Source organism: Malaclemys terrapin, chromosome 2 (genome assembly GCF_027887155.1).
Source record: "Malaclemys terrapin pileata isolate rMalTer1 chromosome 2, rMalTer1.hap1, whole genome shotgun sequence".
Lineage (NCBI taxonomy): Eukaryota > Metazoa > Chordata > Testudines > Emydidae > Malaclemys > Malaclemys terrapin.
The window spans coordinates 238,355,153-238,499,331 of NC_071506.1; the positions used below are offsets into that span (position 1 = coordinate 238,355,153).

At 41.5% G+C, this 144,179-nt stretch overlaps 1 protein-coding gene across 1 annotated transcript; it reads right to left on the bottom strand.

Moving 5' to 3' along the window:
- Window positions 1-26,869: 26,869 nt before the first annotated feature.
- SDHAF3 (succinate dehydrogenase complex assembly factor 3) lies at window positions 26,870-113,389 on the bottom strand. The gene is made up of 2 exons (XM_054020382.1): window positions 112,991-113,389; window positions 26,870-27,549 (listed from the first exon to the last, which is right to left on the bottom strand). Exons 1-2 carry the CDS (start codon window positions 113,171-113,173, stop codon window positions 27,346-27,348), a joined length of 387 nt encoding a protein of 128 aa, XP_053876357.1. The 5' UTR covers window positions 113,174-113,389; the 3' UTR covers window positions 26,870-27,345.
- Between the last annotated feature and the right edge of the window lie 30,790 nt (window positions 113,390-144,179).

The window sequence follows — 144,179 nt, forward strand, 5'->3', positions numbered from 1 at the left end:
CTGTCACTCTGACATCAATCCTGGGCAAGATAGAGCAACTGATATGGACTCAATTAATAAAGAATTAAAGTAGGGTAATATAATTAATGCCAATCAACATGAGTTTACAGAAAATAGATCCCGTCAAATTAACTTGATTTTTTAAAACAAGGTTTCAGGTTTGGCTAATAACGGTAATAGTGTTGATGTAATATGCCTAGACTTCTTTGAGTTGGTATAGCATGACATTGTGACACAAAAAACCAGAAAGATAAGAAATGAACAAGGTAACTATTAAATGGATTTAAAAGTTGGCTAACTGATAGGTCTCAAAATGTAATTGTAAATGGGTAAACATGACTAAGTTGGTGTGTTTTTAGTGGGGTCCCAACAATGATGTTCTTGTCCCTATGCTATTTAACATTTTTATCAATGACCTGGAAGAAAACATAAAATCATCAATAATAAAAATTTGTAGATGACACAAAAATTGGAGGAGTGATAAATAATGAAGAGGACAGATCACTAATACAGAGCAATCTCAATCAGTTGGTAAATAGCGCGCAAGCAAACAATATGCATTTTAACATGGCTAAATGGAAATGCATATCTAGGAACAAAGAACGTAGGGAAGCAGTGACTCTGGAAAAGATTTTGGTATCGTGGTGGATAAGTTCTGATGCTCACAATTCAACAAGAGTGTTGAAAAATTGAAGAGGGCTCAGAGAAGAGCCACAAGAATGATTAAATGTTTAGAAACATGCCTTATAGCAATAGACTCAAGGAGCTCAATCTATTTAGCTTAACAAAGAGATAGTTAAGGGGTGATTTGATTGTATTATGAAAAACTGCTGTATCATGAATGCCTAAATGTATGTGGATCCACCATTGCTGGCAGTCCTGTGATAGCTACACAGCTGACAAATACACTAAGGGGTGCTTAGGACTCAGTAACCCTATTCAGATGCAAACACCAGGTATAATGGGCAACCTGCATCATTAGAAAATTAGTCAGTTGACTCCTCTGAAGGGAGGGGGAAAAAGAAAGAAGCAGTGGAACATTATCCAAAAGACAAAACAAAGGAAGCCAGACAGGAAGAGGACAAGCTCACAGAAGCTGGGTAAGTGGCTCCAGGTCTCCAGGGAGACCACCCATCACATAACAGCCTTCATGAGTCAGGGGACTGCCTGTCTGCCTTCGTGGACACCAATGGTCCCTAACGACTCACAAGGGAAGGGTAAGCTGGTGAGAGACATTACAGTAAGTTTACAACATGGATTGTATTGTATGGTCTGTGCTTTTTATGATTAACTAAAAGAGCATTCATGTGTTAGACTCTGTGCAAAGCTAGACACACTGAATGTGTTAACAGCTTCACAAGCACTGCATCCCCTGAGAGAGTTAAACTGTAAACCCGGAGCTTCACACCTTTGGGATGGAGCTTTGGGATAGGGCATTTTTAAATACAAGGGAGTCTGAAGTGTCAGCGTTGCACTCAGAGGGTCTAGGCAGCTGGACAGCAGGTGCCAGCTCTCAGGTCTAGTGCTCCAAGAATGTACCTATGGACCCCAGGATGGGGGCAGTGGTTGATCTCCATTCAGGCATCAGGGGCCCAAAACACCATGGGAATCCAAAGCACCACAGGTTTGGATTCCCCTCATATAGGGTGACCAGACAGCAAATGTGAAAAATCAGGACAGGTGGTGGGGGTAATAGGAGCCTATCTAAGAAAAAGACCCAAAAATCAGGACTGTCCCTATAAAATCGGGACATCTGGTTACCCTACCCTCATAGCAATCCTAGTGGGTGGCCAGCAGAGGGGTGTTCACTAGGATCAGTGACAGGATGGTGTGGGTAGATAATAAATACAAAGCCAACAATTGCCATACTAAAAATAGCTTTTAAAAGTGTTTCTTAAAAGACCATCGACAGCTCAGCTGTTGAACTAATATGCCATGGTGAGTCACTATGAATAGCCATTGGGACAGGGCAAGAGAGAGAGAGAATGACTCTTTAGCCTGGTGGTTAGGGCATTCATCAAGAACGTGTAGGAGCATCTTTAACTCCTTGTTCCAGTCATTAATTATTTATAAAAAAGTTGAACAGCTTCAACAGGAGAGATTGAGAAAGTGCCACGCCACAATATCCCATAGAGCAGCTGTAACTAGGGCACTCTTGTGCAACGTGGAAGACGTAAGTCCAAATCCCTTCTCCAACCCACAGGAGAATAGAACGTGGGACTCCCAGCTCCCAGGTGAGTAATCACTGAGCTAAAGGTTATAAGAGAAGGCCGCTCTCCTCCCTTTCCCCCTCCCCATAGTGGTTTGTTAATGTAGTCCTCCTTTGTTTTTGTCAAAATGCCCAAAATCCAAAAGGAAAAACTGCAAGCTGGGTAGAAATGAAACATTTCATTTCAACATCCCTGAAACATTTTGATTTTTTGGTTCCATTGAAACTATTCAGCAAAGTCGACACAAATTCATGAATCGTTTCGGGTTGATCCAAACCGGAATTTTTTTTTTTTTGGCTGAATAAACTGCCCCCCCTCCAAAAAAAATTGCTCAGTTCTATTGCTCACCAGAACAGCCGCACTGGCAGAACTTAAGGATAGAACAGAACTAATTTTGCAGTTTATACTCATGCAAAACTTCCTTTGTAGTTTTGCATAAGAGACGAATGATTTGGAGTTTGATTCTATACCCACTGAAATCAATGAGAGTTTTGCCATTGACTTCAGTCGGAGCAGGTCCTTGAGTTTTTTCCAAGTGATAGGGAAAAGTCCCCATTTTTCAGCTGTAGGACAACATTGCTATTAATTAAATCAACATAACGGATATGAAAACATAGTCAGACATCACCATTTCCCCCCTTGAAGTCAACGTGTGCAGGCTATGGGATTTCACCCTTCTTTAAAACAGTGCATGGTGCTTGCCATTTCAGCAGAGAAAAGCAACATTTCATAAGGCTGTCTTGTTAATTCAGGACATTTAAAACCAAAGAAAGTTCCATGGCACTAGGAGTAGCTGTGACTGAACTGTGAATATGAGACAGAGCCCTGGGTTAGGAAATGCTTGAAATGTTATGCTAGAAACAGTCTGTGCTATTCTGCTGCCTTATCTGGAACTTTTTACTTAAGACAAAAAATAAAAGGCCTGGAGGAGGCTTCCAGAAAATGCTAGAGAAGATGTTTATCATGACTGAGGCAGCCTGAGTAAGATTTTCTCAAAAGGGCTTTAATAAAATAAGATTAATTGGATGGCATATTACAATTTCACCTTAACCACTATCAAGCAATGCTTGTGGAGAATGCCAGCACACTGGTCCAGACAACACTGCAAATGGCGATTTTCATTATGGTCAATTTGTAAATGCAGTAACTGATGTCTTTGGAAAATAAAGGCAGTCATTTTATTAATTGATTTTGTATGTTGGGGAAGCATTCTACAAACTGAATAATCAATGAGATAAGGTAAATGAGACAAACCCCAAGGATGAGAACTTTACAGCTGCAGCTTTGTATTTAAACCCTCTGAAAAGCAGTTGTTGAGAGCCAAAATAAGGGTGCTAACCTGGAGACTTACACAACATATTAATACAAATACACAAACCCTGAGAACAGGAGGGGACTTGCCTGAAGAGCAAGCATCTTGTTTACCTGTCTATAGCAACTTAACTGAAGTCCAAATGAAAAAATTTCAGGATCAAAATTGAGGTCCAATTATGTTAGGTGCTCCAAACACACAAGAAGATATGGTCAGCGCCCCCAAAGAAGTTTACAGTCTATTTTAAGAGTGAGTGAATATTAAACAATAGAAAGGAAGAGCAAGGACAGACAAAGATAACAGTAATAAGATCACACAGTTGCAGTCTAACAATGTGCATATTTTGATTATTCCAGATCATTTGGGGAACTTCTTTTTTATACCACTGTCAGATTTTGTTTCTTGTTTCTGAAACCTCTGCATACATCAATGTTCCGCCTTCCTTCTTATTAAATCTCTGCCTAGTTATATTTTTCATTTTTCAAACAATCTATTTCTATACCTTTCTTTTTAAATTACTGCTCATCTCTATTTCCCTCCTACCCATCCCTCCCTGTTCCTTTCAAACCTTTATTTCTATTATTGTGTTCTCTCGTACTTGTGAAACTGCCTTCCATATGTATATATGGGTCCAAGAGATAAGGATGTACAGCAAGTAATGCAGTTCAGAAAATAGGGGGGGGGGAATTTCAGTTGAAAATAGTTTATTTTTTAATTTGGAAATGCTGCTATGAGATCCCATGGAAGTTGTAGTTTGGGTGCTTCATGCTCCAGTCTCCTCTATAGGCAGGGTTACCTACTACACCTCTTACCATGGTCTCCTCATGGTGAGGCAGGTGCATCATGGGAGTCCCTGGCTTTGGTGTATTAGGCAAGATGTAGTCTGGCTGGGGAGACCAGCCCCTGGGGGATAATGGAGATGTGAGGAAACTGAACTACAACTTCCATGAGGCACCATGACAGGATAATTTAATCAAAACATTTGCGGTTTTGGCTGAAACATTTGAATATTTGTTTTTTCAATAAAAAATCAAAATTTTCCCTGGAAAGCAGACACTTCATGAAAAAATTCATTTTGTAGATCATTCAATTTTGTGTCCAAAAACAGTTTTAAAAGAAAATTATCAATCATGCCTAGCAGCAAGTTATCAGTGTGATCACCCAAAAGTCTTTGTTTATATGATTGTTTCTCCCCAGTGGATGAAAAGAGGATAAGGAACCAATTACTAGCAGTAGCTAAAGAAGTTCTCTTTCAGCTCAAGTATTAGAAGTCTTTGCTTTTGGTGCTGAAAGTTAACAGGGGATAGAACTTGGAATCACCCTGGTGTCTATACATCTGTCAATTTTTTTCTTTTTTTAACATAATGGTTAGGGCCCTACCAAATTCACATCCGTGAAATCTGGTCTCCCCCTGTGAAATCTGGTCTTTTGTGTGTTTTTACCCTATACTATACTGATTTCATGGGGGAGACCAGTGTTTCTCAAATTGGGGGTCCAAAAGAGAGTTGCCGGAGGATCGCAAGGTTGTTTTAGGGGGGTTGCGGTATTGCCACCCTTATTTTTGTGCTGCCTTCAGAACTAGGCGGCAGGAGAGCGGTGGCTATTGGCCAGATGCCAAGCTCTGAAGGCAGAGCCACCGCCAACAGCAGCACAGAAGTAAGGGTGGCAATACCATACTATGTCACCTTTACTTCTGCGCGGCTGCCTTCCGAACTGGGCGGCCAGAGAGTGGCAGCTGCTGACTGAGGGCTCAGCTCTGCAGGCAGCAGCACAGAAGTAAAGGTGGCAATACCATACCATGCCATCCTTACTTCTGTGCTGCTGCTGGCAGTGGCTCTGCCTTCAGAGCGGGACTCCCTGCCAGCAGCCACCGCTCTCCAGCTATCCAGCTCTGAAGGCAGCACCACCACCACCAGCAGTGCAGAAGTAAGGGTAGCAATACTGCAACTCCCCCTACAATAAACTTGCAACCTGGCCAACCCCTCCCCCCCACACACAACTTTTTGGGTCAGGATCCATACAATTACACCACCATGAAATTTCAGATCTAAATAGCTGAAATTATTACATTTACAATATTTAAAATCCTATGACCGTGAAATTGACCAAAGTGGACAGTGAATTTGGTAGGGCCCTAATAATGGTACCCCCAGCTGGGATTCGCACTCCTGTGTGGACTTCAGGGACTTGGTAAGCTTATTAAGCAGGAGAATTATGTGACACACTGGCCTAATGCTTGTGACCAAAAGTCTACAAAATTCTCACTGCTGAAGGACTAAAAGGCTTCACTTTTGGTGCTATAGACCTAGATTTTAGTGCCCACTGAACACCAAGGTACCTACGCCTGGGCAGTAGGAGACCACAGTTTGTTACATCAGCATCAAGATCATAATCATGGATACACTGTTTCTCACAACACGAGACATAAATATTTCCTGACTCTTAGGTGGCTGCAGTCTGTGCTAATAAATGTTGTGTAACATTATTCAATTACTGCTTTTCAGTCAAAAAAGGGGACTCTGGGGACTCAAGGTGTAGATTTGAAGTGAACGTACCACCATTCACATTGTATGCAAGGCCATGTCTCAGGAGATCTTTTTGAGATTAGCCTTAGACTTGGACTGTGTGGAGAAATTACTTAAGAATGAAGATTCCATTTGAGTAAGTGAAATATTGATGACTATATAGTACTGGGAAGGAAAAATTCACATGAGAAGAGGCTGTGAATAAAAGCTGAAACATTTTAAAAACTCAATAAATAAAGAGAAAACTAAAACAGAAGACTGAATGAAAGGGTCATGAGAAACAAGCAGCTAAGAGCTGTTGTATAAAAGAATAAAAAGTGGAAATGTGAATCTAGAGTGGGACTTAATAGTTAGATAGCCCAGCAGAAATAGACAACACTTTCCTTAAAAGCACTTCTGAAATAGACAACACTTTCCCATCTTAGAAGTACTGACAAGAAATGATTGATGTGGGGAAGATCTTTTCATTTCATCATACACAATTCCACAATAACTGAGCAGTTTCCAAGGCCAGGGAAATTCAAGAAGGGTGGATTAAGTGCATCTCATTAGAATGTATCACTTATCAATTCAGATTTGAATCAGACACACATACACACACACACACACATGACCCACCCATTTTTAAACTTAAAATTGATATAATTTCTTTGAAAATGTTACATGGTTTTTCTATTATGCTTATTGTTTGCCATGGGGTTCTAAAATGTGAATTTTATTTTGTTGGGTGTACTTTCAGTGTTATTTAATACAATATTTTCTACATCAGATATTCACTTAACCTCCATTGAAAACTACTTGTTGCCAGATTGAAGGCCTGATTCTGTGAAGCACTGAACACTTTTAATTCCCAGGAGCTGAGGATGCTCTTCACAAAATAAGATTAAATTATTGATGTTTATGTTCCTTTTAAGAAGTGGTCTTTTTCTCTTGATTCCTTAACACTGAAGATCATTTCTGAGGACAATTGCCTTGGAAAGGGGTTGGAAAGTAACTTTATAGTTACGGTGTTTATTTTGCTAGAAGAGAAAGAGATTACAATATAGCAGTAGCGCCAACTCAGCTAATCCACCACTTCCGTGGCAGCAATAAAGCATAGCTCAATGACTAAGAACCTTTCACAAGAAGGGATGATATTCTCACAGTGTAATGCAACATGGCACAGTGGGTGAGTTGTAGGGGGAAATTCTGCCGATCCCCTTACCCTCTCTGTGGGTATAGGAGGCCCTAAACAGGGAGGTCCTGTGGGTTTGCTATGCAGGAGTGGCAAGAGCAGGATTTGGACGGCCAATGCAGCCTTCATAAGGCAGAGGTACAGCAGTCTCCAGGATTAGTACAGCCCAAGATTACTGTAAACAGTATTAGATCAGCCCTGTGACCTGGGCAAAGGACGTCTTTGTCCCTCAGAACACAGCATGTTTTGAGACCCCAAATTGCCCAACTAAATCTCTGTTTACGGGAGGGAGCTACTATAAAATGAAAGCCAAGAAACAATGTGGTTTTGCTTTTAATCATTGCTAAGGATTACACCTGGTATTCATGAAACATCCACATTGGAGAACAATGGTGAGGAGGGTGCTATTAATCATAGTATCTGGTTTAAAACACCAGTTTGAAACAGCTACCACTGTAGCACCCATATTCCATCTTACAAGATGTACACAAGTTTCTTAAGGCAGAAAGGGAAGTAAAAACCCTTACAAATTACTACACCTTAACTAACTACCCGGTAATTCATTTGCTTTAATGAAAGTGTATTATGTACAGCATGTTGCAGCAACAATTAAAATCATCACAGTGATTATAGCTCTCAGATGGAGTCTTTTGATGTGTATATAAAGCTACAAGTATGTCCTGGACCAGGTATTGCATTTTACATCAAATGATAAGCTCATTAATTTTTTTAGCAGCCTTAGTATATCTATCAGGCATTTTTAGATTTCTAATGTCTCAGGTTTTCACACCTATTTGTCTTAAGAACCTGTACTATTGTTGTTCCTAATTATTCTTTGACTTGAAAAAATTAGCCACTATATTTAAACTTCAAGTGGTTCCTATGGTAATAAAAAGATGCAACATGAAGGGCAAAATATCATGAACATACAAACTGATGGTTTGAGAGTTCTATGTGACAAGTGCAAATTGCAATTGGTGACTCAACTGAATCATAAGATACATTCAGTGTGAAGGGAATAACTAACATGATGACCTGGGATGAGGACAAAGTTGCTTATATCAAAAGTTCAGGCTATAGCACAAAACTTTAGCACAATTCCGGGGAGGGAAAAGCTAGCAAAGTTGTCATCACCTTTTGACCCCACAAGTCACACTTTCAAAGACCCATTTGTCCCATTAAGTGAATGAAAGCTCCGACTCGCGAATCTTACATGAACCATTAGCATACCTACCAGGCTTCAGCAAACCAGTCATCTCGTTGAGCTTCTTTGACAGTACACAGACACGTCTGTTATTCCAAGAGCATTAGACAAGCTTAAATAGGGGGAAAGAAAAAAACAACACTACACTTCAGCACATCACTGTATGTGAAAAGGTTGGTGGCATTCAGAGAGGTGAGAACAAATAACTCCTTTAGCGCCCTAAGCTTTTTTTTCCCTCATCCGCAAATAGCCAAAATTATAATTCAGCCAAAAGCATTCTCAGAAACAGCAGTTGCAGCTTCATTTTATTCAAAAGTGTTTTGAGAACTAGGTATGAAAGGGTCAGATTAGATTCAATGAAGTAAACAAGTGCTTTAGAAAAGTTTATATTTCCTTTTTCTCAAATGGAACACTTCATAGAAAATGGTTTGCCTTTGAGATAAACCAGTCTTCCCTCTTCTGTTGTTTACCTACATATTAACTGGGTGTATTTCTATATAAAGACAAGAACCAAAGTTATATTTAATGACTAGATCCAGCTATATAACAGCAAGTATAACAAAAGTTAAGGGCTTGGATTGTGCCCAGACTGGTACAGATATAGAGAGGCCAGACAGCACTTAAAAAGGTTCCTTTCCTCACCATCTTCTTTCCTTGGACACTTGCTATCCAAAAGGAAGCAGGAAGGGGGCAGGCCATAACAGCACCTCTGTTTCTGCAGCAGACAGCAGACTTTTGACCCTTTTGAAAGGGCAACATAATTTCCACCATTGCAATGGACACTTCCAAGGAGCTCTGAGGAAGAATTTTGTCTGAGGGCAGCAGACAAACCCATCTGTATCTCCTCCAGTATGGGTTGTGGATTATTTTAGTAAACTCAAAACACCAGAATCCTCTACAAGGCTAAAGCGAACTTTATCATCTCCTCATATTATAAGCCACAAAATCAGATTAAAAATTAGAAACTTAATATCCTCTGAGGTTCATCTCTTATTTTCATTTCCCATCATTTTGTTTTTGATTAACCCTCAGGAAATAAAACATCATTCTACCTTCCAGTTGTAGATCAACCAACAAGCAGCGATTGCTCCAAGAGCAATTGTTGCTGGTTCTGGCTTATCCACATCCCCCCGCTACCCCCATCAAACATGTCATTTCTGACATAGATCAGGTAGGAGGAGCAAGATGTCCAAAGCTGTATCCAAAAACTGTGAAGAGTCCTGTTCTATCACATTTGAAATACTGGTGATATTGACAATTCCATAACATATTTTTTTAGGTTGGTGTTGACTGTCCATCCTTAAGTTAACACATGGTGGGCAACCTGCGGCCCATCAGGGTAATCCGCTGGCAGGCCGCGAGACTGATTGTTTACATTGACCATCTGCAGGCACAGCTGCCCGCAGCTCCCAGTGGCCATGGTTTGCTGTTCCCAGCTAATGGGAGCTGCGGAAAGCGGTGCGGGCCCCAGGGACATGCTAGCCGCCACCGCTTCCTGCAGCTCCCATCGGCCAGGAATGGCAAACCGCGGCCACCGGGAGCTGTGGATGGCTGTGCCTGCGGATGGTCAATGTAAACAAACAGTCTAGCAGCCTGCCAGTGGATTACCCTAACAGGCCGCAGGTTGCCCACCACTGTTAGATAATGTTTTCACCCCTCAGCTCACAGAGAGCCAAGAATGACGTAGACAAGTAACTGCCCCTCCGACTTGGGAGAAGCTCCCAGTAAACGTCCACAAACCTCCCTCAAACCCCACCTTAAAACTCTCCTTTGTTGTGATGCCTACAAAAAAAGCTTGACACCAGTTAGGCTGCTGGTGGGTGGAGACCACTGCTATTAATGCTAATCAATATCATCTCATTGTTTTCTTGTTCTCCCTTGTCTGTATCCACCTGTTGTCTCCTCTTATAGTTCGAGTGTAAGCAATTTGGGGCAGGGACCCACTTTTTGTTGTGTTTGTGCAGTGCCTAGCACAACAGGGTCCTGGTCCATGACTAGGGCTCCTCCACGGCACTACAATAACAGGAGCAACAAAACAACTGGTAACCTAATCTTCTAGGTCCATTATAATACAAAGAGCCTGAAAACCAAAAGCATCATGGCAAAACTCATGGAATTCTGCTAGCTACAATAAGTGGTCAGGTCATCCCCTGAAGATCTGGAGTACTTCTGAATTGTAAGCACATTGCAACCGACAGGCAGTCTGCATAGTTTATTCTAAGTACCTCTACTTACCCCCTGAAGCAACATCCTGCACATGTTGCTGAGCTGTCACTCCCAGAAACCAACTTTGTGGAAATGTTTTAGTGCCTAGAATATCTGGGTACCTGTAGATGAAATGGCACATGCAGAAGTGTGGCTCACTCTGGACATGCACCGTTATACTAAAGCCCAGACACAGTACATGCAGCAAGCAGGTACTTTCTTTGCTTAGCAACCCCAAAGCCTATTCATGGCATGGAGTGCTTGCACAGAGGTGTGCAAAGTTATCAGCTCAGCTATGTACACTGTCACATGGAGAAATGAGATTTTTTTTTTTAAATGCTTTTCATGAAAATCTCAAATTGTTTAAGGGTGACGTTTCATGGCTTCCATCTGCAGAGTTATCCGCTGGGGAAATGGCAATATTTTTTTTTCTGGAATTCATCCAGATAAATCTTTAATGCTTAACTTGAAAAATACCTGTACACCGAGCCCTGACAGTCTCAACCCCAGCAGGTTAGTACCCTATCTATCTAAGAGACTATATAAGCAGAGAAGGCACTCCAACGCTCTGTGGATGCAACCCTATCCACTTTATTGACCTTGTCTCCTTGTATCAATTTCTTCACTCTCCCTTAGGTGGGTGAGCTCAGAGGTTCTGCCATCTCCCTCCACATTTCTTGCCACATCTCTAAAAGGTGACTTTGAATCTACATTATACCTCCCTTCACTTGTCCTTGCTTTTCATATAGACTTTAACAAATGGAAATATCTCAATACGCTTCAACATATCTTTTCCCATTCTCAACGCTTTGGATGAGATCCAGCAGCCCTTACGTATGCCAGCAGCTTCACTAACCCTTATTTATGTGAGTAGCTTCTGTGACCCTATTAAATCAGTGAAACTATTCATGTGAGAGTAACCCTTCTGCCAGGTGGCGCCAGCCACCAGGGCCGGATTCAATATCTAAGGGGTCCTTTCCATTGATCCAACACAGAACCAGCTCGAGCCCCCATCCAGTAACCTGGGAAACTTACACACCACCCCATGGTGCCTCTGAAAGGCAATACTTCCTCTCTCGCAAGCACAGAGTCTGAGTGTAGAAAAGGAGGAAAGTAACTGGGCGTTAATTTTGGAAAACACTGCAAACAGGGTGCATAAACAAACCATGAGTAAAAGACCCACTCCCAAGTAGGATAGGCAGTGTCCTTTTCTCCTCAGGTTCTTAAGTCCAGCAACCCAAAAGTCCCTTTCACGTGCCCAACCCTTCTCTGCACCCCACTCACAGGTGCTGTCCTTGGTCAGTGCAAACCCAGAGTTCAGAGGTGCATCTGCAGAGTTCACCTCCCCTCTGGGTGGGGTAAAGAGGTACCTTACTCACTTCGCTGCTTGGGCACTCGCTCGCCGCCCCTCTCTGCCAGCCACTCTGCTGGCCACTCACTGCCTGCTCCTGCCAGCTGCCTGCTCGCTGCTTCCACTGGCCACCTGCCTGCTCATCGCTCTTGCTGCGCCTCTACACCAGCCACCCTGCTGGCTGCTCGTCGTGCATCTCCGCTGCCACCCTACTGTCCGCCTGCTCACCATTCTCACCGCGCCTCTACACCAGCTGCCCTGTTGGCCACTCATCACACCTCTTCGCCGCACCAGCTGACTGTCAGTCACCTGCTGCTGCTACCCGTCTTTCTGCGTAACCTCTGCACATCAGTCTCCCAGTGATTTTTAGCTCTTAGCAGGCAGGGCAGAAACACAGTCCTACCATAACTGATTTCAGCTCTTATTGGGCATTGAACATAACAAAGAGGCTCCTAATGAACCCTATTTAGCTCTATTCTTTGAACAGTGGGGAGGAACAGGTTAAACCAGTCTAGGGAGGCCCCTTGAAGGTGTGCAGCCTCATGGCTGGGGATACCTGTCCCCACCCCTCTTACTTTTACAGGGCTCTGACATTCGACTTTCTAGCTTAACGAGGTTCTTTCCACTGAGGGTGGCCCCCTCATTTGGGACAGGGTAAGCACAGTCCTGCTTTCTGGTATTCCTACAATAATTACAACATTGGTAACCATATTTCATGACCCCTGCATTCAGTACTAAGGTGATTTGTACCCAACACCAGCCAAAGTTGATCACTTTGACACTGCTGTATCTGATGAATATATAAACAGAGCCCAGGAGCAAACTGTATTTACATAAACACACCCAAAGTCTCTTCCTCTCCCAGCTAGCTGTCAGGGAAGCATTCATTCAGACCCTGCTTATATTAGAAAAGACAGGTATGACCCTAACACTGACGGGAACTACCGGTATTTTGTCACAATCAGGTCTGAGCCATTCTTGAACCACCTGGCATCTTGTAACTACAAATGCGGTATTATAACATTTCAATTTTATGCACAAAAGCAAACTCTCAAACAAACTCTCTGTGGGACTTTGAAAAGCGGGATATTGATGTATTCTGGAATACTATACTCAGTGCTCTCTCAGAAACCTTTAGTTTAACTCTTCCCTTCTCTAAGCTAGTGTAGTTTAGAGGTGCTAGATAAGTTGGACTTACCGTTTATCATTAAGAAATGGATTCCAATAATTATTCTAGTGGCCAAACAAGTTGTTTGGAGAAAATAGAAATCAACAACTCCTCCCTCATTCACAGACTGGCTGAGTTAGCTCTCTACTGTTGCATTAATTGGGAAAAATGCCTCAGACATGCTTGGAAAAAATACAAGGATGTCTGGTCACACATGAAGCTATTGCATACCTTTGCAATTTGGTATATATTAGTCCCCAACTATGTTTGCACTTATTATCTATTTTGTTACTTTAATAATCAATGCCCTGCATGACCTTTATGGGTTCAGGTTTTGTTAGTTTTGCTTTCAGGTTTTGCAAAAAATGAACATTGAACTGTGTTATTTATATGCTATTTCCATCTTGTGTATGTATTTATGTATGTTTTGTTCTATTATGTGCTTATATTTCATATAAAAACAATACAGATGTTTAAAACAAAGAAAAGCACAGCAGGATATTTCCCCAAGTTTTTGATAGATTCATTTAAACACATTAGGCTGTATCCAAACAAAGAGCCACTGAAGGTGCTCTTGCTGCAGCTAAGCTGGGTGACTTACCACAATGGATGGCTTCTCCAGTAGGAGAATATGGGATGTGGGAAGCTGAATTCGTTTGCAGCCAGGGCTTAATAGGAGGCCTGTTGGCGAGGTTGCTGGAGGGCTCTACTGAATTATTGCATCACCCAGCCTGGCCACAATCCCTTCCCAGTTAGCAGCACCCTTTTTTTTTGGACAGAACCAGCACAGGGCAGATTGCGGTTACTTTCTGCCACTGCAAACTCTTTCTAGGTAGGCTTTCTGCACTGTGGACTTTGCGTCCCAGTTCCACCAGTTCCACCAAATAAAATCTGGCCTTTGATGTAACTCCAACGGAGTTACACATGAGTTCAATTTGGTCCATTTCATTTTATATGCTAAAATATTCTTTCAAAGAAACCACTTAGTAACAAGCTAAAATTTTGCTATTTCACCAGTCAAAACAGGGCTGAAAGCCAGTAAATGGAGTAGTTAGCTTTCTTAACAGCATTTGGAGATTTCAGTTAATTTTGTTAAGGTCAACATATCAAAAGACATGAAAGAGAAGGCTCACCTTTGCCAGGAGTTGTATGTTTCAAATGGAATTTTCCAATTGACCATACACCTTAAAGTCATTACAGATAAGAACACAGACTTGTTCCTGTGTTTTACAGTGTTTCCATAACAAACTGACAAATGCTGAACAACGAAGGTCATTTTGTGAAATAAAGGATTCCTTTTTAAGGCCATGAGTGCTAATTTCTGAATTGCAGAAGTGGAAATTCACTGTGGTAAATCATCACTAATACGCAAAAGTAAATACAGTAAAAACTGTTATCCAGCTCTGTGTCAACTGGATAGCTCTATAAACCAGCATCTCTAATCTTCATAGAAAGTCCGATTTATAGTCCAGTTGGTGTGGGGCCGGCAGACTCCCTAACTGGCTCCGCATGGCTTCCCGGAAGTGGCGACATGTCCCCTGCTGCTCCTAGGCAGAGGAACGGCCATGAAGGGTTTGGAGTGCGGGAGGGGGTGCAGGGCTGGGGGCTGGGCCGCAGGAGGGGTGCGAGGCACGGGCTCTAGGGAGAGTTTGGGTGCAGGAGGGGGCTCGGGGTTCCGGAACCGGGGGGCACTCACCTCAGACAGCTCCCTGCAAGCGACAACCTGTCTGTGCTATTCTTAGGTGGAGGCGTGGCTAAGGGGCTCTGCGTGCTGCCTCTGCCTGCAGGCGCCACCCCTGCAGCTCCCATTGACCAGAAACCGTGGAGCCATCCTCCATGAACTTATCTAATTCTTCTTTGAACCCAATTATACTTGTGGTCATCACAACATACTGGGCAATGAGTTGCACAGATTAATTGTGCATTGTGTGAAAAAGTAATTCCTCTTGTTTGTATTAAACCTTCAATCTATTAATTTCATTGGGTGACCCCTGGTTTTTGTATTATGAGTAGGACTGCCAAACGGTTAAAAAAATTAATCGCGTGGTTAAAAAAAATAATTGCACTGTTAAACAGTAATAGAATACCATTTATTTAAATATTTTTGGATATTTTCTACATTTTCAAATATTTTGATTTTACTTACAACACAGAATTCAAAGTGTACCGTGCTCACTTTATTTTATTTTTTATTACAAATATTTGCACTGTAAAAAACAAAATTTTTCAATTCACCTAATACAAGTACTGTAGTTTACTCTTTTTATCGTGAAAGTGCAACTTACAAATGTAGATTTTTTTTTTGTTACATAACTGCACTCAAAACCAAAACTATGTAAAACTTTAGAGCCTACAAGTCCACTCAATCCTACTTCTTGTTCAGCCAATTGCTCAGACAAACAAGTTTGTTAACATTTGCAGGAGATAATGCTGCCCGCTTCTTGTTTACAATGTCACCTGAAAGCAAGAATAGGTGTTCGCATGGCACTGTTGTAGCCGGTGTTGCAAGATATTTATGTACCAGATTTAGTAAAGACTCATATGTCCCTTCATTCTTCAACCACCATTCCAGAGGACATGCATCCATGCTGATAACGGGCTGTGCTTGATAACCATCCAAAGCAGTGCGGACTGACGCATGTGCATTCTCATCATTTGAGTCAGGTGCCAGCAGCAGAAGATTGATTTTCTTTTTTGGTAGTTCGGGTTCTGTAGTTTCTGCATCAGAGTGTTGCTCTTTTAAGACTTCTGAAAGCATGCTCCACACCTCGTTAGTAGTTCTGCAATTTCATATTTGAGATCCTTCAGAACTCTTGGGTGAATACCATCTGGTCTGGGTGACTTATTACTGTTTAATTTATCAGTTTGTTCAAAAACCTCTTCTTTTGACACATCGTGGGACAGTATTTCAAATTTGTCACCTGAAAAGAATAGCTCTGATGTGGGTATCTCCTCCACATCCTCTGCATTTCAATGGACTTGTTAAAATGCCTGACATTCACCAGCAACCTGTACTATTGAAGGCTAGAAAATTAAACTATAATTCTCAGTTGCTTAGCAGCTGAATTATAGGTTCTCCAATACCAGTTTCAGTGCACACCTGCATATGGTTTTATAAATGGCTTTTCACATGACACTTGTGGTGGTGACAGAAACACTCAAATAAAATTAAGTTCCGCTGATGATGGGGAAAAAAAACAGTGCCATTTTAACTGTATAAAATAGCCATATTCAGTCCCAATGACAAAGACTTGAAACTGCACATCTATTAGTACCTTTCTAAGTCCTGATCCAAAGCCCACTGAACTCAATGGGATCTTTTCCATCAACTCCAGTGTTTTTTGGATTGAGCCCATAATGCCTTCTTTTAACTACTGTAGATGGATACAGAGGTGATGCATGGGGGCGGGCATGCTGCATCATGTGCCTCCCCAAGATTTGTTGCTTGACTTGTACTGAGCATGCTCAGTAACACTGCTGAAGCCAGCTGCCCTCACTCTGCACCCCCACTCTGGATGGATACATTTAATTGTAGAAATATTTTCACTTTCCGACCCAGAAAAACCTTTATACGAAAACACCTAAGCAACACCGCAGTGGAACTTCAATTTGAAAATGTTCAAATAATTGATAATACAGTGGGTTAAAAATGTTTTATATTTTCTGTGGAAAAAATCAAGACACTTCCTAACTTTTGTTTGAAACTTTTTGCAGAACTTTTTGGACTTTAAAGTCAATGAAAAAGAGGTTACTTTCCTTACAGTTTCTGGAGTTGGAGATGCATTTGTCCCCACAGATCTCACCATAGATGAGTGTAACCCATGCGTGCGTGCCTGGAATCTTTTAACCAGCAGCATCCATTGGGGCTCCACAAATGCTCTTAGCCACCCCAACCTGGCACTTAGTTCCTTCGTTCACACACACATCCAGATATAAAAGGGTGGCTCCTCCACATATCTATGTGGAAGGAGGATGGGTTGTGGGATCTGTGTGGACAAAGGCATCTTGAACTCCAGTTACTGTAAGGTAAAGATCCGGTCTCTCTTCTTGGAGCATTTTTCCACATCGATCCCACTGTAGGTGACTGACTAACAGTTATCTCTCAAGGAGGTGAGTGATATGAGTCCTATCTAAATAACTGTAAGACATCCCTGCCAAATAGGGCATCTGATCTAGAATGGAGCAGTGATTGGTAAATGTCTGAGCAGAACTCAAAGTGGCTGCTCTACAAATCTCAGAAACAGGGATTCGTCTAAAACAAGGTACAGACGTTGCCTGAGTCCTAGAAGAGTATGCCTTAACTTGAGAGGGGCAGAGTGGTTTGTTCAATACATTAGAGACCTTAATAGAATCTGAAGCCTACTTCAAGAGCCTTTCCCTCGGATTTTTCACCAGCTACGATAAACTTGGGAGACTTTTCGGAAATGTTTTGGCCTAGAAAGGTAAAAGGGCTGGACTCGAAGAACTTCAAGTCTATGAAGCTGAGTCTCTATCAGAGAGCCTTGAAGTTTGGGAGCAGAAAAATACCCTGGGAAATATATGAATTAATTTAAATTAAAATCCAAAAAATTCAAAATTTCAGGTGCAGCCCGAGAGTAACTCTGTCCTTATGTAAAAAGCAACAAAGAGTCCTGTGGCACTTTATAGACTAACAGATGTATTGGAGCATAAGCTTTCGTGGGTGAATGCCCACTTCGTGACATGCTTCTGACGAAGTGGGTATTCACCCACGAAAGCTTATGCTCCAATACATCTGTTAGTCTATAAGGTGCCACAGGACTCTTTGTTGCTTTTTACAGATCCAGACTAACACAGCTACCCCTCTGATACTTCTGTCCTTATGGAATACAGTTATGGAGGGCCCACCATCAAAACCTGTATCTCACTCTGCAAGTTGAAATGATAGCCACTAAAAAGGCTGTTTTGATAGAGAGAGGATATAATTAACAGGTTCTAGGGCTGGTGTAACTACTAGGCAAACTAGGCGGCCACATAGGGTGCCAAGATTTGGGGGTGCCAAAAAGCAGTGTCTGGCATCACGGGGGTCAGCTGAGCGGGTCAGGGCAGGGAGCGAGGCCTCCATAACAAACCCGCCCCCGCAGTGAGAGGCGCCGTGCAGGACGGTCAGTGGGAGCCTTCTGCGGAGCAAGGAGGAGACAGCCGGCTGGGCACGGCGACCAGCGCGGCCGAGGGACAGAGCCGTTGGGGGAGGCAGGATGCGGTCCTGAGCTCAGGTGAGCTTCGCCCTCTAATACGCAGCACCTGGGGAGGGGAAAGGGCTGGCGCAGGTGCCGCTTCCAAAAACTGACACCGCCCCTGGTGGCACTGTGCCAATGCGAGAGCCAGTCCTGATCCCCGGAAGATCCTCACCTGCTCCCTGGGAGGGCCCAGTTCTGCCCTCCTTGCCCCTGGGTCCCCCCCAGAGGGCGAAGTACTCAGAGCCTGGGAATGTTTAGAGACCCTGTGAGCTAGGGGCATTCTCAGCCTCCTCCTTGCTCATAGGTTTCCCCGGGCCAGAAGGGACCGTTGTGATCATCTCTTCTGACCCCCTTGTATTAATTCTAATGAACAATGCCATATTATGCAGTATTCATTTTTGAAAGCTTATAATAAGCGATGCTCCAGGAGGAGGGGAGGAGGAGGAGGGCGCAAGGTGGAAGTTACACCTAGGGCGCAAAATATCCTTGCACCGGCCCTGACAGGTTCAAAAGGATAACATAAGAATATAAGGTCCATCTAGCCCAGTATCCTGTCTACCGACAGTGGCCAATGCCAGGTGCCCCAGAGAGAGTGGACCAACAGGCAATGATCAAGTGATCTCTCTCCTGCCATCCATCTCCATCCTCTGACAAACAGAGGTTAGGGACACCATTCCTTACCCATCCTGGCTAATAGCCATTAATGGACTTAACCACCATGAATTTATCCAGTTCTCTTTTAAAAGAGATGGACCATTAAGGACAGGAGCATTGTAGGAAAGGCTTTAACTGATGGAAATATATGAGTCATCCTTTTGAAATCTGGATACAATAGAGTGGGGAACAAATGACCCTTCACCTACAGATGATGCACAAGAAATAGCAACCAAATGCACTCTAATAGAACTGATTGAGTGTGTCACAGACAATACGTAGTCCAAGAAAACTTGAGATAGAAGGCTCTAAGGGTTGAAGTACTTCCATTTAGTTTTGTGTGTCAGTCCTTTAGAGGCATTTCTGCTTTGAATCCAAACTTCTTGAACTACTGCCGAACAGCTTCTGTCAACAAAGATTAATCAGCTGATTGCCACATTCTCAGATGTAGAAACACTGGGTTTGGATGAACCACCAGACCTTGGATCTGTGAAATGTTGTTTGGAAAGTTTAAAGTGGAAGAGGTGGGCAGATTGATAAATGAATCAGAACCAAAACTGATGTGCCCAGGATGGAACTATTGTTATTACCCAGATCTTGTCATATAGCAGCTTTCCCCACCCCGTGAATCAGAAACATATCCACTAGAGTCTGGATTCACTACTCCCTGGGACCAAAATATGGAACACCTTTTGTTAATAGTGGTAGCAAATAGTCTACAGAGGGAACCTCAGCCCCACATCCCTGGAATACTTGACCTAGAACCAAGTTATTTACTTCCCATCCCAAGTTATTTACAGCCCTTCCTGCTGAGGTAATCCACCAAATTGTTCCCTGCCCTAGCAAATGAAGGGCTATCAGGTTGATTTGATGAAGAATGCACCATTCTCAGCTGGGGTGACTGGCCAGGGTTATCAGGGCTGGTAGGCTTCATGCTCTGCAGCAGGGAGTCTGGAAGTCTTGGGGTCCCTGGCCTGGGACAATCTTCATGGCAGGCTGCCCTGGAACTGTGGATCCCAGAACCCATGATTGCCAGCAGCCTGCTAGGAAACCAGCCATTTTCTGATGAACCAGTATTTTCCAATGTAACTAAGTACCACTGGAAATGTCCAACCACCTCTATTTATAGCTACACAAACAGTAACACTAACAAATTAACTATCCTAAAACTATCTAATTCAGTTCAGTCTACAGGGGTGTGAACAGCAGCACACATCGAAGTACTGTGCTGTAACTTCCCTGTGTGGACACAGTGGGTGCAAACTAAAAGATTCCTGTTGGAAGAGGACTATGCCTGCAGTGTGCACATCATGGCAGTCACAATGCAGCACTTTGGTGCACACTGCTATTTTCATCCTCATAATCTGAACTTTGGAGCAATACAGAAGAGCCCTAAAAACACTACAGGGAAGGAGCTGGACACTGTAGCTCTGTCTCACTGCCACAGGCAGTAAGAAGGAACTGAGTGGCAGTTGGGGCTGCCCTCAGGAAAGGGGGGCATGAAGGCATACAGGGCTCATGCCCAGCCCAGCAGTGGGCACTGCTGGCTAAAAGATTCCAAGTTCACACATCTGGGCTGCACACACCTACTGTGGACAAATCCGTGTGGACAAATGCTCAACATTTGTTAGTTTCACACTGAAAAAATATTCATTCCCTGCCCCTTTCCTCTTTTTTTCCACCTGAAAGGAGAGAAAGGAAAAAAGGGAAGGGAAGCGTGAAGAAAAAACTTCACACAAATTTTAGTCAAAAAGCCATTTTTAATCAAAAAATGTTTAAATGAAAAAAAATTTGACCATTTCTAATTGATGCTGTTTTCGATCTAGTACTGCACCCATTATTTCTTTTGCAATATTGAATAGCTCTTCCATATAATGTACATAAAAACAAAGCTTTTTTAGCGGCTTGTTCTAGAAGCCAACACTATGAATCTAGCACTGTGGCAAGAAAAGACAGTAAATATTTAACAGAGCTCAGACCTTAAAGTATATTACCCCTGGAAGGGTCCACAAAACAGCCCACTGACCACAACAGATATTATAGTTACTTTAAAGTCTAAATGTCTTAAACTCACCTGCCAAATTCGTATTTTGGGCGCACTGAGTGGGAGAGTTTGTCACATCTCTGAGGGATCTGTCATTTCAACACTCATTAGATGAGAACCTTGATCTGTTATTCTGCCTCTGACAGCCTCAATAAATGTGCAGCTAAATACCATTTCTTGTAGAACAAGGGAATTACTCAGATTTATACATAATTCTATTGACTATGGTTTAGTAATCAAGAAAGGAGGGTTTAGAAAGAAACTTGTTTGCAAAGGAAAAACAAGAAAGGTTTGAAGTAAATAATTGTTTTCTAAACAGATAAATAGAAGTATATGCAAGTAAAATCATTGTTTTTGATGTAAATTCCCTGAATTATTTTTATCCAAGAAGAACTCACATTCTAATATTTTAGCTTTTCTTAGGTTTGTATTATTGTACTTGGCAATTATACCATAAAAGCAATTGAAAAGCCTCCAAATTATTATACCTAACCATTATGCTTTTATCTGTTGCCTAAACTAGGGAAAAGTTATGTTTTGCTATATACATTCTGCTAGAACACTCAATTACAGCATATATTTTGAGGTTTTAAGCAATCTGCAGGCAGCAATTGTTTGTGAAATTGATAATTATGAATGTGAATTAGAGCCAGCTGATTTGTGCTTCCATTCACAAATGGTATAATGACATACCATGGATTATGTAAATTTAAAATAATCAGTGAAAAGATGATACTGATAGTGTACAGAAGTGACAGATTTTATAATTATGAAAGAGACAAAAGTCAACATAAATTCTGGCTTCCATGGCACAGAACTTAAGACATCTTCCTAACTCAAGCCCTCCCCCTTCCAACACACAGTTTTCAAGTCTTTCTCAATGCCTGAAGTAGAAGCATAGTTGTCAGTTTTCTCTTAGCAGTTCAGATACTTTTCTGATTGTTCATTCACTGTCTTGTTTGATTGGTCCTCTACCTCCCATATCCCACTTCCTGTCAGGGTCCCACAGAACTCTGTCTTTGACAAACACACCTTTCCATCTACACCCTCTTTCTAGATGATCTATATGCTTGCACACTCTAACAGCACACACCTACGTGGTCTGGCTCCAGGCTTGTTGCTGCCTCAGTTTCCCCCTCACACACATTGGTTCTCTCAGTCCTCAGCGTGGTCAGGTCACTGAGGTGATTTGGCCCTCTCTCTAAGACAGAAGTCCAATCCCTTCCAAGGTGTAAACAAGCACAAAACCAGAAGAGTCTTCAGCCCCACTTTTAGGCTGGGCACATCCCTCCCTTCCCAAAGGTCTGTCCTATTCATCCACACATTTGGCCCTGCTCCGGGGCTCCATTCTTTCCCTCCTAGGCTCTTTTTAGTATCTCACTTCTCCCCTTATTATAAGGGGTCACTACTTCACCTTGGGAGGTGGCAGTACAGGGGGAACCCACACCCTCCTGTGGATTCCTAGCCCTGGGACCCTAAAGAGTTGTTCTGCTTGCTCCACATAGCCTCAACCTTCCCTGTTTCTCCTTTCTAGGCCCTATTACCAGCCTTCCCCGCTTCCTCCCACTCTTTATAGAGAACTGACGCCTAAAGCCCCTTTCTTCTTGGCTCCCAGGTCTCTCTAGCTAGAGTTAATTCCCCTCTGCTGTCAGGTTTGCCCTTCTATCTTCCAGCAGGCCCAGCTCTTAGTCACCTGACTCCTCCTCAAATGATTGCTTATTTCCACCTGGGGCTGCGTCTGTCACAGGTGCAACTGAGCCCCAGTTCTTAAAGAGCCACCTCACCGTGTGACTGCTCCACCCTTGACCTTTCACCCTGCATCCAATCCCACATCTTAGCCAGTCTTTCTGGCACGTTTGAGGATCTCTTGCTGTTAGCTTAAATATGGCAAAAACTGAACCCCTCAGTTTACCCTCAAGTCCTCCCTTTTCCTGCCAATAATAACTCCACCATCATCATCCTCAGTCACTGGGCCTATAACCTAGAGACCATTTTTCTGACAGAACCCTCACTATGTCCCCACACAACCAGGCCATATCAAAATCTTGTTTCTTCCTCTCATTGTTTCTAAGATCATGCCTTTTCTCTGTCCACAGTGTTAAAACTCTCATCCAGGTCCTTTCTGCCATCTGGATGCCTATAACCTTATCCTCTACAGCCTTTCTTGTCCCACCTCACCCAAAAGTTCCATTCTAAACACTCCTGCTGTAATACAAATAATAATGATAGAATACATGTTGCTGTCTTTTAACAGATGACATTACAGGCTTTGTTTAAAAATGGTACAAGAGCTCAATGCTATTGATGCAAGAATTCATAGGAACTGCATCCTGTTCAAATATAACTGAATACTTGTTCACATCCAATGTGTATTTTATTTTGATAAGAGCCAAGCCATTAAGTTCATTAACTTTCCCAAAGTTTGGGGGTGCTTAGAAACAAAGTTTTGGTTCAGGCTAGTACCATAATAACAAATAGATGTTCTTGTACAATGCTTATTAGACTCTAGCTACTTAACGAATAACTATTTGTATTTAAGTTCCAGCCCTGTACAAGGCATAAATATATAGTCTTTGCTCTCAAGAGCTCCATGTTTAATAATAATGAACATAAGCATTTAAATCTATTGTCTTCATGTGGCATTAAAGTCATAAGTTGACTAACTCCCTCTTTATAATTAAGGGAAATATTTAAAGACAAAAGGAATGTTCTAGATGTGCTTGGTGCTGCTAATAGCCATAAATGAAATGTACTGTTAGTCAGCATGCTTATATTACTAATTAAATTAGGAAAGTTTCCTGAAAGCATATTCTTGGAGCCTCCTGAAAAAGCACAGGAATATATTTTCTCAAAAATAAGAAGGGGAAAATGTAACAGAAATTGAAAGTATTTACCAGTTAGAAAAGAGAGACACACCCAAATGCATTCAATTAAAATGGCTGCTTCTAAGGGAGCAGCAGCTTCTTTCTGGCAAATTTAAAAAGCCAATCTCTCCCACTCCCGAAATGCATGTGGGGGAAAAATTGTAATAAAAGGGTAACACTCAATCAGGAAAAGTGACTAAGGGTTAAGTAACTTCCAAGGAAGCTGGGTTATGTACTCCTGTACATCAAGATCAGCTAATAAAAAAAAAATCTAGTTACAGGTGAGTTGTTAATTATGGGTCTTATTTGCTTTTATTGTATCTTTCCCCCTATTCCCTGGGTACTTATTTATTTAGACATTAGTTTAAGCTGGAGCCATGGGCCAGACAGGGCTGAAGGAAGGGGGAGCAGCAAAGGGGGTTTTGGATTATATTTGGGGACTTTTGTTATGGACTATGTCTTGTTAATGGACGAAATGCTAAGCTGATATGGAGTTAGTGGGGACCCATGAGGAAAACGGAGGTGAGGAGCCACTGTAGGGCTGCCCCCGGCGGGCCCTGGAAAGAGGCCATACGTTTACAGATGGTATTCTTGTTTACCTCTCCATGTTCCATTTCTAGTGATTAACACCACAAACTTACTCAGACCTTTGATCAGTTCCTCCTGAAGCCACATTTTCTGCTGGTTGATGTATCTTTATTTGTCCCTCCTTTGCTCCAGTGAAAGGGTAGTTTGTGCTCTAATTATGCATCTTTTTGGACTCCCCAACCTCCTTCTATACTAGGGGATTTTAATACTTCCTCAATTGGACCTTACTCACCAGATTTCTTAATCTTCCAAAATCTGCAGTGTGAAATCTAATATCTGGGCACTGTATACTCTGAGTCCAGTCCTTATTGTGCAGAATTCAAGTAGCCTGAGGTAGCTGGTTCCTGAGATTCCCATATACTCTGTTCCTCTCAATAACAGTAGATCCAATATAGCTTTTCTTCTAACAGAGACTTAACATTTTAGATCATTACCTGCTTGCTACATAGTTTTGAAGACTTTTGGATGCATGTTTGGCCATATTTGTTACCCAACACAAAGTAGTTTAAAATCCTCCATCAGTAGAGTATCCTGTACTTCCAAGGAACCTGATAGATGCATTCCTTAACACCTTTCTCACTCTTCTTCAGTGCTGGTGGGCTAGCAGATGCCCACAGTCCTTTAGTTTTCATTCATTGTATTACAAACCAAAGCATTTCACCACCTCACTGGTTGTTGCTGGATGTGTAGCTAGTTGTTGTTTAAGGACTCAGTAGGACTATTCATGTATGGGAATTTAAGCACCTGCAGTGTTAGTAGGATTGGAGCAAAACTTGTTCGTTATGACCAATAGTCTTATCAAGCTTATAATGTGTTGAGATTTTTCCATCAATACTGGATTTTTGTGAAATGTGTAGGTAAAGAATATTGTTTTACTTACAAGCTGATAATAAAAACTCTGCACTGAAAAAATTGAACTTCAGGGACAAAATTAAACTTGAGTTCTTGCATTTATTAAAAAGAGGTGGTGGTTTTTTGTTTTTTTTTTAATACAGATTTATCTTATCTCCAATTTACCTTAAGTTTCAGATCCATTGTCCATTTAAATATTTTAATGTAGATATTTACATACCAAATCACTCTATTACCCAATTTGTCTACAAGACATGTGTGACTATCTCCGCCACCAAATATTTGTATATGACTAAAAACATACCCTACTAGCTATTTAAGAGTCAGATTGGTTTCATTTTATGTGCTGGCAAAGGAAGCTGCATTTAACTAGTCTTAGAATAACAGTTTTTCACATTCAAATATTAATTTTCTAGTGGCAGAAATATAAAATGTTGGGTGCTGACTTGGCTTGAAACTATAAAAAAAAAGTTTTACAAGTGAGGTTATTTAAAGAGGCTTTCCCATGAAAGCGCACATTGTTCCCCATTAAAACTTGAAGTAGACTTATTACAGAAACTTATCACATTTACTGTAAATCCAATTTAAATTTGATAAGTTTAGGAGCTATATTCAAACGTCTGAACTGGAGTTTGATTTAAAAAAATCTAAAGACTTCTGAATGGACCATGTGGTCCTATGTGTTTACATAATAACACGAGGTCCTGACACTAGCTGGGCTTTTGGGTGGTACTACAATGCAAAATAACAAGAGCAGCAGAGGCATGCTGCCAGAACATGCTCCACAGCAATCAAAAGCACCCCTTGTACAGAATCTAGGGATTGATCCTTGAATGGTGATAAACAGCCTGCAGCTCGTATTGAGGGTTTTAGGAGCTGGGAGATAGAGGGTACTCCCTAAACCTCTCAGAATTAGCTCCCAGAACCGTAACTTAGGCAAACACAGCATTTTGCTACAACTTGACATATCTGTAAATGCAATTCCTTGTCAAAGCTGCTGTCCCTAAAGAGGAAAGAAATTATCTTCTCTTGAACACTCTACAGGTAGTAGTCAGTGGAAGATCCAAAAGTAGAACAACATGAGCAATAATTATAAATATAGGTTTAAAATACTGAAGAGAAAATTGCCTTTGAGCACATAGGTTGTGCATTTTGAAGCGATGGGAGGCTTTTTTTTATCAGATATAACATTTTTTTCTGTATAAAAGCAGAATAAGGGACAATACTAAGTCTTTAAATTTTAATTGTATAACAATGACTCAGTGTATGCATTTCTACTAAAGAATTATTTTATTGCTGAATTAATAAGACAATTTATCTGTAAAATAGCAGGATTTCAGGGATAAGGAAGGGAATCCTACTTAGATAGATTCTAGGGATCTAACTGAAAAACATTATTTTGCTCATAAGACTGGTCTTAAGCAGGGTGAATTTTGGAATAAAAAATGTATTTTGTTTAAAGGAAAATTCCACAATAAAACTTATGAAGAAAACCAGCATTCAAATGAAAGAATGACACATCCTTGTAAGCATGGTTTACTTCTTTGCAATGCAATAAACCCAAATCAGTAGCACACATTCCTTCTTTGTACTGTAGTTACTGAATCCCCATCAGAAAATTACTGTTGATTGCATCCTTTCCATTATTAGAGGAAGAAGTGGATGATATACAAATAATGACTTGGCTTGAAATCAAGACCTACCAGGTGCTTAAATCCAATTCTAGCATAAAACTTCCCATTTTGAAAACATGACAATTACCAAATTCTTAAAATAAAGCACATTTTCTAAGTTCCACAAAGTGCAAATGTTTGTTGTAATTTACATAACCTGGGACCATAAAGTAATTCTAACATCATTGCATAAGGAAACAGATACATCAGGTTAAAACACACAAAATTTACCACATCATCAGCTTTCATTATTCTTCATAATAATGTTCTACTCAAATTGAAAAAGGAAGCGCTATAAAATGCTTTTAAGTGCATTTAAAAATCTAGTTCTTGTATTCAGAATCATCAGAAATATTAAATTGCTTATTAGGTTTAGTGGCTTCTTGCATCAATTCCTGCAGCTGTCCAATCTGTTCATTATGGAAGTCATTAAGTTTCTCCTCTGTGAGGGGGGTTCCAAAGCAAGTCTTGTTTCTTGAGTTTTGTCTGTCTTCGTTAGCTTGCTGCCACAGCATTTCTGCATAAATCTAGTATAGAAAGGAAAAAAAAGTCAAAGATGACAAAAGCAAGATTTATGTTGATTGACTCTGCTAATATGTACAAAGCGTACAGTCCTTTTACCATGCATCCTTCTCTGGATCAGTTACAAAACAAAATGATGAAATGGGCATCTTCACTAAGAATGAAAACCTATTAAAATATATATATCAAAATTCCAATGTCTCTGGCTGAGTAACTGAAGTCCTCAAATCATAGTTTAAAGACTTCAAATTACAGAGAATTCTGCATTTACACAAGTTTTAACTCTCTTCGCAAGGTCCAAGGTTCTACTTGCTTGAAATGATGAAGATATTCTCATGGGTAAAGATTTATTTGGTGAATAGACATTCTAAATGCTTCTCAGTTACTTAGATGACTGCTTAGGGCACCGATGTCTGATTCCAACTTTTCCTTTACACAGAGCTTTTGCCTTGTTTTACCTTTTAGCATTAAATAATTGCCATGGACAGCAATAGTCTTCTAGGAAAATAAATGGGAGTGGTAATGAACATTACTACTATTCTTTATGCAAATTGCATTATGATGTAGTTATCTAAATTTAAAATATGATCCTACTTAATTATTTTTACAATACTAATATCTCCAAATTCAAGATGATCACAATAGGGAATCTCACCACCCAAGGTCCTAGCTTTGTCAATTACAGTGACTGAAAGATTTATTAAGAATATTATATTACTTCTCTCATTTTTTAAAATTTAAATCCTACAGCTTAGCCCTCAATTACACATCTATCCAGGGGAGCTGGACCCAGGGATAGCATTTTCTTTATTGGGCAGGAGAGAAGAAATTAAACGTAACCAAAAACTTTATTAAAAGAAACCCCCAAAAGTATGCACACTAGAAAAATAAGATCTCACTATGCAAAGATTCAAATTTTAAGGCGAAAGAGAATCATTAAGTTGTTTAGTTTGATATTTGGTATAACACAGGCCACAGAATTTTACCCAGCTACCCTTGCATTGAGCCTAATAACTTGTGTTTGACTAAACCAGGGGTCGGCAACCTTCGGCACATGGCCCATCAGGTTAATCCACTGGCAGGCCATGAGACATTTTTTGTTTACATTAACTGTTCTCAGGCACAGCCTCCCGCAGCTCCCAGGGACTGCAGTTCACCATTCCCAGCCAATGGGAGCTGTGGGAAGTGGCGTGGGCCACAGGGATGTGCTGGTCGCTGCTTCCTGCAGCTCCCATTGGCCGGCAAACTGCAGCCACTGGGAGCTACGGGGGACCGTGCCTGCGGATGGTCAACGTAAACAAAATGTCTCACAAAGGTTGCCGACACCTGGACTAAGCCATATCTTTCAGAAAGGCATCCAAGTTTTGATTTGAAGAGTACAAGAGATGGAGAACCCACCACTTCCCTAGGTGGCATGTTCCAGTGATTAATCACCTTCACTGCTAAAATTTGTGCTTGATTGCTCATTTAAATTTTGTCTGGCTTTAACTTTGAGCCAGGAGTTCTTGGTACACAATTGCCTGGCGACTGGCCACAATGAACCAGGAGGTCCCTTCCAGTCTTACGTTACGCTGTTCTCTGCTAGACTGAGCAGGAGCCTTTAGTATCCAGTATTTTCTCCCCCTGAAAGTATTTATACACTGTCATCAAGTCACCTCTCCAATCTTCTTTCTGATAAGCTCAAAAGATTGATCTCTTAAATCGCTCATTATATGGCATCTTCTCCAGCCCTTGGATCATTTTGTGGCTCTCCTCTATACCCTCTCCAAATTTTCAACACCATTTTAACTATTACAAAATGTATTAAATTCATAAGCTTACACTGCATCTTTCTAAGTCGCAATAGCCTTATACTAGTAGGTGCAATGAAGAATGTTGACCTCTCATTTCCTTTGCCGAAGTAGAATGCTTATGACTTTTTCTACCCTAATCATACATAACATGTTTAACTTTAAAAGCATGCTAATGGCTAAATGTTGCATGCCAACACCAACAGTCTAGGCTACAATAACTGCTCTTTATCAGCATATGCTTAGGATAATTCTTAGCTTCTGCTGCTTTTTAAAACTGCATTGCTAAAAGTAGGGCATATTTAGGTATAGAACTATATTTCTCAGAATTTTTACCAATTTCTCATTATTAATGTTTGTATTACTGACATTCAATTGTTAATCTTTGAAGCAAGTATTTATTTTTAGAGGGCTGCCGTGCCAGTTGTCTGCACAGGGCTGGGGCGGCACACAGAGGAAACACACACACACACAGCCAAACATCTAACCACACTGATAAAAGTGTGCAAAAAAAGGTTAAAAATACCTTGGTGGGCAATCCCAAAGGATGGTGCTCTCCACTCAATAGTGCAAACACTTAGTGTAATACAGATTAATGAAAATACAAGCCATAACAGTAACTGCCCTAATGGAAATGTGTTACTACATGCAACGTCAAACCAAAAAAGCCAAATTACAACACTGGGTTAAAAAAAAAAACAACTAGCTAGCAACACTGCCATCATAATAAATAATAATTATAAGGAATATTCAAATGCTTATTAATGTTTTAAAAGCAAATGTTTGTACTTATGCAGTTTGTAAGGACTGTTCAACATCTGTATACTTGAATACTCTGTAAGGTGTGTTGAACCAAATGTGTCCTATAAAAAATGTTTAAGGTACAAATATATACACATATGCGTATTATTATAATCCTGACCAAAGCCCATCTCATCAGCTAAGTATAAAGGCCTCCTCATGTCACTCATAGGTTATCAAAGCACAACTCTACACCCCACACCTCAGTCATGGTTCTGGGCCTAACATTCCCAGGTCCACTATAAGGAACTAAAAACAATTAAAAAATAAAATCTGTCCATCAATGGTACAAGGGAATGTGCAAACAAAGAGACAGATGGGGCATAAATATGTGAATGGAAAAATAAGGTGGCTACATAACAGTGTTTAGACTACTAGGCCAGCTTCAGTCCATGCATTATGCATTTACAAAACAATGGGTAAACATTCTCTCCATAAAAAGACAAAAAGCGGGGGAATGTAGTAAGAAGAGAGCTTGAGACATAAGCCCTTGTAGCAGAGGCCTGGTATGAGGCAGAATCTGCTCACAGAATCTGGCAAAACCAGGGCTGATACTGCAAAAATACACATTCCTAAGAAGTGGTAGTCACGTAAACACATCCCGATATCAAGTGGTCCCAAAACATCCCCATATCAAGGATGGTACAAGAACATTCCCCAAGGATAATAGGAACACACTGACCCCTCCTAAAAGATACAGTCAAGATAACAGTATGTAATAAAAATGTTTTGATCAAACCAATATGTACAAGGTGATGGTTAATAACTAGGGCTCTCAAGTGATTAATTGCACTGTTAAACAATAATAGAATACCATTTATTGAAATATTTTTGGATGTTTTCTACATTTTCAAATGTATTGATTTCAGTTACAACACAGAATACAAAGTGCTCACTTAATATTTATTTTTGATTACAAGTATTTGCACTGTAAAAAAACAAAATAGTATTTTTAGGGTTGTTAATTAATCACAGTTAACTCACACGATTAACTCAAATTAATTGTGATTAAAAAAATAATTAATTGCACTGTTAATAGAATACCAATTGAAATATATTAAATATTTTGGATGTTCCTCTACATTTTCAAATATATTGATTTTTATTACAACACAGAATACAAAGTATACAGTGCTCATTTTATATTATTTTTATTAAAAATATTTGCACTGTAAAAATGATAAAGAAAAGAAATAGTATTTTTCAATTCACCTCATACAAGTACTGTAGTGCAATCTCTTTGTGAAAGTGTAACTTATAAATATAGATTTTTTGTTACATACCTGCATTCAAAACCAAAACAATGTAAAACTTTAGAGCCTACAAGTTCACTTAGTCCTACTTCTTGTTCAACTAATTGCTAAGACAAACAAGTTTGTTTACATTTACGGGAGATAATGCTGCCTGCTTCTTATTTACAATGTCACCTGAAAGTGAGAACAGGCATTCGCATGGCACTATTGAAGCCGGCATTGCAAGGTATTTACATGCTAGATATGCTAAACATTCATATGCTCATTCATGCTTCGGCCACCATTCCAGAGGACGTGCTTCCATGCTGATGATGCTCATTAAAAAAAAATAATTACCGGTAAATTTGTGATTGAACTCCTTGGAGGAGAATTGTATGTCTCCTGTTCGGTTTTACCCGCATTCTGCTATACATTTTATGTTCTAGCAGTCTCGGATGATTACTCAGCACATGTTCCTTTTAAGAACACTTTCACAGCAAATTTGACAAAATGCAAAGAAGGTACCAATATGAGATTTCTAAAAATAGCTACAACACTTGACCCAAGGTTTAAGAATCTGAAGTGCCGTCCAAAATCTGAGAGAGACAGGGTGTGGAGCATGTTTTCAGATGTCTTAAAAGAGCAACACTCCGATGCAGAAACTACAGAACCTGAACTACCAAAAAAGAAAATCAACCTTCTGCTGGTGCCATCTGACTCAGATGGTGAAAATGAACATGCATCGGTCCACTCTGCTTTTGCATAGTTATCAAGCAGAACCTGTCATCAGCATGGATGCATGTTCTCTGGAATGGTGGTTGAAGCATGAAGGGCATACGAATGTTTAGCGCATCTGGCATGTAAGTATTTGTGACGCCGGCTATAACAGTGCCATGCGAACACCTGTTCTCACTTTCAGTGACATTGTAAACAAGAAGTGGGCAGCATTATCTCCTGCAAATTGTAACCAAACTTGTTTGTCTGAGTGATTGGCTGAAGTAGGACTGAGTGGACTTGTAGGCACTTAAGTTTTACATTGTTTTGTTTTTGAATAGTTATTTTTTGTACATAATTCTACATCTGTAAGTTCAACTTTCATGGTAAAGAGATTGCACTACAGTACTTGTATTAGGTGAATTGAAAAATACTAGGTTTTTTTTTACTGTGCAAATATTTGTAATAAAAATAAATATAAAGTGAACACTGTACACTTTGTATTCTGTGTTGTAATTGAAATCAATATATTTGAAAATGTAGAAAACATCCAAAAATATTTAAATCATATCCTAACAGCACGCTTAATTGCACAATTAATCAAGATTAATTTTTTTTAATTGTGTGATTAATCAACATTACTTTCTGTAATAGTTTGACAGCCCTAGTAATAACTAGCCACGTCAGGGGGCAGTACTGACTTGTTTGTATCAGGGCATAAAGATGTGTCTCAGAGGAAGTATCTTTGTCTGGCCTACAGAGGAATGGAAAGTCCCACCGTTCACTGAGCTGGTCCATTGTTACGGGCATACATGTATTAGTGGTCTGGTAGAGTCTGTGGGATATTAGTACCAAGCTTCGTCAATAATATACCTGGCTGGGTGCCTACATCCCTTAATGGATCTTGTGGTCATTGGGTGGTTCGCTCAAGGTCTGCCGTGCCAGCTGTCTGCACAGGGCTGGGGCAGTACACAGAGGAAACACACACACGCAGCCAAACATCTATCAACATCTAACCACAATACGTAGTAAGGTACTAACCAACATGAGTAACAGTGGTGAAAATAGTCCCAAAATAATTTTGTTTAAACTAGCCTTTACAGGTTAAGGGCCTACATTCTTCCACACTTGCCCTTGGTGTGTAGTACCTTACTCTTTGGACAGCCCTACTGGTTTCAATGGGACTATTCGGACACAGACTGGCTAACCTAGTGAGGAGGGCTTTAAACTAGGTTCGACGGGGACAGGTGAGCAAAGCCCACAGGTAAGTGGGGAACATGGAGACCGGGGAGATGGGTCGGAAACAAGAGGGAGTGTGGGCTATATTGGCAGAGAGAAAGGAGAGTCAGGACAAAACTGGGAGGAAAGATCAAACCAGTATCTTAGATGCCTATCTACAAATGCGAGAAGTATGGGGAATAAGCAGGAAGAACTGGAAGTGCTAATAAATAAATACAACTATGACATTGTTGGCATCACTGAAACTTGGTGGGATAATACACATGATTGGAATGTTGGTGTGGATGGGTACAGCTTGCTCAGGAAGGATAGACAGGGGAAAAAGGGAGGAGGTGTTGCCTTATATATTAAAAATGTACACACTTGGACTGAGGTAGAGATGGACATAGGAGACGGAAGTGTTGAGAGTCTCTGGGTTAGGCTTAAAGGGGCAAAAAACAAAGGAGATGTCATGCTAGGAGTCTACTACAGGCCACCTAACCAGGTGGAAGAGGTGGATGAGGCTTATTTCAAGCAACTAACAAAATCATCCAAAGCCCAAGATTTGGTGGTGATGGGGGACTTCAACTATCCGGATATATGTTGGGAAAATAACACAGCGGGGCACAGACTATCCAACAAATTCTTGGACTGCATTGGAGACAACTTTTTATTTCAGAAGGTTGAAAAAGCTACTAGGGGGGAAGCTGTTCTAGACTTGATTTTAACAAATAGGGAGGAACTCGTTGAGAATGTGAAAGTAGAAGGCAGCCTGGGTGAAAGTGATCATGAAATCATAGAGTTTGCAATTCTAAGGAAGGGTAGAAGGGAGAACAGCAAAATAGAGACAATGGATTTCAGGAAGGCAGATTTTGGGAAGCTCAGAGAGCTGATAGGTAAGGTCCCATGGGAATCAAGACTGAGGGGAAAAACAACTGAGGAGAGTTGGCAGTTTTTCAAAGGGACACTATTAAGGGCCCAAAAGCAAGCTATTCCGCTGGTTAGGAAAGATAGAAAATGTGGCAAAAGACCACCTTGGCTTAACCATGAGATCTTGCACGATCTAAAAAATAAAAAGGAGTCATATAAAAAATGGAAACTAGGACAGATTACAAAGGATGAATATAGGCAAACAACACAGGAATGCAGGGGCAAGATTAGAAAGGCAAAGGCACAAAATGAGCTCAAACTAGCTACGGGAATAAAAGGAAACAAGAAGACTTTTTATCAATACATTAGAAGCAAGAGGAAGACAAAAGACAGGGTAGGCCCACTGCTTAGTGAAGAGGGAGAAACAGTAACAGGAAACTTGGAAATGGCAGAGATGCTTAATGACTTCTTTGTTTCGGTCTTCACCGAGAAGTCTGAAGGAATGCCTAACATAGTGAATACTAATGGGAAGGGGGTAGGGTTTAGCGGATAAAATAAAAAAAGAACAAGTTAAAAATCACTTAGAAAAGTTAGATGCCTGCAAGTCACCCGGGCCTGATGAAATGCATCCGAGAATACTCAAGGAGCTAATAGAGGAGGTATCTGAGCCTCTAGCTATTATCTTTGGAAAGTCATGGGAGACGGGAGAGATTCCAGAGGACTGGAAAAGGGCAAATATAGTGCCCATCTATAAAAAGGGAAATAAAAACAACCCAGGTAACTACAGACCAGTTAGTTTAACTTCTGTGCCAGGGAAGATAATGGAGCAAATAATTAAGGAAATCATCTGCAAACACTTGGAAGGTGGTAAGGTGATAGGGAACAGCCAGCATGGATTTGTGAAGAACAAATCATGTCAAACCAATCTGATAGCTTTCTTTGATAGGATAACGAGCCTTGTGGATAAGGGTGAAGCGGTGGATGTGGTATACCTAGACTTTAGTAAGGCATTTGATACGGTCTCGCATGATATTCTTATCGATAAACTAGGCAAATACAAATTAGATGGGGCTACTATAAGGTGGGTGCATAACTGGCTGGATAACCGTACTCAGAGAGTTGTTATTAATGGTTCCCAATCCTGCTGGAAAGGCGTAACGAGTGGGGTACCGCAGGGGTCTGTTTTGGGACCGGCTCTGTTCAATATCTTCATCAACGACTTAGATATTGGCATAGAAAGTACGCTTATTAAGTTTGCGGATGATACCAAACTGGGAGGGATTGCAACTACTTTGGAGGACAGGGTCATAATTCAAAATGATCTGGACAAATTGGAGAAATGGTCTGAGTTAAACAGGATGAAGTTTAACAAAGACAAATGCAAAGTGCTCCACTTAGGAAGGAAAAATCAATTTCACACATACAGAATGGGAAAAGACTGTCTAGGAAGGAGTACGGCAGAAAGGGATCTAGGGGTTATAGTGGACCACAAGCTAAATATGAGTCAACAGTGTGATGCTGTTGCAAAAAAAGCAAACATGATTCTGGGATGCATTAACAGGTGTGTTGTGAGCAAGACACGAGAAGTCATTCTTCTGCTCTACTCTGCTCTGGTTAGGCCTCAGCTGGAGTATTGTGTCCAGTTCTGGGCGCCGCATTTTAAAAAAGATGTGGAGAAATTGGAAAGGGTCCAAAGAAGAGCAACAAGAATGATTAAAGGTCTTGAGAACATGACCTATGAAGGAAGGCTGAAAGAACTGGGTTTGTTTAGTTTGGAAAAGAGAAGACTGAGAGGGGACATGATAGCAGTTTTCAGGTATCTAAAAGGGTGTCATAAGGAGGAGGGAGAGAACTTGTTCACCTTAGCCTCTAAGGATAGAACCAGAAACAATGGGTTTAAACTGCAGCAAGGGAGGTCTAGGTTGGACATTAGGAAAAAGTTCCTAACTGTCAGGGTGGTTAAACACTGGAACAAATTGCCTAGGGAGGTTGTGGAATCTCCGTATCTGGAGATATTTAAGAGTAGGTTAGATAAATGTCTATCAGGGATGGTCTAGACAGTATTTGGTCCTGCCATGCGGGCAGGGGACTGGACTCGATGACCTCTCGAGGTCCCTTCCAGTCCTATAATCTATGAATCTATGAATCTATTCAAAGTATAAGGTACTGCGTACCGTAAGCAATCATGTTGGGGGGCATGGATCCGTGTTCATGTCGCACTCCCCATCAATACACGGTCTGGGCCAGGGAAGCTAATGATCCAACCAGTGGACCATAGTCAGTGATGAATCCTGCTCACATGCCACCTCAGGTATGTTGTACATATGCTAAGAAGAAACAAGGGTGGCAGAATCCTTAATGGGGATTCATACACTCTGTGCACTAATATGGCAACCATCTTTTCTAATAATTGCTAGTAGGAAGATAAAGGGAAACGGCAAGGAAAGGGATAAACATTTCCATATTGTTTTGAATATTCACTTGTTTGTTCAAGACCCCTTTGCTTTTCTCCTATTACAAACCACTTCCTCAATCCCATTCCAGCTTTTCAACAGTAGAGCACAGGCCAATGAATATGTACAATTCTCACTGTGTAATCCTCAATATTAAAAGGAGAGCTATTTAAAATGCCTCCAATTTAGCTTTTATAAGAGATAGTGAGAAATTAAAGTAGCATGGGATTAAAGTGGAAGGGGGACAAGAATTAAAACTTACTTTTCCCCCTCTTTTGAAAAGCCTCTGGCAACTATAATTTGCTGACTGTCAAGACTCCTGGTTTGGCCAGACAGCCTAAGGTTCTGTAAATTTGTTCCAGGTAATTAGGCAATGCAATTGCAGCAGCAGAATACAGCTGTAACACTGCTGGGCTTAGAACATCTCAACAAGCCTTCCACCTACTCAGTGGCCCCTTCTTGCTGATTCTGACAGCTGCAGTTTTGAGCCAGAAGATTCCCAGCTGTTACCTCCTATATATACACACTTCTCAGCACAAGGGCTTTTGCTGAAGCTGAGAAGAAAATGATATTGTGAGCAGGCTGGGAAATCTGTTTCATGCAACGGGACTGGATGTCAGTTCTGAAGTGCGGGGGGAGGTGGGTGAAAAGGGAAGCAAAATGTTTTCAAGGGTAGATTTATTTTTTAAGACAATCCGGATCTAGGGTGGGATTTGAGGGAGATCACTACAGGATTTGAGCATTTTGAGTTGCCTAGGATGCTCACTGATGGAAATCAATGGAACTATTTAAATACTTAAAGTTAAACACAGGCTTAAGTGTTTTGCTGGATTGGAGCCTAATTATTTACTTTTCTTAAGAAGACCTGGGAACAATAAAACTCTAAAAGTTAGAAATGAAGCATAAAATGCATTTGAGCATAATGTATTTATGGTCCATTCCACAAGCAACACTAACATCTTCTAAAAATCCTGAAGTGTAACTCTGAATACAACAGTTTGAATTACTAAAGAAACTACATTTTGCATACATTAAAATATTGCTTTAATTGAATTTTATTGAATAACTGTTTTATTTTATTGCCTATTCAGAACAGTTATTCAACACTTTTTGTAAAGGATTAATCATGTAGAGACCTAGATGAGGGAGAATAGAGATATATTCCCATTTAGAATTGTTCAGTGGTTTACGTGAACTGAGTTGGTGATATCAGTCCAGTTACTAGCGCTTAAGTCTTCTCATTACAAAAGCCACCATTACAATTGTAATTTAGAATATATACTGGGGAAATGAATTAGTGGCCAAATGATGTATTCATAGGCATATGATAAATGTATTTCTATATGTGTAATTCATCACAAATATAGCACATCCACATATATGGTGTATGGTCTAATCCAAAACCTATTAAAGTCAATAGTCTTTGGATAAGATTCTATATAAATTTATCCAATGGCTCTGAAGTTTAATACATGGATAACTAAGTCTTTGAACAAAACTATTAAACAAGCAAATCTAAGTTAAGGCAGATGCTCCACGTTTTTAGTCCAGGGACTTCGGTCCACGATTTCTATTAACATAAAAGGAGCTATAACTCAGTGTTTAAAAACTTTCTTTCACAACATTGTGTTCTCTTCCTCACTACACTTTTCCCCTTCTTAAATTAGGGGTGTGTTCAGGACAGTGTCCGTTTTAACTATGATTTATATTTATATTCAAGAGATCAAATTAATTCCTACTGTAATTCCACTGATTTCAGTGGAGTTACATTAGGCAGGAACTGACCCTAGGTTTGTGGATGGGATTGTATACAGACAAGTGAAAATCCAATGTTATAAATAACATATATGATAGATTAGCTAGTCTTCAGTTCTACAGTCTGTACAAATTCTTGTAAAGTTAGATGGCCAAATTTGAATTCTGAAGCCTTTAGTAGTCTAATAAATCACTGACATGTTACACAGGCAAATTATTTACTTTCACTCTAGTTGCAAAATTCTACACAAAGAACAATCCAACTAGTATTGATTTTTAAGTGGTAGATTTAGAAGAAAAAAAATCAACTTCTTGTTGTGCAGTTCTTCTTAGAATACCAAACACCAACAGCTGTACAATCTTGCTCAGGAACAATACTGAAAACAAGCAATGTAAAGCTCTTGGCATTTATGCAACATATCTCTAGGACAGAAATTGAAAAAAAAAAGAAGAATCCAAAATATAGTAAATGAATCTAAAGTCATTTTACAGACTGTGTAGGTTTTCTGTCTATTAAAGCAGAACACCATATACGCTATAAATTGTGCAAATGAAATGTTGGCTGTGACAATGAATTATGGTATATCCATTTTCTTTACATTCTAACATTCAGACGTCACAATTTGCAAGGCACTGATGTTAACGAGAACATAGTCAGAAGCTATGCCATTCCTAATGAGGCTAGGTTCCAAAGGGGCAGGAATACCTTCCCCCACATGGTGAGCAGCTGAGAGCTACTCTGTGATTGCTACTGCAGCTCTGAGGGTATAGCAGTTTCCCTAGCTCCCGCATCCCACTCGAGAAGGGATGAGAGCTAGGGATTTGAATACATGTCCCCTGGGCATACCCATCCCTTGCCTTCCACCTCTTCTGTGTGACAGTTCTCTGCTCCATGACATTTCAAGGGTGGCACCCAATAGTTGCCATCTAGATGCATATCACCACTGATTCCCCTTTGCCTGGAGACATCTGCCTCTGTGAGGGTAGGTGTGTTCATCAGAATTTGTCTCTAGGTGAAAATGCTTTGGATGTCTCAGAAAACTTCAATAGTTCCTGCATACATCACAAACTGATATGAATCAGAGACTTGAAAATACGAGCTTAAAGACATGTCATCATTTTCTTTTGCATTACCAGAAAGTGAAAAAATCTGACCTTATCATACCTAAAGGCAATGATGCATCAACACAAAAGCATATTTACAAAAGTAGCATCTAGAAGAACAAATATACTGGATCTGACTTTGTCTGTGGTGCCATTTCAGGAACCACTCAAACTTGATGTGAATACTTACTGAATTCAATGTTGTTGCTGTTTGAAATTCATATTTATTCTTTACTTAATTTGCAAACATCTACAAAATGTTTTATATAATTTGCTGACTTGGAAAACTGTAAATTTAAGGTTCTGCTTACAATATCAAGTGACATTTTGTTCACTGCATACATATTTTGACATGCACAGTTTAGACAAACTCCAACACTAAGTTAAAGCCATAATGGGAAAACAACCTAATCTTCAAATAAATATGCATCTCCTCTATGTCCCCATGAGATGAATTCAATCCTTTACATGTAGGTAACAAGAGCATCAAGAATGAAGTGCCTGCAGCATGTCTTAGTTTTCATGTAGTAAAATACTCTAGATATAGATCACCTTTCTGTGAATACCTACCAATATGTCATAGTCCTTGAAATGAGAATTGCAAGCAATTTAATTAATGAATTGTTTTGTTTTTCACTACCATATCAGCAATTTACCTCTCTTCTGCCACACTGTTTTTTGGGGTTGGTTTTTTTGTTTTTTGTTTTTTTGGTAACTTCCAACTATAGAAAAACTCCTCAGTACATCACAATACCTTACATAGCAATACATACTATTGGGATTATTCTGCCCAGTATATTATTAATAGTTTGTAGCAGGCACTCTGCAAAATGGACAAAACTGAAGACAAGTGGCTAGGTCTGCAGGTGTTTCACAGCCAGGCTGAGTGCACTTGAGGAGGAAAGGGAGGCACATAGGTGTCTTTCTGTCTCCCTGTCCAAGGTAAGGTGGGGTCAGGGTCAGTCAGCGCTAGTTTGGTCCCTGGTGCATATTAGAACAGCCTTAGGACTGCTCTAACTAGCACTGGCTTTAATGACTCCTTATTGGCTCAAACTGCAGCAATTCTACACCACCTGGGTATTTTGCTAAGCAAGGAGAACTGCTAAAGCAGCTTTTTGTCCATTGTGTATCACTCTATCCACACAAAGAGCACAAGAAGGGGCAGGGATCAAGCCCAAAGTCTCTTCCCCAAAGAGTTTACACGCTAAATGTACAGCCGTCGAAAAACACCAATCTCAAAAACTGTGCTAAATCAGGACCCTAGTTAATTCTATATGTTACCACTCTGTGAAGCAAAATACTAAGAGCAATTAAGAATTGCTTCCCCAATAAAACTACATTTAAGCCACCAGCAAGTGAAATACGAGATATTAAAGAATACTTTTTAGGCTTATTGGGTGGATTTTCAAAAGAGCCTAAATAAAGTGGCTTAAGCACAAGTCCCATTTAAAAAAAATCTCAATGACACTTGTGTCTTACATCACTAAGGCTCCTTAGAAAATCCCATCTATTATGTTAATTTAAAAAAGCAAACCTTCTTTAAGCCTTTTCTACAAAAAAGGACAAGACCATATTTACAGTAAGTGATAACTAAAGAGATAAAACGAATGGGTTAGTCAAATAATAATGAGGTTCATACAGTTTTCTTCCTATCTTTGAATCATTAACATCCATGGAATTCATAAATTATAAAAAGGCAATTGAATGAATGATCTTCAAAGTTCTAAAATATCATGACAAAGGAAGAAAGTATCAGTCTTGCTGGCTCCAAAGTGCAGAAAGAAAAAACATCTCCTTTGAACTGCAATGTACAGATTGCCACCTAGTTCAGTGAATGCTGTTACGTTATGCTGATGACAGAAATAAATTCGAAAGCACACATAAGAGACCATTTTTGCTCGGGAGAATGGGGTTCACTGTCTCTTCTACTTGGAGAAAGTTCAGTATCCTTATTTTTGTTCTTCTTCAGAAATGAAGGGTTATAAGAAAACGTGAGTGAGAGAGGCTTTTATTCCAGGTTCAGCACTACATGTGATAACAAGATGGTCAGCGATGGAACAGTGGTGGTGACCTGCAATGGGTGTGCCATGTTCTCTTTCCTGTCTGAAAACAGAGGGGATTTCATTTTCATGAAGAGCAAGTTGGTGGCTGTCCTGGAGGGAATGATTCTTGGATTGGAAGGGTAACTTGAGACATTACTGAGAATCAGAGAAACTGAGGAGTTCCTAGACAGCAAGGTTTGTGAAAATACCAGTACCCAAAGTTCAAGGAAAAATGCATCTGGCTACCAAGGAATTGGACATAGAGGAAGTCAGAGAAGAGGTCTGGTGGCTCATAACCAGGCAGGAGGACATGGGGGCACTCTACACTGTTGGAGACAGATGAAACTGGGCAGTCTGTGTCCCCCAGAGAGAAGACAATCAGGAGGAATTACATACAGCTAGAAGTTTCAAATGTAGAAACTATGGAAGATACCTCTCATGATACATCATATCCAAGGGAACAGAGAAATGTACAGGACACACATGCGGATGGTAGCTGTAGGAAAATCAAACTTGCCCAAGAAGAGATTTCCAATCATTCAAGATAGACGATCCTTGCTGGAGACTCAATACTCAGAAGACTCAAAAGAACATTCTTCAAGAGACAAGGAGACAACAGGCTCCCTTCCCAGAGCCAAAACATGAGATGCCATTCTAAGATATGGGAAGACTTCTGAAGTCATATCAGCACTAATGACACTGTGTCACAGGACATCTCACAGATACACCTCTACCCCGATATAACGTGACCCGATATAACATGAATTCGGATATAACGCGGTAAAGCAGTGTCCGGGGGGGTGGGGCTGCACACTCCCAGTGGATCAAAGCAAGTTCGATATAACGCGGTTTCACCTGTAACGCGGTAAGATTTTTTGGCTCCCAAGGACAGCGTTATATCGAGGTAGAGGTGTAGTAGATGACTTCAGGCAACTCAAAAGCATGCTGAAGAAGTATATACGAGAAATCTTTTCTGAGATCCTTCCTGTCCGATGAGCAAAAGAAGACAGAAGGCAGAAGATTCTGCACATGAATAAATGACTACATATGTGGTGTAGGGTTTTGGTTTTGTGGAACATTAGTCTACCTTCTATGGGGACAGGAAGCAGTATAGTTTGTAGGGTCTCCATCTCTGTAGAAGGGGGACCAATCTTTTCAGGGACAGGCTGGCTAGAATAGTCAGGAGGGGATTAAACTGATAGCAAAAGGGGAGGGTAAAAAAAGGAGCACCCAGCACAAAATGGAGATATTCAGAACAAAATTAATCAAGGAACTAAAGGACATGAAGAGAAGAAATTCTTAAATTGCCTGTATACCAATGCAACACGCCTGGGTAACAAAGAAGAGGAATTTGAATTGCTCATTTATGAGCATTAATTTGATCTAGTTGGTATTTCTGAAACCTGGTGGGATGATTTGAATGACTGGAATGTTAAAATTAATGGTTACATCCTACTTAAGAAGGACTGAGTGCACAAAAGGAGAGGCACACACTGTCCAAAATCAGAGGGGTAGCCGTGTTAATCTGGATCTGTAAAAAGCAACAGCGAGTCCTGTGGCACCTTTAAGACTAACAGATGTATTGGAGCATAAGCTTTCATGGGTGAATACCCCTTCATCAGATGAATGACCCTTCCAGCAGCTCCCATTGGCCTAGAGCAGCGAACCGCGGCCAGTGAGAGCCGCGATCGGCTGGACCTGCGGACGCGGCAGGTAAACAAACTGGACCAACCTGCCAGGGGCTTTTCCTACACAAGCGGCGTCCCAAGTTTGGGAAACACTGTCCTAACAGATAAAGTACAAGATGGGGTATTAGTTGGTATTTGCTACAGACCACCAAATCAAACTAAGGAACAGGATGATCTCCTCCTTATGCACCTATCTACAATATACAGGGGGGATTTCAATTTTAGTGACGTATAGAATCATAGGACTGTAAGGGACGTCGAAGCACTCAAGGCAGGACTAACTACTATCTAGACCATTCCTGACAGGCGTTTGTCTAACCTGCTCTTAAAAATCTCCAGTGATGGAGATTCCACAACCTACCTAAGCAATTTATTCCAGTGCTTAACTACCCTGACAGTTAGGATGTTTTTCCTGATATGCTGGAAGTCTCATAAATGCAAATCAACATGGGTTTATGAAACGTAAATCCTGTCAAAGTAACAATCTTTTTTTAATGAGATTACAAGTTTGGTTGATGAAGATAGTAGTGTTGATATATATTTAGACATTTGTAAGGTGTTTGACTTAGTACTGCACAAGGTTTTGATTAAAAAACTAAAATGATATAAAATTAACATGGCACACACTAAATGGATTAAAAATGGCTAACTGATTGGTCTCAAAATGTAACTGTAAGTAGGGAATCTTTATCAAGCAAGTCTGTTTCCAATTGGGTCTTTCAGGGATTATTCTTGGTCCTATTCTATTTAACATTTTTATCAATAACCTGGAAAAAACCCCACCATAAAATCATTAATGATAAACTTTGTAGATGACACAAAAACTGGGGGAGTGGTAAATAATGCAGAGAACAGGACACTAATACACAGCAATCTGGATAAGCTGGTAAACTGGACACAAGCAAATAGTATGCATTTTAACATGACTAAATGGAAATGCATACATCTAGGAATAAAGGATGTAGGACATACTTGCAACTGGGAAGCAGTGACTCTGAAAAAGATTTTGGCGTCATGCTGGATAATCAGCTGAACATGAGCTCTGCCTGTGATGCTGTGGCCAAAAGAGCTAATACAATCCTGGAATATATAAACAGGGGACTCTTGAGTAGGAGTGGAATGGTTATTTCTTCTGTATATAATTTTTCTGTAAAATACTTCTGTATTTGGTACTGGTGCAACCACCACTGGAATACTACATCCAGTGCTAGTGTCCGCAACTCAAGGAGGATTTGACAAATTGGAGAGGGTTCAGAGAAGAGCCACAAGAATGATTAAAGGATTAGAAAACCTGCCGTAAAGTGACAGACACCAGGTGCTCAATCTATTTAGTTGATCAAAGAGAAGATTAAGGAGTGACTTGATTACATTCTATAAAGTATTTTAAATCAAGATCGGATTTTTTTTCTAGATCTGTTCTAGGAGTTATTTCGGGGAATTTCTATAGCCTGTGTTATACAGGAGGTCAGACTAGATGATCACAATGGTTCCTTCTGGCCCTGGAATTTATGGAGATGAAAAGGTTTGACCCATCACTGAGTAAAGCCCCAGAGGACTTGGGTTCACTGTATAGGAGAAAAAATAAAAACAAACAAACACAAAAAAACCCCAACAACCAAACATCCATGAACTTAGATGTAGAAGATAAAAGAGACCGAGAACAGGGATAATTCACAGTTATATATACCTGTATGATTTGTCAGCAAATAGTTGCATGATTCTTTTAAAAGCAAAATTCTTAAGATTAGTTTTGCTAATCCAGAAAAGGAAAATCATAATGTATTTATCTATTCAAAATGGATTAGATTACAAATGAAGAAAATGACTAAACTGATGAAACAACATCTTCATTCTTTGGGCCAGGTCAGGTGTTTCTTTTCCTGGACACACTAAACATGACTAAAGTAAAACACGGAAAGTGGTATCATATGGCTGCAGAAGAAAAACGCCACTCATTTGTGCTGAGGGAGCAAACCAGCCCCTCAGCTGCCCTTAGGACTGGTGGGTAGAAAGACGGTGTAAAGCCACCTGTGTTGGGGTGTTCACCCCACACTTGTCCTGAAAGGATTAAACAACACAAAAGGGGCTAATTAAACCAACAAGCCACAGCTGAGAGGAATCAGGTGGCTAAGTAAACCCCTGACAGAGAGGGAGCCCAGCTGAGGAGGAAGGAGCTGGGCCGGATTTATAAAGGCAGGAATTGACAGCAAAGAGGGACTGCTTCCCTGGGAGAAGAGAGGTGCAGTTCGGCTGGCAAACCCAGACAGGGAGGAGGCCAGGAAGATAGGAGAAGGCTCAGGGAAAGGCAGGAAGGTCTAGAATGGAACAGATCTTGACTGCTGCTTAGGGGGTCCCTGAGCTGGAACCCAGAGTAGAAGGCGGGCCTGGGTTCCCCTGCCGGCCATTGAGGGAGTGGCACTAAAAGGTAGTGAATGGGAAGACTGCCTAAGACTGCTGATGGAAGACTTTGTTTGAGAGTCAGGAAAAGTTATTTTGTAATGAAAAAGAAGAGGGGTCAAGACCTTGTGGTGTTCATGTGAATTACAACTACATATACATGTCATGTTTTATTTATTTATTTATTTACTGTTTTGTTTTGTTTTTTATTTGGTAGAAGAGAATGAAAGATGACTCAGTTACAATGGAGCTGATGAATATAATCATGCAGTATTTAGTAATGAGCATGGAGAAGTATTATTAGATCAGGAAGATAGTAAGTGGGCTGCTTTATTTGAACATAATTTACTAACGATGTTAAGAGGAAGGAATGACATTTATTTAGAGGAATGTGAAACGGCTCAATGACAGATTCAACCATTTTGGTTTTAGTTTGTTTAAGGATGTAGCAGGATCGCTGCAGGGCCCTCTTGGCTCCTGCCCCTGCTGTGCTGACAAAGTCCCTCGGAGACCCTGGGGTCTAGTTACCACGGGTGTCGTTTATTTACAGGTTTTGCTCCCACCACCTTTTCACCAGACACAGCTTGGGTTCTAGGTCTGCACCCAGGAGGGGGAAGCTATCGCTCTGCTTCCACTCCTTCACTCCCCCTTTTTCTGGCTTCCTCCCTCCCAGCCTTTTATATAGACCCAGGCTAATTGGGCGGGCAGCTGTCTGCCATTCACCAATTAGGCCAGCTCCAATTTACTTTCCTTAATGGGAGCTGGCGTGACAGAGGGCTGAGTCAGCAGTTCTCGCCCAGCACCCTGCCATAAAGGACGTTCGAATTGGACATGATTTTTTACATGAGACATCTTAGATTGGGACAAAGCTGGAAAGTTTGTGTGTCCTCACTGTCAAGCAAGGTGCAGAGCAATGCTGTTAAGTAAGTAATGTGGTATAACAGTAATAAAACATAACAGAGGTAAGAATATTATAAATTATGGATAATTAATCTGTACTTAAGAGTGTTACTTTGATGTAGAATATAGATGTCTTGAATGCTTTTGCTCTCAATTTTTTAGTAGTAACATAACTTTGTTAAAAGCAACAGGGGGTCCTGTGGCACCTTTGAGACTAACAGAAGTACTGGGAGCATAAGCTTTCGTGGGTAAGAACCTCACTTCTTCAGATGCAAGTAATGGAAATCTCCAGAGGCAGGTATATATCAGTGTGGAGATAACGAGGTTAGTTCAATCAGGGAGGGTGAGGTGCTCTGCTAGCAGTTGAGGTGTGAACACCAAGGGAGGAGAAACTGTTTCTGTAGTTGGATAGCGATTCACAGTCTTTGTTTAATCCTGATCTGATGGTGTCAAATTTGCAAATGAATTGGAGCTCAGCAGTGTCTCTTTGGAGTCTGGTCCTGAAGTTTTTTTGCTGTAAGATGGCAACCTTTACATCTGCTATTGTGTGGCCAGGGAGGTTGAAGTGTTCTCCTACAGGTTTTTGTATATTGCCATTCCTGATATCTGACTTGTGTCCATTTATAATAAATGACACTTCAACCTCCCTGGCCACACAATAGCAGATCAGATCAGGATTAAACAAAGACTGTGAATGGCTATCCAACTACAGAAACAGTTTCTCCTCCCTTGGTGTTCACACCTCAACTGCTAGCAGAGCACCTCACCCTCCCTGATTGAACTAACCTCGTTATCTCCACACTGATATATACCTGCCTCTGGAGATTTCCATTACTTGCATCTGAAGAAGTGAGGTTCTTACCCACGAAAGCTTATGCTCCCAGTACTTCTGTTAGTCTCAAAGGTGCCACAGGACCCTCTGTTGCTTTTTACAGATTCAGACTAACACGGCTACCCCTCTGATACATAACTTTGTTAATAGTCACTATTTATGACTAGGCATGGTGATTTTAATAATTAAGAACTAAATTCCAGGTCACTAAAAGCCTTATACATGGTCTCATAATAACCCATAATCTTTGCTAATGATAATGGGGTTTGGATCAGGCCTTACATTTAGAACTTGTTCCCCAATAGTGAAAAAGTAGGGAAACAAAGTCTATTTAAAAAACAAGTATGAGAAAGAAGAAAGCAATTGACATGCTATGAAACTATGGGAGAAGATAATTGAAAAATGTCTGCATAGAACAGTTGACATTTGGAAGGGTCAGTATGGATTTATGCCAGGAAGTAGTACAATTGATGCTACCTCTGTCCTACGAATCCTCTTGGAGAAGTTCAGAAAAAAGACTGAAACTGGGCATGATCTTTATGGATTTGAGAACATCTATGATCATGTACCAAGAATTAGTTTGGTGGAGCTTGCGACTGAGTGGTGCACTATAAGGATACATTAGTCTTATCCAGGATATGTATGATGGAGTTACTATTATAGTCAAAACCAAATGAGGCTACAGCAAAGAATTTCCAGTAAACACTGGCCTGTACCTTTTCGTTTGCGATTGTCTTGGATCTGATGAGTAAAAATATACAAAGGGATTCGGCCTTCAAATATGCTGTTCATTGATGACTTAGTGATATGTGCAGAAGATTGTGAGACTCTGCACACCAACTTTGAAAAATGGAACAGTTTTGAGCAGGCGAGACTTAGAGTGAATGTTGGTAAGACTGAGACCATAATAATTGAGGGAGGAGGACCCACCATAAAGGATATTACAGGCAGAGAGCTTAGAACAGCAAAAGAAATTAAATACCTAGGGTCAACAGTTGCTATCTATGGTGCCCTCCTGAGTGATGCCTGACTTTGAACTGAAGCTGCCTGGTGCAAATGGTGGGAGCTGGGCCTACTTCTCTGTGATAAAAAGATGCCAATTAAGTTAAAAAGCAGAGTGTATAAAACTGTAACTTGACCCCTCCTAGTGTATGGAACAGACTTAGCCAGCTACAAGAAAAAAATATCAGCTTACTCTCCAAAACAGAAACAAAGATGTTGAGATGGTCAAATGTTTGGGCATTCCAGGACACGGGGAAAAAATTAGGATGGGAGGGGCCTAATGTGGGTTGCCCCAACTGAAGACAAGTTGAGGGAAGCTAAGTTCCCTACATTGGTATGGACAAGTCCAGTGGAGACCGGTAAGTTATACTGATAGGATAGCCCTTGCAATGATCGTGGACGGAAGATGACCAAGAGGGAGGCCAAAAACTAGGTACACAAACCAGATATTAGCAGACCTTAGAGCAGGAGTGGGCAAACTATGGCCCATCGGGGGCCGCACCATGCGGCTCCCAGAAGCAGCCGCATATCCCCACTCCAAGGGTCAGGGGCCGCACCACGCGTAGGAGCCGGAGAAGGGACATGCCACTGCTTCCGGGAGCCGCTTGAGGTAAGCGTCACTTGGAGCCTGCAACCCTGAGCCTCAGGCCAAAAAGTTTGCACACCCTGGTCTTAGAGAGATCAATATGCACAATAGACAGACATACTATCATGAGTTTTGGAAGAAAGCTATAAAAGTCACCAACCCTGCACATGGAAGTGGTGAGGAGGAGAAGGAAAGCAGTTGCTTTAGTACTGTAGAAAGAGATTACCATCTGAAATTTAAATGTTCCACAATAAGTGAGGGAATTAACAGAAAGAAGGGAATGGGGTGCGGAAAGAATGTGTCTGAGTAGTCCATGTAGCGGCTCAAGAGTGGTTCTTACTTTCCCCTGCTTGGACATATCAAGGTTTCAATCTAGCCTTAAAGGACACTATCTTCTTCTAAGAAAAAAAATACTCCTCCAACTATCTGTCAGTGTGCTCTGGGAGGCTTTTAAAGTGGTACCAAGAGAAAAATATTTACTTTTAGAGAGATAATATAAAAAACCTTAATGAATCTAATTAAAAATTTCAAAACAAGCAAAGAAAATTGTTGATTTTGGAACTCTAATATATAAACAGGATGATAAACCTATTTTATAATCTTCCATATGATGATAAAGTATACCTAGCTCTAAAAGAATAGACAGTAACCAAAGAAGTTATAGAAAGGAAATAAATGCTTTGTTGAGAAATATTCATACACATTCTAATAAATCCTCAGAAGAAAAGTCAATTCCAAAGATGACTCTGTTTTTGTTTTGTTTTGATTTTCTATGCTTTATTTGGCAGCTTTCTCGCCAACTAAACAATCTGTCCAATGCATTTTGCCTACACTTGCTATTTTGTCTGGCAAATGTAATGCCACACACACAGGCAGAATACAAAGTTTTACCGCTTGCCACAAATAGAATAGAATGAGGAACAACATTTTTAACCACACCATCAATTAAGCACAAGAAAAAAGGTTTAACAGATTGTATTGTATTTTTTCACTTTTATACTAAAAAATATAACTAAAGCAAATTATAGCCTGGGATTTTTCTAACATTGATTGCTTCCAGTTAATTGCAATTGTGATCTCATTCAGACATTTGATGTAATAAATTATAGGGCTTTTGCCAATCTAAATCAGCAGCACATAATTAAAGCACAAAATGGAAACATCTCTTACACTGCTCTATACAAAGTTCTCTAGCTGAAGGACGATCACCTTAAATTCATCAATTTTTTTCTTGGGAAGTTCAAGCCTACTACTTCCAGACTTTCCTGGAAGCCAATGTAAAAACATCAGAAACAGTATATTCTAGAACATGTAGATATTTGCAGGGAAAAACCCTGTTTCCAAGACAACCACATTAGCTTCCAGATCTGCAGACACTAAACAAGAATGCATGAAAGATTACACATCCCAGCTGATGGCACTTTAAAGAGCATGCACCATGTTTCAGTGCACATTCATATACTTAATTTATACCCAATGAAGCTCGTCAAGCATAAATATTTCCAAAAAGGACTCAATACTGGTGTTCTTTTACTGGTCATGTAGGATGATTGTAGCCAAAAACTCAGATATACTAGAAATTAACATACAATGAAAATCTAAACCCTGAAATTCCTGTGGGAGAATACAGAATTCTTTCTACACACAGACACCGTCTGCTGCTGTTACTGGCCTAATATAAATACAAGATGTTTGAGAATAATCCGTTAAAAGGATAATTTTATATCAAATTTAGGTCATATTTCATAAATCATCCAGAAAGTTACTAGTCTGAAAAACTGACATGTACAGCACAAAACACCGACTGAAAAACAAACAAACCCATTTATCTGAATAAATTCCATATTCTTTACTTTAATAGAATAAAATTGGGTTCTTCAGTGGTCAATTTGGAAAACAAACTGGTAACAGAAAATACTGTACACAATTCTGTCCTGCAGTTCTTTGCACTACTTTGGCCAGTTCTATCCTGGTCCCCGCCCCAGTATAGACCAACTGTGGCAGTCCAGCTATCCCTAGGGAATTACAGCCCCTTGGGGTTGGTTATTTCAGCATGTGCATCTTTAGACATTCCTCCCATGGAGCTAATCCCAGGAATTTCATTAGGACTTCAATAAAAAGAAAACTTATATATGGAACCATGTGCTTTTTAAGTATGAAGAGTCATTGACATTGGGCAACATGGCTGGGATTTTCAAAAGTTCCAGAAAGAATTTGGCACTCAATATAGTCCGTTTGAAAATCTCACCCTCCAAAAACAGCCATGCGTGTGCAGTCAATGGTTCCAAAGACTGAAAAAAAAATTATGTCATTAAAATTCCCTCATTACATGCTTCTATGTGATATCGCTGTGAAAAGAAATATATAGATTAATTCTCTTAAGAATAACCTCAATAAAATTGGTTAATATACCAAACTACAGACTGGTTTATGTCCACGGTGTGTCCAATAACTCTTTGGAAGGACCATGTAACAGAAGAGCCAAGTGACGTAGCAATTTAAATGATTATTTGTAAAGGAGGCTCATTTGTGTTAAATCCTATAAATTCATTATGGGAAAACCAAAAAAAATGTTGGAATGCTACTTACCTTCAAGGTGTCTGGTCACTATGGATATTCACTGGGGGTACACATGCACTCTGTGCGCCCATGATCAGAAATTCTTCAATAGCACTGTGTATTGGTCCACATCTGTGCACTATGCTTCTGCATGCTATGAACCGAGGTATAAGTGATGATGCAGACCGACTGCCCTTTCATTTCCAACAATACCACAAATCAAAGAATGTCTATCCTGGGTCAGACCAAAGGTCCATCTAGCCCAGTATCCTGTCTTCCGACAGTGGCCAATGCCAGGTGCCCCTGAGGTAAGGAACAGAACAGGTAATCATCAAGTGATCCATCCCGTCACCCATTTCCAGCTTCTGGCAAACAGAGGCTAGGGACACCATCCCTGCCCATCCTGGCTAATAGTCACTGATGGACCTATCCTCCATGAAGTTATCTAGTTATTTTTTGAACCCTGGTATAGTCTTGGCTCTCACAAATCACCTGAAGATCTGAAGCAAAAGGGAAGGAGGGCAGGTCGTGAATGCCTAGAAGAACCACACATCTCAAAGCACTCCAGTTACTATAAGGTAAGTAACCTTCTTTTCTTCTTCGAGTGCTGGTCCCTATGGGTATTCACTGTGGGTGATTCCCAAGCAGTTGCTAATTTAGGAGGATGGTACAATGAAGTAAATGGCACCTGAATCTGCCAAGGCTTGAGTCAGGGCATAGTGTCCGGTGACTGTGTGGACTGAGCTCCAAGTAACTGCCCTGCAAATTTGAGAAAGAGGTGATGCTGCTGGGGCAGCCTGTGCCCTATTTAAGTGAGCCCTGATACCATGCAGAGGAAGAGTTTCTAAAAGCTGGTTGCAGAGGAGGATGCAGCCAGAGATCCACTTTGAGAGTCTTGGAGAAGAGATGGCCTCGCCCTTCAATCTTCTGGCAAATGAAATGAACAGGCAAGGAGATTTCTGAAATAGCTTTGTTCGATCCAAGTGGAAAACCAGGACCCTTTGTATATCTAGAAAGTATAATTTCCTGTGACTCTAGTGTTGTGGGGCTTTGCGTAAAATACAGGTAGATGAATTGTTTGATTCAGATGGAAGTCTGATGGGATCTTAGGAACAAACTTAGGATGTAGTCAGAATGACATCTTGTCTCTGTGAAAGATGATATAAGGCAGGTCTGCCCTGAGGCTCCTAGCTGAAGTAAATGCTGACAAAAAGGCCACCTTCATTGATACATATGAAGCCAAAGGGTCAAAGGATGCTGCATCAGCACTGTCAGCTCTAAATTCAGATCCCATGGAGCTGTCGGTCGATTTACCAGAAGGAAAGTGCTAACAATGCTTTTAAGGAATTGGACTGTCATGGGATGAGTAAAAACTGAGTAGCTCTCTACAGGGCAGTGAAATGTGATGATAGCCTCTGGATGCACTCTCATTGAATTGACTGAAAGTCTTGATGTGTTTAGGGAGGGGTAGTCAGGGATATAGGGATGTTTTGATGGTTCCGCAGAAAGGAGAGTTTTCTGGAAACAAAGGGGAAAATGCTTCCACACAGTAGCATAACAAGTATGGAAGGTTTTCTACTATTAAGCAAATTTACATGAAGGCCCAAGGACTGGCACAGGTCTAGTAGGGTGGTCAATATTATGTGTACTTCTTGGTTGTGGTCGATCCTTTGGAAGCCAATCACTGAGGGCAGGAAATATGGTATTTTGTGGAAATGGGCTGCTACCCCTGCCATAACTTTCATGAATGCCCTTGGGGCAGCTGATAGCCCCCCAGGGGAGTATTTTGTACTGGAAGTGGTTCATGCCCACCATAAAATGCAGAAATGCCCTGTGGGTTGGATATATATCAATATGGAAATATGCATCTTTCAGATCAAGATCTCCAAACCAGTCATGTTTCTTCAGCTAAGGGATTATGGCAGACCATGCAACCATCCAGAATCTTGTATGACAGATAAAAACATTCAACTGTCTGAGGTCCAGGATTGGCCTCCAACCCATCTTCTTTGGAACTAGGAAATACCTGGAGAAAAAACTCCTCCTTCTGTGTTCAAGAGCTATAGGCTCTATGGCTTCTAGCTGGATCAAGCAGTCCACTTCCTATTTGAGAATCCTCACATGAAAGGGGTCCCTGAAGAGGAACAGGGAAAGGGATTTGGAAGGTGGGGTGGACTGCAACTTGAAGGTAGTCAGTGGAAATAATGTCCAGTACCCATCTGTCCAAGGTTAAGATCAGTGGGATGAAACAGGCTAGGCGATCGTCGAATGGGGAAGAAGTGAACAACAAGTGGTGACAGCTTTCATTAAAATACTATTTTAGAAGGCTTCTGAGTCTGGAGAGAAAATGGTGACAAAGCCCTATTTCTGACTTGTTGCAGTCTTTGCCACTTTCTTGGTAGCTTACAGGACTCTGGGTGGTAAAACAGCTGTGGCAGTGATCAATATCGGTTGTGATCAAGAATTTTCTCTATAAAGGTGAGGTAAATCCCATGTGCAAAGGTCGGCGCAAGAATCTTTCAATGAGTAGAGTGCCTTGTACATCATGTGCTGAAGAGCGCGCTCCCTTCGAAGAGGAGATCCTCTATTGTTGCTTGAACCTCCTTAGGCAACCCAGATGTCTGTAACCAGGAGGTTTGTCTCACGACCACAAAGATTGCTAGTGAGCATGATGCCATGTCTGCTGCATCAAGTGGTTCCTGTAACAACAACCTGGCCACTACCTTCCCTCATCAAATAGGCCTGAAATTAAAGCTTACTCCCTGAAGTTAGTCTGTCAGCCGGCTCTATCAGCCTATAGTAATGGAGAAAGTCATACTTCAACATAAAGGCTTGGTAGTTCACAATCCTGAGGAGTAGGCTGGCTGAAAAGAAGTTCTTTTGTCCCAGTAGGCTCAGCTGCTAAGCTTCTTTATCTGAGGGGTGGCTTTTGTATCATGGGGTCTTCTACATTCAGTAGCCTTCTGAACTATCAATGAATTGGGCTGGGGTGGGAAAATAAGTATTCTGTCTGTCCCCTTAGGGAGAACAAAATAACCTTTTTTTTTTTAAGCTCTCTTTGGAGTAGGAATGTAGTTGCCTGGGGTCTGCCAAATGTCTTTAGCCGGGTCTAAGATGGCTTAATTCATGGGTAAGGCTACTTTGGTGGGAACCGTTGAGTGGAGCAGCTTGTGTGTTGGATCCTACACTTCCTCTAATGGACTCTGGAGAGTGTCAGCTATCCTCCTGAGCAGCTCTTAGTATTGCCTGTAATTGTCAGGTGGAGAGGCAGTACCATCTCATCTGGGGATGAGGATGAAGCTGTAGGTGGTTCTGACCATACTGGATGTTCTGGTTGCTTCAACTGTGCCTCCTGATATTCTGCCAGTGCTTCTTTTCTAAATGTTGGAGGGTGAGGTCAGTATCTGTAATATTCCAACTCCAGAGCCCAGTGAAAACAGTTCCATGTGCTCCAATGTGGCCACCTTAGGTTGTAGGTATACGGAGGTGGACCATACAATGAGTACCAGTGCTCCCTCAGTGGTAAATATGTGTCCTCGATATGGGAGGGTCTTCCATGAAGCCCTGAAAGACCTAACTCCAGAGCCCAGTAGATCACCAGATCCTCTAGAAGGACATATCTTGGTTTATCCAAAGGAGAGCTGGCTGGTGTTTTCAGTGTTAGGATTGATGGTGCAGGCTTAGGCACATGGTCTGACACCGCTGGTGCAGATAGCGTGCGCTTCTATCTTTGTGCCACTCAGAGGATGGTTTTGGAGCAGCAGAAGCTTCCAGTACCAATGGTGTGTGCCTGATCTCACCATGAGCTCCAGGTGAACAGTATCTAGGATGTGGAGTCTTGTGTGAACCTGAGTGAAGGAAAGGAGTGCTGCCACTCTCCTCTTCAAGGAATTATGAGATGACTTCTCAGACCTCTTGTGTTTCTCCTTACCTCATCATGCTTCCGCTTATTGGAGTCTTTTAGCTTGACAGTATGTTCCGCTGGTGCAGGTGGAGGACTACGTGGTGGTTTTGGGTGATGAGATGGAGAACGGGAGGGCCCTGTATCCAATCTAGGTCTCATGACTAGCTCTGAGTAGCTGGCAGACCCGAATCTCCTGAACCTGCCTTATGTTAGGGGGTAACATCCTGTGAACTCTACTAACTAATTAAACTACAGTTAGTTTTGCTCAGTATCTAAAATTGAAATAACTATTACAATTATTTACAGAAAAATGTCAAGAGAAAAAGAAAATATGGACACAGGAGGATTCTATCCCAGACCGCAAGCAGTAGAAAAGAAATTAAAGAGGCAGTCGGTGCCATTTATGCCCTGATTTTGCAGCACAAGGAAATGTAGCATGGAGGTACAGAGCAACAGACATTGCTATTAAAGAATTTCTAGTCCCAGGCACATGGAGCACATGTGCATCCACAGTGAATATCCATTAGGACCAGCACATGAAGAAAAAAGAAGGTTTTTTCCATCCAAACTTTCCCATTTCCTTGCTCTTATTTCAGCCAACCTGGAGGGTTAACCTTTCTTCTTTTAAGGTAGAATTGTGGGGTTAAAGTCTCCAGTCTCTGTATTAGAGACTATTTAACTTCTGATTTCAAATCTCAAGTTCCAGAGAAATACAAAATTGCAAGTGAAATTCTGGTTTGAGGCCAGAAGTGATACTGGGGTTATTTTGTATCCTGTGATTGTTCATTACAACGAGAGACGATCAGAGATAGGCGAAGGAGGGAAAAGAAAAAGGGAGAGTTAAAGTAATCGAACTCTAAATTTTAATGATTCAGTTTGGGAAAAGGACTTATACTGTTTTTCAGAGAAGACCAGGGTTTGTTTGTTTTTTAAATTAACCTTACAATCTGTACTGCATGCCCCAAATTGCAAGGGTAAGAAGGGCATTCAGACCATTTATGGTAAATTTCTCTCTCTCTTTTAATTTTAGGTCCCTCAAGTAACAACAGCTCCTTCTCTGCTTTTATGATTAGGCTTGGAAAGATTAGCTTTTTAAAATCGATAAAAGTCGTGAAAAGTTGATTTCATAATACTCACACATACCGATGAAAAAGTATTTCCATCGATAACTGAAATTTCCAGGTATGCAAAGTAAGGAAAAATGCTGCTTGAGGATTACAGTTTGATTTAAGATATGTATTTCATATATTTTGGCATGTGATGTTGACAATTTGAGTTTTAACCATTAAAGCTTTAACTTTTTGAATCAGTGTCCACTCATTAAATATATATTGTCTGCCTCCTGCATAATTTCTGCAACCATGAATATTTAATATGGATACAAATAAAAAATGCTTAAAACCCATAATTTTGCACAACTGCAAAAATTTAAATTGTTTTAAAAAAAACACAAAAAAGTTTAAAAATAAACATTTATATTATCTGTTGAAATTATATATTTAAAAAAGTTGAATTCTGCCAAATCTAGTTATGATGAATGACATAGCTACCACAGAGCCTCCCTAGAGATTGGTTAGAGCTATGAAGATTGCTTATTTTATCAAGTATTTTTGAAATGTTTTAAAGTCTTTAAAACAATTATTATTTTTACTTTAAAGAAATCTTCAAAACTATGCCATATACTAAACTAGAAGCTAGGGGTCTATTACAGGAGTGGGTGGGTGAGGTTCTTTGGCCTGCAATGTGCAGGAGGTCAGACAATATGATCATGATGGTTCCTTCTGACCTTAGAGTCTATGAGTCTACGCTATGAATCTGCATCCATCCAACCACCCACCCACCAGGACCCCAGCGTATGTCACATTATAGCTAGTGCATGCTGGCTTGTCTCAGAGGCAAGATTTTAAGGACCCAAAAAGAGAAAGAAAATTAGGTAAAATCAGAACTCATTTTATATGCTGAATGTCCCTCTGATATTTAGGAAATTCAATACTAAAACGTGTTTTAATGTAAGATTGAGTTATTTCAAAGCACTTTGAGAAGACACCTTTAAATCCTCTTTAATCCACCTTTAAGCTCCTAGAAGAGATCAAATACAGTGCGTCAAATCTGTTTCTTTGAAAAACTTGTTGCTGTTAACTCCATAAAATAAATCCTGCTAGAATGATAAATGCACCTAAATGTGTTCCTGTTCTTTCCTTTCTACTTCTGCTACAATACAAGCATTTTTCCTAATGTTATGTGTGCTTTGCCTTATGAGCCCAAAACAGATGGGAAAAAAAGCCAGAATAATTGCTGAGACATGTTTATTTTGCCTAGAAATGCATACACAGTTCTGTAATTCCCTAAATTGTACCAACAAAAATCCTAAATGCCTCCATAGAACTCTCATCCATTTTGCATATATGCTGAAGCAAAAATATTTCTAAAATTGGCATTAAAGTTGTTACTATATTTGAATAACTTGAGGAAAAAGTCTTGAAAAATAGTTACTAACCTTTCGTAAGTATTGTTCTTTGAGATGTGTTGATCATGTCCATTCCATGATAGGTGTGTGCTTGCTGCGTGCATTGTTGCCAGAGATTTTTCCCTTAGTGGTATCTGTTGGGCTGGCTCTAGTGCCCGCTGGAGCCATGCACATATGGACTGGTATAAGGGGCGCCACCAGCCCCACACCTTCTCAGTTCCTTCTTGCCGGTAACTCTGACAGAGGAGTAGGAAGGTGGGTCATGGAATGGACATGAGCAAGACATCTCGAAGAACAGCAGTTACAAAAGGGTAGTAACCATTTTTTCTTCTTCGAGTGCTTGTTCATGTCCATTCCATGTGAGGTGACTCACAAGCAGTACCTCAGGATGTGAGCTCAGAGTTTATGGACATGCTGACTGTAATACTGCTCTCCCAAAACCAGTATCATCTTAGGCCTGTTGGGGGATGGCATAGTGGGACACGAAGGTATGAATCGACGACCAGGTTGCGACTCTATGGATTCCTGGATTGGTACCTGTGTGAGGACCACTGCTGACAAAACCTGGTCTCTTGTGGAATGAGTGCTCATGATGGCTGGAGGTGGGACATTCACCTGCTCATAGCAAGCCTGAATGCAGACGGTTAGCCAGGACAAGATTCTGTGGCTTCACACTGGCAGCCCTCTCATCCTTTCTGCTATTGTTACAAAGAGTTATGTGGATTTACAGAAGGGCTTAGTCCTCTCAGTGTAAAAGGCGAGGGCCCACCTAATGTCCAACATATGAAACCCTCATTCCTCAAAGCTTTTGTGGGGTTTTGGGAAGAAGACAGGTAGAAAAATGACCTGGTTGTTGTGGGATTATGACACCACCTTTGGCAGAAAGGCCAGATGGGGGCACAGTTGGACCTTGTCCTTGAAGAAAACTGTGTAAGGTGGTTCTGACATAAGGGCCTTGACCTCAGAGACCCTTCTGGCTGAGGTGATCACCACCAGGAAGGCGACCTTCCAGGAGAGAAATAGAGGGAGCACGATGCTAACAGGTCAAAGCGGGAGCTCAGAAGCCTTGCTAGGACCAGGTTTAAGTCCCATGGGGGAATTGGTTCATGAACCTGAGGATAGTCTTTCCAACCCCTTGAGAAATTCGACTGTCATTTCATGAGAGAACACTGATCTGCCATTCACTGGGGTGTGGAAGGCTGATGGCTGCCAAATGAACCTTAACAGACCAGAGTGCCAGATCCAATAGTCCAAGATAGACTGAAGAGAAAATTGAGATGGAGAGAGATCCTGTTCAGAGGCCCAACAAGTGAAACATTTCCGCTTAGCCAAGTAGGTAGCACTGGTGAAAGGCTTTCTATTACCTAGCAAGACCTATCGAACCTGTTCCAAGCAAGCCTGTTCTTCAGGGTTCAGCCATGCAGTTAGGTACAGGGAGGCAAGGTTCAGGTGAAGCAACCAGCCATGATCTTGTGAAATGAAGTCCCGGCAGAGTGGGAGTGAGAATAGAGCTGCTACAAGAGGTCCAGAAGCTTGCCAAACCAACGTTGGTATGGCCCACTGGTGCTATCAGGATAATTCTTGCCTTGTCCCATTTGATTTTCAGATAACCTTGTGAGCCAAGGAGATCAGGGGAAAGGCGTACAGTATGCAGTCTGCCCACAAGAGCAGAAAAACGTCAGAGAGGGAGCCTGTGCCCATGCAGCGAACAGAACTGATGGAACTTTCTGTTCTGCCTGGTGGCGAACAGTTCCACCTGGGGAGGCCCCCACTTTTGGAAGATGACACTGACGACCTCCGAGTGAAGAGACCACTCATGGTTACAGAAGGTGATCTGCCAAGGCATTCCCAGCTCCCGGGAGGTGAGACGCTTGAGATTAACGGAGTCTCTCGCACAGAAGTCCCACAGACTGACAGCCTCATGACACAGGGCAGAGGATTGAGCCCTTGCTTGCTTGTTGATATAGAACATGGCCATGGTATGTCAGAACTTGCACCACTTTGCCTGAGACATGGGGAAGGAACACTTGGCATGCCAGATGTACCGCTCTGAGCTCCCTGACATTTATGTGCAAGGAGAATTCTTTCCAGGACGAGAGGCCCTGAGTCCTGGGGTTGGTGAGGTGGGCTCCCCACCCTAGGTCTGATGCATCCGAGACTAAAGACACCAATGGTTGTGGGTTAACAAAGAGCACTCCCATCATTACCAATCTTGGTTCTTTCCATCAGCCCAGGGAGGTGAGGACCAGGGGAGGGACCATAAGTACAAAGTCCCAGTGCTGGATGCTCAGGGACTATACTGACGCTAGCCACATCTGGAGGGATCTGAGGCACAGCCTTGCATATTGAACCATGTAAGTACAAGCTGACGTGGCCCAATAGCTTGAGGTGCACCTGAGCTGTCATGATTGGGTGGGCCATGACCTTGGATATCAGGTCTGCCATGGTTTGGAAGTGGGCCTCCAGCAGGTAAGCCCTAGCTTGAGTCGAGTTGAGCACTGTTCCAATAAATTCTATTCTCTGAACCAGGACAAGAGTTGACTTCTCATTTATCAGCAGGCCCAGCACCCTAAAGGTGATACGGACCGTGCTAATGCTTTTCTGCACTTGAGCCTGCGACCAACCTTTGATCAGCAAGTCGTTGACGGACAGGTAGACCTGTATGCCTCCACTACCTGAGGAAGGCTGCTAAAACCACCATATACTTTGTGAAAGCCCATGAGACTGCTGATAGGCCAAAGGGAAGGGCAGTGAATTGGTAGTAGTGATGACTCACTACAAACCTGAGATATCTTCCGTGGCCACGGAAGATAGAAAAGTGAAAGTATGCATCATTTAAGTCAAGGGCAGCATATCAGTCTCCTGGGTCCCAAGAGGGAATGATGGAGGCCAGGGAGACCATGCAGAACCTCAGTTTCTTGGGATATCTGTTGAGGCAATGCAGGTCCAGGATGGGCTGGATCCCCCCTTTGGCCTTTGCGATTAGGAAATACTGGGAGTAAAACCCTTTTCCTCTTAAGTCTAGAGGAAGTTCCTCCACAGCCCCTTTACATAGGAGGAATTGCACCCCCTAGATTAGGAGTTGCTCGTGAGAAGGGTTCCTGAAGTGGGAAAGGGATGGGAATGGGGGGATGGGAGGAAGGGATGGATAAAAACCTGAAAGGTATATCCAACTGTCACTGTACTCAGGGCCCAACGGTCCAATGTTATGGATGCCTATGCCATACTGAAGAGCGACAGACAGTCCAAAAATGGAAGGGGGAGGGGCATATCTGAAATGGTGACTGGTACAACACCCACTTTCAAAAGTCCTGCTTAGGCCCACCGAAATATCTCTGAGATCCTGACTGGGAGGTTGAGGTAGACAGGAGTGGTTGGCACTGTTTATAACCTCTTCTTTTGTAAGGCTTCTTTCTTGGTGGCACTGAGAAGGGAGGAGGCTGCTGGGGCCTGAATTGCTTTCTGGAGGCAGACAGAGCATAGAGGCTTAAGGATCATAGAGTGGCCCTCCAGTCTTCAATTCATGACGTTTCATGTCCGTTTGCTCCAAGAAAAAGGGAGGAGCCTTCAAATGGAAGATGCTGGATGGACTATTGGATCTCGTGGGGAAGGCCAGAGGACTGGAGCCAGGAACAACCCCTCATGGTGACCGTGGAGGCCATTGTCCAGGCCACTGAGTCAGCAGCATTCACTGCCACCTGGAGAGAGATCCTGGCCACGTTCTTACCCTCTTCTAAGAGGGCCACAAACTCCTGTCTCAACTCTTGGGCAGGGAGTTTTTGAATTTATTCAGAGAGTCCCATAAATTAAAATTGTATCTCCGCAGCAAAGGTTTCTGTTTGGTGATACGCAATTGGAGGCTACCCGTGGAATAAACCTTTCTTCTGCAAAGGTCCAGTTTCTTAGTGTCTCTCTGTTTCGGGGTAGCCTGAGACTCGCCCTAACTGTCCCTTTCACTCGCTGCAGACACCACCAGGGATCCCAGAAGCTGGTGGGGTGCGAGTACAGGTAATCGAATCTGCTTGCTGGCACAATACTTTTTCTTGTCCCTCTTTGAAGGGAATGTGAGGGGGGGGTTACAGAAGAAGTTTGCTATAGGGCCTTGACTGGTCCCATCATTGCCGCATTGATGGGCAGGGCCACCTTGGATGGAGCTGCTGTAGCCAGGATATCAATAAGGCTGTGCAATATCTCTTTGAGCGCCTCTATCTTGAAGCCCAGGTTTGAAGCAACCCACTTCGGAAGGTCCTGATGGGCCTTCAGATCATCCCAAGGAAGCAGGCTGCCTCCCAGAATTCGATAAGGCTAATGACCTGCTGGCCAGGTGCCAGCTGGGTGACCAGCACTGAAGCTCAGTGGTGGGTAGGCTGGGTACCAATGGTGGGCTTTCGGCAGTATATAGGGTTCCCTTCAGACTCAGAAGAGGATTCCTCTCTCAGTGACAATGGTGGAGTGGTACCCGCTTCTGCCTCCATATGGTTCCGGGGACCAATGGCATGCTGGGGATCGGGACACTAGGATCAGGTGGGGCTTGCCCCTGGATGGTGCTGGGAGATGCACCCTGTTCCCTTCTGCTTCCGGATGTTGGAGCTGGTAGGTGCCCCATGGGGGAGGTGGGTTTGGAGGGACTGGAAAAGAGAGAAGATCCCTAGCCACCTGAAAAGCCTCTAGGGTTGATGGAACCATCAGTACGCTTGTACTGTGGTGCATCCTGGTGTGAGGGGGTCCCACACCGGACTCAAACGCTTTTGGCGGAATCGATGGTGCTGACATGGGTCCAGGGGTAGAAGAGTGGCCTGGCGCAAGTCTCACTCTTCTCCCTACTTGTCTCTCTTCTGCACCAGTGAGCACCCTCTCTCAGTGTATTTTGTATTTCTTCCTCAGCACTGGGGATGGAGAACAGTGCCGAAAAGAGCTCAGTGCCGGGGAGCACTTCACACGGACGCCAAAGTACTCAGCACCAAATCATAGAGGCTCAGCTCTGAGACAGGTCTGAGGGTGGCTTCCCTGAGGATAGCCTTTAGCCAGATGTTCTGGTCCTTCTTAGTTCAGGTTCTGAAGTTCCAACAGATTTGTCCTTTGTGTGACTTTTCCCCAAACATATTAAGCAATTGGAGTGCGGGTTATTCACAGGCATAGTTTTGCCACGGGAGGTACAAAGCTTGAAGCCCAGGGACTGGAGCATGCGTGGCCCCTGGGGTGAAAAGTCCATTGATGATAGGAACTATATACACTACCACGACTTGCAAAAAATATATACACTAAACTATTAACACTTCGAATGAAGAAAGAGTTCAAAACTACTGGGAAGAATCCTTGCCAGAGCAAGAAAGTGTCGCTCCAGCAATTGTCATGTGCGGTAAGAAGGAACTGAGAGGGTGCAGGGCTGGTGGCGCCCCTTATACCAGCATATATGTGCATGGCTCCAGGGAGTGCTAGAGCTGGTCCAATGGATGCCACTAAGGGGAAAATCTCTGGCAACAGTGCACACAGCATGCTTACACCTAGTATAGAATGGACATGCGCAAGCACTCGAAGAAGAAAGTATGTTAAGGGGTAAAAAACAAATATTGGAAAAGCTAGGAAATGTTAAGTTAAGGGAAAGCTTTAAGAAGAAAATAATTTACAGGTACATGTCATTAAGGTTTCTCAAGCAATCTTAATTAGGCTCTGTTTTGCTGCCAGTCTCCCCTTTTCTCTTTGATGACTTGTGTCAACTGTTACATTCTTAAGTTTAGTTTTGGATTGATGATTTTTTTTCTAAATACTTTAGGAAATCCTTAGCCAACAGTATCGATGTTTGGAGAAGTCACTGGGCTTGTATAGTGAAGTATCAAGAATAGAAAACAGCATTGGTTATTATACATAAATGCCTCCGATAACCACCTCTGCTCTTTGTATGTTCAGTGGCATAATTTTATGGTCTTGGCATAGGAGGTTTACATACATAGCTATAAGAACGAGGAGTACTTGTGGCACCTTAGAGACTAACAAATGTATTTGAGCATAAGCTTTCGTGGGCTAAAACCCACTTCATCAGATGCATGCAGTGGAAAATACAGTAGGAAGATCTATATACACCGGGAACATGAAAAAATGGGTGTTGCCACACTAACTATAACGAGAGTAATCAATTAAGGTGGGCTATTATCAGCAGGAGAAAAAAAACTTTTGTAGTGATAATCAGGATGGCCCATTTCCAACAGTTGACAAGAAATTGTGAGTAACAGTAGGAGGAAAAATTAGCATGGGAAAATAGTTTTTACTTTGTGTAATGACCCATCCATTCCCAGTCTTTATTCAAGCCTAATTTAATGGTGTCACATTTGCAAATTAATTCCAATTCTGCAGTTTCTTGTTGGAGTCTGTTTTTGAATTTTTTTTGTTGGAGTACTGCAACTTTGATTCCCCTTGGAAAAAAAAAACAAAAACAGTCGGAGAACACTTCAACCTCCCTGGTCATTCAATTGCAGACCTCAAAGCCACAATACTCCCTATTTCCCCATGCTAATTTTTCCCCACCTTAATTGATTACTCTCGTTATAATTAGTGTGGCAACACCCATTTTTTCATGTTCTCTGTGTGTATATATATATATATAATCTTCCTACTGTATTTTCCACTGCATGCATCCGATGAAGTCAGTTTTAGCCCACAAAAGCTTATGCTCAAATAAATTTGTTAATCTCTAAGGTGCCACAAGGACTCCTCGTTCTTTTTGCTGATACAGACTAACACGGCTACCCCTCTGAAACCGGATACATAGCTATGTTAGCCCTTGAGTCTAATGACAAGTTTATAATTAGCAGCAAGACTAATGGAATATGATTGCCTTCTTTATGCTGCTCTTCAATTTGTGAATTGGCAAAGTATACCTTTTTCTAGGGAACATCTATGGCTTTCAAGAAAGGAAGAGTTTTCACTGTCACTGTACAACTAAGCATAAAGTAATCTCTGTAATCTCTTCATGGGGATCACTGATTACATGAACATTTTAAGTGTTTAGTATGTAAATTAAGTTCATCTACACTGACCTACTGTCTAACTTCACTCACTATCACAGCTTTAAAGGCTGTATACTTTAAGGAGATCTGTCACTTATTTTCTAATGTATCAGAGAATTCACAGCAGTCTTAAACCAGGACTGCCATTGTGGAAGAACTGCCAAATCAGCTGCATCAGGACAGTGTCAGAATAAAGTGGAATAACATTTATACTACAAAGGGACTGGATCCTGCGTTGAAACTCCACTCTTGATAATTATAAATTTTCCAGTGAACGGTATTTTATTTAATATTCACCCCCACTTAATAATGAAAATATTATTGCACAGTAGAATCTTTACTGTTCCTCTAAAAAACACACTTGCAAGTAGCATTGATTTCACTGAACATTCCAATGCAGGTTAGACAATGAGACCAAAAAGTACCTTTTAACAGAAGCTCTTTAGCAAATTGATGATCCTATAGAAAGTTACACAGATCTTAAAAAATAACTTCTAATTCTCTAAAAAAATCTCTAACTCTGTCACTTATCCACATTGTTGCATAACTATATAAGCAAAAGGCAAGCTAGAATCCACTGGAAGTTTTTGTAAGCTATCGAGTAAAGCATTTTAGTTGTACCAAAACATAAATGTATACAACAGCTACAATTTTAAATCTTACAGGGAGATATGACTGACCAAATATTTCAAACATGAGTGCATAAAGTTATAAGGATAGATTTGGAAGTCTAATTCTACGATCCTGATCCTGCAATGAGCTCTATGACTGTGAGGAGCTCATTGTAATTTTGCAGCCTAAATATGCAGTTAGGAGCTTATTTTAGGTACCCAGATTTGGAAATGTTAGTCCCTGTAAATAGCATTATGGGATTCCAAGTGTATTGTCTGTCAATAACTTTATATCAAATTTGCTCATCTTATAAGTAGAAATACAATTTTTAGAGAGTACCAGCCCTGTAAAATTAACCTGATATCTGAAAGGTAAGATGAGCTATTTTTGGCTCAAACCCAGTAAAAAAATATTCTGTAATTAGAACTGTTAAATTGTTCTATGAAAGAAGCATGACACAAAATAATCCAGATGATTATTTCACAGCTGTGCAGATTCTGAAGAGCAAAAAGAAGTAAAAATTAGTTTAAAACAAAGTTTGTCAGTCAGCAGATATGACTTTAGACACTCAAGGAATACATCTGTTGAGTAATAAAGGGTTATTTTTACATGACTGCTTTTCTGTCCACAACTGCACATCAATATTTTCTCTATCAAAAATAAAATCCACATAATCAAAAGCAACACATTCATATGAATACAGTACCAAGTTTTCCACAATACCATATGTTCCTCGCCCTATCACAAAAAAAGTATTCAGCCTTTCCTAATTTTTTTTTTTTTTTTTTTTTTTGAACAACTGGTTGTGGGTAGTGGAAGCCAAAGGACCTTCACTAGCCAAAAGAAAAAAATATTTTACTGAGAAATATTGTAACTGACAAGTGTTTGCCCAAACATTTTTTTGACGTTGAAATTAATTTTATGCTGTACAAATGCAAAATACAGTTGCACAATGAAAAGACTTCTGATATATGTGTTTGTATTTCTTGTCTGTCTTCTATTTTTTACTGGCTGAGAAAGCACGATGTGATAATGTATAGCCTACACTTTCTTATTTTTTAAAAACAGACCAATCCCATGCATATCTTTATATCCTCCTTTACAGAACTTCTCCTCATTTCTATTTTAAAAATAGTAAAGTATAAAAATATGACAAAGTGGTAACTGACCTTTTTGAGCAATAATTGTGTAAAATATTCTCCTCTGAACAGCAAAATGCCATCACTAGTTATTTCACCAGCTGGGTGTAGAATTTCCCTAGGGAATTCTACCACTATTACTGTCAAAGTTATCATGCTTATTTGAAAAATCTTTGGGATCATGTTTCAGAGTGTTAGCCGTGTTAGTCTGTATCAGCAAAAAGAAAGAGGAGTACTTGTGGCATCTTAGAGACTAACAAATTTATTTGGGTATAAGCGGGTTTTAGCCCAAGAAAGCTTTTGCCCAAATAAATTTGTTAGTCTCTAAGGTGCCACAAGTACTCCTCATTCTTTTTGGGATCATGTGTTCCCTCAGAAATTTGGTGTATAAGCAATTTCTAACCAAAAACATAAACAAAAAAGTTATAATACTCATGAAAGAGGAGACCCTGTAGTTTTATGTACCTTGGCAAGCATAGGAATACATGCTATTGATATATTACTCTCTGGAAGGTTTTAATCAACAAATGGAATATGATAATTAGGACCGGGTCATTAGAACTCCAAAAAATGCAACACAATGAGCACATTTGAAGGTGAAGAACAAAAGACACAAAACAGAAAATAAACCCGAATTTGAAGTGCTCATTCACAGATAAATTCATTATCCCCTGTTGCTTGCTTTCTGCCAGATTACTAAACAAACTCACGTGAGGTACCATTACTTACTGATTTGGTTAATGCATGCCTAACGTTTTAACTCTTGTGAAAGAAATCATCTGGAACTAAATCCTTTTGATACTCTGGGACTGATTTTCAGAATTAAAATCTTCAAAGATTCACATGCCTAATTTGCATTCACATATACTGTACTATACAGTAGCAGTCAAAAAAGGCTAACACTATGTTAGGAACTATTAAGAAAGAGATAGAAAATAAGACAGAAAATATCATAACGCCATTATATAAATCCAGGGTGTGCTGACACCTTGAATACTTGGTCCAGTTCTGGTTGCTCCCCACTTCTGAACCCCAGTTCATGACTCCCGCAGCAGCCCCGTATGTCCCATGCTGTCCATCCCAAGCCTCCTTGCTTGGCCTCGCTGTGAGGAATGCAGTCTCTCCCATCCCTCTCTGCCCGCTGGCTGCCCTCTCACTTGGTGGGCAAAAGGTGTAACTGCAGCACCACGACAGCAGAATCTATAGTCTGCAGAGAAAAAAATCTGAGGGGGGACATAAATTATGCGCATGCACAGTGGTGCAGAATTCCCCCAGGTATAGAATATGAAGGCATTAAGAGCCAATTTTTCATATAACTCTCAACCCAGCTTCCATTCGCTAATCATTCATGCATGAAATTTTGATGCATCATCACTTGTGCAAAGTGACAGAATGAACATGTGCAAAACCCATTTGTACCAGATTTTCACACAAATGGATTTGTGCATGAAAATTCTATGGCTAGTGTGTACATATTACAGTGTGCAAAATTTGAACATATGCATAAATGGAAGAATGCTTTGAATTTGGTCCTAAACTCACTGTTACAGTTCAGGGATGAGCTGCACTTGTGATCTCTCTTACAGTCTCTCCCATGGGCACCCTTTCCAAAAGACCAAGGCCAAAAATAACAAAAGCCTAACTTCAATGTGTGTTCCTGAAACTTAGCTTTTTTTGCCAGAGTATGCAGGTTCCACTTGCCCCAGCCTCCCCCAAACACTGGGTTGGGTGAGACAGGTTACTCCCTGCAACTGCTGCCTCCTGGACAGTTTGGTACTCCAATAAGTAGCTCTCTCCTCCTTAGTCACAGAATTCATCCCCTAATCCATTTTTTTCAGAATTCCCACCCAAAGATCAAATGGGGTTCTGACGAGGACACCTGAACCTGAGGCCAGATTCTGTCCTGTGGTGAGCTCCACCCTCTGTAGGAAAACCGGTATGTATATATGAAGGGGCTGAGGGGTCAGGGAATCAGAGTTCAGCTGGTTCTGGCTCTCTAATCCTGTGTGCTTGGTTTGGTTGCACCAGACCAAACATGAGTTACAGCACTAGGCTGCTCTAATTTACATAGTGGCATGAAGCCCCTAATGCAGAAACTAGTTCTTCTGGTTTTACATTAATAAAGATTTACTAACCACTAAGTGAATTCTCCGCTAGCCAACTATGGCCAGAATCAGTCCTTTTATAGCAGCTGAATGGCACAAAGGGGAAGAAGCAGAAAGAATAATCTAGCCCTTATGCCTCAAATATACACAAAGGTTCAACTCGGACTTATCAAGACTGACAATTAAGCTGGTCAGCTCAAGGACCTAACTACACTTCAACTGTCATTGAGCACTGGGACCCAGTGATAACAGCTTTGCCCCCACCCAGTTACAACCTGGTCAAAATTTCTAATATGGATGGGACCTAACCATGTTCTGCCTCCATGCTTCAAGCTTTAGCTTGATTTAAGAAAATGGTTAGGACCCATGCACACAGAATATTTTTACCACAGTATAACAGTCAAGGGACACACTCTGTGGTAACTGGGACCCTTGGCTCAGTTACAGTAGCTAGAGAAAAATAGTCCACTGCACCAACCTGCATAAAAAGCAGCAAAATGCATCAGAGATGGCCAATGTGGAATTAAGTTATAGTCAAAGAGTGCTTGGTCCACTAGTTCCTAGAGAAGACTAGTTTGTATGGGGTACTTCCAAGTTATCTTCATTAAAGCTATTACACCTTATGTAGATGCACCTGCCTCTGTGCACTCATTGTTTCTAGCTGCACATTACAGCCAATGGCAAAGGTTGAAACATCTTAGGTACCTGGATACCATGGTGATGGACACAGGTAAAAAACCTGAATAGAATGGACTCCTATAGTTTAGGATAATTAAATGAAATTGGAAATTTACTAGAAGGGGATCACTCTAAGAACATGGCAGTAAAACATGTAAACTCTTTGGAATACTTATGCTGAGATCCAACTAGGTGTGTGGTGTTTTTCCTGGTGCTGGCATGGTTAACATGCAGTTAACCCTGCTGAAGATGAAATATATGAGTGAACACTGCAGAGGTGGAACTGTTTGAAAACCACAATACTGGGCAAGAGCTGAAGGCAAATGTATAGAGCCTTGTGATCGGCGTTGGCCCACCTACCCGCTAGGGGGCGGTGGGGAGCTATGAGGTCACTGGCCGGCCTGGGTCACGCCTCCGTCAGCGGGGAATTAGCGGCGGGGCGGACGCCAGCCAGAGTCTGTAGCGCGCCCCTCAGGCAGGGGAGCGCCGGCAAAGGTCAGTAGCGCGCCCCACAGGCAGGGGAGCGCCGGCAAAGGTCAGTAGCGCGCCCCTCAGGCAGGGGAGCGCCGGCAAAGGTCAGTAGCGCGCCCCTCAGGCAGGGGAGCGCCGGCAAAGGTCAGTAGCGCGCCCCTCAGGCAGGGGAGCGCTGGCTAAGGTCCCGGCTTGGCTCTGCCGGGTAGGGGAGCGCAGGCCCACCCTACACCACTGCGCTCCAGCCCAGGGCCCTGACAGTGGCAGAACGGGGGTCCCACCACTGGGTCAGCGGGGTCGTCCCGCTACATAGACTCACCACTGTGCAGCTCTGTCCCTGGGCTACTTCCTACCCGATTGCTCGCCCGAATCCCTCTGGTCCCGTGAGTGCGTCGGGGTAGTCCGCTGCTGGCAGCTCCGGCTCCCCCTCAGGCTCAGGCTCCTCCAGCTCCTCTGGGTACTCGGCTGCTGGCAGCTCCCGCTCCCCCTCCGACTCCTCCAGTTCCTCTGGGTACTCGGCAGCGGGCAGTCCTGGCAGCCCCAGTCCGTCCTCCAGGTGAGGTTTCCATGGGTCCAGGGCCTCCCCTGGTGTGGCAGCAGGCTCTGAAGGGAGCAGCCCACAGTCTGTGTCTGCCTCCCTCCCTGGTGCTGCCCCAACTGAGCTAAGGGCCCCGCCCTTTATACTTCCTGTTCCACCCCTCCCCTTCCGGGGGGTGGAGCAAGCTTGGGCTGGCCCCGCCCACTCAGGCTGAGGGAAAGGCCCTTTACCCTCAGGTTCGGAGGGCAGCCACCCTGGCCCCCTACAAGCCACTAAAACTAAATTACAAAATTAACTTTGGAAAAAGTATGACAGACTGTGCCCTTATGTTCACCACATATATAAAACTATGATAAATCTTGTACAAAAAGTATGCCTTGTGAGGTACCATTTGAAAACTCATAATTCACTGATCATTATTGTCCTGGTAAAACGTGCATGGCAACATTGTATGCAAAGTCATAAGATTCTACTGTATGATGTTCCTAAGGCATATTCCAAATCTGAGGAAGCAGCCCAAACCAGTTCCTCAGAGACAAAAGGCAAATGGACACCTCAGCCAGGTATCAACAAAATCAATTGGACAATCACCTGGGTAAGCAGCCATTCTTGGGCAGGAAGAGGAGTGTGAGTGAGAAACTTACATCTTGGCAATCAGACTTGCTGTCGCCTGAACCCCAGCTGTAGATAATTTTCAAAGAGAAATGCTATAAGAGGGGTGAACAAAGGACACAAATCACCTCTCTCCCCTCATCTCGACTCACAGCATCAATGTTTGAAAGACAAAAGGAGTATCATTGAACTGGGGGTGGGGTCCTGGGTAAAAGATCCAGCCAGACTGCTGTAATCATACGGTGAGAGAAATCTTTGCTTTGGATTCTCTTAACTTGATAAGTTAGGTATTAGTTTGCATTTTACCTTTTATTTCTTTGTAACCAATTCTGACTTTCATGCATCATTACTTGTAATCACTTAAAATCTTTCTGTAGTTAATAAACTTGTTTTATCTAAACCAAGGGTTCTTAAAACTTAATTGCACCATGAACCCCTTCTGACAACAAAGATTACTACATGACCCTAAGAGGGGGGACTGACCCTGAACTTGCCTGAGCCCGCCTCCCCTGGTGGAGGGGCCAAAGCCCCAGGGCTTCAGCCCAAGCAGGGGGCCTGTAACCTGAGCCCTGCCACCCAGGGCAGAAGCCAAAGCCTGAACCTCACCTCCCAGGGCTGAAGCCCTCAGACTTCAGCACCTGGAGGCGGGGCTCAGGCTTCAGCCCTCAGGCCCAACAAGTCTAAGCCAGCCCTGGTGACCCGATTGCAACGCACTTTGTGGTCCCAACCCACAGTTTGAGAACCACGGATCTAAACCAATTTGTGTTTGAAGTGTTTGGGAAACTCCATTTGAGATAACAGGATCTGTGCATAGCATTTTCTATTAATGAAATGACAGACTTTCTATGAGCTTGTACTGTACAGACGGAAAGAGCTGGGCAGTACAAGACAAACATTTTTGGGGACAAGTCTGGGGCTGGGAATTCGCTGGTGTCACTCTGTAATACAGTTCAGGAGTGGCTGGATAGAAGCACTCATATTTCAGCTGGGAGTGATTTTGCATGCTAGAGGCTGGATGTAAACAGGCCAGGAGTGATTTTTCTCACAACAAAGCAAGTAAAAGACACCCTGGGTTCAACAGTTGAGAGGACACAGTTGTTCAGTAGTCCAGATTGTACCCTGGGGAATGTCACAATAGGTAACGTCTCAAATTAAGTAAGTTGATAAGAACATAAGGACCATAAAAATGGCCCTATTGGGTCAGACTAAGGGTCATCTAGACCAGTATCCTGTCTTCCGACAATGGCCTGCAGGAAGGGCAGCCAGCACATCCCTCAGCCTGCGCCGCTTCCCGCAGCCCCCATTGGCCTGAGCGGCGAATCACAGCCAGTGGGAGCTGCGATCGGCTGAACCTGCGGACGCAGCAGGTAAACAAACCAGCCCAGCCCACCAGGGGCTTTCCCTGAACAAGCGGCGGACCGGCTTTGAGAACCACTGCTCTATACCAGTCATGATTTTATAGACCTCTATCATATCTCCCCTGATATGTCTCTTTTCCAAGCTAAAAAGTCCTAGTCTTATTAATCTCTCCTCATACGGAAGCCATTCCATATCCCTAATCATTTTTGTTGCCCTTTTCTGAACCTTTTCCAATTCCAATATATCTTTTTTGAGATGGGGCGACCACATCTGTACACAGTATTCAAGATGTGGGCGTACCATGGATTTATATAAAGGCAACATGATATTTTCTGTCCTACTATCTATCCCTTTCTTAATTATTCCCAGCATTCTGTTCACTTTTTTGACTGCTGCTGCACATTGAGTGGATGTTTTCAGAGAACTATCCACAATGACTCCACAATCTCTTTCTTGAGTGGTAACAGCTAATTTAGACCCCATCATTTAATATGTATAGTTGGGATTCTGCTTTCTAATGTGCATTTCTTTGCATTTATCAACATTAAATTTCATCTGCCATTTTGTTGCCCAGTCACCCAGTTTTGAGAAATCCTTTTGTAGCTCTTCACAGTCTGTCTGGGTCTTAACTATCTTTAGTAATTTTGTATCATCTGCAATTTTTGCCACCTCACTGTTTACCCCTTTTTCCAGATCATTTATGAATATGTTGAATAGGACTGGTCCCAGTACAGACCCCTAGCGGACACCACTATTTACCTCTCTCCACTCTGAAAACTGACCATTTATACCTACCCTTTGTCTCCTATCTTTTACCAGTTACCAATCCATGAGAGCACCTTCCCTCTTATCCCGTAGCAGCTTACTTTGTGTAAGAGCCTTTGGTGAGGGACCTTGTCAAAGGCTTTCTGAAAATCTAAGTACACTATATCCACTGGATCCCCTTGGTCCACATGCTTGTTGACCCTCTCAGAGAATTCTAGTAGATTGGTAAAGCATGATTTCCCTTTACTAAAACCATGTTCTCTTCCTCAACAAATTATGTTCAGCTATATGTCTGACAATATTGTTCTTTATTATGGTTTCAACCAGTTTGCCCAGTACTGAAGTCAGGCTTACAGGCCTGTAATTGCTGATCACCTCTGGAGCCCTTTTAAAAAATGGACATCACATTAGCTATCCTCCAGTCATCTGGTACAGAAGCTGATTTAAATAATAGGTTACAGACTACAGTTAGTAGTTCTGCAATTTCACATTTGAGTTCCTTCAGAACTCTTGGGTGAATACCATCTGGTCCTGGTGACTTATTGCTATTTAATTTATCAATTTGTTCCAAAACCTCCCCTAATGATACCTCAATCTGGGACAGTTCCTCAGATCTGTCACCTAAAAAGAATGGCTCAGGTTTGAGAGCCATGAAGATCCTCAGCCATGAAGATCAATGCAAAGAATTCATTTTGTTTCTCTGCAGTGGCCTTATTTTCCTTGAGTGCTCCTTAAGCACCTCAATCATCCAGAGGCTCCACTGGTTGTTTAGCAGGCTTCCTGCTTCTGATGTACTTAAAAAAAATTTTTATTACTTTCTGAGTCTTTAGCTAATTGTTCCTCAAATTCTTTTTTGGCCTTCCTAATTATTTTTACATTTCATTTGCCAGTGTTTATGCTCCTTTCTATTTTCGTCACTAGGATTCAACTTCCACTTTTTAAAGAATGCCTTTTTGCCTCTCACTGCTTCTTTTACTTTGTTGTTGTTTAGCGACGGTAGCTCTTTTTTGGTTCTCTTACTATGTTTTTTAATTTGGGGTATACACATTAAACTGTAACATCAACTGAGACTGATACAGAAAAAAGTAATCTTAAGAATACGAGCACTTGCTTATGTGCATAAAGAGAATTTTGCCCCCAAAATTCTATACTATACTTTATTAAAACAAATAATATAGAACATGGTTGGCATCCATTTTGGAGAAAAAAATAAAAAGGTATGCCAAAATTTCTTCAGCCCACTTTGCTGCATATCCACAAAGCCATTACATATGGAATGTATAATAGCTGAATACCACAAGGAAGGGAATGAGTGAAAGAGAGGAAAATGCCTTCTATTTTAAGAACAATCTACTTTATGCCAAGTACATCCTGGAGCACCTTGAACTGAAGGATGCATGCAATGAAACTTGCAGATTCTAATTCACAAAATCATGCTCAGCCAGACTGATAACAGAAGGTATAAATCACAATCCCTGTGGCAGCAAACCCACTTATTGGTGTTCACCCCAAGGGAAAGCAGGTGATAATCATTCTGTCTGACCTTCTTTGGTGTTTCCATCAGATGGGGACAGCTCTAATTTCTACTGGGGGCTCCACAGTTTCCCTCCACCGCCATCACCACTTGGAGACAGGCTAATCACGATACCTCCTCTTTGCCCTGGTCACATCCCCTTCCCAGGCAGCATCACTTTTCAAGCTGTGCCAACTTAAAAGTCTCCCTGATAGAATGGAGGTTGTAGACCTTCACACCCTCAGTCTCACCTCTGCCAGATGATTATCTGTTGAAGCCTGCCACCAGAATTTAGTCTAAATTTAACCAATAATGTTTTGTGAGGAGGGGGTGTACAATGGACTGAATGGAAACTTTGCACATTTTCTCTATTAATGCAAAGGACTTCTACAAGCTCTAGATGAATGTGCTTCTTTATAGGAAACTGAATACATTTATATAAGTGTATCTAATGGATACAGAAACCAGACTATAAAGAATGAAGATTTTTTTCCCCTTTTACCTCCAGAATACAAAATAACAAATGCAAGCTATATGGCCTAAAATCCTTTGTTCGGCTGAAGAAGAGCCTTATAGTTCTTCTCATATCAAGCATGTACCACACAGTCTTTCCTGACACAGATAGAGAGTTTGGTTAGAAAGACAGTAAGATTTCTCTTACCCTCTGGAAAACTACATTCTCCTTTAAGGAATTAATTGAGGCGAAGTTCTCAATATGATTTTGTCTCTGTGGAATACTCAGAATTGCTCTTCACTGAATAGACTGCCCAGCTTTGAAACCTTTTTTTGCTAAGGTAATGGCTATGAGGACTACTGCTTTAATAGGTTGGAAATAAGAGTGACACCAAAGAAAGAAGTTCAGAAGAAAGATCTGTTAAAGCTTTCAGAACTGCATTCAGGTTCCAAAGAGGACACTTCCTGATTTGGAGACAACTATATAAAATTTGACAGCTTATGAGAATTTGATAACATAATGGGAAGAGATTAGATTTTGTCCCTCTGACAATAAAATGGTACTCAGTGCTGACAACTGAACTCTAAGAGTGCCAGTGCTGAGGCCCAATGATAACCCTGGCTGTAGAGAATTCAATATTCTCTGCAATGGTTACCTTTCTGAGTCAAATGTTTCTTTCACATAACTGCTTGAGTTGCAATGATATTTCAATGCAAAGACAAGTATTTCATTCTCTCTTGGGATGAGTAGTTTTTATTGGAATCAGTCAATACACTAACATATTTACTAAATCCAGATACACCTCCACCCCGATATAACGCGACCCAATATAACACGAATTTGGATATAACGCGGTAAAGCTGTGCTCTGGGAGGGCGGGGCTGCGCGCTCCGGTGGATCAAAGCAAGTTCGATATAACGCGGTTTCACCTATAACGCGGTAAGATTTTTTGGCTCCCGAGGACGGCATTATATCGGGGTAGAGGTGTACCAATTTCTTTGAGGCTAGTTATGGACTACCAGAATAACCGAAAAAAGAAGAACAGGAGTACTTGTGGCACCTTAGAGACTAACAAATTTATTAGAGCATAAGCTTTCGTGGACTACAGCCCACTTCTTCGGATGCATATAGAATGGAACATATATTGAGGAGATATATATACACACATACAGAGAGCATAAACAGGTGGGAGTTGTCTTACCAACTCTGAGAGGCCAATTAATTAAGAGAAAAAAAAAAAAAAAAAAAAAAAACTTTTGAAGTGATAATCAAGCTAGCCCAGTACAGACAGTTTGATAGTACTTACAAGGGGAGATGGAGTCAATGTTTGTAATGGCTCAGCCATTCCCAGTCCTTATTCAAACCGGAGTTGATTGTGTCTAGTTTGCATATAAATTCTAGCTCAGCAGTTTCTCGTTGGAGTCTGTTTTTGAAGTTTTTCTGTTGTAATATAGCCACCCGCAGGTCTGTCACTGAATGACCAGACAGGTTAAAGTGTTCTCCCACTGGTTTTTGAGTATTTTGATTCCTGATGTCAGATTTGTGTCCATTAATTCTTTTGCGTCGAGACTGTCCGGTTTGGCCAATGTACATGGCAGAGGGGCATTGCTGGCACATGATGGCATATATCACATTGGTAGATGTGCAGGTGAATGTCTGTACTGGGCTAGCTTGATTATCACTTCAAAAGTTTTTTTTTTTCTCTTAATTAATTGGCCTCTCAGAGTTGGTAAGACAACTCCCACCTGTTTATGCTCTCTGTATGTGTGTATATATATCTCCTCAATATATGTTCCATTCTATATGCATCCGAAGAAGTGGGCTGTAGTCCACGAAAGCTTATGCTCTAATAAATTTGTTAGTCTCTAAGGTGCCACAAGTACTCCTGTTCTTCTTTTTGCGGATACAGACTAACACGGCTGTTACTCTGAAACAGAATCACCGGTGATCTGTCTTTTGGAATATTTAATGGTATGTTTTAGAAGACTGAGTGAAAAAGCAGGACGTACATGAGAATAAAAGTTTAGTTCACATTCTTCAATCTTCTCAGTTTTCTCCAATTATGAGGTACTGGAAAACTGAATTTGGCTCTATTCTCTTAGCTGAATAGTTTTCTATTTGAGTTGGTCCATCTTCATAGTTTATGGTCTCTTTTATATTATAAGGTATATTTCAGTAAAGTAATGAAGAGGCACATCATATCTTCTTTTAAAGAGAACTTATTTTTGTCTCTCTACATATCCTAATGCAGGACACAATACTAAACACGGTTTGTCACATGATCACTTAGCGCTTATAATGCTAGTTGATAGAAAATATAAATCTGAGTGATACTTCCTGCCATCATTTGCCTTGAACTGTGTTCTGAGCTAAATGAAGAAATCTTACTGGGAGAATTTATAACTGCTGCTTGCATATATTGACATGATTCTATCACCTTCAGAATTATGCCCCTATTCAACAGTCTCTCTATGATATGAATAAGAATTTAACTGGACATGGCTTTAGTTTCCCTATATTTTATCTCCTTCCCCAGAGTTTCTCCTTCTAAAATCCAATGTATTTCAAATTAGATGTGTCCTTCCTCAAACTTGTGTGATCGTTACTTTGATCTTCACTTATTTCAGAATTCCTTAAATTCAACTTTCCTAACTGTTTTGTCTCTTTATATTTTAGTTAGTCTTTGCTAAAAGTCTGGAATAGACTGGTATGTCTTTTCATTATTGTTCTACTCTGCACACTTACAAAAACATAATAATTTTGTTTACTTGTTACTTATTTTCTTTTTCTGGTTTCCCTACCTATGTTTTAAGTGACACTTACAAATTGTTTTGTACAAAAGCCACTAAATAAAACTGTGGTGTATGGAATAAAGCAAACAAATACTAGGACAACGCAGTTTTGTTTTCAGCATGTAAGATTTCAATTCTGCCCGGCAAAGGAAAATAAACAAGGAAGAGGAGCATAAAAAGAACAGATTATTTTTAACAACTGTTAAGTATTTGTTTTTTATATTTGGTTGCAATTTTGTTTTACTATAAGAAAAAAGAATTCAAACTGCTGATACCAAAAAGGCTATAATAAAAGTTTTGCTGTTTGTGAATCCTTAGGGCAATTGCAAAAAGTATCACAAAAAGTGGTTTCAATTAAAACAAAAACAAACACCAAGAAACCGGATTGTATTTATTTCATCATTCCATGATTCTGATTGAAAGGGTGATGTCAGCCAGCACTGGAGCTGGGTGCATATTGCCCAGTAAATGGAATATTTTGTCCAACACATTGACTAAACCTCAACTTTCACAGTTTAGCCTTCTTCATATTAAGTCCAGAATTGCTCAGACAAAGTGCAGTGCCCCCTTCTGTTCCATAACAGAGCCAGCCACCTGGCTTGTTACATGCTATTTTACTCCTCTAACCCCACTTTCCTTAGCACTGACACAGTCCCTTACTGGGACATCTTTCAATATAAAAGTTGTACAGCGTTATGAATCATGAGTAATTCCACCGAAGTAAACAGAGCAAAATCAGGCCCCGGTTTTGATTGTGGCTACATGACCTTGCCAATTACTGCAGTAAGTGTCCATGGCTTTGAGACAAGGTCTGGAATTTACCATATGTTCAGACTGCACCTAGCACAATGTGGACCTCACTGACCTCTAAACAGAGCATTATTGCATTATGGGACTGAGCCAAAGTCCACTGAAGTCACTGGCAGACTTTCTATTTCAATGGGCTTTGGATCAGGTCTTATTATTTCACATGCATAGCAAGACAAAGGAATAGACATCAAACGAATCTTGGGGGACAATTACCACATTGCACATCAGTATCAGGAAAACTGCAATCAATGAATTAATAGCTCATAGCAGGAAAGATTACACAGAGTATTTTAAAAAGGAAGGATTCAGCATGTTACAGTAGAAATCGAAGTCAGAAGACTTGTTTCTGAAACTTAGTGAGAATAAAACAAGGTGTCCTTGGAAGAAAAGAAAAAAATCTCACTACAAAAGCTGACTAATGTGAATAAATGCATATTATAAAACTGTTTCTGGTTCTCGTGTTCTCCTTTACATAAATAGACTATGGGACATCATTTGTAAAGTATCAATTTAAGAAACAGGTTTCTCAGATTTGTTTTTCTGCTATTTATCCAAAACCCATTTTACCATACGTAACAGCCAGAAAAGGATTCTACAAAGTATCTTTGTACCAGTTCATTCTTTTAACTTTCATACTAACGAAAAAAGCACATGGTTTTAGCATTTCAACGTTGAAATCACATTTTCAAGTGCAGGACTTTTAATATACAGCTGACCTCTACTGCTCAATGCATTGATCATGCAATATATCAGAAATATGAATGTGTATTCCAAATTTCCCCATTAAAAAAAAGCAGATTAGTTTAAATGTAATAGCTATCCATCTGAAGACAGGAGACATACAATAAAATCCAAAACATACGATAGAAGTACTTACACTACTGAATGTCGATCTTTCATTTTAACTGCTTGTTTCCACTTTCTCCTCAAGCCCAAAAGAGATTTTTTTTTTTAAGAAAACATCTTTTCAGTCACTTTGATTTAGATAAAGAGGGAAATGCACTTAACCATTTAAAAAAAAAAAAAGACGTGCACATATGATAACTCAAACACCGTATCTTTAAAACTACTCTAATCTGGGGCATTACAGAGGAGCAAGGCATCTTGCAATCACTGCTCTTCCAAAAGGCCCACAGGGCACACAATAGTGTTGCTACAAACAACAGGAGTATTGGCTGGGCCAAGGTATGGCACTGATTCAGTACATCCTCAGGTAGCCTTAAGCTGATAAAGCCCCCATGAAATCCCAGCCACAATTTAAAGCTGCCCTTCTCTGGTGGAAACCCTGGGAGAGTGCAGTGATAAAGACACTGCCTGCTCTCCTCCACAGTGAATCCCCCAGGGTTGGAGTGGCACCCCATTGTCCTTATCTGCTTCCCTGCACCAACACAAGTGAATCTAGCACATTCTTGAAGTACAATAGAAAATAAAAAGATCCTTACAATGGACCCTCATCCACTATCCAATACAGCACTGGAGAATACTACCTTAAATACATATACCTTAAATCAATTTTTAACTAAACTGGAAAGCCTTTTACATTTAGCAGAACAGGCTCTATACTGGTGGAGCATGGAGGGGTTAGCGAGATGAAATCCATCCCCATAACCTGGGGCTGAGCAAGGGAAGGCTGATATTCCAGCCTATAGGCTGCAACAAGAACCACAGTTTGTCCTCACCAATTGCAGTTTTTTAGAGCCATTAGTCCTCCAATGCAGGCTTCTATGCTGGCCAACACAAGGCTTATCCGTGCCATGAGTGTATGAAACCCTCAACCATTAAAAAATAGGAGTCTGCTTCCGATATACATGCATGCTACTTATAGTTCAGATATGAGGACATGCCATCATTCATAACCAAAGACAGTTAGCCACATTAAGTTCTTTCCAAAATAAACAGTAAATACATAAATAATAGAAAGTTCTTACTAGGGACTAAAATATCATGGCCCATTTTCATTGTTTGGCAATTACATTCTTTTTCTTGACATATGTAATTACACATATATTAGAGACTGGGTATTATTTTCCGAAGAGCCTAAGTGATTTCAAAGAAAAAGTCCCATTGAAAGTTACGGGGACCTGCATTCCAAAATCAGTTAGGCACTTTGAAAAACTATGATAATGAGTGGGCTTTTCCAGTTCCCAATAAAGACCCCTAATCCCTTCAGTGAACCCTAATGTATAATATAGATCAATCTCATAACAAAGCTTCTTGAGCTCTGAGATATTTCTACTTTCGTTTCCAGTCAACTAAAACAGCTACTCAATTCAACTAATTCCAAAATTTAATGACTTTGCAGCATCAGAAAGCTAATTTTATTTACTGGCTTTTTAATCCATCTGTTTTCACTGTAACAGTAGAAAAAATTCTTCAGAACAGTTTTTACAATATTTTGTACTGAGAGGTAGTGCTAAAAAAGTCACCAATAAGTATCTAGTTGCTTGTAGTATAATTTACATACTCTAAAGAGACAAATGAAAATACCAAGATTATTGTCACAAAGGCTACTAAGGAACAAGACACATCACAAACATTGTCCTCCATTCAGTCATTCCTACATATGCTGGTCTCCCTGCTCGGGACTGCCATCTGCTGTCAGTTGGTAAGCAAAGCTGACATTCATGATAACAAAGTACATTGTTCACAAAGCACTTTCCACCCCCCTCATCAGTTCCTGGAACAGCATTATTTTTCTTAAGGAGAACTATACAATTCATATATTTTCCTCATGGTGATAATAAAGGCACTGTATTTCCAGATAGGAACCAAGATGCTCAGTACCAACACTAGACTAATGAAAAGAATAAAAAAAAGCACACATAATTGTGTTTCAATAACAGAACTGCAGAAAATATACCTATCTGTAGGGTTACCATATTTCCACAATCAAAAAAGAGGACACTGGGGGGGGGGGAAAGCCCCGCCTCCACCCCACCCCCATCCACTCCCTCCCACTTCCCACCCCCTGACTGCCCCCCTCAGAACCCCAACGCCCCCCCGCTTCTTGTCCCCTGACTGCCCCCTGCTGAGAATCCCCCACCCTAACTGCCCCCCTAGGATCCTACATGTCCCCTGATTGCCCCAACCCTTATCCACTCGCATGGGTGGCAGGGTTGTAGAAATTTTGGTGATGCCAGGAACCCAACTCCCCCTACCTGCCTAAGGCTCTGGGAGGGGGGTTGGGTGGAGGGAGGAGGTCTGGGGTGGAGGTCCTGGGCTGGGGATTAGGGAGCAGGAGGGGTGCAGGGTGCAGGCTCTAGGATAGAGTTTGGGTGCTGGGTGCAGGCTCCAGGCTGGGGCAGGGGGTGGGTGTGCAGGAGGGGGTGAGGGGTGCAGGTTCTGGGATGGAGTTTGGGGGTGGGAGGCGGTGCAAAGGGAGGGGGTGCAGGCTTTGGGAGGGAGTTTGAAGGCAGGAGGGGGTGTGTGGGAAGGGGGGAGGGGGTTTGGGAGGGAGTTTGGGAATAGGAGGGGATACAGGGTGAGGGCTGTGGGTCTGAGGATGAGGGGTTCATGATGCAGGAGGGGGCTCAGGGATGGAGCAGAGGATTAGAGTGTGGGGGGGATGAGGGCTCTGGCTGGGGCTGGGGAAGAGGGGTTCATGATGCAGGAGGAGGCTCAGGGCTGGGGCAGAGGATTAGGGTGCGGGGGGATGAGGGCTGGGGCTGAGGAGTTTGGGGCTTTGGAGAGGCTCAGGGCTAGGGTGGAAGGGCAGGGTAAGGGCAGCCTGTCTTCCCATTACTGGATGGGGGACACTAGGACCTGGGGGCAGCAGACAACAGTTGCTGCTGGCTCTGGCAGTACAAGCAGGCAAGGGAGAGGCAGACAGGGAGGGAGGGTCCCACGGGGAAGGGGACACGCAGAGGGGGGTGGCAGGTGGAGGCCGGGGACCCATCCAACACTCCCCCTGCTCCCTAACTGCCCCCCCCCCAGAACTCCCCTTACCATTCTGGCTCCACATGTAGGCAAAACACGCTGCCCTGTGGGTCGGTTTGTGTGTTACACAGGGCTGCAGGCAGCGGCAGGGGGAAGCAGGGGAGGGCTCTGGCTGCAGGGGGCCAACGGGAGCGGCTCAATCGGCCCAGCCGCCCAATCAGCAGCCGCACTCTGCATGGAAGGGAGGGAGGGAGGTGAGGGAGAAAAAGAACCCGGACATTTTAACCTTGTTACCAATTCTTCCCGGACGGCTATTTCGAGATGCAAAAGCCAGACATGTCCGGGAAAATACGGACTGATGGTAACCCTCCCTATCTGAGATACCATTTTTGCCAGGTACTAAAGACATGATATTTTATGCTTTGTTTAATCTAACACCTCAAAGGAATGGCTATCTTACAGAAACTCTTTTGTTTTACTGTAATCATATTAAGAAGCTTGTCAACTGGTGCCAAAGTGTATTTCTACAAATCTATCAATCTAGGAGGAACAGAGAACAGCTATGGTATTTTGCTGTAATCTTCAAACAGGTGTAAATTAAAATAAGAACTGTGAAACAAATTAAGAGTTTAAATTACACAGTTTAACTATTCTAAATGAAGTAAAAAGGTTTTGTATAGATGTGTTCACACACACACACACACACACAGAACTAATAATTCCTAGAGAAACTGGAACATAATTATGAGGGGAGATGGCATTGACACCTATGGTTAAGGTTGCCATACATTTCCCATTATAAGACCCTGTTTCAGTGTTGCTTATAACTTTGTCGAACTTTAAGCATTTGGGCTGAAATTTTTCATGCTGGGTGTTGCCATTTCTGAAACTGAAATTAGAAAAAAATTGTTGTTTTGCCCATATATATATATATAAATAACTTATAACTGTTTCATTAAGAAGTTTTGGAGCACCTCCATGTTTTGGGGCAGGAACTTGATATTTGGCAAGGGGGTGAGGCGAGGGTTGCTGTGGTGTCACAGAGGGACCTTTTACTGTCCTGGTGAAAAACTACCCAAAATAGTCCAAGTTACATGCCTCCAAAGATGTCAGTTCACTCATGCTCAGTAGAGGCTTGCTAAAGTTTAGCAGATAAATTCTCTGAAGATTCCGTGTGCACTGAGCATGCAGTACTTTCTCTGTGATTGCTCATCCCAGCTGCCAGAGACCAATGTCAATCAACAGAACTGAGAACTGCCTCCCGTGTTCTCAATGTCCCTTCTGCGTACCCAAACAGCAAGGAGGAAAAGATGGAAGGAACCTGACTGGGATGCAGAGAGGTTAGAGAGGGAGGAACAGAAGTTGAAGGTGATTAGAAGGTGGTGGTGGGCAAACGGGCAGGGAGCCTGGAGCCAGGAGATGGATAATAGCCAAGGAGGAGAAGGACAGGAGCCCGGTTGTGAGTGGATAGGAGTAGAGGGAAGGGAGGAGCCAACATGTGTGGGCAGGAGCAGAGGCAGAGGGGGGCAGGCTAAGACCAGGAAGCAGCAGGTTATATAACCACTGTGGCCCATCCCCCTACAGAACCTGGAATTGAACCCAGAAGTCCTCAGTCTCTACATTCCTCTGCTGGCAAAGAGGGTGTCTCATCCCATTATAGTTACTTGTCCACATGAAGGATAGCAGTCTACTACTGCTACCAATTACTTCATTAGCTCAAATGGCAGAGGTTTCTGTTGTGGTTCTGAAGTCTTAGACCCAGCTGATGACCCAAGTTAGGGGTCAATATCTTGATAGAATTTCTGTTTTTTTCTATTTGGGTTTTTTATATAAAAGCTAAGAAATTGCATTAAAAAATAAGCTATGTTAAAAAGTCAATCAGACAAAAATTAGGAAATGCCAGAATTAAGGCTGTGTAGGCAATTATGTTATCATAATTACATGATCACATACTATTTTTTCCACCAGAGGCCTGCCTCATTCAGTGCGCAGGTCAGGATGAACCTGCGCTGAGAATGCATCACAATTGTGTAGTGACTGAGGCTGTTCTCCTTAGGGTCCTGCCTCATTTGTTGCAGAAGTTGGAAAATACGGAGAGAATAGGCAGGGAACTGCGGGAAGAAAAAGGATGGGCTTGTAGTTCATGCAGCTAAATGCCACCCAAAATAATTTGATTCTATCCTTGCCTCTGCCAGAGTTTCTATATGATGCCAGGCAAGTCTTTTGAACCAATGTTTTCACAGCTGGTCACTAATTGTGTGTTCCCCATCTTCTGGATCAAATTTGGTGAAGTCCAGAGTATTCACAAATGCAAATTAATTTGATTGGAGCTGTGCTTTGAACGTAAGAATGCTATAAAAATGCAAAGTACTCAGAAAACCCTAAGTGTCACAAAATTAGTGAGCGCTTTTGAAAATTCTGACCTTAATCTCTCTGTGGCTCAATCCTCCAGCTGTGAAATAAGATAATACCACCCTACAGGGGTGATGTGAAGATAAATTCATTAATGTTTGTGAAGTGCTCACATCCTCTGGTGAGAGCACCCTAGGGACATGCAGGAGGAGACTGACAATTTTATATTCAGGGCAAGTTTTGGAGTTGAGCAAACATTTTCACCAAAAAATGAAGTTTTAGTTGACCCCAAACTATTCATAAATTTGACATGAATTTGTCAAATAGTTTCAACCCAAAAATAATCTTTCTGGGATTTATATTCCATTCACAAAACAGAAAGAGGAGATAGCAGCAATGGCAGTCTCCCCTTTATAACTTTTAACCCAGCACTTAGGGCTCTCCCCTGGGCTGTGGGAGACCCAGATCAATTCCACGCTCTGCCTGATGTGGAGACAGGATATGAATGTAGCTTTCCCTCACTACAGGAGAGTAGGATATTCCAGGATGGGCCTATCACAATCTCTCCTGTGTATAAATAATGAAATAGTTACTGTAGCAGGGACTTGAATGTGCATCTCCCACATTATAGGTGACTGCCCTAACCACCAATCTAGAGTCACTCTCATGCTTTCTCTGGCCCAATGACTATTCATTGTCATTCATACCCAAATAGATTTTTTTTTCAATTTTTCAGAACTTCCAACAATAGTTATTTACCCAGCTCTAGTTTGGATGAATGAGGAAGATAAAAAGAAATACTGAATAACTACCTTATTCACTGAACAAGGCAGGTGCCCTGTGGAAAAAGTAGTAAGTGATCATGTATTGAAAGACCATAATGCATGTGCCTGGGGGCGAGGGGTGTGTGACTTAAGATTGCACTGGCAACCTTAATTCTAGCAGTTCTAGACTTTTGAGTGCTGAAGTTTGCAGCCTTGACATTTTTAAAACATAGATTATTTGGATGTAATATAGAAGTAAGATACAGAGACACGGAAAGTCTTCAAACATATTAGAGAACAAACACAATGGAGAATAACATAAAATTAATATATACGTTCAACTTAAAATATTTTTAAAATCAATTTTGCACGTTCCAGAATCTCTTGTAAAAATATTAAAAGAAAATGTCATCCAAAGACAAGAAAATCAGAATAATTAAAAAAGCAAGAGGTATGTATCCAAGCAAAAGGGCAGGATAAAATAAATGGGCCAGAACTGAAGGACTGAAGGATGGACCCATACTATATATTTACAATTCTAAGTATAAGATTAGCATTTGATTTTTGGAAAGAATTTAAAGTGTAAGCGATCTGATTACATTAAATTTAAAACATGAAAATTCCTGAGTTCTTCCAGTCTATGAAGAAGCTTCTGAAATGTAAGTATTTGCTGCCATCATGTGGAAACTTCAGAAATGGCACTTATGTAAACAAAAACTGAAGATAATGCATAAAAACAGACAACTGCCAGAATACCTATTAAAGCTTTAAACTTTTAAATTTCTTTATCTAAAGGGAGAATTAATTATTTGGAAGATTGGCGATAGGATATGGAGGTTTTTTTTAACAGTATGGCAGATTACATATGACTATATCCAACTCTGTAAAGCACTATGTGAATTCACAGTTCCATATGTTTCATAACAAGAAGTTCTGGAGTGACAGTAGAAATCAGATTAAGACTGTTCACTGATCTCCATAACACACATTGATGAATTCAGTTCATTGTGGGCTGGTGCTCATTTCACAAAACCATCATCACAACTCAGCATTTTGCAAATAGCTTCTCTGCTGAGATTAAGGACTGAATGGCTTGGAGAATTAAACTGTACATTCATCCTCAGAGATGGTCTGTTCAGGTCCAGATTCAGACAAACTGAATTGGTAACGTGCTATAGCCTACACTGACCTGTACAAGATATAGTGGGTTGGCCAAAAGAAGGCTGAGAGGAGATATGATTGCTCTCTATAAATATATCAGAATACAGGATAAATACAGGGAGGGAGAAGAATTATTTAAGATCAGTTCTAATGTGGACACAAGAACAAATGGATATAAACTGGCCATCAGGAAGTTTAGACTTGAAATTAGACAAAGGTTTCTAAACATCAGAGGAGTGAAGTTCTGGAACAGCCTTCCAAGGGGAGCAGTGGGGGCAAAAACATATCAAACTTAGTCTTGAAGCCAGATACATTTATGGAGGGGATGATATGATGGGATAGCCTAATTCTTTGCAATTCATTGATCTTTTATTATTAGCAGTAAATATGCCCAATGGCCTGTGATGGGATGTTAGATGGGGTGGGATCTGAGTTACTACAGAGAATTCTTTCCTGGGTGTCTGGCTGGTGAGTCTTGCCCACGTGCTCAGGGTTTAGCTGATCGCCATATTTGGGGTCGGGAAAGAATTTTCCTCCAGGGCAGATTGGCAGAGGCCCTGGGGGTTTTTCACCTTCCTCTGCAGCATGGGGCATGGGTCACTTGCTGGAGGATTCTCTACACCTTGAAGTCTTTAAACCATGATTTGAGGACTTCAATGGCTCAGACATAGGTTAGGGGTTTATTACAGGAGTGGGTGGGTGAGATTCTGTGGCCTGTGTTGTGCAGGAGGTCAGACTAGACCAGGGGTCGGCAACCTTTCAGAAGTGGTGTGCCAAGTCTTCATTTATTCACTCTGATTTAAGGTTTTCCGTGCCAGTAATACATTTAAACGTTTTTAGAAGGTCTCTTTCTATAAGTCTATAACATATAACTAAACTATTGTTGTATGTGAAGTAAATAAAGATTTTTAAAATATTTAAGAAGCTTCATTTAAAATTAAATTAAAATGCACAGCCCCCCAGATTGGTGGCCAGGACCCGGGCAGTGTGAGTGCTACTGAAAATCAGCTCGCGTGCCGCCTTCGGCACGTGTGCCAGAGATTGCCTACCCCTGGACTAGACGATCACAATGGTCCCTTCTGACCTTAAAGTCTATGATTCTATGGGCCTATAGGAATTACAATGTCAGGAATGGAGTAACTAGGAGGAGGATGAAGGGAAAGAGGTAATAAAGCTAGTGCAGCCAACCCTCTATGCCACCCAGGGATTCCCCTATATCAAGGAAATCTGCAACTGCCCCATAAGGGCCACTTTCCAGTGCTTTGTGCTGGCTAGATAAGGCAGGTGGATAGATGACCTATGATCTAGCTTTTGGAATGTGGAATGGCTTCAGTTCTTAATGTAAAGAAAACAACAGGATACATTCCTGTTAGCCTAAACGATCAACATGCCGCAGCTTCAGCTTTCACCTGTACTATAGATCGCTGCAACTAAAGAAAATGTACAAATCATTTTAATGAGTCATCTAAACGCACTGCACCCCAACAAATCTAATATAAAAGAAATTAAAGGATATGACCTTAAAAAAATCAGAAAGATAAACAATGTACTTTGTAGTGCACTATAATTATCAAGAGCTTGATTTTCCAAGTAATTGCCAATTAAAATACCATTTGAAATTAGTAGCTCCCAGGCACAGGAAAAAGATGTTAGTACAAATAACAAGCTGCCGCTCAGTGTACTCCAAGTATTAGGTTACAGTGTAAACAGCAAAAAATCAATTATAGGAGATATTACTATATGTACATTCATACGGCCCAGCTTCAAGTGGTGAAAATCTTCAGCAATACAAAACTCTTTTCAAGCAAAATGAAGATCCTCTATAATCCAAACACAAGGTTACAAAGACAAAAAACTTTAAATTCCTCATCTCACATACATGCATACTTGATTTGACAGAATCCAGTACCACAGTAAATTCTACCTTAGGCCCTGATCCTGCAATTGACTTCATGCAAGCAAGCCAATGGGACAAAAGTGCAGAGGTGCACCCTCACACATGCAATTACGAAGTATAGCCTTAAAAAAGACAAACAGTTTTGAAACCTGCATATTGACATTTGTGCCGGCAATTCATCATGATGCTCCAGCAAGAAAAAACATCTTGGATTGGAGGGCCAAAGACAGACATTACTGAGAGTCGGAGAAGCTGAGGAGTTCTGAGACAGCTAGGCTTGGGAAATACCAATATCCTAGGCTCAAGGAATACTTGAGCTGGCCATCAAGGAATTAGACAGGGAGGAAGTCAGAAAAGAGGCTTGGCCATTTGTAACCACCAGAGACAAAAGGTCATGGCAGCACTTGACATGGCTGCAGACATATAAGGATAGGCAGGCTGTAACCACCAAAGAGAAGAGGATCGGGAGGAATTCCACACAGCTAGAAGTTTCAAATCAATACCAGGTCATCAATGTGGAAACTTTGGAAGATATACCTCTCCTGATTCTGCAGGTCCAAGGGAATGGAGAGATGTACTAGACACACATGGATGGCAGATCAGTCCAACATGTAAGAAAATCAAGTTTGCCTGTAGAAAGTTCTCCAATCGTCCAAGGAGGACAGACAATTCTTGTTGGAGAATCAAATACTCAGATGAATCAAAAGAACATTTTGCATGGGAGAGGCAGACAACAGGACAGTCTGCTGCCTTCCCAGGGCCACGACATGAGATGTCAGATTGGATGGGCTTCTGAAGTTGACGCACAAGGATCCATTGGTGATGGTTCATACTGGCATTAATAACACTAAGTCGTGGGATATTTCGTAGATAGTAGATAACTTCAGGGAATTCAGAAGCATGCTGGAAAAAAAAAATTCAAGCAATTTTTTTGAGATCCTTCCAGTCCCACGAGCAAAGAAAGACAGAAGGCAGAGGATCCTGGAAAGAAAGCATTGGCTAGTTAAGTGGTGTAGAGGGTTTAGGTTTGTGGAACATTGCCCCTCCCCCTTCTATGTGGGGAGTGGAATCTACAGTTTGGATGGCCTCCATCTCAGTAGAACCTCCTTGGGAAGAGGCTGGCTAGAGTAGTCAGGAGAGGGTAAAACTAACAGCAAAAAGGGAGGGTAAAAAGAGAGAAGATATAGGCATTCAGCACAAAATTCAGATGTTGAGAATAAAATTAATTAAGAAACCAAAGAACATGAAAAGAAGAAATTCCTGAATTGCCTATACACCAATTCTAGAGTCTGGGTAATTCAGAGGAGGAATTGGAATTGCTCATTTATCATCATAAATTCCCTCCAGTTGGTGTTACTGAAATGGGTGGGATGATTTGCATGAATGGAATGTTAAAATCAGTGGTTATAACCTATTTAAGAAGGATTGAGTGCACAAAAGGAGAGGGTGATTACCACTCTATATCAAAAATGTCATTACCTGTTTCCAAGTCACTGATAGCTTAGAAGAAATGATCTTGAATGCTTACGGATCAATGTACTAACAGACAAAGCATAACATTAGTTGGTGTCGGCAACAGACCACCAAATTACACTGGGGAACAGGATGACCACCTCCTTTCACATTTATATATGATGTATAGGAACAAAAGTTGCATGATCATGAAGACTTCGATTTGAATGGTACACGCTGGAGGTCTCATGCTGCCAGTACTTAAACATCCTTGGAATTTCTAAACATTATAGATGACAATTTCCTAACACAAAAGATGTTGCAGCCAACACTGGGGAATTCTTTATTAGACCTTGTCCAACAGATAAAGAGGAACTGATCAAAGAACTAAAAATTAATAGTAGCTTAGGTACCAGTGATCATGTCTTGATCACATTTCCAGACCAGTGTACACTCACACTTGCTGCTTTAATAGGGCCAATTTCACAAAGCTAAACAAAATTATTAGCCAAATCCACTGGGAGGAAGACCTTAATTTGAAAAATATGAATGATACTTGGGAATCATTTAAGAAAACCTTACTAGATGCCCCAAAAGCCACAATCTCGTAATTGAGGAAGAAGGGGGTACCGGTTTAAAAAAAACGACCTGGTTTAAAGAGGGGAAGTGAAGGCAACTATACAAAATAAGTAGGTAATATATAACAAATGGAAGAAAGGGGAAGCTGATATGAATACAAATCAGAAGTTAGGAATTGTAGAAAATTGATGAAGGAAGCAAAGGGATACAAGAAGAAATCTATGGCCAGCATTGTTAAGGACAAAAAGGAGTTTTTAAAATATGTTGGAAACAAAAAAAATCCCAACAATGGTATTGGTCTATTACTTGACGGAAAAGGTAAAATTATCAATAATAATTCAGAAAAGAAAAAAGTTCTCAATAAATATTTCTGTTCTGAATTTGGGAGGAAAACAGATGATATCTTATCATTTATGGTGATAACACTCTTTCCATTCCACTAGTAACTCCGGAGGATGTTAAATGGAAGCTACTAAAGTCAGGCATTTTTAAATGGCAGGTCCAGAAAACTTGCATCCAAGAGTTTTAAAGGAGCTGGCTGAGGAGCTCTCAGGACCGTTAATGTTGATTTTTAATAAGTCTTGGAGCACTGGGGAAGTGCCAAAAGACTGGAAGAAAGCTAATGTGACAGTTTTTACAAAGGATAAGTGGGAAGACCAAGGTAGTCCAGGCCTGTCAGCCTGACATTGATACTGGGTAAGATAACGGAAAAGCTGATATGGGACTTGATTAATAAAAAAATTAAAGGAGGGTAATGTGATTAATGCAAATCAACATGGGTTTATGGAAAACAGATCCTGTCAAACTAACGATATCTTTTTTTGTTGAGATTACAAGTTTGGTTGATAAAAGGTAATAGTGTTGACATAATACACTTTAGAGTTCAGGAAGGCATTTGCCTTGGTACTGCTTGACATTTTGATTAAAAACCTAACATGGCACACATTAAGTGGATTAGTCACTGGCTAAATGATAGGTCTCAAAATGTAACTGTAAAAGCAGAATTGTCATCAAGCAGGTGTGTTTCTATTAAGGTCCCATAGGGATCGTTTCTTGGCACTATGCTATTTCTACATTTATATCAGTGACCTGGAAGAAAACATAAAACATCACTGATAAGTCTGCAGATGGCAAAAAATTGGGGGTGTGGTAAATAATGAAGAAGACAGGTCACTGATTCAGAGCAATATGGATTGCTTGGTAAACTGAGTGCAAGCAAACAATATCCATTTTAATACAGATAAATGTAAGTGTATGCATCTAGGAACAAAGAATGCAGGCCATACTTACAAGATGGGGGGGGCTCTATCCTGAGAAGCAGTGACTAGGAAAAGATTTAGGGGCGTGAGGGATAATCAACTGAGCATGAGCTCCTTTTGTGACGCTGTGGCCAAAAGAGCTAATACAGTCCTGGGAGGTATAAACAGGGGAATCTTGAGTACACATATAGAGGTTATTTTACCTCAATATATAGCAACCGCTCCTGGAATACTGTTTCCAATTCTGGTGCCCACAACTGAAGAAGGATGTTGATAAATGGAAGAGGGTTCAGAGAAGAGCCACAAGAATGATTAAAGGATTAGAAAGCATGCCTTATACTGATAGACTCAAAAAGCTCAATCTATTTACCTTCTCTTTGTTAAGTTTAAGACTACAATCTATAAGTATCTACCTGGGGAACAAATATTTACTAATGGGTTCTTCAGTCTAGCAGAGAAAGTTATAACATGATCCAATGGCTGGAAGTTGAAGCAAGAAATAGACTGGAAATAAGGCATACATTTTTAAACAGGGTAATTAACAATTGGAACAATTTACCAAAGGTCATGGTGGATTCTCCATCTCTGACATTTTTAAATCAAGATTGGATGTTTTTCTAAAAGAGATGCTCTAGGGATTATTTTGGGGACATTCTATGGCCTGTATTACACAGGAGGCCAGACTAGATGATCACAATAGTCCCTCTGGCTTTGGAATCTATGCATCTATGGTAAGAGTTACTATTTAAGAAGAGTTCCAGATTCAATATGAAATGCATCCACTACATTAGCTCATCAAAAATAACTTTTTTATGGTATCCTCAGTCTTATACAGGCTTTCACAGTACTGAGGTGGACATGCTTAATGTATACACAAATACAGCACTAGATACTTGACTGCAATTATTCCAGAACACGCTACTTTATCTATAGCTGTTGTGGAAAGCTAGTGATTTTAAGAGGGTACGTTAGTTTGTTCTACTTTTTTATTTTTTAATTAACTTTTACTGCAATGCTTATAGATCATTTCTAGCTGATAATAGCTAGGCAGGTGGCAAGCAGAGATTACTGGCACATATCTCCTTATTTATCCCTATCTGCAATTCATGCATACAGCAGCTCTATGATGTGGAAGCAGAGAAAGAACTGACAGGAAGGGGATGCAATGCATGATAGTTCGTTAGCAAGAGTCAGGCTAACTGTAACCCTAATAATTGTTTGTAGATTTGTAGAAGCGAGGAATGTGTGAGGTGAGTGGGAAAGTTGTTGCGACCTTGTGTAGATAATATGGAATGTAGACTAAGAGTCTACATTAGTGAGCAAAACAAGATATCAGAATGACCTATGTATAAACAAAATGCAGCTGTTGCTCATTATTGTCTGTAACAAAAGGTATAAATGCTTGCTGAAATTGTTTTACCTGTTGAGAGACCTGCTTAGCTCTCTCCCTCTATGCAATTGATAGAGAGAAAGAAAATAAAGTATCTGATTTGCTGTACCCAAACAAAAAGTGAGAACTCTGTTTTTCTCCGACAATGAAAAAATAATTGTTTTTCTGTTACTCCATCTTACTTCTCCCCAGCCTGTTTCACTCACTTGTTACATTTTGTTGTAAGCTAAGACTGCAAGTTCTTTTGAGCAGTTATTGTCTTTGACTATGTGTCTGTATAGAGCTTCAACCCAACAGCGCCCTAATCTGGTTTGAGTTTCTAGGCACTACTGTGAAACAAATAATAAAACTGGATAGTGGAAGAATAACAAAATGGAAAAGACAACATCTGGCAACTTTTCCTCTTTAACTTCTTTAAAGCCATATTCAGCAGTTCTTACTCAAGGGATCTCCTAATAAAGTCAGTTTTGCCCAAATAAGTAAGGAGTGCTAAAGTTGGAAACTTAACAAAACATGTTTACTTGTACACATAAAAACAAAGATGGGCTTTACAGATTTTGATCTTCACTCTACTTTTTTATATCCAGTTAGACTTTTTGTTTAAAGCATAATCCAAGAGCCCTGAAAAAACAGAAATATTAGCAAACTTGCAACAGTTCAGGAGATAAGGTTCTGATAGATTCAGAAGTTCTTCAGGAACCTGAATGTACTCCAGTGATAACAGCAGGTTCTAATCATTATGGCCCTAAGTTACAAAAACCTCAAAGCCCAAGGTCATGTACAGTTGTGTACATAATTTGTGTTCACAATCTTCTGATTTGTTAAGTTTTAAATCTACAAGCCCCATAACAAGATAAATAGGTTATATGTACCTGAGATAATGTTTTTCCTGTTTGTCTCATTTCTGTTGGACAGAATACCCTACCACCACTAGGTGGAAGCCTAAATTATCTTTTAAAAGATAACTTCATATTCTTTCTAATGCTGATTATAACAAATGTGTTCACTATAATTTTTTTTGAGAGACCTAATCATGTGTTGGCTGTTACTAAACTGTATTTATGAGAGAAGTAGGGATCATCCACAGATGAATAAATGGGTTCCAGGACATAATTCTGTACTTAAACTACAAATTTTTAAATAATGTGTTAGTAATAGTATGACTACTTTCCCTGGTATAAAAATCCAAGCTGTTGTTACTGAAAGCATTAAATATTTAGACATAAGATCACCCTGGTACAACTACAGGGTAAGCTTTAAAATTCATACATTAACAACAAAAAGAATAATTGGTATAGCAATATGGCAGCAGTGTTAAAAATACTGATGGTATTGCCCATGCCATTTTGAACTTGGAAAATGCAGTAAAGGCCTGTACCAAATGCACATCTCACATCCTCCTTTAAGTCTCGTTTTCTATTAACTCAAGACCACACCATTATTGGAATGGGGGGAGGGAGGAATGGTGCTGTATTTACATGTAACAGAATTAACAAAAGAAGCTAATCAAACATTATATCATATCCACGTGAACAAAGAAAAACACAAAATTACCGACCTCAGTAGTGGGCAGACTAATCTAAAAGAGAATGATGTCACTCTCCAAATGAGAGGTACCAAATGCTTCTTCCCATGACAGATGTGTACCACACACACACACACACACACACACACACACACACACACACTCATCTACTGGGTATACTCACAGGTCATTCCAACTCTCTCTGCAAGAAAAGACTCCACTATATGGTAAGGATTCTTGACTAAGGACCCTAACCCTGCTTGTGATTTTCTAGATTTGGAGGCAGCACCAGTAGAAATTTTAAGGCTATATTACAGTGGAATCCTGTTTTACGAATCTGTCTGGGGAACCTTCATTTTGATTGTTCTATTCCAGGGGTGATCAAACTACGGCCCGGGGGCCACATCCGGCCCTTCAGACATTTTAATCCGGCCCTCAAGTTCCTGCCGGGGAGCGGAGTCGGGGGGATTGCTCTGCGCAGCTCCTGGAAGCAGTGGCACATCCCCCCTCCGGCTCCTCGCCTAAGGGCTGCCAGCGAGCTCTGCACGCTGCCCCCACCCAAACGCCGCCCCTGCAGCTCCCTTTGGCCAGCAAATGGGGCCAATGGGAGCTGCAGGGATGGCGCCTGCGGACAGGGCAGCACGCAGAGCCACCTGGCCGCGCCTCCGCGTAGAAGCCGGAGGGGGGACATTCTGCTGCTTCCGGGAGCTGCTTGAGTTAAGTGCTGCCTGGAGCCTGCACCCTTGACCCCCTCCTGAGCCCCAACCCCTTGCTCCAGCTGTGATCCCCCTCCCACCCTCCAAACCCCTCAGTCCCACCCACCTGCACCCCAACCCCCCACCCCAGCCTGGAGCCCCCTCCTGCACCCTGAACTCCTCATTTCTGGCCCAACCCCAGAGCCCGCACCCCCAACCAGAGCCCTCATCCCCTCCTGCACCCCAACTCCCAATTTCATGAACATTGATGGCCCACAATTTCCATACCCAGATGTGGCCCTCATGCCAAAAAGTTTATCCACCCCTATTCTATCCAAATGATCACTACCCCTCAGTGCTGTTTTATGGAAACTTCCCAAATCAAAGATGCAGAAAAAACAAAATCTCCACCTTGCATAGAGAGTGAATAAGACTCAGCATTTAATGCCAAAGCAGATTAAGCAGATTAAGGGAAGTCACTGCAGCCACGCCACACCACACACATCTAGCCTGACAGTCAGAACAGCATCCTGATTTCCTATCTGCGGTCCTGTCTGACTATCACAAGCTCTCATTCATCAGACACAACTAAAGACACTCAAAAGATTGAGAAAGTCTTTCCTGACTTTGGGAAATATCAAACAAAAGAAACAGTTTCCAATGTGATCCTTACAACCAAATGCCCACTGAACACTTTAAGTTAGGGTTAAGGTTATCAGCAGCAATAGGAATTTACTTTTAATAAATAGTTTTTGATCCACATAATCAAAAGGTCACTAAAAACCAATTCTACTGTATCTGGCAATGTTGCACTATGTCAATGAAATAGCACTCCTGAATCTCATGTCACAATTTTTATTAAAATCTGAAATGACAAATGCCTCCACCCCTGCAGCTCACATTGGCTGCAGTTCCCAGCCAATGGGAGCTGCAGAAGCGATGTTCGGGGATGGGGCAGCATGTGGAGCCCCTGTGGCCACCCCTACGCCTAGAAGCCGAAGGGAGATGACAGAAGCTTTCCGGGAGCCGTGCGGAGCTAGGCAGGCACCCTGCCTGCCCTGCTGCGAGTGGCCAACTGGACTTTTAACAGCCCGGTCAGCAGTGCTGACCGGAGCCGCCAGGGTCCCTTTTCAACCGGGCGTTCCAGTTGAAAATTGGATGCCTGGCAACCCTATGCCTATTAATTTCATTTGGTGAACTCTAGTTCTTGTTATTTACACCTTCTCATAACACACTTCCTCATTTACTTTCTTCACACCAGTCATGATTGTATAGACCTCCATCATATCCCCCCTTTGTTGTCTCTTTTCCAAGCTGAAAAGTCCCAGTCTTATTAATCTCTTCTCATACAAAAGCTGTTCTATACTCCTAATAATTTTTGTTGCCCTTTTCTGTACCTTTTCCAATTCCAATATATATTTTTTGAGATGGGGCAATCACATCTGCACACAGTATTCAAGATGTGGGCACACCATGGATTTATATAGAGGCAATGATATTTTCTGTCTTATTATCTATCCCTTTCCTAATGATTCCCAACAATCTGTTAGCCTTTTTGACTGCCGCTGCACATTGAGTGGATGTTTTCAGAGAACTTTCTACAATGACTCCAAGATCTCTTTCTTGACAGCTAATTTAGACCCCATCATTTTATATGTATAGTTGGAATTATGTTATCCACAGCTCCTGAAATGCCTTGATGTGTTACTAGAGAGTAATACAAGCATCTCCCTTTTTCAATGAGCCAAGCACACTATTATAAAGCACAACTCTTGAATCAATTTCAGTCCACGTAGCAGCTCATAGAAAGGCTGTCAGAATCCCATGCTCCAGGGCCAATAATGGCTAGAAACTGGTACAGAGGCAATTTATTTAGCCTGTTAGGAAGATGGACTCTCTTGTCACTCTTCAGTGATTCTCTGTAGCCCCAAAACAGCCTAAGCCTTCTTAGCTAGAAGACTGGTCCTCATAACATGGTAGCCTTAAGGGTTGGAGGAGGACAATTCAAATGTCTTAGAAGTGAATAAAAAAAGATTCAGCTGAATTTTCCGCTGTAACAACACTAACCCATAATTTGTAACCCAACCAGTTCGGTAACTAATATTAGTTTATTATTATTTGTTTTAAGCAATACATACTCATCAATTATTTAACAATTTAGAGGTTGAGCTAAATTACTTATCAGGTCTGTCAACATTACACTGCTCTATAGCCAAAATGCTTCTGAAATAAACGTAGTCAAACTTTACTAATTCTGGGTCACTGAGAATGAAAATGATGCTTAAAATTGTTGATTGGCTCTAGTTTTCAAGATATGCTACTGGGTCAGTATATACGACCCTTGACTTGGGAATAGCGGAAGATAAGTGAGTTATAAAGGGAAGGGATCTCAATTTAAACCAGAAATGACTAAAATACATCTTTGACTGGATCTATGAATAAATCTATGACTGGGTTTGGACAGGCAAAACAATGAATGATGCAATCTGAAGCTGGTATTGCATCATACATTGTATGAATTGCATCACGTTATTCCTAGAAGTCATGGATGATGCAATCATAATGAAGCTTACATCACGCTGCTGAACAAATTGCCCTATATGAGCTCTAGAAATCATACAGTGTCGTGCTCTCTTATTTGTCAGTGTTTGATTTTGCAAAGGGACACATTTCTGTTTAGCCAAAGTGAGCAGAGATGCCTCGTACTTGTGTGAACAGTGCAGATAACTTCTGCTATGTTTGTGGTGAAGTGACTTTTGCATCACAAAAGCGCAGTATAACCACTATGGTTAAGAAAGCCTATCACCTTTATTTTGGCTGCAAAACTGGAGATCAGGACAAGAGGTGGGCCCCACGCATATGCTGCAACACTTGTGCAACAAATCTTCGCCAGTGGTTGAACAGGAAAAGGAAATCTATGCCTTTTGCAGTGCCAATGATTTGGAGAGGGCCAACAGATCATACCAGCAATTGTTACTTCTGCATGGTGCCTCCAGTTGGGAAAGGTGTGTCAAAGAAGAAAAAGTGGACTGTGCATTATCCAAACATTCCATCAGCTACACACCCAGTACCCCATGGAGAAGGACTGCCGGTTTCTGATGCACCAGAATCATTCTCACTTGAGTCAGACGAGGAAGAGGATGAAACTTCTGGTCCTGAACCATCAATGTCACAGGACCCACATTTTCTCCCATCCTCCTCCTCTGAACCACACCTCATAACACAAGGTGAACTGAATGACCTTGTCAGGGATTTGGAACTACCCAAGAGTAAGGCAGAGCTGTTGGGCTCCAGACTACAGCAGTGGAATCTCCTGGCAGGTGATGTTAGGGTTTCCATGTTCCGTGACCGTCAAAAGGATCTTGTCCCATTCTTCTTCATGGAAGGTGATCTTGTAGCCTGCAACAACATCGATGGTGTGATGGCAGCCCTCAACATTGTTCACGATCCAGATGAGTGGAGACTGTTCATTGATTCATCGAAGACGAGTCTTAAAGCTGTTTTACTGCATAATAGCAATGTTTTGCCATCCATTCCAGTTGGTCATGCAGTCCATATGAAGGAAACCTATGACAACATGAAACAAATTTTGAGATGCATAAACTATGACCAACATCAGTGGCAGCTTGGTGGCGATTTGAAGGTTGTTGCTGTCTTGCTTGGTCTGCAGACTGGATACACAAAGTACTGCTGTTTTCTCTGCGAATGGGATAGTCGTGCAAGAGATTCCCACTACCTCAAGAAAGATTGGCCACTCCGACAGTCATTGGAGCCTGGAAGGAAAAGTGTTCAGCATCCACCACTTGTTGAATCAAGGAAGATTTTGTTACCACCCTTACACATCAAGCTGGGTCTGATGAAGAACTTTGTCAAGGCCATTGACAAAACACAAGCAGCTTTCAAGTACCTCCGTGGAAAATTTCCAAGGTTAACTGAAGCTAAGATAAAGGAAGGTGTCTTTGTTGGTCCTCAGATTCGTGAACTTCTTCGAGATGATGCATTTGACCATGCACTGCGTGGCAAGGAAAAGACGGCATGGAAAGCCTTCCAGTTAGTGGCAATAAATTTTCTCGGAAACAACAAGGCAGACAACTACAGGTTGTTGGTGGAAAACCTCCTCAAGGCATACAAAAGCCTTGGTTGCAACATGTCACTAAAGATACATTTTTTGCACTCTCGTCTAGATTTTTTTCCACCGAACTGCAGAGCAGTGAGCGACGAGCACGGCGAGCGATTTCATCAGGACATTGCAACAATGGAGAAACGCTATCAGGGCAAATGGAGCCCAACACTGCTTGCAGACTATTGCTGGACAGTGACAAGAGATGCTCCATTTAATGAATACAAGAGACAAGCCAAGAAGTGCCGAGTAGACACTGAATAGGACTAAACTATGTACAGAATAGTTTTTTGCCTTTTGTTTCATAATAAATTTTATTTATATAACCCTTTTGCTGATTTTTAAAGTGTTACATAAACAGGACAGGTGAAATATTATCACCTAAAGCCACCATAAACACATGAAAAGACGTAGGTTTACAATTTATGATTAAAACTCTACTATCTACACAATATACATAGACATAAAATGTAAAAACTTAAGTATTTTAGAAACAGTAGCCAATCAGTTGTTTTAATTGTCATATTTGAATTCAGCACATCAAAATACATAATAAATAGCACATTTTATCTCTGAAACAGACGACTGCTCAAAAATTGTAGACCAGTGTAACATTCCCAGGCAATAATCATTCTCAATCTATTTATACCAGCTGCCTCTTGTTAATGAGCACCAATTATTTTAATTAAAATATTAAATATTTAGAAAATAGAAAGCAATGTATATTAATAATTGATATGCGTCATTTGAATCCACCTGAAGAGCTATAGTTCCTGACTAACAAAGCTTGTTTTCTTTAGAAGTATCTCCTTCTAGTATTAATACTTCCCCATGGATTTCGAGATACAAATTATTAATCTGAGCCCACTGCTATAAAAAATAAATAGGCATAACATGACATTATACTACTAATTATTTTTATAAATTTAACATTTATGTACAGACTGTTTCTATTAATCTCATTCTTAGAGGCCTTGTTTCATCCAACAGCATTCAAAAAGCAGTTCATTTTTCTATTTTGTAAGTTCAAACAAGTCAAATTAGATTTCCTGTAAAAATATTTCATTATCCACTTACATCTTTTTAAGAGTTTAGGGATTTATTTTTTAAAAAGCTTCCTACATTCCTGTACTAAGCAAATTAAAGTGACCCTTCTTTGTCTCTTTTTAGTAAAAATTATAGTATAGCTAAGACCCTACCTGAATCATGGGATGTTCTTCAAATAATTGCTGCTGAGTTGCGGACAGGACGTGGAAAATCATAGAAAAGTAATAACGGACCTTTATTAATAGCTGTAATTTGGAAAAGCCACAGTACACCTATTGGTTTAAGAAAAATTTGCTGGAACTATATAAAGACTCATTTATTATGTTATTGAGACAAAGTGGGAATTTTCTAATATTTTGTATGAATACTGTGTGTGCCTCAGTTTCCCCTATGTACTGCATGTTTAACTAGGTGGTGGGAAAAGGTGATTTAATCTTTGCAGAAACCCAGAGGATCAAGTGTGACTTCCACCTAGCTGCATGGGCCCATACAATGTCCCAGACATTTTGTAACCTAGCAATTGATGACCCTGGGACCCACCCTCTGAAAGAAGCCAGCCAGCTGCAACCAGACGAGAACAAAGAATTGAGGTGAGTAGCCAGGTGACCTGTTTTTCCCAGGAATCAGAACAAAGGACAGAGGGTGGCTTTGGGGTGTGGTATAGTGCGGGCTGCTAGAAGCGGGACTCTCGCTTCTGGATTGGGACTCAAGCAAGGTCAGAGAGAGAGAGAGAGATCAGGGTTCTGGACAGACCCAGATTGACTTTGCTGTAACTTCTCCATTCTTTATGCTAACATAATGACTTTATCTAATAAACCCGTCTGCCTTTACAATGCTGTCTAAGAGTCACTCCAGTATAATAAAGTCTTGCTGCATTTCTCTCTGAGTGTGCAAGCGTTCCCCAGATGTCCAATTCGAGCGGACTCACTGAGGGGAGCTCATGAGGGGATGCAGAGGTGCAGAAGGCTGCGAGGTTCGGTCCCAAGAGGCGGTGAAGCCAAGGGGCTTACCCCATAGAGCTAGCTTGTGCAACCCTCAAGGAAGGCTGACACAATGAAGGGAGTTCTCCCAGGGGCTGTTCCAGAGCACGGGACCAGTGAATCCATGACAGTTATGCCAGCTAATTTTTTTTTAAGATAACCAGACAATATATTATATTACAAGGTTCAAAAAAGAACTAGATATATTCATGGAGGATAGGTCCATCAATGGCTATTAGCCAGGATGGGCAGGGATGGTGTCTCTAGCCTCTGTTTGCCAGAAGCTGGGAATGGGCGACAGGGAATGGATCACTTGATGATTACCTGTTCTGTTCATTCCCTCTGGGGCACCTGGCATTGGCCACTGTCAGAAGACAGGATACTGGGCTAGATGGATCTTTGGTCCGACCCAGTATGGCAGTTCTTATGTTCTTATTCATTTTTTAAAAAGTGACTGGTACAATATAAAATTCAGAAGAAAAATTCTTAACAGAACTGCTACAGAAATTCAGTCACTTTAGCCATTTATATTTTACAGGGATTGAATGTTAGTGCAGCACACCCTGCTACAGTGGTCTCCTTCATGTCCGGTCTTTGCTTTGTGAACACTTCTCTGTATCGAGATGTTGCACACTCAGCATCCACAGAACTAGGTAAGATCAATAGGGATCGCTTTACTGTCCCTGCTAACTCTGGAAAATGCTGTAGAATTGCAGATGAATCCCAAAACTCTCCAAACTCATTTAATGTACTAATGAGCAAAAAAGTGTGTGTTGCAAAACTCAAAACGTATGCAAATTGTGGACTGTGCAAAGTAAGCTGATTTAAAACAAAACTGTGGTGGAAGCCTAATATTGCAGAATCTGCAATTTCTGCAATATCGCAAATATTGCTAAATACAGCAATATTACAGTAACTCAAAGGTTATTCTGTGTTCATTTGTCTATTAAGACATTATATCTCAAACTTGATCCCATTTCTCTCATTTTTCTTTAAAATTAGTCTTGAAATCTGCCTTTAATCTTTTGCTTATCTTTTTATATTCTGCAAATATATTTAAGATGGCAGCATCCTTGCCTGTGAACTAGATCATAGGTTCAAGTTCCACATTGAGATTTGGGTTCATATCTAAGGATATCTGTCCAGAAACTAAAATCCTAAAGTACTAAGATACAAAAGATGGTCACAAAATACAGAAATATAGAGAACTTAAATGACGTGGATTGATTTCCTTGACATAAACACCTGATGCGCTCACTTTTCTGAATGTGCTGTTTTATGTATATAATAAAGTGAGAACAATAAAATTGTTTGGAACAGTGGTAAGTTTTGGTCAAAAAATGCCAGGGCTATTTTAACGATTAGTAATTATCCAGGAGGAAGGTTGGATAACAAGAAGTCACAACACAACGACAGACCCAATTATCAGCAGCCCAGTATACATACTCAATAAGGCATGATACACACAGTGGGCATGATCCTCCTATGAATGAAATCAGTGTTGAAACTCCCATTGACTTCAGTGGTGCAAGCCCAAGCCTTCTCTTGGAGCTAACAAGAGTTTCAACCACAAAGTCAAATAGTTCCAGATTAAGGATTTTTTTTAAACCCAGGAAAATTCATTAAAAAACAAAGAAACAAACAAAAAAATGCTGAGAAAATTAAGGTTGTATAATTAGATACTCAAAGTCAGGAAATGACAAAGCTAACGTCACATTTGCAACAGCTCAGCTCTCATGTGTTTACATTAAGATACAATATTTAATTATAAGATCATACATTCTCTCTCTCCACTAACACAATATATCGAACCACATTGCAATATGCATCTTGTATGGTGTGCAGTGAGCAAGGAAAAAGCCTGTCCAGGAATTAAAATTGTATTTGTACAACAGTAAGCTGTACATCTAACAAGAAAATCAGGAATAAAAATACTTCACATGTGCAACATGCCAAGTTAATGTTGCTATAAGAAACTTAACTGTTACATTATTTTAATTGTGAAACCTCAAAGTTGCTTTGACACACTATTTATCATTTTATAGAATCACAGGCCTGGAAAGGACCTCAAGAGGTCATCTAGTCCACTCCCCTGCATTCACGGAAGGACTAAGTATTATCTAGACCATCCCTGACAGGTGTTTGTCTAACTTGCTCTTAAAAAACTGCAATGATGGAGATTCCACAACCTACCTGGACAATTTATTCCAGCGTTTAACCACCCTGATAGTAAGAAGTTTTTCCCAATGACCAACCTAAACCGCCGTTGCTGCAATTTAAGCCTATTGCTTCTTGTCCTATACTCAGAGGTTAAAGAGAACATTTTCCCCCTCCTTCTTCTAACAACCTTTTATGTACTTGAAAACTGATGATATGTCCCCCCTCAGTCTTCTCTTTTCCAAACTAAACAAATCCAATTTTTTTAAATCTTCCCTCAAAGGTCATGTTTTCTAGACCTTTAATCATTTTTGTTGCTCTTCTCTGGACTTTCTCTAATTTGTACACATCCTTCCTGTAATGTGGCGCCCAGAACTGGACACAAGACTCCAGCTGAGGTCTAATCAGTGTGGAGTAGAGCAGAAGAATTACTTCTCGTGTCTTGCTTATAACACTCCTTCTAATACATCCCAGAATGATGTTAGCTTTTTTTGCAACAACATTACACTGTTGACTCACATTTATCTTGTGATGCACTATGACCTCCAGATCCCTTTCTGCAGTACTCCACCCTAAGCAGTCCTTCCCATTCTGTATGTGTGCAACTATTTGTTCCTTTCTAAGTAGAGTACTTTGCATTTTGTCCTTATTGACTTTTGTCCTGTTTTCTTCTAACCGTTTCTCCAGTTTTCCAGATAATTTTGATTTTTAATCCTATCCTCCAAAGCACTTGCAACCCCTCCCAGCTGGGTATCACCCACAAACTTTATAAGTGTACTCTCTCTGCCATTATCTAAATCATTGATGAAGATATTGACTAGAATTGGGCCCAGAACTGATCCCTGTGGGACCACACTCGATATGCCTTTCCAGCTTGACTGTAAGCCACTGATAACTACTCTGGGGATGGCTTTCCAACCAGTTATGCACCCACCTTATAGTAGCTCCATCTAGGTTGTATTTCCCAAGTTTGCTTATGAGAAGGTCATGCAAGACAGTATCAAAAGCCTTACTAGAGCCAAGATAATTTTTTTGCATCTTAGAGTCAAGATATACTACATCTCCCTCTCTTCTCCCATCCACAAGGCGTGTCACCCTGTCAAAGAAAGCTATTAGTTTAGTTTGACATAATTTGTTCTTGACAAATCCATGCTGACTGTTACTTATTCACATTATATTTTAGGTGTTTGCAAATTGATTGTTTAATTATTTGCTCCATTATCTTTCTGGATACTACTGAAGCTAAGCTGACTGGTCTAATTTCCCAGGTTGTCCTTGTTTCTCTTTTTACAGATTGGCACTATATTTGCCCTTTTTCAGTCCTATGGAATCTCTCCTGTCTTCCGTGACTTTTTGAAGATACTCGCTAATGGCCCAGATACCTCTTCAGTCAACTCCTTGAGCATTCTATTTGTATTTTATCAGGCCCTGGTGACCTGAAGACATCTAACTTGTTTAAGTAATTTTTTACTTATTCTTTCCCTATTTTAGCCTCTGATCCTAACTCATTTTCACTGGCATTCACTATATTAGATGTTCACTTGCTACTAACCTTTCTGGTGAAAAATGAACCAAAAAAGTAATTTAATACATCTGGCATTTACACATTTTCTGTTATTGTCCCCCCTCCCCTCCCCCCTCATGGGTAATTGGCCTATCCTATCCTTGGTCTTCCTCTGGCTTCTAATGTATTTGTAGAACGTTTTCTTGTTACCCTTATGCGTCTAGCTAGTTTAAACTCATTTTGTGCCTTGGCTTTTCTAATTTTGTCCCTATATATTTATTTGTTTATATTAATCCTTTGTAATTTGACCTAGTTTCCACTTTTTGTAGGACTCTTTATTGAGTTTCTGATAACTGAAAGTGGGTGGTCTCTTGCCATACTTCCAATCTTTCCTTCGCAATGGGCTAATTTGCTCTTTTGCTCTTAATAATGTCTCTTTAAAAAACTGCCAACTTTCTTGAACTGTTTTTCTCCTTAGATTTGCTTCTCATGGGATCTTACCTACCAACTCCCTGAGTTTGATAAAGTCTGCCTTCTTGAACTCCATTATCTTTATTGTGCTGTTTTCCTTCCGATCTTTCCTTAGAATCATGAACTCCATCATTTCATGATCACTGTCATTGAAGCTGCCTTCCACTTTCAAATTCTCAACCAGTTCCTCCCTATTTGTTAAAAATCAGATCTAGAACAGCCTCTCCCCTAGTAGCTTTCTCCAGTTTCTGAAATAAAAAACTTGTCTCAAATACATTCCAAGAACTTGTTAGATAATCCGTGCCCTGCTGTACTATTTTCCCCAGATCTCTGGGTCGTTGAAGTCCACCATGACCACCAAGTCCTGTGCTTTGGATGATTTTGTTAGTTGTTTTTAAAATGGCTCTAGATGTTTTTTTGAAGAAAGAAAAAAATCTGGGTGCACGCAGAATTTCTGGAAGCACAGCTGTGTTTCTTGTAATAAGCAATATGCTAGTACCGCTAATGCATACTTCTTTAAGTGTGCCATATACATGCACTTCATAGATGCACTATTGCAGGATGTTCAAGAACTAATCTAGAGCCTCCATGAAGTTAGTATTGAATGGGCTATTCCCTCCAGCCAAGGGACAGACTGACGACCTATAACCCACTGGAATAAAAGGAGCTAAACACTAGCCTGAGAACCTGTTTCCCAGCAAGGGAAGAGAATGTTGAAGAAATGCTTTGGGACTTGTTCCCCAATTATCTATTTCATGTTTCCAAGGCTCTGGGAGTCTTAACGCATTCTGAGGTGCAACAAGTCCCTTAGCCCTGTGAAATGAATGTGAGATTTTTAGTAATCACACCTTCAGACTGACATAATTTTGGGGGGAAATAAGAAGACTGAGATATAGGTAAAAGGATCCACATGAACAGCTTGGCAAAGCCTGAATCTACCTTGGCATCTTTTCAAACTGCCATCTTGAAGTGTGCACTATGCCATTTTCAAACAGACACTATTAAATCTAAACCAATTTCCCACTCCCAACCCCATGGCTTGCAAAACCATTAGTGCTCATTAAAGATCATCCTAAGTTTCAGGTTTTGAAATTCAGGTTTTTTGCTGGAAAAAACATGTATTTTTACCACTTTCTCACAACTCCAATGGGACTAAAAGGGATTTTGTTTAAAAAAAAAAAAAAAAAAAAAAAATCCAAGTCACTTTTGGAGAAGAACCAAGCATGGAAAATTTAAACCCCAAAATTGTAAGCTACAGGCAGCTATGAGAGGAAACTGTTTTACAGCTTTAATTATAGAATTCACTACCAAATAAAACCCATAGTAGCGTGGGCTGTTTGAGAGGTATGACCGAGATTTTCAGTTTTCAAGCTCTATCAGTTGGTGACGGGAAATGAAAATTGGAAAATTATTTACTTTTTTATTCTGAAAAGGATACCTTGCAGGATTCTCACACCCGAGCTGTGACTCTTTAGTGAAAAGCTGATAGAACTGTTCTTACTCTCAAGGTTTTTTGACCTTTAAGGTTAGCGGTAATGAGATAAAGAATGCAAGTCAGGCCCCCTGCTAGCCATTCCACACCTCTACTGCTGACTCTAAAACTGTTGCCTACTAATTATTCAGTTCTTATACTGAGCAGGACATGAAGGTAAGAGAAAGAAAAAAACATTCAAGATGATCAATGTGAGATTACAAATAAAAAAAAGTGCACCTCAGACAAAAAATGAGAAACAAGGTATAAGAGAAAGCTGTCTTTAAAAAAAAAGTTAAAAGTTAACCTCCAGACTTTTAGAGGAACCGGGGCAGGTGAACGAGAATCCTGAAAGAGGATCTTTTCAGAGAAGGAGAATTATAAATTAAATATTTTTCCCTGTCTAATGAGAGCATCTGTGCAGGACTCTCACTTCAGGAAAGAAAGATTGAAAAATGTCCAAAGAGAGAGAAATTAAAACAAGTGGCAATAACAAAGTTAGTGACAAAAGCATTAACTGAGATATTCTTTTATTATATACAGCATTAAACAGTATAAAGAGCAGCAAGTGACCGCTTACAAATCAAATAGTTGGACATAATTATTTCTTTCAGCAGACTTGAATGTTATCAGAAAGAAAAAACAACACAAATGAGACAAATGAAAATTTGGGATATGTTGACATAAAACAAAAACTTCTGCAGGTGGAAGAGTTTGGCCTTCTCCACCTTGGAACTGCGTTCTAGAACACAGAATCCAAAACAGGATTTCCTCCTGGAGGATGAGCCTATGCAATAATGCTTTCTGAATGTATGGAGAGAAAAACATGTAGCTGCTTTACGCATGTCTGATGGAAACATCCATGAAGGTAGGTTATGGTCAGTGTTCACCTGAATTGTGCGAACATTGACATAACTTTCCAGTTTCAGGTCAGCCAGGTCCTAGCAATGTGAAATGCAATCAGATATTCATTCAGGTATAGTCCTGTAGTAACAGCCATGCCCAGTGAACTGGTGACAAAAGAAACAAGAAGTTAAGTGGACTTTCTAAATGTGTCAGTCTATTCCAAGACCCTTTTACACCAAACTCATGAGGAAGGGCCTCTGGCATGAAAAGAGCGTTGGCAAGAGGACAGACTCACTACTGTGGAAACTCCAACACCACCTTGGAGAGGACTCAATTAGCCATTTGGAGTTGTAGCTCCTTTTTGTAGATGGCTTCTGAAATGTCAGGACCACCAAATCACCTGTTCAGAGATACCATACCCGAAGATCTCTAACCTAAAAGGAACAAGATGTCAGAGAGATGGCTCCCAGGTTGATAGAGAAGTACTTGTTCTGAATGACTATGAGGCCAGATTCTGAACCTGATCGGACCAATATGGGACTACTGAGATCATTAAACCTTTGTGTCTCATAAGCTTTAACAGGTCCTTTGCTACCAGAGGTAGGCTGTTGAAAAGAAAGTACAGCAGCATCCTTCCCCAGCTGGTGGAGAAAATATCCTTAGCTAACATGGTCTTTTCTTGATGCCATGAGCAGAAGACCAGTAGCGTTTTTTTCTAGTGAAAGGTAAAAAGATAGGTGTCCCCCTCCGGATGAAGGCCTAATCCACCACTCCTTCCTCTCCTACCACTAGTGAGAATATATCACTGATTGACTCAGACTGAGATAGTGTTTTGATTTTGTAAACCCTTCCTCCAAATATACTCAGGAGCAATACAAATGGTCTTCCCTCTAGCCATGGCTGATTCCACAAAACTCTCATAAGGAGGGCGAGAGCAGTAGCCGATGTGATGCTGAGAGATCAGGTACCAGCTCATGCCAAGGTCACCATCTCTCAATTGAACACTGACAAATCCATAACTGGAATCAGTCGGGCTCACCTGTGTATTAGTATTGTTATAACAGATATCAGAATTATAAGAATGTATTAGGTTTTATTGAATGCTTGTGAGTTGCTGCATGCATTCTCACTTATAACATGTATCCCATATTATACGATAATATTTGAGCGTTTGTATTGTAAGCCTTGGTAACTGTGTAAATCACTAGACAGGAGAGGGACATTGCTTATGTGGGCAATAGTTCGGAGATATTGCTTATGTGGGCTAGTGTGAAATGCTGGTCTCCAACAGAAGATGTTATGTCCTGCCCAACAGGGAAGACCCATCAACTCCAAACAAACTATTATGGAACATTAAAGAGGACAAAAGACTTTGCTGATTGCTCTCTGCCATCCCTATAAAGATGAGTCATGCAAGTGAATTCCTCCCACCAGGTGAGTTTGCAGCTCAGAGCACAAGTGCGGGTGGGGGTGGGGAGCGGGAATAAAAACCTGTAACAAGAAGGAACTGTTTCTCATTGCTGCTTGGACCCTGGAGGCAAGGTTCCTAGGCATAAACCAGGGATCCCCTGCAGTTTGGCCTAGATTAGCCCTAAAGGACATACAGAGCTTGCTTATTAGAGAATCTACTATTACCTTTTGAAATTTAAGATTGTACCTTATTTCTGTATGTATGTTTACCTGCTTTAACCTTGTAAATAACTGTTTCCTTTTCCTATTTAATAAATCTTTAGATAGTTTAAGATTGGCTACAAGCGTTGTCTTTGGTGGGAGCTCTAAGGTGCAATTGACCTGAGGTAAGTGACTGGTCCTTTTGGACTACAAGTAACCTGAATTTTGCTGTGACTCTTGATGTAAGGTACCATGTAGCACAAAGGTAGGCTTATCTGGGTGGCAAGAGTGATGGAGTACCCAAGGGGACTGTCTGTGACTCTGTGTTAAGGCTCTTATAGTACCTGGGAGTTTATACTTGATAATTGGTTGGTGAAATCTAAGTATAGAACTCATGACCAATTTGGGGGGTTGGTGCTGGTTCTTAACACTCTGCCCTGAGGTTGGTACTCTAGCTCTTGAGTCACTCCAGACAGTTTGATAGCTGGGATCATCCTCACAAAGAAAATATTGTTTTCCTTGGTTATCTTCCAGGCTTGGACAGTTGCATGAGGGGTCTGCTACACCTTCTTCAGTTGCTGGTCCAAAATAGGATGCAAAAGCATCCTGCCCTATGTACCTCAACTGGGGACTTTGCAAATTTTTGGACCAGTTTCAATTAAAATGCATTTGTTTAGTCAGCTAGAACAACTGGAGAAAGTTGGGCTCCTTTCCTGTACAGACGTTGGTGTGTTCCTCTACTGCTGAGTTTATCTGGCATAGAATTAGTCCTCTTGCTCATCTGAGTCCAAAGAGCAGCTTTTATCACCCTGATACTCAGTCTTCCCTCATTTACACAGCTGTTTAAGTGATGGAGGGGTTCTAGAGCATGTTATCTGCTTTGTGAAATCCTCAGCATAAGAGGTGCTGCATCATCATTGTCAAGACTTCCTATCCTGGGAAAAGCAGACTCCTGGGTGCATGAGCATCAGCCTTAGCACAAAAAGCACTCCAACGCATCAAGAGATCCTACCTCTGCCAATGCAGGGTCAGAGGAATGCCTCAAAGGTACAATGGGTTTTGTGGCAGACCTGCACAAGACTAAGAATAATTGTGACAGACCACTACACATACCAATATCAGGAAACTCTGCCCCACTGAGCTTATGAATGCATAAGGATACCCGGAGACCTACATACTCAAGCTGCCAGGAGTCAGGGGCTTTGAGAAACTGTTAGACCTCACTCAGTGCTTTGTGCCTTGGCCTTTTCTACAGAGGCTCAGCTTCACACAATGAACCAGAGCTCCATACCACCAACTTCAAGCACTAAAGCCCCCAGTGTGTCCAGATGCCAATACTGGCCAAAGCCCTCAGCTAAAGATGGCATGTGGCACTTTGGTGGAGAAGTTACCCCACTGGGCTTGCTGGGAGATCCATGTCTTCACCAATATGCATAGCACTGGCACAGAAAGGTTATGGGTAGCTCAGGTTTTAGTTTTCAGGGTTTACCCTTCAAAGAGCTCCAGGCTTGTGCAGGGCTTACAAGGCCTGCAAATATGCTACACATTTCTTCAGTGCTCAGGGTAACATCTGCAGACACAGGCGGTACTGCTGCATGTTGCATTTAGCTCAGAGATAGCCACACAATGAGTGCGGCCATTACTCTGAAACATTTAAAGGGATGCTGCTGAGTACTCTTCTTTCCTCTTTAGATGTCAGACCTACAAAGGGAAACGAAAAATGACACCAGTATGTTCAGCGAAGCACTGGACCAACAGAGAGAAACAAACACCTAGATGAGCACCACCCTAAAAAAAATATTTGGCAGAGGAACAGCACAGTAAATGACTATACTGAACAGCCTTAAGACCACCTAATAAAGCTTGTGCTTCATAACTTCAGGCACTGGTGCACTGAATCATAGAATAGAATCATAGAGTATCAGGGTTGGAAGGGACCTCAGGAGGTCATCTAGTCCAACCCCCTGCTCAAAGCAAGACCAATCCCCAACTAAATCATCCCAGCCAGGGCTTTGTCAAGCCTGACCTTAAAAACCTCTAAGGAAGGGGATTCCACCACCTCCCTAGGTAACCCACTGAGAACAAAGATGGTGTCAGAATTGGTGCCATGGCACTGGCTAACAGAAGCACAGAGAAGATAGTGCCACTAGTTTTTGGTGCACTAACAAGCCAAGGCCGAAACTGAACTGTCAAGAAAAAACAGGTGCCAAAGCACTAAGAAACACTGACAATGTATTGCCACACTAGAGTTCCAAAATGCCCAAGGCACAGACCTCAAATATTTATAGCAGTCTCAGATCTAGCTAATTGGAAGGGTTACGGATACAAGAGAACACCCGACAAGGCATTGTTAGGATCTGGGAGACAGCTGGAGAAGTGGCCAGTGAGAAAGTCTCCTATGAGATCAACCATGGTAAAGGGGAAACTGAATGGAACATTGGAGGGGTGGGAGGAGAGGGACATGACAGTTAGTAGTGGTTCTGTTACTACTGCCTCCCAACCCAGCCAAAAACCTTAAGAGCTATAAGAGTTCTACCAGACTGGTGCCATGCAATGAGAATCCTGCACAGAGGGAAGCCTATTATTATGGGTATCCCTTAATCTTGTGCTGAGGTTGTTGGAGGTTAGTATACAAGAATAAATAGGTTACACTTATCTAGCTTTATTTAAAAATCTGCAGCTCTCAGGGTATTTTGCAGAGGTGTGTCAACATCACAGCTTCCATACTATACAAGGAAGGCCTGAGGCAGAGAGAAACTAAGCCCTACATTTTCTACAATGAAGTCATTGGGAGCTGCATAGAATCACAGAATATTAGGGTTGGAAGAGGCCGCAGGAGACCATGTAGTCCAGCCCCCTGCTCAAAGCACCCTGCAGGTGCTCAGCACCTACTTTTGAAAATATTGGGCCTAGAGACTGGCCCAGGCCAGGTCACACCACACAGTAAGTCGGAGCAGAGCCCAGATCTCCTGATTCCCAGTCCCCTGCGCTAGCCCCAGGCTGTGAGCTGATAGATACAGCTGAGGTAGGGCCCTAAGGCAACACCAAGATGAGGGAGGAACTAGATGGCCCGCAGCCGCCCCCCGCCCAGCAGACGGGGGAGGCTGGTCCTAGGGCACTTGCCTCCCATTCCCGCAGGAAGCGCTGGGCATCAGCAGGCCCAACCGACCGGTGCCTCCGGAACTCCTCCTTCACGTACGCATCGCCCAGCGCCTTCAGCTCCACGGGCAGCGCCCGGTGCAGCAGCAGGATCCGCCGGTACAGAGCCCGCACACGGGACACGTGCAGGGCTACAGGGCCCGGCATGGCTGGGGCTACAGCGGGCTGCGCTGCCTGCCGCCTGGGGGTGTAGGCCAGGCTGCGCTCTGCAGCAGGGCGGGCCGGTCAGTGCAGCGGGCGGGCTGGGGAGGCGGGGCGGTGCTAGGGCAGTCGCAGGCCCCGGAGAACCTCCCCGGGTGGGCAGCGGAGCGCGGAGAGAATCGCTCCTATGCCGGAGGTTTGAGGCGGTGGCACCGGAGGCGGGACACGGCGCATTGGGCTCCTCCCCAGCAGGGCCGCCCCGCCTGCCCCCCAGCGAGCAGGAGCCGCCAGGCCGGGGGCGGATCAGCGAGCGACTCCCCGCAAGCCGGCCTGACCTAGCTCAGGGGCTCTCTCGCCCCCACCCGCCACCCCGGCGGCAGCCGAGTAGCAGCCGGGACGCCCCCTGGGGGAGGAGGGGCACCGGAGCCCCGGGAGACCCCGATCCAGCGCACTCAGGCGCCCCCATGCCCAAGCATGGAGGCTCCCTGGCTGGGGCTGCAACCACTTCCTCTCCCTGGGGTGACCTGGGCCTCTGGAGCCACATAAATATGAATCCGCCAGCCATGGGTTGCGGGTATAATAGGCCAAGGCTCTTCCTCCCCTGCCCCTGTACCCCTGGTTGGGGGACTTTTTGTTTTATTATTCCCCATGCAGGGAGATGGACCCAGGAAGAACATAACATAAGAATGACCATACTGGGTCAGACCAAAGGTCCATCTAGCCCAGTCTCCTGTCTTCCGACAGTGGCCAGTGCCAGGTGCCGCAGAGGGAATGAACAGAACAGGGAATCATTAAGTGATCCGTCCACTGTCACTCATTCCCAGCTTCTGGCAAACAGAGGCTAGGGACACCATCCCTGGCCATCCTGGCTAATAGCCATTGATGCACCTATCCTCCATGAATTTATCTAGTTCTTTTTTTAACCCTGTTATAGTTTTGGCCTTCACAACATCCTCTGGCACAGTTCCACAGACTGACTGTGCATTGTGTAAAAAAATACTTTTATTAGTTTTAAACCTGCTGCCTATTAATTTCATTTGGTGACCTCTAGTTCTTGTGTTATGAGAGGGAGTAAATAACACTTCCTTATTTACTTTCTCCACATCACTCATGATTTTATAGACCTGCATCATATACCCCCCTTGGGGATTGGTCCTGCTTTGAGCAGGGGGTTGGACTAAATGACCTCCTGAGGTCCCTTCCAACCCGATATTCTAAAACTGTATGATTTTCCAAGCTGAAAAGTCCCAATCTTATTAATCTCTCCTCATACAGACGCCATTCCACACCCCTAATCATTTTTGTTGTCCTTTTCTGAACCTTTTCCAATTCCAATATATCTTTTTTGAGATGAGGTGACCACATCTGCATGCAGTATTCACGATGTGGGCGTATCATGGATTTATATAAAGGCAATGTGATATTTTCTGTCTCATCATCTGTCCCTTTCTTAATGATTCCCAACATTCTGTTTGCCTTTTTGACTGCCACTGCACATTGAGTGGATGTTTTCAGAGAACTGTTCCACAATGACTCCAAGATCTCTTTCTTGAGTGGTAACAGCTAATTTAGACCCCATTATTTTATACGTATCATTGGGATTATTCTTTCCAATATGCATTACTTTGCATTTATCAACATTGAATTTCATCTGCCATTTTATTGCCCAGTGACCCAGTTTTGTGAGAGCCTTTTGTAGCTCTTCTTAGTCTGGTTGGGACTTAACTATCTTTAGTAATTTTGTATCATCTGCAAATTTTGCCACCTCACTGTTTTCCCCTTTTTCCAGATCATTTATGAATATGTTGAATAGGACTGGTCCCAGTACGGACCCCTGGGGGATGCAACTATTTACCTCTCTCCATTCTGAGAACTGACTATTTATTCCTACCCTTTGTTTTCTATCTTTTAACCAGTTGCCAATCCATGAGAGGACCGTCCCTCTTAACCTATGACAGCTTACTTTGTTTAAGAGCCTTTGGTGAAGGACCTTGTCAAAGGCTTTCTGAAAATCTAAGTACACTATATCCACTGGATCCCCCTTGTCCACATGCTTGTTGACTCCCTCAGAGAACTCTAGTAGATTAGTGAAGGCATGATTTCCCTTTACAAAAACCATGTTGACCCCTCCCCAACAAATTATGTTCATCTATGTATCTGACAGTTTTGTTCTTACTATAGTTTTAATCAGTTTGCCTGGTACTGAAGTGAGGTTTACTGGCCTATAATTGCTGGGATCACCTTTGTAGCCCGTTTTAAAAATGGGTGTCACATTAGCTATCCTCCAGTCATTTGGTACAGAACCTGGGTCAAATGATAGGTTACAGACTACAGTTAGTAGTTCTGCAATTTCACATTTGAGTTCCTTTAGAACTCTTGGGTGAGTACCATCTGGTCCTGGTGACTTATTATTTTATCAGTTGGTTCCAAAACCTCCTCTAATGACACCTCAATCTGGGACAGTTCCTCAAATTTGTCACCTAAAAAGAACGGCTCAGGTTTAGGAATCTCCCTCACATCCTCAGACGTGAAGACCAATGCAAATAATTCATTTAGTTTCTCCGCAATGGCCTTATCATCTTTGAGTGCTCCTTTAGCATCTCGATCGTCCAGTGGTCCCAGTGGTTGTTTAGCAGGCTCCTGATGTACTTAAAAAAAAATTGTGATTACTTTGAGTCTTTGGCTAACTGTTCTTCAAATTCTTTTTTGGCCTTCCTAATTATTTTTACACTTCATTTGCCAGAGTTTATGCTTCTTTCTATTTTCCTCACTAAGATTTAACTTCCACTTTTAAAGGATACCTTTTTGTCTCTCACTGCTTCTTTTATTTTGTTGTTTAGCCACATGGCACTTTTTTGGTTCTCTTACTATGTTTTTTAATTTTGGGTGTACATTTAAGTTGACCCTCTATTATGGTGTCCTTAAAAAGTTTCCATGCAGCTAGCAGGGATTCACTTTTTGCACTGTACCTTTTAATTTCTGTTTAACTTCCTCATTTTTGTGTAGTTCCCCTTTCTGAAATTAAATGCTACAGTGTTGGGCTGCTGTGGTGTTTTCCCTGCCACAGGGATGTTACATTATATTATGGTTACTATTTCCAAGTGGTTCAGCTATATTCACCTCCTGGACCAGATCCTGTGCTCCACTTAGGACTAAATCAAGAATTGCCTTTCCTCTTGTGGGTTCCAGGACTAGCTGCTCCAAAAATCAGTCACTTAAGGTGTCAAGAAACTTTATCTCTGCAGCCTGTCCTGAGGTAAGGTACCTAGTCAATATGGGTATAGTTGAAATCCCCCATCATTATTATTGAGTTTTTTATTTTAATAGCCTCTCTAATCTCCCTGAGCATTTCACAGTCAATATCACCATCCTGGTCAGGTGGTGGGTAATATATCCCTACTGCTATATTCTTATTATTAGAGCATGGAATTACTATCCATAGAAATTCTGTGGTACAGTTTGGTTCATTTAAGATTTTTACTTCAGTTGATTCTATGCTTTCTTTCACATATAGTTCCATTCCCCCACCAGCATGACCTGTTCTGTTCTTCCAATATATTTTGTACCCTGGTATTTCTGTGTCTCATTGATTATCCTCATTCCACCAAGTTTCTGTGACGCCTATTATATCAATATCCTCATTTAGTATGAGGCACTCTAAATCACCCATCTGATTATTTAGACTTCTAGCATTTGTATATAAGCACTTTAAAAACTTGTCACTTTTTAGCTGTCTACTATTACATGATGTAATTGAATGGGACTTTTTTTCATTTGACTGTTTCTCATCAGATCCAACCTGTATTTTATCATCTTCCATCCTCTCTATTAATAGATCCTTAGTTTAAAACCTGCTCTACAATCTTTTTAAATTTAATACCAGCAATCTGGTTACATTTTGGTTTAGATGGAACCCATCCTTCCTGTATAGGCTTCCCATTTCCCAAAAGTTTCACCCAGTTACTAATAAATCTAAACCCCTCCTCCCTACACCATAGTCTCATCCATGCATTGAGATCCTGCAGTTCTGTCTATCTTACTGTCCCTGCACGTGGAAATGGAAGCATTTCAGAGAATGGTATCATGGAGGTCCTGGACTTCAATCTCTTACCTAGCAGGCTAAATTTGGCCTCCAGAACCTCTCTCCTATCCCTCCCTATGTCATTGTTACCTACCTGTACCATGACCACTGGCTCCTCCTTAGCACTACACGTAAGTCTATCTAGATGTCTCGAGAGATCAGCGACCTTCACACCAGGCAGACAAGCTACCATGCGGTTCTCCTGGTCATCACAAACCCAGCTATCTATGTTTCTAATGATTGAATCACCCATTACTAATACCTGTCTCTTCCTAATAACTGGAGTTTCCTCTCCCGGAGAGGTATCCTCAGTGCAACAGGATACCACATCATCATCTGGAAGGAGGGTCCCAACTATGGGATCATTTCCCTCGGTTCTAGCTGGATATTCTAATTCCCTGAGACTTTCATCCTCCTCAACAGAATAGAGGCTGTCAGACCAGGGGTGTGACTTTTCTACCGTGTCCAAGAAAGTCTCATCTATGTACCCCTCTGTCTCTCTCAGCTCCTCCAGTTCAGCCACTCTGGTCTCCAAAGCCCGTACACGGTATCTGAGGGCCTGGAGCTCCTTGCACCAAATGCACACATACGCCACCTGCCAATAGGGCAGGTAATCATACATGCTGCATTGGGTGCAATAAACTGGATAGCCCCAATTCTGTTGCTGGATTTTTCCCTGCATTATCTTTTTATTCCTGCAGCTCGTTCCTTTGTTGTTGTTGTTTTGTTTTTATCAGGGAGTGTTTCTGGCTTTAAGTTTAAAGAAGTTTAAGGAATGTGAAGTGTATCTAGACCCCCCCCCCCCCCACTAAACTCCCTGGCAAAACCCCCTGTTAGCCGCTCCTGTTCACTAGCTCCTCTGGTCGCTTAGGAGCGGGCTTTTTAAAGCCCTGGTCTTCTTGAGTCGGCTGACCCCCTGGTTAAGGGTTCATGGGTGCTAAAGGGCTTAGGGATCAAAGCCTCGTTAAGAAGCTCTCAGCCTTGCCTAGCAGGCCACTAGGCTCAGCCCACGGTCCCCCAAAGAAACAGACTACATGTTCTATTTCAGTCAAGCAGCAAGCACACCACAAACACACACATTACACAAAACAAGCCTACTCCAAGGGTAACATAACCTCTCCTCCTTCACCGGGACAACTCCCTGACAAAGCTCCCCTCTTAGCCACTCCTGTTCACTAGCTCGAGAAAAGTGGACAGGTAGCAGACTGGCCTCCGGTCTTTTTTCCTTTTGTTACGATTTTAACTGTGACAGTGGCAGGGACTGGAGCTGTCAGTTGCCCCCAGCGGCCAGCCCACTGCACTCCCCCACTTCGTTATTTTTAGTAAAAGTCACGGACTGTGGCAATAATCAAAAATTCATGGAAACCCACAACCTGTCTGTGATTTTTTCTAAAACTAACTGTGACAAAATCTTAACCTTAATAACTATATGTAAAAACCACATTTTTATTCACTGAAGACAACCTAGGATTTGAACACTGTTTTGCTTAACATGAGTTAAAAACTATACTTTTTTTTTTCCTGAGTGAAGACATGTTTCCCTGGCATGTGTGATATCCTCACTCCTCTGATAAATTTATCATACAGATCCTCAGCTCTTCAAAGCTTGAACCTGGCTTTTTAATGTATGTTCTGTAAAGTGCCTAGCAGACATGTGGGCAATATGAAATAAAAATAATAACCGTCTCCCCAGATCACTGCCAGACAGTGCCCTGCTGTGTCTACAGTGCTGTGGTTATTTGTTCCTCCACCCTTACCCGGGTAATGAAAAAATAATATTTTATTTGCCTGTCCAAAGAGCGCTTTCCCCAGGCAAGCAAAGAAGTAAATTTTTGCAAGGCTGAGATGAAAATGCTCCATATAAAATGTCTCTGTGGGGAGGTAGAGATGTGTGTGGCCCAACAAGGAAGGAAGAGGTAGGTGTGTTTGTATGTGGTTGGGGGAGAGGGGGTTTCAAATAGCAACACTCATTTGTTTCAGCTGTACCCAGCAAATTAATTAGTAACAATGAAAATAGCCAAATAATTTCAAAACATGAAGTTGAATTTAACTAACATAATAAAATACAGCGTTACATGGTGTAATGTCACCACCATGCATTAAATCCCCCCACCCTTATGTCTTTGTATATGTATAGCCTCTTGGTCTCAGTTACCTTGCCATAGTAACCAACATTGTTTTCTACATGGGAAGTCTGTATAACTCAGACAGCAGAATTGTCTAAATTATGAACTGTGGGAGAAGTTATGTAGAACAGAAATTAGAAAATATTCATTAATGTCTAAATACATAAAAGTGACTGTTAGCAAAAAAGATACCACCCTGTGGAAATTTGGAATTCTGCATGTGGGCACATTGGGCTTGATTCCACAAAGCTACTTAGGCTCCTGACTTCCAGATTTAGGTACCACTGGTATTCACAAAACCTCCACATGGCTGCTCCTTAACCCTGTAGCTACCTAAACACACTCGGCACCTAAATTTTTGCAGTAAAAGTTCCCTAGATGCTTATGTTTCTGCCTCCATGCATGTGTGCTGCAGCCTAACTCAAGATCTAAGCTCCAGTACAGTTCATGAACCGGGGGTGGGGAGGGAAGGTATTTGTCTGCTTAACCCATATGCAGGGCCAAATTCTGAGTGTGCTCAGAGGCCACCCAATGTTACACAAAACAGCCTGAGGGGAGAGAAGGAGGGAGCTCCTAACTTTAGCGCAGTGGTTAGTGTGCTCACCCACAATGTGAGACCACCCATTTTTAAGTTCCCTCTCCACTTGATGGGGAGAAGGGATTGGAACAGGGATCTGGCATCCCTTGGTAAGTGCCTTCATCATTGCGCTGTGTGTTTTTCTGCAGTAGGGCTCCCTCAGTCTCTGCTGTTGAAGCTGTTCTCCTTTGGATAAATAATTAAAGAGTCTTTAGAGTAGGCAGACTGGATCCTGGGTCTCCCCCTTCCACAGTGAGTGCCCTACTCTATCCACCAGGCTATAGCATCATTCTCACTGTCTCTGTGGGCCAGTGATATTTATTTAGTTATCCAAAGTGGAACAACTTTAACAGGAGAGATTGAGGGAGACATACATCAGAATATCCCATAGCCCAATGGTGAGGGTACTCCCTGTGATGTTACACCCCCATATTTTTCATAGAAATATTGTTATGATGTGAATATAGAATAACTAAGATATGCTTTATGCAAGATGGGTCATGTGAGGTATCATTGGAAAGGTTATGATTTACTGAATGTGTTTATCCAATTTGTATGCATGTATCATTTCTGTATCTGAAGTTAGGAATATTGTCTATGTAACAATTACAACTATGTAATATACAGTATGTATATGTACTTGGGAAATGCCACCAGACAGTAAGCAATCAGCCTTAAATGGACCATTAGGAAAAGACAATGAGTCTTCGAAGATATGGATCCCCTATCTTCCAAGTTCCTTCCTGTGGACATTGCAAATAAACCTTGTTTCATGGTTGCTTTGACACTGCAGGGTCAGGTAGTAAGGTCACCTGGTACAAAATACCACTTTGGACACTGCTGGTACTTTTCCACTGGAAACAAAGGCTTCCCGCCTTATGTAAATTCCATTTAAGGCTGGGAAGCAAGGCAATCTAGGCTCTTGTTCATGCCTGCCTGCCCGCCCAAGAAGAAAGATTGTTGAGAGTACCTGAAGAGACAAAGGAACTAAGCTGAGGGTAATGCCAGGGCTGAGTCAAGGCTGAGACAGGAGTCTAGTCTGTAAAGAGAAATAACTGGAACTCTAAGCTACAGAAACTCTGCAACCTGCCTAAAACAACATTTAGGGTGAGAAATTACATTTTGTAACCTGCTTCTTAAAGTATATTAAGCTTAGTTTGCATGTTTTATTTTATTTGCTCAGTAATCTGCTTTGTTCTGTTTGCTATCCCTTATAATCACTTAAAATTTACTCTTTTGTAGTTAATAAACTTATTTCTTGTTTATAACATAACCCAGTTTGTGCAATTCATACCTGGGGGGACGGGGCAGAAGCTGTGCATATCTCTCTCCACATTGAGGGAGAGGGTGATTTTTATGAGCTTGCACAGTGCAGATCTTTCTATACAGCACAAGACAATATTATTTTGGGTGCACACCCCCAAAGGTGGTGTGCATGTGAGTTCTGGGCAATCCCCAAGCTGATTCCTCCCACACAGAGGTAATCTGAGTGTCTCTGTCCATCTGCAGCTGGGTGTGGCCTTACCTGTGTGTGTGCTAGAGAAGGCTTGAGGGTCTGTCACAGCTAGGACAGGGTGAGGAAACCCAGGCTGGTGGAATGGGCGGAACGAGTGGGACCCCAGCACATCAGGTCCTCCTCACCACAAGAAAGACTTTAGGTGCCTACTCCAGGACAGGGTTCACAAATGAGAATCCCAAGTAGAGATAGTGCCTCCCTGCAGCCTGGATTTAGGTGCTTGGCATCTCCGATTGGCTAGCTTAGGTGGCTCCCTGCTTAACATGCTGACTTTTGTGAATTCCATGTTTAGGTGTATATCTTCCTTCATTCATTGTATAGGAAGCCTGAGAACTTAACACAGGCTTTGTGACTCCCAGTGATTTTCTCGGCACCCGATTCTGCTCACTGAACAATCAAATAATTTATCTGCTTACTTTCTCTTAAATAAAAGCAGTCACATCTAACCCACCCACATGGAAAAATCTTCAACAGTCACCAGTCATGGATATTTTGAAAAAAGAAACTGAAAATCAAGCAATAGCAGCTGTGACACAAGGCCTGCCTAATGATGAAATATTATTAACCTTCTTGTAACCAACCAACTGACTCGTAAAATCCAAGGAAACTTTTCTACAGGCCTGATGGGCCCACCAATAAATCTTGGATCAAGCCCAGGTTGGTAAGAAATGTAGTAAAAGCATACAGTCAAGTTACAAATAATATATAATAATACTTTACATTATTCTAGAAAGGATTATATGAATATAAGTCACTTATAGCCATTTATGAAGCTCATTTAATTTCTCACCATTTCACTTGGACAATGAAAAAGGGCTAGGCCCAGATCCTCAAAGGTATTTATATTCCTAACTTCCATTTAAATCAGTGGAAATTAGGAGCCCAAATACCTTTGAGGATCTGGGCCCCAGTCATTTTCACTTTTCCGTATAGTCAGTTTCTAGTCTATCACTTTCTGATTCTTATGCATAATGCAGCATTATTAGGGTTGTGAACACTGGTGGGGATTGTTTAAATCATAGAAGCAACTGTTTTTGCTGAATTTTTAAAATATTTTTTGACATTTCTATTTGTAATGAGGTTTGTATTTATGAAATTATTATTGATGTATATTATTGTAGTGCCTAAAGTAAATAAATAAATTGAGCCTGAGTTCCTTGTCAGTGTTTCATTAACAACCTCCAAATTAGAAAAAAGAATGAACTCAAGAAGCCAATTTCTGCCCTATCCTATACTCATGCAACCCCACTGAAGTTAGTTTAGCTGCATTGGTTTGAGAAGCTCATTTAAGTCTTCCACGACTTTTTTGCGATAATTACCAGGCCACTTGCTTTGTGGACCTACAGTATTTACCAATACAGCATGTATGGTTCTTAATATCTTATTTTTTTCTGTAGTGGCCTATGTGAGCCCTCTGCTGGACATATACTTTGTTATTCAACTACTGATTAACTTAAAGTTATATCAGCCTATCAGTGAGAACTTCCTTAAACTTAATCTACAACTTTTTGCTTCAGTTTGTGTCCCCTTGTCCTAGGAATTCTCGTCTGGGAGAAGAAGGTTGTCTCTTCTGACCTTACAGAATAAGTACAGTACTAGCACACATCACAGCCACCTGCACAGATGTCAGGTGCTTCCATGTTGGCCCTCGAGCCCCCTATTTCTTACCTTTCTGGTTCCCTAGAATGAACGCCTCATGCCTGGATTCTCCCATCTCCCTGTGGCATTTCACATCACAGAGAGCACTCCATTAGGATTTATCAACTTTTCAGTAGATTCTCCATGAGGTCAGTGGAAGGATGACACATGACCACCCAACAGCCTTATCTCACCCTCTGCCAGTTTACAGACCCCAAAGCCAATGGAGGGCTCTCCACAGTCTAGAAGGACAGGGATATAATGTTGCAGAGGCAGTTAAATCCTTCCGCCTATGCATATGCATCCGAAGAAGTGGGCTGTAGTCCACGAAAGCTTATGCTCTAATAAATTTGTTAGTCTCTAAGGTGCCACAAGTACTCCTCTTCTTCTTTTTGCAGATACAGACTAACACGGCTGCTACTCTGAAAAAGAACTCACCAAAGCGTAACTTGGCCCAGTGGCTGCATTATATTATTTCCCCATCTGTTTTAATACACAAACTCATAGGAGGTGTTAAAGAAATATTGGTCATTCTTTATGTTTTGCATATTTTGTTTTTCAAAACACCAAATGGGACTCATTCCATATTTAGGACTAATTTGAACAATTAGAATGCATTTTGCCATTTGAAGCTGAAACCAAAATAATTGCCCTGCAGAATCAGGGTATTTTGGAGAGGATCTGCCTTCATGGAGATCACTGCAGAATTAGGACCTAAGTTCTTGCCACTTTTTAAAGGAAAACTCTAGGCAATACTTTTATCCTCTTTAATAGGAGTCATTCATATCCTGCACAAGGAGAGTATCTAAGATAACGTCCCCTATTTCCATAGCGTCCAAATGCCTCACTATCTTTAATGTATTTATTCTCAGAACACTCCTTTGAGGTAGGAAGTGCTATTGTCCCTATTTTATAGATAGGGATCTGAGACACAGAGAGACTAATGGCTAGATTCTTAAAGGTATTTAGGTGCCTAATTCCCATTGATTTAATTGATAATTAACTCCCAATAGAAGTTAGGTGCCTAAATACGTTTTGAGGATCTGGGTCTAAGAGATTTGCCTGAGATCACACTGGAAGTGTGTGGCCACCAGAAGAACTGTGGGGAACATGACATTTTCTTGGAGGACAGATTCCTGTGAGACATAACACCAACCAATTCACGATTGTTGGTGGCATTCACGGAGCAGCTGCAGACAGTGGAGTGCCACTTCTGGGTCCAAGAAATGAGCACTGGGATCGTATCTTAATGTAGGTTTAGGATGATGAGCAGTAGCTGCAGAACTTTCGGATGTACAAGACCACATTCCTGAATCTGTGTGCCGAGATCATCCCAACCTTCCAACCCCGGGACACCAAACTCGGAGCTGCATTGACAGTGAAGAAGTGAGTGGCATGGGCAGCACGTACTGGAGGCTAGGGGAATCTACGTCTCCCCAAACCTTGCACCATCCGGGAGGGGAAGTGGCAGATTTGGGGGTCCCTGAAAAATTTTCCCCCACCATGGCCCCACGGCTGAAGGAGCTCTCACTCCCCACCATAGCCTTTGGGCTGCAGGGGGGACCCAGAGCTTTTCAGGTCTCAGGGCTGTAGGAGGGAGGGTGAAAGGAGTGAGGTGGGGGCAAGGCCTCAGGGTGGAAGAGGCAGAGTGGAGGAGGAATGGGGGCAGGGCTGAGGGGGGAGAGGCAGAGTGGACAGGGCCATAGGCAGAATGGGGGCAGGGCCATGGGGGAAGGGGAGGAATGGGGTGGAGCCAGGGGCAGGGATGCAAGGAAAAATAGGGTTGAACAAGGGGGGAGCAGGGGTCATGGGGGGGGGTCTGAGAGCAGCAAGTGGGGGCAGGGGCCTCAGCCAGAAGAGGTGGTGGAGGGGGTAGCCTCCCCAAGGGGAAGTTTCACTTGCCGCCCCTGGCGAGTGGCAATCATACTAGAAATTTGCAACATTGGATTGCTATCAATCAGTGTGGAGTTGGAAAATCCATTGTGGAGGCCACTGTCATGCAAGTGTTCAGGGTCATTAATCATCTCCTGCTATGCAGGACTATGACTTTCAGCAATGTGCAGGACATAGTGAATGGCTTTGCAGCTATGGAGTTCCTGAACTGCGGTGGTGCAATAGATGGCACATACATCACTATGTTGGCCCCAGAACACCTTGCCACAGAGTACATCAACAGAAAGGGCTACTTTTCTGTGGTTATGCAAGAGTTGGTGAATCACTGGGGACACTTTACTGACATCTCTGTTGGCTGGTCAGGGAAGGTGCATGATGCTCACACAGGACTGTTCAGAAAGCTACAAGCAGGGACCTTCTTTCCCAACTGGCAGATTACCACTGGTAATGTTGAAATGCCGGTAATGATCCTGGGGGATCCACCCTACCTCTTGCTCCCCTGGCTCATGAAGCCATGCACCAACCACCTCAACAGCGCCAAGGAAACTACAGGCTCTGCAGGTTCAGAATGACAGTTGTATGTGCTTTTGGTAGATTGAAAAGGCACTGAAGTTGTTTATTCACCAGATTTGATCTCAGTGTGAAAAATATCCCAATGGTTATAGCTGCCAGTTGTGTCCTGCATAATATTTGTGAAGCAAAGGGTGAAAGCTCGCTGCGGCGGTGGAGCGGCTGTCTGCTGAGTTTGAACAGCCAGCCCCAAGAGCTCAGCACAGAGCTATATGACTCGTAGAGATTTTAAAAGAGCACTTTAACAGTGAGCCACAGTTGTGGTGTACTGGGCTCTACCTGACCCTGCTGTTTTGGGGCCTGTTACGAATTGTGTGGTGTAAAAGTCATGTTGTAAATGTAAATTGTAAATGTCAGTTGGAAATATCAGAATGACTTTGACATCCTTAAACCCAAATGGCATGAAAATTGAAAAAGTGTAGGAATAAAATAATTAGAGCCATAGAACACAGGGTACATAAAGATGGTATTAATTCAGGAAACTATGTAAACAAGGAGCAAACTATAATAAACTATGTATTTTATACTCTTGTAGATGGATAGATGTACAAATGTAGACATTTATGTGGATAAAAGAATATTCAGAGTTACAGTAAATATTGGGGCAGAGAAGGTTTTTGGAACAGATACAAAGCTTTGTGCTTCTGAACTTAAGCCAACTTCAGCATCTGTCTGTTGATGGCTTTTGGGGGATGATGAGGAAACTTTCCCTGAGTTCAGGTTATCCCATAACTGCCTACTGCAGAATTTTTTGTATCATTCCTCTGAAACATATATTGATCTCCTGATAAATATACTGGAGATATATCTCCCCCCAACTGCTAGAACCAGGAAGATCAACTGCAGGGTAAGTCCTGCTCAGCCCGTGTATCCCTGGGTTCAAGCATGCCCAAAGAATTTAGCTGTGAAACTCTAATGAACATGTGGAAACTGAGGTTTCTCAAACACTTATAATTCAGCTGAATTTAAGCTTAGTTTCACTGAAACAATGCAAGGCACATCCCTGGACCCAGGGCAGCCCTCCATCCCCCACCAAATTTCAAGTTCCTACTCCAAAGAATTTGTTAACATGTGCAAAAATTGTATTTTTCTTCTCAGAAACGGCTGATCTATCTTAGATTAAATTTTTCAAAAGAATTCTGCCTAGAGCTGACACCCAGAATAGAAATTTTCAATCTGAACATTTGAAGTTTGGCAAGTTATAAACAACTGAAAACAGAGTCTTACAATGGGAAGGATTGGGCAACCTTAACTACCAGCTCTGCCTATATGGTATACAAATTTATTTGCTTCTAAATCAGGGGTGAGCAAACTTTTTGGCCTGAGGGCCACATCGGGGTTCCGAAACTGTATGGAGGGCAGGGTAGGGAAGGCTGTGCCTCCCCAAACAGCCTGGCCCCAGCCCCCATCCGACCCCCCCCCACTTCCTGCCCCCTGACTGCCCCACTCAGAACCTCCGACCCATCCAACCCCTCCTGCTCCTTGTCCCCTGACCTCCCCCTCCCGGGACCCCTGCCCCTAACCACTCCTCTGGGATCCTACCCCCTATCCAACCCTCCCTGCTCCCTGTCCCCCGACTGCCCCAACCCCTATCCACACCCCCGCCCCCTGACAGGCCCCCCAGGACTCCCATGCCTATCCAACCGCCCCCTGCTCCCTGTCCCCTGACTGCTCCCGGGGACCCCCCGCCCCTCATCCAACTTCCCTTTACACGCCACCTTACCATGCCGCTCAGAGCACCAGCACTGGCAGCTGCGCCGCCTGGCCGGAGCCAGCCACGCCACCGCGCTGCCCAGCAGGAGCTCTCAGCCCCACCGCACAGAGCGCTGGCAGCACGGTGAGCTGCGGCTGCGGGGAAGGGGGGACAGCAGGGAAGGGGCCAGGGGCTAGCCTCCTCATCCGGGAGCTCAAGGGCCAGGCAGGACGGTCCCATAGGCCGGATGTGGCCCGCGGGCCATACTTTGCCCACCTCTGTTCTAAATCATATTTTTTCAGTATTCGGTGTAAATATGTAACTAAATGGACCTCAAGGCAGCATTGACTATATGAATCTACTTTTGAAAGTTTAAATATAGCCTACAAATTAAATATTTAGAATTACTCTATTTTCCTTTCCTTAATGATCCTTTTTTTAAAGATATTAATGCACCTTTTTACTCTGCAATACATACTATCCTTCTAGGAAGTTCATATATATATTAATGTAATGGGAAAATGTACAATATGCTGGAAAATAATCCTAAACATAATTCATGCTCTGTTAATGTATATACCTTTATGTACAATATGAAGAGATACATTTTAAATTATTAGAATATATTTGAAATGTGTGCAATATTCATTTGAAGAGTTTTGTTTTATTACTGTAGTTAGCAAGCCATTTAGAACATAAAAAATAAGCCAAGATGCTTCTATAAGTGATTTAAAGTACCACATAAAGGGTCACAACAGTATCTCAAAAATTATTACATGGATGATTCCAAGGGAGAGGGAAAGCGATACAAAGGGGGAGATCACTACATCAAATTAATTCAGATTATAAAAAGTTGCCAGGTAAGTAGAACAAATTTATACGACTGTAAAACAATAGCATTGTTTATGGCCCAAGCCTGTGAAGAACGGAGCACTTCCTGGAGCTGCTGAGAATCTGTAGCTTCCACTGACTAGTGGGAATTAAGGGCACTCCAGATCTCACAGGATAGGGCCCCCAAAGCCATAGGGAAAAAACGGATCAGTTTACATTGCTTTAAAGCTTTCAGATCAACTTTACATTAACACAAAGGGAATCTGAACATAACAAACATGTATTGAAATGAATTTAGAAGTAAGCTTGTAGTCCCATCTCCTGTTTTAGTTAAATATGTTTTATATGAGAAGCATGTAAATTCAAGCTATGTGGTTTCCCTGGCGATCTTGAAGCTCTAAGTAAATACACTACAGCACTATTTTGTTTGCCTGTCTCCCCTAATTAAGTTTTTAAAGTTTCCTCAGCACTCTATGTGGCTGCTTCAGTTTTGGCAGCAGTACTTGTGGCAAAGGCATTGAGAAGAACATACCTTTTTTCCAAGTTGTCTAATCACAAATCAGTTATAATCCCTCTACCTTTGCAACATGGCAAGACATAGGGATGAGAAAAAACACACGAAAGTAACGAAGCATGAGCCTTGTTAAATGTTGTGACAGTTTATACCTGGTATACTTTCTACTATGCCCAACCACGGTAGGAACAATGTAAGTGCTCAATGTAATGGCAGTGGGAGAGATAATTGTGAAAGACAAGCCAAAACATGCTGCAGACTTTAAAACACAGCTTGAATCTGAACTGCAAAAGTTTAATTGAAATCTGAACTTTTCCATACTTTGAGGGTGTTCAGATTCATCATTTTGATTCAGCACAAAGCCACAAAGTTCAGATGTGGAACCACTTCATCAGAGTTTGGGGGGTTTCAGACACAGGGCTTTGTTTTTAAAATGAGTTGGCATTTAAAGAATCCAAATAATTTTCTATTGGTAAAACAAAATCTGCTGGCACTCATCATTTGTCATAAACAATATTCTACCAGTAAATAACATTGCTATCCCCCTAGATGCTCTCTGATTGCACCCTACCTTGTCCAGGGAAGTTTAACCTATTGGCTGTCTATTAAAATACTTTGCTTTTCCCTAGACTGTTGGATATGAGTCTCCTCTCTCAAATCAATTTCAGAGGTTGCAATCATAGTACAACTATAAACCCAACATGAAACAATATGCAGTACTGTAACCGCTCTATTCTGTTTATGGCATTCCTTAGTTGGAAAAATCAGTACTAGATTACAGACTGAGGGCATCAGAGTGGCTGTTTATTCACCCTCATTTTTTTTTCCGTTCATTTGATCTGCAAATTTATTTTTTGGTGCCTTGGCAAGGGATTTTCTTCTAAATATGTTTCCTTTGTGGTTTTTCTATATGATACCAGGTATCAGTGATCCAGATTAAAATCTGGCACCACATGGAAAAGTATAGTTCTGCATATAAATACTGAAAGTTCCTTGGCCTAGTTGGAGATTACAATGCCATGGTTGCATTTCAAAAAACATCTGGAGGCAGGGCTAATAATAATCTAAAAGAAGTGCTGTGTCTCTCATCACTGAGACGATGACATATGGATTTACTGTTATCATATTTGACAGCAATATATTGAGACTTTATGGAAATAACATGCCACTTTTATGGGAAATCAAATTAATATATAGAAAATTATTACATTTCACTATAACACTGTAGAAAGTATTCTGGACACTGATCTCTTGAAGTTAGAATGCTCACTTTGAGGAAATTCTGCTGTTAAGAGGCTATGAATGAAGTGTTCTGGTAACATATATTCTCCTATTTTAAATAAAAATGTTGATCATTGAACAAAGGTGGAAAATATCTCTTTTAATTTAATGATTGGGTGAAACGCCTAATTCACATGTTGGAAAATCAATGAAAATTGAGTCTTCGGGGCATATCTAAGCAAAGTGTATCATACTGGGGTAATGGCACCATTATAGTTAAACACTACACTAATCTCAACCTTAACAGCTGTAAAATCCACAGGCGTACCCTGGTTGTTTTGAAAATTTCTATACCTTAGCAGGAACAGGAGTAGGGTTGTGCAAATGTAGAGTCATTTGATCCAAGAGTTCCTCAGATAGAGCCCTTTCCCTGCTCCCCCCAGTAAGAAGCTGCTTTTAATATGCAAATTGCTGGAATAATGCACATTCGTAAGGCAATTGTTTTGAAACTGGTATTCCACAACAGGGATTGTGGTGCAGATCATGGTGCAAATTGGGAATGTTTGGTTAAGGGATTCCTGAGATACAGCAACCCTAAAATGAATATTTATAACAATTTCAGATTCTTATAACTATTTTGTTGTAGATCTAGGGGGAATCTAAGGTTCTGAGCCTCTTGAAACATAGCATGCATCACCCCTGAGCTCAGCTACTGAACAATACTAAGGACCAGTTTTGAAATATTTCAGATCTATTGCTTTACTAGAATTACATCAAGACACGGCTCAGAAATACAGCAAAATGATCACAGTACACAAGTCACATTGGGTTTAAGAAAGAATGATGATTGTACTGATAAGGAGAAAAAAAACAGATGTGTACAGCTGTTCCATCCTCCTGGTGTTGGACCAAACTAAGACTTAGAAAACTGGTAACAAGTGAGTTTTCCATTGCTAATGGACTGATTAAATACATTTATGAAAATATCAAAGACTGTGGAATCTTCTGCAAAGAAACAGTGCAGACAGAAGAACTTCAATCTGAGGATAAACATAGACATGTTCAAAGTTAGTCAAGACAGAGGGACCCTACAGAAGAATTAAAAAGATGGCATGCTCAGCTGTAGTGTAGATGTACCCTGGGTGACAAACAGCAGACCCCAGCAAAGGATGTTCTCAGTAGGTGACCATCAGCTGCAATTGATATATATCACCAATTTTAATTTTATAGATATATTCATTAGATGGATGATATCACACATATGGATAAAATACTTCGTATTTACATAAATTGAAAGTCTGTTTTCTTGCTGTCATTGATATTGTTCCAGATTCCCACCTGGCTATTGTGTGTTTGTGTGTCTTATGATGTAAATATAGTTACATATACTTGCCACTTACATATTGCTTTACATTTCAAAACACTGGACAAATTTAATCCAACTAGACTTCAAAACACCTTAGAAAGTGCTAGCATTCCCATTTTACAGATGGAGAATCTGGGAGGTTGTGATATGCCCCAAACCCACCCACACATTGAGTCAGTGGCAAAGTTGGGATTAAATTGCCAGCATTCCTGGCTCTCAAATCCATGCTTTGTCCACTAGACCCTGTTTCCTCTATGGTTTGCACAGATTTGTATTGGTCTGCAATATATCTATATGATGGATTTTATGAAAGTAGTTTGGGAGATGTTTTCTCATCATGAGATAAGTTATCCACAAAACCAGTGAAAAGTACAGGGTGTGCTAAGGAAATCTATATATAGATTATTTAGACTGTCTCAGAGGGAACATACATTTATTGAGGTTTGAAGTCTTAACCCTAAAATGAACTAAATTATGTTCCAGCAGCACAGAGAGTTGCAAATGTCCTTAGCAGCAGTAGTGCTGAAAGACATTGATTGTTTCTTGACACTGGCTAGCAGAAAGATGCCTTCAGGCAAGATTAAAAATGTTCATAAAAATATAAATAACATCATTGCAAAATTTGAGCTTTGCTACTTGCATTTGAGTAGTTACAAAAAAAAATACTTCTGGCCCTTAAATTGCAGCTTGCAAAGGCTCTATACTGAGTCATTTAGTTTCTGTAAGGAACAACCCTGTCGTAGCCTCCTTATTGGCATTTACTCACATGCCACCCACATTGAACTCCAAATCTGGATCCGAGGATTGCTGAGCTGTGAACACTGTATTTGTATAGTTCTGCCAGTAACCACTCATATAACCTCAGAAGAATCAAAGAAAAGTAAAGATATGCTGAAACATTCAGAAATAGTTTGAACACCACCTAATAAGAGGATGCTTGTAGATCTAAGACTTTAAACACATCTTAATCTTTTCTTTGTTTAGTCTCTAAAATGAGAGAGGGGAGAGAAGGAGGGATACCTGTGTCAGCACTGGCTGTCTGTAGTGTTTGTGTTTAAAAAAAATAAAAACTTAACAATATGACTGTTTTGTCCCATAATGATGGAAAGGTACGTCTCAGCCAGTGTGCTACATTCCATGATCAGAGGAAGGAGGCTGACCAAGCCCACAAAGGGAAAACATGTAAGAAGGAGGAAGACTCTGAGCTCGTTATAATAATTGGCATATGTAGAATGTTGTATGTTCCAAAGGTTGTACAGCCACTAACTATTAATACTTACAACACCCTTGTGCGTTAGGTAAGTACTTTACGACCATTTTACCAATGGGAAAATTGAGACAGTGATGAAGTGACTTGCCCAAGACCCTGTAGCAAGTAAGGGACAGAGCCAGATTTAGAACTCAGACCATCCTCCCTTCCAGCTTTGCTCATCTCTCCAACCCAGCTAGCCTACATGTCCATCTTTTCTATGTCCCTCAGGATGAAGAGAAGAGTTTCTCGTTTGACAGATTAACGTGACCGACCTCTTGCAGTCCTAAGGTTAGACAAGAAATTTGCAGTTTGATGGGTTTGGTTGATAATGTTTGTGACAGTTATATGTTATAAGGCCTCAATTATCCAAAGTGACCAGTGTTTTGAGTGCCCAAGTTAAGACATCTTAATGGAGCCTGATTTTCAGATGGCAAGACACAGCTCAGAATTATACCAAAGTATCTCTGAAAATCAGGTCCTTTTCAGATGTCTCAAGTTGAGGCACCCAAAATCATTGGTGAAAATTTAGGCCATTTTGGTCTATCTAGCCATGTATATGCAGAAGTCCCTAATTCACGGATACATACACAGCAGTGGGTAATCGAAGTATGTACATCATTGTACACATACACTGTAAGCAGACCCAATTACTGAAAATCAAGCTACTAACACACAAGAGCTTAACATTCTTCTGATACATCTTCTGATACATCAAACATCGTTTACTTTGCTATGGGTGAAGTTGGTCTAGGACAAAACATGCCAATAAAAGGACATGCTACACATAAGAAAGTACCTCACTTGAGAGGTATGCAGTCTGATTTCTTTGGATTAGATGGTCACCATGGATGTGTATCTGAATTTAAATGATTGTTCCAGATAGAAGCAGAACTGACCCAGGCCCCAGCTGCTTAAAAGATCGGGGCAGCACAAAGTGGCTTAACAGCCTCCTTAAGAGCAGATCTATGGCACAGCTGAGGATCTTGCCCCATATATTTTTTCAAAAACCAATAAAAATAAAATAATGGAGATATCCCATCTCCTAGAACTGGAAGGGACCTTGAAAGGTCATTGAGTCCAGCCCCCTGCCTTCACTAGCAGGACCAAGTACTGATTTTGCCCCAGATCCCTAAGTGGCCCCCCTCAAGGATTGAACTCACAACCCTGGGTTTAGCAGGCCAACGCTTGAGCTATCCCTCCCCCGCAATGTTCTGAACTCTTTCACTAATAACACCTTATATCACTGCAAAGACCTGTTTATTTTATACCATTTAGCTGCTTGTATGTGTTTTCACATGGACAAATTAGTTTCAGTTGTATGTAATTCATTTCTAGTCAGTTTCACTCTGGCTCTTATGCACAAGTGCAAGGCTGTAATACAGGGGCAGGCAAATTTTTTGCCTGAGGGCCGCATCGGGTTTCGTAAATTGGATGGAGGGCCGGTTAGGGGAGGGAGTCGTGGCCCAGCCCCTAGCTCCTATCTGCCCTCCCCCGGGACGCCTGTCCCATCCAACCCCTCACCCCCGTTCCCTGACGGCCCCTCTGGGACCCTTGCCCCATCCACAAACCCCCGCTCCCTGTCCCCTGACTGCCCGCGGACCCTCGCCACCCCATCCAACCACTCCTCTCATTCATGATGGTCCCCCCGGGACCCCTGCCCCTGACTGTCCCCTGCCACCCCATCCAATCCCCCCTCCTTCCTGACTGCCTCCCCTGGGACCCTTGCCCCCATTCAAGCCCCTGTTCCCCCCCTGACCACCATCCACATCCCCGCCCCCTGACCACCACCCCAAACTCCCCTGCCCTCTATCTAACCCCCCGCTCCCTGCCCCCTTACCGCGCTGCCTGGAGCACTGCTGGCTGGCGGCGCTACAGCCACGCTGCCTGGCTGGAGCTGGGCCACACTGCCACTGCCGCCGCCGCCACCACACAGCACAGAGCACTGGGTCAGGCCGGGCTCTGCAGCTGCGCTGCCCCAGGAACTCACAATCCTGCCGCCCAGAGCATTGTGCCAGCGGCGGAGCGAGCGAGCTGAGGCTGCGGGCGAGGGTGAATAGCGGGGGAGGGGCCGGGAGCTAGCTTCCCGAGCCAGGAGCTCGGGGGCTGGGCAGGACAGTCCCATGGGCCGAATGTGGCCCACGGGCTGTAGTTTGCCCACCCCTCCTGTAATGTTTGAGCTGCAAACCTTACATGGAGAGGTTTATTTGTAGTAAACAAAATCCCCTGTTTCCATGGGAAATTATCAGTATGGAAATGTTAAAACTTGCATTTACATATCCTAAAAGTAGGTTCCAGTCTGACATCACAATGTACCTTTAGACAAATAGCCTAAGCAAGCGTATGTTTTTCAGTGGGAGACTGGTGGTTACAATCAACTGTCTTCTTACTGTTCAAAAGATTTTTTTGGTTTGGTTAAAAGAAAACCCCATTATTATCTTTCTTCACAAACGTTTTTATATATACAAAAATTGCATGTAACTGACTCTGCAGGGAATTTAAATAAAAGTAGAACAAAGAATTCTAAAAGAGAGTCTAAATAGTTTCTGATTCTCACAGTATAGATTAATAGATTCCAAGGACAGAAGGCACCACTGTTATCATCTAGTCTGACTGCCTGTATAACACAGGCCTTAGAACTTCCCCAAAATAATTCCTAGAGCAGTTCTTTTAGAAAAAAATCCAATCTTGATTTAAAAGTGGTCAGTGAGGGAGACTCAACTATAACCCTTGATAAATTGCTCCAATGGTTAATTATCCTCACTCTTGTCAATTTACAACTTATTTTCTATCTGAATTTGTCTAGCTTCAACTTCTAGCCATTGGACCATGATAAAACTTTCTCTGCTAGACCGAAGAGCCCATTATTAAAGATATGTTCCTCATGTAGCTACTTATACACTGTAGTCAAGTCATCCCTTAACCTCTTTCTTCAGCTAAATAGACTGAGCTCCTGAGTCTATCACTATAAGGAAGCAAGTATCAGAGGGGTAGCCGTGTTAGTCTGAATCTGTAAAAAGCAACAGAGGGTCCTGTGGCACCTTTGAGACTAACAGAAGTATTGGGAGCATAAGCTTTCGTGAGTAAGAACCTCACTTCTTCAAGACTTGCATCTGAAGAAGTGAGGTTCTTACCCACGAAAGCTTGTGCTCCCAATACTTCTGTTAGTCTCAAAGGTGCCACAGGACCCTCTGTTGCTTTTCACTATAAGGAAGAGTTTCTAATCTTATCATCAGTATTGTCGCTCTTCTCAGAATCCTCTCCAGTTGTTCAACATCATTTGGAATTGTGGACGCCGGAACGACTAGACACAGTATTCCAGCAGCAGTCACACGAGTGCCAAATACAGAGGTGAAGTAATCTCTCTACTCCTATTTGAGATACTCCTGCTTAGACATCCAGGGATTGCATTAGCCCTTTGGCCAGTGTCTCACTGGGAGCTCATGTTCAGCTGATTATCCACCCCACTCACAAATCTTTTTTCAAAGTCACTGCTTCCTACTGATTCCACCATCCTGTAAGTATGGCCTACATTCTTTGTTCCTAGATTTATACATTTTCATTTAGCTATGATAAAACAGATATTCTTTGCTTGTGCCCAGTTTATCAGCTGATCTAGATTGCTCTCTATTAGTGACTTGGGAGTGACTTAGTAACTTGGGAGAGCAGCCTGGAAATCTACATCTGATGTATTCTTTTTTTGTTATTAGAGGTCACTGTGTTTAAGATGAAAGTTCACATCTCATGATATTTCTTTTAAAAGAACTTACATGCGTCTGAAAACATGTTTTCCTGGTCTTGATCTTTTTCAATATACAATCTACCCATTCAAAACTGAAAGCCGGGATGTGATATTCAAACAAGCAGCTTAACACATACGCACATGCCTGTTTTGTCCTGCATTCTGAATGCTGCAAGTCAGGACTCAAATGCTACATTCTGATGGCATTTGAAGGGGGAATTCAGTTCACAATTCTCCAGTTGCTAGGATTACCGCAGCAAAGACCTAAAGACAAATTCTAAGCCTGGAGTGCACACCAGGAGACTGAAGTCCTATATACTGCATAAGGTTTCCTAGAGTTTTCTGTGGTATTTCAAACATCTGACCATTGTCATCATAGATTTCTGTTTTATTACTACCATAAATAAATATCACTACTAGCATAACAGGTGCTGCTCTGCCTCTCTTTGATTTTTCTGTTCCTTTCCCACTTTGTGCCTTTTCTCCTCCCTTTTCTCCCGTTCTCTCTTCCTCCTCTTCTTTTTGCTACTGCCTTGTGAAAATCTCATTGCTGGGTAGTAAGGCTGTGACATGAGAGGTAGTTCCCTCATTCCCTTTAATTATGTTCTCCAGCCTCCTCCTGCTGCTGTCCAGTAAGCAGATCATTGTAGCAAAGTAAAAAAAATACATTCAAAATTGTACTGGGGATTTCAGCTGCTCTGTTGCATTGTAAGCCCCCAATTTAGTAAAACACTTAAGCACATGCTTAACATTAAGCACCTTATTAAGTCCCACTGAAGTGAATGAGACTAGCATCTGCTTGAAGTTAAGTACATGCTCAAGTGGTTTGCTGAATCAGGGCCTTAACTCTTAATCCATGCATTTGAATCATTCCCCAGGCTATACTCTCATTCATGCATTCCCCAGGCTATGCTCTCCCTGCCCAATACTGGCCATTCTTTGAGCAGTACTCGCTGCCTGCAGGCTATTTTCTGCTGCCTCAACAGACGTTCTGCTGCTGGGGACCTTTAACCTGGGAACCCCAGGTAATCCTGATCTGGGTCTAGTCCAGTGAGATGAGTCAAGGCCTTTGTTGCACTTAACTCTGGATTGATTTGCTTTCATGGGCCTTGAGTCAGAACCTTCTTTCCAAGCACAGTATTCCTCCTCTGGATGGTATGCTGACACTAGCTGTGTTACATTTCCAAGCCAGTGCCACTCACCCAGTAAATTGGTACAACCTAGCATTTTTAGAAGGAGAATATGATGATTTTCTATGGTGCTGGTTCTGCTGCACTGCATCATCTTGGTGAAGCAACAGAACTAAAAATTATAGGAGTAGAGTTGATGGAAGACAGGGCACTTCAAAATGATACATTTTGAACTTAGCTGGTGTGAAATTTACTTACCTTCCACGTATTCAGAAAAATACTTGTTTTGATTGCCTATTTTATTGATTTGTAAAGACCGTGATATATGAATTACATTGTAAAGTGTTTGTTGGAATACCATGTATCTCTTTGGGATTGTGTGCAATATTTTGCATGAAGTTTACAGAGTTTGTATTATTCTAATAGAAAACTGTCAAATAGCATTAGCAATGTGGCACACAAGTGATGACTATATCATTTTAAATGTTGGAAGCCTTTATCTGTGTGTATCTCTTTTTAAAGAGAAGAGTCGATGTTTCATTTATTTTGCATTTCCTGCCTCTGCTTTTAGTTTTTCTTCGGCCAGATCCACAGATGTTATAAATCAGCATAACTCCACTCTCTCTATAGTTTCAAAGTATAACTAAAAATGCCATTGAATTCAATGGTGATACACCAGTTTACACCTGCTGAGGAGCTAGCCCATTATTTTTATATTCAAATAGTAATAACAGTACAATTGTAAAATACTTGTTTTGTTTTATAATTTCTATCAGATTGCCAGCTAATTTCTCCATATAATGCAAGTCTTATTAAAACAACATTTTATGTTCTTTGTGTTTAGCTTATCCTGCCATCAGTGCCCCAGCACAGGAACAGAAAATCTGGTGACTAGATGTCACATATATTAGTAGTGAAAACACTCCTAAGAGCACTCTAACTGAACACTAGGTGTCATTGTTGTTCCACAGGAACAGCATATTAATCATATTCATCTGGCTGCAAACGAAGAACCCAGTCCTGTAAACAATACTGTTAATTGTTCTGCGATTTTTTTCCCCTCCAGCAAAGTATATGTTAAAAATTAAGATCTTTACCATAAAAAACGATGAAAATTAAGTTTAAGGAACATGTTAGCTGTGACTAACTGCCAGAATACCCTTGAATTAATCTAATATGGTACCTATGATATAAAGTAAACATAGCTCTTGGTGGGACAGAAAGCACTATTAAAGAACTATTACTGAAAGTGACAAGGGAAGAAGACAAAGATCTCTATCATGGCTCAGCAAACTTCTGTGAGACACTCCTCTGCAGAGTAATTTAGTCTTCAACATTTTAAGTGAAAGGATTGAGTACTTAAAAAACTTTACAGCTTCCCCACTTCATAAAATAACTGGAAGTAGCAGTAGGAACTATTTTATCTCAGGCTTTATGTTAAACATTTCCTAATTTACATGATATAATAATATTTGTAATGTAGTTAGAGAGTTCCATTTGAGGTCAAAATATGGTAGCAATAGAGAAGCAAACACTTGGCAGTAATCCCAGATTTAAGCTTTGCAAGAAACTGAAGGTTTTTGATCAACAGAAACTCAAGAAACTTCATTTTAAGCTCTTTTGGAAAACAGCTTTTTAAAAACTTAACTAGTTATTTTAATAAGGTTTGATATTTTAAAAAAAATCTTTACTCTGAACTATAGTTCATTTTCTGAAATGGAAATTCTGAAAATGGAGCTTGAGTTTGAAAACAAAAGCAAAACAAATTGAGGGTGAAATCTTCTCATGTGATGAGTGTCAGAAATGACATGTTGGCCCAAATGCTTTACTGATGTAAACTGGTGCAAAGCCATTGATTTCAGCTGGGCTGCATTAATTGTGCCAGTAGAGAATGTGGCCCCTTGTCTGAGTTTCAGTGTAGAAGTAGCCCTTTACAAGACGATTTATGCTCCAAGGGCCTGCTGCAAAGCCTACTAAAGTGTATGGGAATCTTTCTGTTGACTTCAGTTGGCTCTGAAATAGGCCACACATAGGTTTTCCATTGGATGTGCCCCACACACCTCTGTTGGGGCCAAAGTGTCTGAAAAAGGCAGTGGGCTTTGACTTAAAAGGAGCATTTTTATCTCAACAAATTCTATTTCAAGGTCCTACTAGTTCGAATCTGGCTCAAATGAGGTCATGTCCAGTATAAAAAATATTCTACCCTTTAGGTGGGATAACCGATGCACAACGGCTACCCTAGATGTACGGGCACCATGAGGACCACAGATAGGCACATTGGGTCAGGCCTTCACCCTCTCTCTCTCTGTGTCCCCTTTGCGCTGGGTAAAAGGGCCGAAGCAGATTAAAAGGCTCTAAAATACCCATTTCTGGCCAGTGGAGAATTCCTTTTGTGCAGGCACCCTGGAGACACTATATGGCTGCTTTCTGGATCCCCTTAAAAACCCTAGTGTATGGGACATGGCAGGAAGGTGTAGGTGGTTCTATGGTTGGGCGGAGTTATTGGGGAGGGGGCCAAAGCACACAGCACTGCAGAGATATTCCAGGCTAGGGTGACCAGATGTCCCGATGTTATAGGGACAGTCCCGATATTTGGGGCTTGTTCTTATATAGGCTCCTATTACCCCCCACCCCCGTCCCGATTTTTCACACTTGCTGTCTGGTCACCCTATTCCAGGCATCTGTGGCCCACACGGCAGCACAGAGTCTGCCATAGCTTCCCTTAGGCTGTCTTAATTATGGTGGGGGATGGTCCTAACCCCCTGGAAGAGCCTAGGATCAGAAAAGTGCAAAGATGGCTTAAAGCCATCCCTTTTCCTGGGCCTGCAAGAGTTGCAGCCCAGAATCTCACCCACTGTTTTATTACCACACTTCCCTGCCAATAGAAAGCTCACACAGCAATCATCAGCAGTACAGTATATGTTGTGGATAATAACTCAACATGTATCCCTCCCCCCCTCACCAGCAACAGGAGAGCATCTGAAGCCAACTCCAATCTCCAAGCCAAACCACAGGAATCAGACCCAAGTCCCTCGTTCCATGACATATCTGTGTCATAAATACTCACCTGCCATTATCTGCTATCCTAGACATATAAAGTACACTGTTGTGTTACTTAGACAAAAACAGTCTCAGCCCCCTGCACTCCCAACTTCACTGGGACTATTCATATGAATAAGGCAAGCAGGATTCAGTCTCAAGTCATTTTTCAGGTTGAAAGTGCCTGATCAATAGATATTAAATAAGCAACATATATTATATATTTTTCACTGGAGAACCATGCTCCCCAAGATCTTAATTATCCTACTGTCTTCCTTCCCTGCCTCAGTCCCATGTCCCTGTCCATCATGGCCTATTGTCATGTTGTATTGTCCTGGATTTAATTGATTGTAAACTCCTCATGGAACAGACTTTTATTTTGCTTTCAATCATATATTAACTGCAATGACACTACTCCAGTATATTACACTGTTTACATCTGTGTAAGCGAGAACAAAATCCCCTCCCCGTGTTTCTATTTGACTGAAAAGCACCATGCACAGCTATAGAAGTATATAAAAAATAATAAAAGATAGCAATTTTTGCCCAAAGAGAAGGAAAAAAATCCATATCTATATAGAATCGGAGAACTGTAGAGCTGGAAGGGCCCTCAAGAGGGCATCTCATCCAGCCCCCTGTGTTGATGTATACAGCATAGTGTGTATTGTTATCTTCAGACAAAAAAGCCAAGAATGACTGGTAGCATTTGTCAATGTTGATACCAAGTTTAATTCTATAAGGTAATTTTTCTAAACTTAATTAATTCATGAACATTTTATGTCCAAAATAGTATGAACTAGTTACATCATCACTAAGTTATGAAGAAGCAAAAACATAATTTAGATCTGAGAGAGCCATATATTATTGTTTGTATTGCAGTAGTGCACAGAGGCCTAAACTGAGATCAGGGCCCCTTCAGAGAGACCTTGTACAAACACTTAATAAGAGAGTTTCCCTTCCTTGAAGAGCTTACAGTCTAAATAGACACGTGGTGGAAGGAGGAAGATAGGCACAAAGAGGTAAAGTGCTCTGTCTAAGGCCATTCAGAAAATCAGTAGAAGGGTCATGAATAGAAGCCACATTTTGTAAGTGCACATTTTCTCAGTCCACTAACCCTATGCACTGGGCCATGCTTCCTCTCATAGAGGATGAGTTTAATCTCAGACTAACGGTAAAATCTTTGATTCCAGTAGAGTTATATCTGATTTGCCCTGGTGTAAAAACTGAAGTTACACCTGATTTGCTTTGATCTAAATTGAGATTAGAAATAGGTCTATTGTGTGGCAAGTATTATGGAAGGAGCTGGCAGAAACCCTTAGATTTAGGATGCCTATTACTTTTCATTATAAAAGATTCTTTTGACCTTTAGTGAGTAGTACTAACACCTCCATTCTTTGACCATGCCTTTGCAAGTCAACTGGGACAAAGCCTTGGAGCCAGACAAGTGCCTTTTCTTTTTCCTAAGGTGTTCAGTTCAGGTTTGACTGAGCTACAAATTTCTGAAAATCATCATTTCCATTCTGTCGCTTGGATCAGCAACAAAATATTGGCAGCCTGCCAAAATAATATCATGAACATTTTAACCTAAGTTTGTGTGTACCCAGCACTCGAATATTGCAGTGATGAGAGTCTTAGAAGAGACTATGAAATAAAGACTAAAGTGTTCACTGCATGGTGTGCAGTAAATAAGTTAGGGACCACTAATGTAATGATGATGATAAAAGGTATTGAACAATCTAATTCCCTGAGCACCTTCCATCTTCTGCACTGAATGAGGCAGGGGTCCTCTAAAACAATATGTTATGTGAGCATGTAATTAAAGACTGTATCATAATGCATATACACAAGGACGAAGAATTAAGGTTGCATGGCATCCTAAATTCTGGCATTTCTTAACTACCGAGTGCTTGATTTTGCAACATAAACAACATTGTTTTAACATCTTTTTTTAATGAAACAGGGATATAAACTTTACTGGAGTTTCACCTGCTTACTCTTGGACTAAATGTTGCCCATAGCATGTAGTATAAAGTCTTTTCATCATTTTTAAAAGAAAAGGCTTTGAAATAGCTGAAATATTTGAGTCTGAAACTCTGTTACTGAGCATGCACAACAGTTACTTCTGATATGATTTTTTTTCTGCAGTCATGATAAGACCCTATTTATTCAAATTGCACTTAGTATAGTATCATCACAACACTCTTGTGATGTTCACAATGCAGTCAGTTGAGATGACATAACGATGTCAAAATGAAATGCTGTCAGAGTAAATCAATAGAGATGACATAATGATGTCAAAAAATGAAAGAAATCAGATCAATGTGTGCTCTGCTACCACTCGAAAAATGGTAAGAGAAAAGGATGCCACAGTTTTGGGCAATGTTTGTTATGACAGAAATGCTCAAACAATGTAAAAAGGAAACTGGTACATGGCAGTCAAATAGCTTTGTATCCAATGGATTTCTCAAGATTGTCCATTAATTTCCTTGCATGGAGATCTTTGGGCACAGATTGTGGGTTGTTGCTTTTTAATCTGTTCACATTTTAAAGAATCATGTCTTTGTTTCTTTTTCAATTTTTAATTTGAAGGTCCATTATTCATTTAAGTAGATTATCACCTTTCTTTCAAAACTATGAGAAGGAAAACACTCCTCATTCAGTTATACTCTATGGACACTAGCACCGGAAGTGTCTTTCATAGGGATATAATAGTAAACAATCCTGAAGGAAAGGAATGCATAGGCATTGTGGATGTGATCAGTCTATGTCTAGATACATCTATTTTTCTACTTAATAGTGTGGGTAATTCCTTAGAAAAGCTGACACTCTTTGAGGAAAAATCTTGGTATTGCAAGTGTTCATTTATAGATTACACCACAATGCAGGAATTCATGTATTATCTGAAGTTTTGTAAGAGAATGTTGATGAGGTGCTTTATAAATGTACAGGCCCCACTCCTGCAAACCCATATGCACATGAGTAGTCCAAGTGAATTCAGGGGAACCAGGCCCAAACATAAAATCACCCTTGTGCATAAACATTTGCAGGAAGCTGTTACAAGGGAGATACTAGAAAGGAAAATGGTTAGTAACTCAGAAAAAATGCAGCTCTCAGGTTTTAATACTCTGCACTTATACAAGCACTTTACAGACATTTTTAGTTATAAAGTAGGTCAGCATCATTACCTCTATATTAGTATGGGAGAATGAGGCTCAATTATTATATCAACCTACTAAATAATGTTTGTAAATTGCTAGATAAATGCAAAGTATTTTAAGGCCAGGCAGTAGCAGAGATGGAAATGCATGTAACAGATGTAACAGGTGCTCTGCATTTTTAAGGCTAGAACTATTGCCAGCATTTAGTCTAACCTCCCGCATAACACAGGCCATAGAATTTTGCCCAGAGATTCCTACATCTAGCTTAACAACTGGGAGTTGAACTAGTGAAAATCATTTATGAGTGGGATTTTCAAAAAGGTTTGGGAGAAAGACATGGCCTGTTTTTTTTTTTATTTGTTTATATGACCCTTGAAGAATGAAAAGATATAACCCACAGTTATAGAAAGCTCCTCTCTTCATTTCTGGATGCAACTGAAAGTTTATACAGCACAGAACTGCCTTGCCATGTTGATGCTCTATACTTCTAGTGGATCATGTATAGCTACAATTATGAACAGAAATACCATGTTACAGGAGAGATAATGGGGTCATTCATCTTGACAAGCCAAGTTTGGTAGCTATCCTACACTGCAGCCAGTGCCACTATAAATGTTTTGGTTTATTCAGCCTGTATCCTTGGTATGAGTAGTAGTCTGGGTATGTAC

Coding starts and splice junctions, on each gene's coding strand:
- SDHAF3 (XM_054020382.1), bottom strand. CDS start 113,173: ATGCCGGGCCCTGTAGCCCTGCACGTGTCCCGTGTGCGGGCTCTGTAC. Junction 27,550..112,990: donor GCTTCCTGCGGGAATGGGAG/GCAAGTGCCCTA, acceptor TTTCTATACTAG/ATTTATGCAGAAATGCTGTG.